Below are 142284 nucleotides of genomic sequence, written 5' to 3' on the forward strand. Positions count from 1 at the left end.
ACCTCCTCAATGTCCACCTTTTGAACATCAGACTCTGAGGCCTCATCTTCACTGTCACTTTCCAACCTTGTTGAGGATGGCTCGTTGTCAGGCTCAAAAAGCCAAAAATTTGCACGGATGGCCACCAATTTTCAACCCTTGTATTGGTCAGCCTGTTGCATGCTTTGGTGTGTGTGTTCCCAAACAAGGACCAGATGCGCTCTGAGGCGGCTGATGTTGGTGGGATTTGGAGGATGAGGGAGGCAACCGGGGAAAGAGCCTCAGTCCTATGTTGGCACGAATGCCTTATTGCATCTCCATCCCAAAGCCCTTGCTTGGAAGTGTACTTCGCCAGACTACCAAGAACCTTGCCCTCATCCAGGACAAGGTGGTGAGACACGGTAGTAATGACACCATAGGCCTTGTTGATCTCTGCACCAGACAGGATGCTCTTGCCAGCATACTTGGGGTCCAACATGTACGCTGCGGCGTGTATGGGCTTCAGGCAGAAGTCTTCACACTTTTTGATGTATTTCAGAACTGAGGTTTCCTCTGCTTGGAGCAATAGTGAAGTGGGCAGGGCAGTATGGATTTCTTCTCTTACATCTGCAAGCAGAGTCTGAACATCAGACAGGATGGCATTGTCTCCCTCAATCTTTGCAATGGCTACTGCTACAGGTTTCAGGAGTTTCAAGCTGCTTACCACTCTCCCAAAATACATCATCCAGGAGGATCCTCTTGATGGGGCTGTCCATATCGAACAGACTGTGATATGGCCATTTCTTGGAGAGACTCCTTCCTCTCTACGTCAAACATGATGACAACACCACCCCAACGGGTGTTGCTGGGCAGCTTCAATGTGGTGCTCTTATTCTTCTCACTTTGCTTGGTGAGGTAGATTGCTGCTATAACTTGATGACCCTTCACACACCTAACCATTTCCTTGGCTCTCTTGTAGAGTGTATCCATTGTTTTCAGTGCCATGATGTCCTTGAGGAGCAGATTAAATGCATGAGCAGCACAGCTAATGGGTGTGATGTGAGGGTAGGACTCCTCCACTTTAGACCAAGCAGCCTTCATGTTTGCAGCATTGTCTGTCACCAGTGCAAATACCTTCTGTGGTCAAAGGTCATTGATGACTGCCTTCAGCGCATCTACAATGTAGAGACCGGTTTGTCTGTCATCTCTTGTGTCTGTGCTCTAGTAGTATACTGGTTTGAGGGGTGGAGATGATGTAGTTAATTATTCCTTGCCCACGAACATTCGACCACCCATCAGAGATGATTGCAATGAGTAGATAAAGCATGTCTGGTTGTAGGGGTGTATGCTGGGTGAAGAACATTCAGAAATCTCTTCCAATACACATTGCCTGTGAGCATCAGAGGTGAACCAGTTGCATACACAGCTCGAGCAAGACATTCATCAGCATTTCTCTGACTACGTTCCTCCATTGAGTCAAAAAACTTCTGATTCCAGAAGGACCATGAGCTGTTGCTATCGATAAGGTGTCTGATTCATCATTTTCACCTCGAATAGAAGTAGAGGGACTTTTGTCAGATGTTGCTTGTTGTGAGCGCTGAGGGAACTTTATGCACTTGGCCAGATGATTCTGCATCTTTGTTGCATTCTTCACTTATGATTTGGCACAGTATTTGCAAATGTACACAGCTTTCCTTCTACATTAGCTGCAGTGAAATGTCTCCACGTATCAGATCGTGCCCGTGGCATTTTCCTGTAAAGGTCAAAAAAAAAAAAAAAATCCATGTACAGATAAATAGGTAAGCAGTTAGATGAAACAATTCCTTTGTAAGATATATATTTTTTTTAATGAAACATGTATGGAAACAGATGAATTAACACTCCTCAGTTAGCAGGCTCAAGCAAGCTAAAACCCACATGGTGGCATAAACTAACTAGCAGAAATTGTTAACAAGTTAGAAATTATTTAAACACACTTTGCTGTAGGCTACTATTTACCAGTTAACAAAAAAATAATGTATGTCATATAAAATATATTCACCCCACCCAGTACTGTAATCAAAACTTACCAGAAAGCATGTAGTCCTTGGCTCAGACAGTGTAGAAGTGCGGGCTCAACAGCATCTCATTAGTGTGCAAGATCTTGAGAATCAGCTGTACATGTGATGGAAGAATGCACTGTGCATGCAGAGGGATGATATTCCAATGAATTGGGGATAGTTTAACCCAAATATGCCACAAGACCTAGAATTTCCTTATGTGTATCCCACAAAAAAAGGTTCACTGTTATAAGCTAACTTTTTTGATGAATTTAAGCAAAATTCCCCAAATATACGGAAATTTACTGGAAAGTTTCCGACCCTTTGCAACTAGCCAGCTACCTAGTTTAAATATCAGCAGTACTGCCACATCAGCATAATATTTTATTAACACTTGATAACACTAGATTAATAGCATCATCAATACCTGGTCTGGTTGGCTAATACACCTAGCAGAGAGAGGCAGAAAGACAGAGGAGCGTCTTCATCAACGACCCTCTGACTCAACTACATGCCTTCTTCAGGCCATCCCTTCTTCAGTCGGGAGTTGCACCATGTGTCAGGGCAGCAGCAACACAGGTAGTCTACTGGAGCTGACCACCATAATACTACAATTTCAATACAAGCCACTTGCCAGCCAGCCATATATAATGAGTTAGAAGATTATGAATATTACATTATAAAGTTATTATTTAAGAATTTAAGAACATCAAGGATAAATCACAATCAGTCCAAAAAAATCTAAAAATCAAGCCCGCTAACTAGCAGATTAACATAAATTGTAAACAATGACAAGCTGAAAGCCCACCCTCTTTCCCCTGTCAATCATGTCTTTAGGAGGCTTACCATTTGTATTGAGTGTGTTGTTGTACAAATAAATAGTCATTTTCTTAAAAGTAAAAATACATCGCTACAGAGGCAGTTGATATTTTAGGAATATCAAGATATGAATTCTGAAAGTATTTTTATTTTGAGCACCTGCCCCCTGAAAGGTCTGTGCGCTGCCTTGATTAAAAAGGATAAGAATCGGTTTGAAATGTCAGACAAAGGATCATTTCCATGCTATTATACAAACGACAAAAAATATGTTTGTCAGCTATGGACATTGTTACTTCAGGTATTGTACTGCAAGGTCAACTCATCCAAATGCAAATAGCCTAAATATGCAACAAACAGTATTTATCCAAGATAAAGACTGGAAATGGCTTTGTTCTCTTTAATGAAAGGCTGATGATCATCCACCAGAGACAGTGATATCATCAAAGTGAGCGTCTGGCTTTGAACAACAGGTATATATATCACTCTTTCCTCTGCTCCTCCGCTCCTCTGTGATCAATCTACGCTGTCAGTCGAAGCCCAGCCTGTTTTTGTGCAGTAGGTGATAAAACTAAATAATTCAACCCATAATGTATTTGATGAATTACTGAATAACTGAGTGAATCCTGACAGTGATTGGATTAGACTACTTAAAAGTTTGATAATATACTGCCTCTACTATACATACTACTCACATGCTTACTTAAATTGATCAGTACTCTGTTATCATTTAATATACATTTAAGAAAAATGTTTTGAAAGCAAGAAAATAATTATGAAAATCTCTGTGTTATCTGAGGAGATAATCCCTCATGAACATCAAATGAAATTAACTTTGGTGAACTTAATTAATCAGTAACTTTAGTGAACTTATGCAACTGTAAAAGGCAAATACTTACATAAATAAACTTCAAGGCTCTCTATTGTGTGGAAATATACATTTATTGATCCCATGACAGAAAAATATCTTTTAAAAAAGTGTACAAGACTGACACAACATGGCCATTGCTGCTTTTGTCGGTACTTCATCGAATGAATACGTTTTCAGACAACAGAGGTTTTGTGACAATAAAACTTTTTGGGGGACATATCCATGGTATACCACTGCTTTCAGCCAATCAGCATCCAGGGCTCAAAACACCCGGTTTATAATGCCCTTTTAACCATGACAATCTAAGGTCATCATAAGTGTGAGTAATATACTCAAATAACGCAGGCTGTACAAATACTCATACAAACACCATTCTTACTGGACCAACAATTATATCTACAAAGTCCAGTAAGAACTTGATAACAAGAGTTCATATATATATTCATCTTTAATAATGTACGTTCAATAATACCCTTCTATACTTTATTTTATAGTGTCAATAGTATCAACAGTATTAACATGTATTGTAAATTATTATACATAATTTCTCAGTTACTAATCTAAATAGATTTCTAACCCCATTGTGCAAAATGTTAAAAACTCCCTGCCTTAGATAGCTCTATATCTCTGTAATAGATTGATTAATACTGATGCGTCTACTGTTAACAGCATACATGGTCTTGAACTGCCCCTGCAGGGCACAGAGGATGGTCCTCCTATAGGTGCAGGACAGGAAGTAGTAGATTATGGGGTCCAGACAGCTGTTGAGGGAAGACAGGAGCAGAGTGAGCTCGTTGAGGATGTGAAGAATCTGCTTACTGTCCAGGGCCTGAATCAGATCCATTTGGGCCAGCACGTAGGGCACTCGCACCAGGTGGTATGGCAGGAAGCACAGTGTGAAGATCACCGGCACCACAAAAGTCTTCCGGACGACCCTGCTCTTCTTCCGCTGGGCCTTGGGGTCCCGGTTCCCTAAGGACATGGTCCTCACCTTGGTGGTTATGCTGGCATAGAAGCAGAGGAAGAGGATGAAGGTGGCACAGAAGAAGGCCACCATGGTGAGGTTTGCCAGGCCCCCCAGGAGACCTTTATGGTGGAAGTGGAAGCAGATCCTGTCACAGGGTTGCTGCCTGTCATTCCTGAGGAAGAACAGAGACATGCCCAGGACCAGGCTTGTCCACACCAAGAAAGACGCCCGGTGGCTCCACCGCACCCTGTGGATTCTCAGGACCCACACAGGCTTGATGATCTTCAGGTAGCGGTCCAGACTGATCAGACTGAGGAACAATATGCTGGCATACATGTTGACGTAGAAGAAGATGCCCAGCACCTTGCAGACGTAGAAGGGGCCCTGGCTGTTGTGGTAATAGACCCGCATAGGTAGACACAGCACCAACAGGAAGTCAGCTATGGCCAGGTGTCTCATGTACACAGCCATGGATGAGTCGGAGTGCTTCCTCAGGAAGAACACAAATATGGTCATGGTGTTACTGACCAGGCCGAAGAAGCAGATTATTGAGTAGAGAATAGGTAAGGTAGGAGTCAGGATGCCGTCATGGATCTCACAGTTGCCGTTTACATCAACCCCACTGGTGTTTACTCCTAGTTCCATCATCGTCCCACTAACGGTGGTATTCAGTCTAGTCCCAACGGCCGAGACACAAGCTGAATCACACGGACGACACATGCTGATCAATCAACTAAAGGAAAGCAAAAGTTTAATTAAAACCCATATATTTCAAAAACACCATGCATACAATTTTTTTCTTTCAATGCAAGAAAAAGTATGATCAAATCAAATAAACTAAATGTATGAAAGTTGCGATATTTGTTATATTATGCTGTGTTGATTGAAGTCTGAAATAAACTATCATCAAGCCATGTTATTACAACCAGAAAACGAGAACTTACATGGGTAGCTGCTCTGCTCTGCCCTCCGCTCCACTCTCAGTCTCAGACTGAAATGAATGAGTTCCTGTGCATGAGCAGTGCTTTTGACAGAACCATGTCCCATCAAGGAAATACTGAGATGTGACGTGAGTCAACCATCAAATCATCCCTGTTAAGACAGCTTATGTTGCTTCCTCAATCGCAAAGCTTTCAGCGAAGGGAAAATGAGACAGACAGTTCTGAGGGCCCTGTCACGACGTTGATCTCTAGATAGATGTGGATGAGTAATATTTGAAGAAAACCCAACATTGTCTTGACTTCATTGTTTTGGGGACTATATGAGTTTATGGTATACTGCTCCTGGGTCTATGGAGTACAAACAAACATTGTGAAGACAATAAATATTGTAATCAGATTACAGATACTTTTGGAAAAATAGATGATTACTTCTTGCATTACTTTTAATTTGCCCACGCCATTAGTGTACTGGGAAAAGATTCAAAGTTCAGTCTTGAATTTTATATGGAAAGGGAAACGTCACAGAATTAAAATTACCACACTCCAGCAACCCAAAGGTCTTGGGGGTCTAGGTTATATGCTTTGTCTCTAGTGCTCCACCCATTTAAGAAATGGTTTTAACAAGATAAATGTCTTCCTTCGTTGGACATAGAGGAAAATATAGTGGCACCATTTACATTGCAAATTCATCACAAATAAAAAACTTAAATATCACATTTATATAAGTATTCAGACCCTTTACTTGGTACTTTGTTGAAGCACCTTTGGCAGCGATTACAGCCTAGAGTCTTCTTGGGTATGACACTACAAGCTTGGCACACCTGTATTTGGAGGGTTTCTCACATTCTTTTCTGCAGTTCCTCTCAAGCTCTGTCAGGTTGGATGGGGAGCGTCGCTGCACAGTTATTTTCAGGTCTCTCCAGAGATGTTCGATCGGGTTCAAGTCCGGGTTCTGGCTGGGCCACTCAAGGACATTCAGAGACTTGTCCTGAAGCCACTCCTGCATTGTCTTGGCTGTGTGCTTAAGGTCGTTGTCCTGTTGGAAGATGAACCTTCGCCCCAGTCTGAGGTCCTGAGCGCTCTGGAGCAGGTTTTCATCAAAGATCTCTCTGTACTTTGCTCCGTTCATCTTTCTCTCGATCCTGACTAGTTTCCCAGTCCCTGCTGTTGAAAAACATCCCCACAGCATGATGCTGCCACCACCATATTTTACCGAAGGGATGGTGCCAGGTTTCCTCCAGATTTGATGCTTGGCATTTAGGCCAAAGAGTTCAATCTTGGTTTCATCAGACCAGAGATTCTTGTTTCTCATTGTGCTCTATAGATGGTTGTCCTTCTGGAAGGTTCTTCCATCTTCACAGAGGAACTCTGGAGCACTGTCAGAGTGACTATCGGGTTCTTGCTCACCTCCATTACCAAGGCCCTTCTCCCCGGATTGCTCAGTTTGGCCTGGCGGCCATCTCTAGGAAGAGTCTTGGTGGTTCCAAACTTCTTCCATTTAAGAATGATGGAGGTCACTGTGTTCTTGGGGACCTTCAATGCTGCAGAAATGTTCTGGTACCCTTCCCAGATCTGTGCCTCGACACAATCCTATTTCGGAGCTCTACGGACAATTCCTTCGACCTCATAGCTTGGTTTTTGCTCTGACATGCGCTGTCAACTGTGGGACCTTATATACACAGGTGTGTGTCTTTCCAAATCAATTGAATTTACCACAGGTGGACTCCAATCAAGTTGTAGAAACATCTCAAGGATGTCCAATCGAAACAGGATGCACCTGAGCTCAATTTCGAGTCTCATAGCAAAGGGTCTGAATACTTATGTAAATAAGGTATTTCATATTTTATTTTATTTAAGGCGGTCTGAATACTTTCCGAATGCACTGTATATCATTAGAAACGAATCTATGACTCTTTAGTGTCTTGCTACAGGATGTAGCAGCAGGATGTGTTCAAGATAGTCTCACTTCCCGTCAAGATAAAACCTCAGACCCCTCACCACACTAACCTTACAGAAAGTATATAGAGCCCTCTTTTCACATGACCCAATTGTCTGTTCCATCAGGAAAAACTTTTCGAAAACTCTTGGCCCTACAGTGACCATCCTGGAAAAAAAGCTTGATTTATAAGGAGGATGGGATCCACCCAAATAATTTGAGTTCCTGGATCCTTTCACAGCATTATAAGACTGCGTTGAGACAATTACTTATCAATGACCCAAGCCCAGCTCAGTTAATCCTTACCAATGTGTCGCTGTGTTCTCATAATGCTTAATAGGATGTCAGTGGGCGGAGCCGGGAGGGTCGTCAGCGAAATTGGGACACACCTGTGCTCGGTTGTGTCCCAGGATAAATACACCTCTTCCCCATTCATTGGGGGGACTCTCTCCATGCAGACACACTGATAGATTTTGGTTGTGGCATTTTTGTGGCTGTTTTGTTTGTTTGCGTTGGCACATTTCAACACCCCTCGTTACCACATTTATGCACGCAACCACTCACATACACTACTGATTACTGACTACACACACACCATTGTTAATTGTATTTAGCTTACTTTAGTTAATAAATATATTTGGTTATTCCTTATCTCCACGTTGTCTCCCTTTTTTTTACGAACTTCGGGCCGGTTTGTGACACAAGTCAGAGAGCCAACACCCTGTGTGGGGGGCTTGATCCTGCTGACGGTGCATTACTTTATTAGCTGATTCGTGACATACAGATTTCCAGTTAAAGAGGATGTTAAATGGAAGAATTCAGCATTTCGCTTTTGTAGTAATGCAGCTTGAACTTTATACTGAATTATCAAACCACATTGAAAAACAAACATGTGGAACAGGAAATAAAATGCTTTAGCAACCTGCAAAAGCACACTTTCACCACCCACATGCTAAAACTCCAAGCCACCTATCGCAGAAGTAATCAGATAAGTCTACGTTATCAATGGTGCATTGCAACTTTGCTTCTCAGTTCATTCAGAAGAGGTGAAGCCACCTCATATATCAAGAGGTTTTAAGAAATGTTTCTCTGCACATTAGACTTCTGAAATTCTGGATGCATTGGCATCTGGAGGCATTTATAATTTGTAATCTGATACAATGGAGTAAGCTGCATCTGTGCTGGTGTGTAGTCTACTGTAGCATCCATATGGACTGTGGCTGAGGATTCAACCTGTTCACAGCTCAAGCTACACAGCCAAAGCTCAGCACTACATCTCCCAGGTGCAGCTAGAAAACCGGTTTGCACTGATACACCCACAGTGGATGTCAGTGGGATTGTTCGTGATACCAAATCAATACACCACCCCAATAACTAATTTAACTGTCTGTTTATTGTCTACCATTATTACCACCCTCCTGTGTCAATCTCTGGTACCTGTAGTGTTTTTTCTGGTCACATTGTCAGGGAAACTCTTGATCCTGTTTAAAGCTGTTCAAGGTACCCCCCTCCTTCAGTTCTTTACAAAGTATGACATGCACATGTTAACAATCTGCAACCTTTTTGGGTTTCACAAACATTAAAAGGAACAGTAAATGTCTGAGGTGGGCCTGGTTTCATGTAGCAGTGCATGCAGCTGTGCAAACACGCCATCCGGAGAAAACACAGAACAGCTGTATTAGTCAGGCCGAGAGTGACAGGCCTTTATCTCATATCTCACACAAATGTTGTCAAACATGAAGCAGAATACATCCACTGAAATTAATGTACACTGTAAAAAATGACGTGCTTTGTAATACAAAATAGTGGCAAATGAGCTGCCACCGCCTTAAAGGAGATGAAACCTGAACTTGGCTGGAGTATTGAAACACATTGTTGTGAGGGTATTGGGACAGATTTAAGGTGTTCTGAAACATTCATCTTGAGGTGTTCTGAAACAGGACATGGTGTGTTGTAACACCACATAAGTGTTGTGCAACCCCTTGCCAGAGACTGGGAGCCCTGACCCGGAAATGCTTGAAAACACTATTAGTCCTGTGTAGCCGAATTAGATCCCTTCTCCTTTGGTGTGGTTTCCTCTCTAAATCTCATAAACACTATGATGGTATTTCAAATCCTGTTTAGCGCAGAATTAGATCCCTTATGGAGTTTCCAAAATACTGTAAATGGGAGTTTCCTCTTATTGTATGTTCCCTGCCCTTACAGTATATGGTGTGTTTATATACTCATCATTGGTCATTCCAAAAGGTCAAATGTACAGTATTATGCTCAAAGGACAAGAGAAAAAAATACTTGTGAAAATACAAATTATTACATTTGTCTGGGATAACAAGTACAAAATGACTTTTCAATATTTTATTGCAAATTACAAAACATTAAAAAGAGGTCAAACATTTGTATATTGATAAAGACAGTTCAAAGATCTGTAAGGTATTTATCATCAGAAATGTGACATTTTGCACACTCATGGAAAAAATACAGGCAATGACTGCTAATGTTAGCAGTAGCACTCATACAAAACCTCAGCCCATGGCTAAATGTGATCCACTAGTCATCCATTATGCTAATGTCCTGACCTGAGTCTTGATTTTCAGATGATGGTACATGGCCTGGAAGATTGTTCATATTAATTTAATCACAGTACAGTTGAGTTAGATGATATGATTGACCATTGACATTAGCCTGTGATCCTGGTCGGCTTTGGTTAGGGTTGGCCAGCAGGTGGGTAACGTAGTATGTATGTATGCATGTATGATTTTCTACAGGGAGAGAAAAATAGCCAATGATATCAAGCAATAATGATACTACATAAATGCATAATTTCGTTATCAAATGTCAATTCTCACACATTGGCAATAAGACACGCATTTGACACTCTTCTCACGCTGACACACCACACCTCATGTCTGACGCATCAAAAAGTACTGGTTTTATTTTTTAATTACTGGTTTTATTTTTAAAGTACTGGTTTTATTTTTTTTATTAATCCAGTGCGTTAACTTTTCAACTGCGCCCAAATCGTTTTGAAATCCTAGTGTCTGCACCAGAAATGTAAAGGAAAAATCCATCCAAAACCACTAATTCCTTTCATTTACAGTGTTAAATAACACTAATATGTGCGAACAATATTTTTGGAACAAATGTTTCATTTTGACGTTATAATAAGGTTGGTAGCAACATGGAAAATTATTGTGGAAATCGTTGCAGCTCAAGTCAACTACAAAATACACAATGCAATGTTCTCTCTATGGGCTGGCTGGCTATGTAGCTAGCGAGAAAACGTAGCTACACAGTAATTCCATAGGCCCAAATGATATCAAATCAAATTTATTTATATAGCCCTTCTTACATCAGCTGATATCTCAAAGTGCTGTACAGAAACCCAGCCTAAAACCCCAAACAGCAAGCAATGCAGGTGTAGAAGCATGGTGGCTAGGAAAAACTCCCTAGAAAGGCCAAAACCTAGGAAGAAACCTAGAGAGGAACCAGGCTGGGGTGGCCAGTCCTCTTCTGGCTGTGCCGGGTGGAGATTATAACAGCACATGGCCAAGATGTTCAAATGTTCATAAATGACCAGCATGGTCAAATAATAATAATCATAGTAGTTGTCGAGGGTGCAACAAGTCAGTAACACAAGAGTAAGTGTCAGTTGGCTTTTTCATAGCCGATCTTTGAGGGTATCTCTACCACTCCTGCTGTCTCTAGAGAGTTGAAAACAGCAGGTCTGGGACAGGTAGCACGTCCGGTGAACAGGTCAGGGTTCCAGCAGGTCTGGGACAGCAGGTCTGGGACAGGTTGCACGTCCGGTGAACAGGTCAGGGTTCCATAGCCGCAGGCAGAACAGTTGGAACTGGAGGAGCAGCACGGCCAGGTGGACTGGGGACAGCAAGGAGTCATCAAGCCAGGTAGTCCTGAGGCATGGTCCTAGGGCTCAGGTCCTCCGAGAGAGAGAAAGAAAGAGAGAAAGAGAGAATTAGCGAGAGCATATTTAAATTCACACAGGACACCGGAAAAGACAAGAGAAATACTCCAGATGTGACAGACTGACCCTTGCCCCCCGACACATAAACTACTGCAGCATAAATACTGGAGGCTGAGACAGGAGGGGTCAGGAGACACTGTGGCCCCATCCGATGAAACCCCCGGACAGGGCCAAACAGGTAGGATATAACCCCACCCACTTTGCCAAAGCATCGCCCCCACACCACTGGAGGGATATCTCAAACCACCAACTTACCATCCCGAGACAAGGCCGAGTATAGCCCACAAAGATCTCCGCCATGGCACAACCCAAGGGGTGGCGCCAACCCAGACAGGAAGACCACGTCAGTGACTCAACCCACTCAAGTGACACCCCTTCACATTATTTAAGATAGAATTTAAATATTATTTTTGAAATTATCAGTGAATGTAAAAACAAAATGCAATAGGCACCATAAAAGTATTTAACAAATTGAAAATGAATCTTGATATGTAAGGTTTATGTACTCTTGTTTGTATATTTCAGTTTTTTTGTATTTGTTGTGTTCATAATAAAAAAAAACATTTTTAAAAAATTAAATAATAATAATACCAAAGACAATATCAGCATGTAAAGTAGCTAGTTAGCTGTACAATCACCTAAACATCCTGCAATATCAACTTAGGCGTCTCACCATGTTCAACCTGTATATCGATGTGCCTCAGAGCGAGAAAGTCTTACATTCACAAAGGCATAATATACATATATAAATATAAATATATATAAACTTGAGGCAATGGGAAACGTTGCCCATGCTACGTCAATGGTCCGCGTGGAGCATTCTGGGCGATTCTGAGACAAGGAGCGCTCCTGCAAGGAGTGAATGGGAGTCTATTGGGCGCTAGCTCAAAACCCAACATTAGCACGAATTTCGTCAACAACAAGTATAACATTACAAGTATTTTCCGAGATGTGAGATAATTAACTTTCTGTCTGTAATATCGTATTGCTTTGGAATCGCGACATTACGTACTTTCGAGAAAAGAGGCACGTATCTCGACACAGACACTGACTTTGAGAAGGAATTGCGTGACGATAAGTTTAACAATCGCGTGACGCAGCATGACAACGTGCACGCGATTGGTCGACAGTCTGCTGGGTGTGGCGATGCACATTCCTTAATTCATTGGATTCATATCTCCTTTCTATAATATCGATTCAAGAGGCTTTATTGGCATGGGAAACTCACACACACTTCAAAACATTAAATGACCCAGGGATAGAACATCACTCAGAGATGCACAAAAACAATATAACATTCAACATGGGTGAACCTTTCCTTAAAATCACGAGTGGAACCTCTATCATTATTGTCCTGTTTTGCCACTGCACTGTGAACGGCGGCACATTGAAGCATATGATTGGTCTGGTTATGTAAGGGTTCATGGGGATTGGATGCATGTTTTAAAGAAACGCCCCTCGAGATAAGAGTGGAGTTTAATGGAGAAAATGTAAACGTTCTCTGCTGAGTTTATAAAACTGTAAAAAGAGCAGCACGGTAGCGCTGTTTTATGTACAATGTCAACAAAATGAGGTTGCTGTAACTCCCGTCCCTATTGCAGAATGCAGCCTTTTGATAGCATGTACTAAAGTCGATTTAATTCTCATTTACATTAGTCCCAGCGTTTCAAGAATGGCTTTTAGACTGAGACAATGAAAAGGCAGCAAACAGACCTAAAGTATGTTTTAGCAGGGAAGTTTGTCAGGGTGACCTGATTTGTAACTATGAAAATATTTTTTTCAAACAGATTGTGAACCCAAAAGTGTAAGTTTGATTCTAGAGGGGAAATAGAAATAGACAAATAATTTGTTTAGGATGTAGTCTTGTCATCAGGATATTTTATTATCTATTTACTTTATTTACCTGATCAGTTGGACAATTCTCATTCTTAACATTGGGGTAAAATATAAGGTAATTATTATTCCCCACACTTATTTTATTATTCTGCTTCTTCACAATTTTGACAGTGTTATTACATATTTGAAATATGATATGCCTACTTATGTCTTTGAAAATGAATCATATGAAGCTATGTATTTTTCAAATAAGCATTGGATAAAATGCTCCGGCACTCAAATATTGTATTTGACATTTTAGTATTGTGCACATGCTAGGCAGAGATGGTAGGGGGGCACAACTCATAAATGCATCACATTCTGTCTATGTAGAGTAAGATGGCAAGGATCTTCAACTGGTAGGCATAAACCACCTGAATAATTGATATTCATTAGATTTTTCTTGATGGTTGGGTGATTTTGAGAAATGAATTGTTATAAGAAGAACATTTTCAAACACCCAGCACTTGGGAAACAGCTCAGAGTTGGCCACCCTCCTGGAGAGCAAGCATGATTTTCTTCCATCCTTAGTGTAGTGGTAACACTCCCTGGCACGTGTTGCATACACATTTCCACCTGAGATTAGGGTTTAATCCCTGCTTCCAACCTTCCCACTGTTTCTCCCCATTTCATTACTGTCTGAAAAAAAGTGTTGAATCACCCCAAAAATATGTAAAAATGATATTAGTATACTTGAAATTTCATCCCCAAAAAAATCAAGTAACAAAGTCAACTAATTTTGAGTGTTAATTTAATGTTCAAAGCATCCTGAATACACCTGACCTGTGGTTTTAATTTTCCACCCTGCTCATAGGGCTAAGCCATATCAAAATACATAGAATTGCAGGAAATAAGCTTTAAAATAGTAAAAAATGTCCCTGCAGTACAGTTGACAACCATTGCTATAAATGCTAAAAAATCCATTCTTACTGAAGCATACAGTGCATTCGGAAAGTATTCAGACCCCGAGACATTTTTCACATTTTGTTACGTTACATCCTTATTCTAAAATGTATTACATCATTTTTTCCCCTCATCAATCTACACACAATACCCCATAATGACGAAGCAAAAACATGTTTTTTTTAATTTTTGCAAATGTATTTTTGCAAATGTAAATACAAAACAGAAATACCTATTTACATAAATATACAGACCCTTTTCTATGAGACTTGAAATTGAGCTCAGATTGAGATGTTTCTACAACTTGATTGGAGTCCACCTGTGGTAAATTCAATTGATTGGACATAATTTGGAAAGGCACACATCTGTCTATATAAGGTCCAACAGTTGTCCATAGAGCTCTGAGACAGGATTGTGTCGAGGCAGAGATCTGGGGAAGGGTACCAAGAACACAGGTCCTCAAGAACACAGTGGCCTCCATCATTCTTAAATAGAAGAAGTTTGTAACCACCAAGACTCTTCCTAGAGCTGGCAGCCCGGCCAAACTGAGCAATTGGGGGAGAAGGGCCTTGGTCAGGGAGGTGACCAAGAACCTGATTGTCACTCTGACAGAGCTCCAGAGTTCCTCTGTGGAAATGGGAAAACCTTCCAGAAGGACAACCATCTCTGCAGTACTCCACCAATCAGGCCTTTGTGGTAGAGTGGCCAGATGGAAGCCACTCCTCAGTAAAAGGGACAGCCCGCTTGGAGTTTGCCAAAAGGCACCTAAAGGACTCTGACCATGAGAAACAAGAATCTCTGGTCTGATGAAACCAAGATTGAACTATTTGGCCTGAATGCCAAGCGTCACATCTGGAAGAAACCTTGCACCATCCCTACGGTGAAGCATGCTGGTGGCTGCATCATGCTGTGAGGATGTTTTTCAGCTGCAGGGACTGGGAGACTAGTCAGGATCGAGGGAAAGATGAACAGAGCAAAGTACAGAGAGATCCTTGATGAAAACCTGCTCCAGAGCACTCAAGACCTCAGACTGGGGCAAAGGTTCACCTTCCTACAGGACACTGACCCTTAGCATACAGCCAAGACAATGCAGGAGTGGCTTCAGGGCAAGTCTCTGAATGTCCTTGAGTGGCCCAGCCAGAACCCGGACTTGAACCCGATCGAACAGAGACCTGAAAATAGCTGTGCAGCGAAGCTCCACATCCAACCTGACAGTGCTTGAGAGGATCTGTAGAGAAGAATGGGAGAAACTCACCAAGTACAGGTGTGCCAAGCTTGCAGAGTTATATCCAAAAAGACTCAAGGCTGTAATTGCTACCAAAGTTGCTTCAACAAAGTAATGAGTAAAGGGTCTGAATATGTGATATTTTAGTAAAAACAAATATATACATTTAACTGTTTTTGCTTTGTCATTATGGGGTATTTTGTGTAGATTGATGAGAAAATATACACTGCTCAAAAAAATAAAGGGAACACTTAAACAACACAATGTAACTCCAAGTCAATCACATTTCTGTGAAATCAAACTGTCCACTTAGGAAGCAACACTGATTGACAATAAATTTCACATGCTGTTGTGCAAATGGAATAGACAACAGGTGGAAATTATAGGCAATTAGCAAGACACCCCCAATAAAGGAGTGGTTCTGCAGGTGGGGACCACAGACCACTTCTCAGTTCCTATGCTTCCTGGCTGATGTTTTGGTCACTTTTGAATGCTGGCGGTGCTTTCACTCTAGTGGTAGCATGAGACGGAGTCTACAACCCACACAAGTGGCTCAGGTAGTGCAGCTCATCCAGGATGGCACATCAATGCAAACTGTGGCAAGAAGGTTTGCTGTGTCTGCCAGCGTAGTGTCCAGAGCATGGAGGCGCTACCAGGAGACAGGCCAGTACATCAGGAGACGTGGAGGAGGCCGTAGGAGGGCAACAACCCAGCAGCAGGACCGCTACCTCCGCCTTTGTGCAAGGAGGAGCAGGAGAAGCACTGCCTGAGCCCTGCAAAATGACCTCCAGCAGGCCACAAATGTGCATGTGTCTGCTCAAACGGTCAGAAACAGACTCCATGAGGGTGGTATGAGGGCCCGACGTCCACAGGTGGGGGTTGTGCTTACAACCCAACACCGTGCAGGACGTTTGGCATTTGCCAGAGAACACCAAGATTGGCAAATTCGCCACTGGCGCCCTGTGCTCTTCACAGATGAAAGCAGGTTCACACTGAGCACATGTGACAGACGTGACAGAGTCTGGAGACGCCGTGGAGAACGTTCTGCTGCCTGCAACATCCTCCAGCATGACCGGTTTGGCGGTGGGTCAGTCATGGTGTGGGGTGGCATTTCTTTGGGGGGCCGCACAGCCCTCCATGTGCTCGCCAGAGGTAGCCTGACTGCCATTAGGTACCGAGATGAGATCCTCAGACCCCTTGTGAGACCATATGCTGGTGCGGTTGGCCCTGGGTTCCTCCTAATGCAAGACAATGCTAGACCTCATGTGGCTGGAGTGTGTCAGCAGTTCCTGCAAGAGGAAGGCATTGATGCTATGGACTGGCCCGCCCGTTCCCCAGACCTGAATCCAATTGAGCACATCTGGGACATCATGTCTCCCTCCATCCACCAACGCCACGTTGCACCACAGACTGTCCAGGAGTTGGCGGATGCTTTAGTCCAGGTCTGGGAGGAGATCCCTCAGGAGACCATCCGCCACCTCATCAGGAGCATGCCCAGGCATTGTAGGGAGGTCATACAGGCACGTGGAGGACACATACACTACTGAGCCTCATTTTGACTTGTTTTAAGGACATTACATCAAAGTTGGATCAGCCTGTAGTGTGGTTTTCCACTTTAATTTTGAGTGTGACTCCAAATTCAGACTTCCATGGGTTGATAAATTGGATTTCCATTGATTATTTTTGTGTGATTTTGTTGTCAGCACATTCAACTATGTAAAGAAAAAAGTATTTAATAAGATTATTTATTTCATTCAGATCTAGGATGTGTTGTTTAAGTGTTCCCTTTATTTTTTTTAGCAGTATATATATATGTATATATTTTAGAATAAGGCTGTAACATAACAACATTTGGAAAAAGTCAAGGGGTCTGAATACTTTCCGAATGCACTGTATATCACTTGTATATCACTTGTACTGGTACAGATATCCTACTCACGCCACTCCTCTCAGGATCCCGCCTCCTTGACCCATCTTCCTCTACTTTCTTCACTGCCTCAGGATATGACAACTTCTGCACTACTCTAACCCTGGAAACCACTCTTGCAACGGACAATTCTGATCCCCAGCCCCATGGGCACCCCTACAATTAACACATACCACTACTTTCCCCAAAGATACACATTCCTTTGTCTCATGCCCTTCTGCACTTCTCACACCTACGAACTTCCCCCCTACACACTGCTGCCACATGCCCACATGCTCTACACCTGTAACAACGTAATGTATTCGTCACAAAAGAACAGACAACGACTCTTCTGTTTCACCACTCACGCCAACCTGTCTGTCACACCAAATGACGTGCATCACAAACACCGGGAAGTTTCCCCTTCAGTGGTTTCAGGGTGGGTGAAAACAACTTTGACATTTACCACTACCCCCGTAATCACTCCTTCAATGGCACCTTTTTCTTGAGAGCAAAACAATTCATATCTCTTGTCCCCATTCCTTTAACGCGGAGAGCCTGCTCCCTCTGACCAGCAGAAACACAAACAATTATCACAAGACCACTTCTGGTTACCTACACCGATTCCACAGGACCCAACTCTGTTTTCACCCACCCTGAAACCACAAATGGATCAGCCAAAAGGCAAAGGTCCACTTTTTACAAAAATGTCACAGACTCATCTTTATCCTGACCCTCGGTGCAAGCCTCGGGCTCAGAGAATTTCACCACACCATTTTTCTTTAACAAACCATCTCCCTTTTTCCACAATTTTTAACCGATTCCAGCTCACCCTCTTCCTCCCTCTTTCTTCGACCTCCTCTGCCTGTTGAGATGTGTCTGTTACTTGAACTCTGTGAAACATTTATTTGGGCTGCAATCTGAGGTGCAGTTAACTCTAATGAACTCATCCTCTGCAGCAGAGGTAACTCTGGGTCTTCCTTTCCTGTGGCAGTCCTCATGAGAGCCAGTTTCATCATAGAGCTTGATGGTTTTTGTGACTGCGCTTGAAGCAACTTTAAAAGTTCTTGACATTTATCACATTGACTGACCTTCATGTCTTAAAGTATTGATGGACTGTCATTTCACTTTGCTTATTTAAGCTGTTCTTGCCATAATATGGATTTGTTATTTACCAAATAGGGCTATCTTCTGTATACCACTCTACCTTGTCACAAAATAACTGATTGGTTCAAACGCATTAATAAGGAAAAAAATTCCACAAATTAACTTTTAACAAGGCACACCTGTTAATTGAAATTCATTCCAGGTGACTACCTCATGAAGCTGGATGAGAGAATGCCAAGAGTGTACAAAGCCTTCATCAAGGCAAAGGGTGGCTACTTTGAATAATCTCAAATATAAAATATATTTTCATTTGTTTAACACTTTTTTGGTTATTACATGATTCCATATGTGTTATTTCATAGTTTTGATGTCTTCACTATTATTCTACAATGTAGAACATAGTAAAAATAAAGAAAAACCCTGGAATGAGTAGGTGTGTCCAAACTTTTGACTGGTACCTAACATTGGGTTTACATTCAAACACCCTCCAAACACCAGATCTCAGTTTAGGTGTACTGCTTTTCATCGTTTTACTACACAATGATGGTGTTTTGAGGCGTTCTATTTTAACAGTGTAGCTATGAAGTAGTGCTGCTTATTATGTTTGAATTTGTTATCAGAGCAGAAGTTTATGGACAAGGGAAGGAACTAGAGCTAGTTATATAGCCTACATATAACAGATACATTAGGAAAGCAAATGATGTAAAACAAATGGTTCAACATTCATATTAATGCTCATACTACCAACATATTTTACATACATGGATTACCAACTGGGGTCATTTTGACCCCAAGAAGAAACAATTGTAAAAAGCAACAACATAGCAAAATATTAACTTAATTCTTATCAAAATGTCATTAGACATGTAAATAATGTTATATATCAAAAAAGTTGATTTGCATATGCTGTCAAACTAAAATGTAAATCTTTGCCTTAAATATGTGCAGCATTTTTTCCAAAGTACAATGCGCACTAGTAATAAAACGCTGATTTACAATCATTTGATTGTAGTATGATTTCGTTTTTAGAATTTTGAAGTAAATATACATTTTGTCTTATTTATGTGGTAAAAATGAATGCCATTTATAGGGCCGTTACACCATCATTAGCATTTCTCCTCCGGAAACAATGGGAGTGGTAGGGCTTACTGCAGGATGCTTCAAAAAGCATGCCCAAATCCTCAAAGTAATTTCAAACCAAATGTTATAGCAACCCAAATACAATAACAAGTTGCACATACAGAATACTGGAGGATATTTTAGGAAATCTGGTATTCATACAACATTTTCCGCAGAATAACTATATAGCACCATGTGTACATTCAGAGGGTAGCTGCTGGTTTATGTATTAGAGTTGTACCAAGTATGTATACCACTGACAGACTTTTATGAGCTTTTTTGACCTCAACTCAGCACATATCTAAGGTAATTTTGATTTTGAACACGGCCACACCTAGTTATAACAAGTTATAACCATAGGTGAATACAGGTGCTCCATTTCTACAGGATATCTGTCGATTGAACAGGCCCCCCTCCACCCTCTGAGGATATGTATAACTTAATATTATGTCTCGAGAGAAACCTGGATTCAAATGAATACTTTTTTAGATTTGCCCTAGAATAATTACTCTTTGGAAGTACATACCAATACAGCTCTCTGTGTATATTCAGAGTGAATCTAATATCTGTATTGCAGTTATACGAATGTATACCATTGGCAGATATTGTATACCATTGGCAGATTGTTATATGCACAAAAATAAGGTAATTTGGTGTTTTGTACATCATAAGATACATGGTATAGAAAAGTACAATCTTAGGCGAATGCATGGGGAGCTATGTCTCTGCAGATGATTCGTCTCTATCTGGTCAAAATCACTGATACAGGTACCCGTCCACCCTCTGGTGGTATGGACAACTTGTTATTATGTCTCCAGAGAAACTTAGATTCAAATAAAGGTCCTATCTATCAAATTACTATAGGCAGAATTAGGTATTTTTGGCTGGGTGTTCTTCATAGTCCATAATGATACAGAAACATGAAATCATTATTTAGATTTGTTATGAACAAGTTGATTGACAAAGTCAATTGGAAGAATGTAATAAAACAGCTTTGTGCTATGATTAAAAAAATATGCATCCTCAGTTGGCAGGATGAGGGGAGAAACCCACTGGGCACACACTGGTTGAATCAACGTTATTTCCACGTCATTTCAATAAAACTAGGTTGAACCAACGTGGAATAGATGTTGAATTGACGTTTGTGCCCAGTGCAAAAAGGCTTATAAGAGTTTGGGTTTTGGAGTAGCCTATATGTGAACTTTAAGTTGGTTATTTTTTTTAAACAAATAAACTCAAAACAAACCAATAAAAATGTTACAGTTGGACACTCAATTATATTTTGATAAGACAGAAGACATTTCTTTGCTATTGGATTTTGTCCAAACAAAAGTGGCCTTTTATGTGGCCGTGCCTGTGGCCCTGGCCATGGGTGCAGTAACACAATTAAACCACAGGATGGAAGACAAGCGTTAATATGATATGAAATAATGTGTTTGATAGGGCTTTTCTCCAGGCTTACTTTGGTAGACATGAAATTCTGCGTCTTGGCACTTTGGTTATTTATCATGCGGTCTATTTATCTATTTATCACACTATTTAGCTCCCGAGCGGTGCAGCGGTCTAAGGCACTGCATCGCAGTGCTAGAGGCTTCACTACAGACCCTGGTTCAATCCCGGGCTGTATCACAACCGGCTGTGATCGGGAGTCCCACAGGGCGGCACACAATTGGCCAGCGTCGTCCGGGTTAGGGGAGGGTTTGGCCAGGGTAGGCCGTCACTGTAAAATAAGAATTTGTCTTAACTGACTTGCCTGGTTAAATAATAAAAATATTAGTGTGGGGCACATATGTTTAGGCAGCCTGGTCTCATGAAATGTAACGCAGTACATGTAAATCCGGGACACTCAAATGAGTATGATATGTTACATTTGGCATGGTTATATAAGACAGAAGGTTACCTAAGGCAAAAAATGAATCTCATCATGGACAACTTTAGCATTTTCACTCAATTGCAACTATTTACTACTTTTTAGCTACTTTTCAACTACTTAGCATGTTAGCTAACCCTTCCCCTAACTCTTACCTTAACCCTTTAACCTTTAACTCCTAACACTAACCCTAACCTTTGCCCCTAACCTTAACCCCTAACCTAGATAACGTTAGCCACTTAGCCACCTAGCTAACATTAGCCTCAACAAATTGGAAATCATAACATATCATACATTTTCATAACATATTGTACGAATTGCGATTCGTAACATAGCATACGAATTGTAATTCATATCATATCATATGAAATGGATGACGGACATCACAAATTAATACATACCATACAAACGTAACATATCATATTAATTGGAGTTTCCCGGATTTACATTTACTATGTTAAGTCTACCCCTGAGTCCAGGTTGCTTTAGGCTACTCTTTTTCATGTTGTAGAGCTATTTATTATATGGCTAGCCTAATTGACAGCTGTATGGCACTGCATATAGATTAGAGGACAACACAATTTCTGAGTATATTCTAAGTCTAGGCTGTAGTGGTGTGTGACATTTCCCATGTTTTTCATATTGCAGTCAGCTGAAAACCAGTTGTGCAGTAATACCACCTTTATTCAAGCCTCGCGACGAATAGTTCTCCGGCGCGCGTTCCCCACTTTTGGTATGACCCCCTGACTGTGCCAGCAACACGTAACAGCTCTACCACTGAGGAAGCTGCAGTGGGCCTGCCCCCTTTAGCAATCGGATGTTTACTTGCTTTGTCAGCTGTGTCCTCGCAGCCTAGCCTACTATAGTCTACCTCCGAATTGATCACAACCTCGGACTTGAACCCAGAACACCAATATATCAGACCGCCAAGGTTCCTTGTCACTCATTTCCCCTTCTCTGCTACAATAGGACCTTGAACAAGGGCGCATTACGTTCACTTTTGTTTTTTTTGCTAACCAGTAAAGATGACATTAAAATCCAATAAAAACGAACCCGCTGTCATACTTGAGCGGGTCAACAGTGCTCGAACAGCCCTCTCCGACCTGTACCTGGAGCAGCTGCTTCAAAACAAACCAAAGCCAGAAAAGGTAAGCGGTTTACAATACATTCATACGATTGCCATAACATTAAAATGATAGAAAATATGTCTTAATCAGATACGCAGTAGGCCTATATGTCTGTCCGGTAGGCACATTCCTTGGTGATGTCGTAAAAGCTATACAGATGTGTCAGTTAACTTCATTGCAGGAGTTCAAGACGCAGGGGATATTAATGCGCTGGTCAGCGCTGGTAAAATCCGGTTTAAGACGATCATCTTGGTGTTCATGTGCTTTTTGTGTTTTTCATATATAGCCTACATTATTAAACATATTATTATTAGTATATAGATATATATATTATTCATATATACTTGATTAAATATAGGGTTTTCCTATTTGTAAATAGTTTAACATGATGACCACACAGCCTATTATGTCATATAGGCTATCATGTTCAGAGCTTCAGTCTAGGTCACTCCAAGACGTTACTGCATGCGGTGAGTTCAGTGCTTGTCAAATCCTATCTTAGTTTGTTCCAGACAGGTAATAAGCAAGATTCAGTTCTGCAATTTCTCTCACAAGGAACAGAAACCACACACCAGGCACAAGGGCTGCGTTTAGACAGGCAGCCCAATTCTGATATTTCTTTCACTAATGGGTCTTTTGACGAACCAGATCCGCTCTCAGAAAGACCAGATGCGAAAAGATGTGCTGTGAATGGTCAAAATACCAAGGAGTGGAAAAAAATATCAGAATTGGGATACCTGCTAAATATGTGTATGTGACCAACAAAATTTGATTTGATTAGTTTAAACACAGCTTAGCAGAATCAGGCCATTTCTCAGCAATAGGGGGAAGTAGGCCAACATGTAATGTCTACATAACGGATTAATGTATTTTTCAGAAGAGGTGACTGACATTGGTACTAATGGCCAGCATAGGCCTACTATGCCTACTGTAGTTTTTAACACTACTTTTACCTCATGACTTTTGTTTAGACATGTCCATATGGTGATCATGTACAGCATCGGGATTCAACAATGTGTTATGCTCCAGTTATAAGCTTCAACTATGTCGTTTCTAGGCATAAGTGACATAACGTGACATAACAGACACTAGCGGGCTCCAGGAAGTCTCAACTTACTATTAGTTAGGATAGTAGAATACACAACTGGCACATTTCCATTGAGGATTTACCCCAGTGTTTTACCCAAAATACTTTTCTGTTTCCATCTATGCGGGCCGGCACCCGTGTCTCACTTGGCCAGGGCTCTGGCGGACCTGCTCTAACTTGGAGCCAAGGCAATGCCGTGGCTCATTTACATAACAATGGATAACTGTCAACTTTAAAGTAACTGTCCAGTATTTCCAGATTTCTTTGAAATATGACCTATAATTAATTACAGTAAGAGTGAAATAGTTTTCCTTCCAACAAAATAGTAATAAGTATGTAGGATCTGCCCCTTTTTTTAAATTCTCGCCTAAAATGACATACCCAAATCTAACTGCCTGTAGCTCAGGCCCTGAAGAAAGGTACCATTTGAAAGGAAACACTTTGAAGTTTGTGGAAATGTGAAAGGAATGTAGGAGAATATAACACAATAGATCTGGTAAAAGATAATACAAAGAAAAAACTTGGACATTATAAAGGCCATATTTTAATAAAACAATGGGAAGTTTGGGTCGCAGTTGCACGTTTTTTTTTGTTAAAACAAGTAGTCTATGTGTAACTAGCTAACATATTGTTTTTTTCAGTGGCTACAGCTAGAGATGCAAGTGTAATTTTGTTAGCTAGCAAGAAATGTGAATCTCTTTGCCAGCTAGCTATGCTGAACTTGAAGAACTGTTATCCACAGTTAGCATATCTCTTATTTGTCAATCAAATGTATTTGGCATGTGTGGGCAGGCAGGCAAGTTCCCATTGAGTTGTCAAAATGTGGGTTGGGACCAGCATGCATTCGCAGGCAAGCTGCTAGTGATGGGTTGTTCGCGAACGAGTCGGCTCTAAGAGCCGGCTCTTGTAGGGGAACGTTGGGAGCCGGCTCGCATATCAGAAGAGCCGAATCTATTTATAAAAATATTAAAAAATTAAGATATGAATAATCAAAAGATTTAAATGAATAGAATGAACTAATTCAAAGAACGAAAAAATAAATCAAATAATATAATATAGGTATAAATGCTCAAGCTCACACACATTCGTTCTGACTGTCTGATCAGACTAACAGCCTCACCTGTTGTTCCTGTCAATCAGACACGCAGTGTCAACCAATGAACCAAAGATGTGTGAGGAAGGGCCGAGCCAACTCACTCACAGTCACACACTTAGCCACCGAGGAAAATAGAGGAAGGACAGCTGTGAAAACAATATCTGGAAATTGAGTCGGAAGCACAGTAGCATTTGGATGCATTTTAATAATGTAGACAATGTTAGAGCACGGTGTAGAATTTACCAAAACAAAATCTCATATAAAGCCGGTTCTACGCACAACCTACACTGGCATATGCAAACTTTGCACCCAACTGTGAAGCTAGCTGTAGCGGAGCTTCGAGAAACTAGCGGGCCTGCTAGTGATAGTGGTGGAGCCAGCACCTCCACACGTGGAGATGCATCCACTCAGTCAAGTAGGCCTACTCCGCGACCCACAGCAATGCAGTCTTCTATGGACCAGTTTATGCCAAAGTCTATGTCTGTAGAAAAACAAGGCCAAATTGATATTGCATTGGCTAAAATGATTGCCACCGATTTACAGCCATTTTCAATCGTGGAGGACAGAGGTTTTAGAAATTATAGCAATAGTCTAAATCCAATGTACACAATTCCAAGCAGGAAAACCCTTTCAAAATCACTAATTCCACAACTGTATGAGAGCACACAGGCGTCAGTGCGGGAAAGAGTCCAAAAAGCACTGCAGTTTGTCTTACCACTGACTGCTAGACATCAAGGGTAGCCACTTCTTACATGTCGGTTACATGTCACTTCATTGAAGATTTTTTGATGTCTAGCTGTCTTCTGGACTGCTTTGAGTTCAGCGACAGACACACCTCAGAGAACTTGGCAGAGGAACTGTTGAGAGTGGCCAGAGAATAGCAAGTAGATGGAAAAGTGGTCTGTTGTGTAAGCGACAATGCAGCTAACATAACCAAAGCCATGAACATTTTAAAATGGACCCATCATCCATGTCTTGCCCACAAAATCAACCTGATTGTAAGAGATGCTCTGAAGGTGATGAAGCCCACTGTGGACAAAGTGAAAGCAGCTGTGGAATACTTCCACAGGAGCACAGTAGGTGCTGAAAAACTAAAGTCTACACAATGCCAGATGGGGATGCCTGAGCTGAGACCTAAACAAGACTGCACTACAAGGTAGAATTCAACATTTTATATGTTGAAGCGGTTTCTTGAGTCAAAGGATGCAGCGAATCACAGCTAGCCGCCAGAGAGAAGCAAATGTAACCAAAGGACATGTGACAGAGTTGATGGACACCCTATGTTCATCAATGGACAGAAAGTTCCACAGAATGGAATATAATCACGCGCTATCAGAAACCACTGCACTTGACCCTAGGTTTAAGAAGTTAGCCTTCAGTGATGCCAGAGCGATTGATGAGGCTCATCAAAGAATAACCTCAGCAGCAGGGAGGGACAGCCCCAGCATTCAGCTGGCTCAGGCACCAGGGCAACAGGAAGAAGAGGGATCAGATGGAGCAGAAGCACCAGCAGTAGTGCCACAAAAGTCTGCTGTTTGGATGCTGTTTGATGAGAGAGCAACTGGGGATGCAGCACGAAGGAATCCCTCAGCAGATGCCATAATGGAGGTCCGATCCTATTTGGAGGAGCCCCACCTCCAAAGATCTGCAGATCCTCTGAGCTGGTGGAAGAACAAGGCGTCTGTCTTCCCACGGCTTACTAAAGTCATAACAGGGAGACTCTGCATAGTGGCCACATCCGTTCCCTCTGAGAGGGTCTTCTCGAAAACAGGACAAATTATTACTGAGAGAAGAAACTGCATCAGCCCCTCGAAAGTGAGGCAGCTTGTATTTCTGAATGCAAATCTCTCATAAAAGCAAAATATGGTCAGCATTGCTGTGTGCTGCTGGTTATAACATGGCAATAAAGAAGAGAGAGAAAAGAGGGACCAGTTTAATGTTTTAAGTGGGATGCTGCAGTTTTGCTAATTGTTATTTATTTTTCTTTGATATGGTGCAATATTCTATAATGCTGTTCAGATTGTATTTGTTTTGAATTGTTACATTTATATGCACTTTGTTTATATACATTAAAAAGTTATACTTTAAATGCAAATGTTTAATAGCATTCTTTTTCATAACAAACCAATGCATTTTTAAATACATTGTGGTTAAGGTAGAGTATGATTTCATTTAATAATTTAATTATAATTGTTTTAACACCAATCATAGTCAAACTATCGCAAACTGTTTGACTTGAAAAAATACAAAACACATTTTTTTAAAGAGCCGTTTGGGAGCCAAAAGAGCCGGCTCTTTTTGGTGAGCTGAGCCGAACGAGTCGGCTCACTGAAAAGAGCCAGAATGCCCATCACTACAAGCTGCAGAAGGACGAGCAGGCTACAATTCCCCATCGTTTATCAGTGCAATTTTGATGGTCAACCAGCTGAAAAAGTTTGAGAGACTTTATCTAATGTTCCCTCATTAGATTTTTGCTCATCTTGCTCTGGCTAGCATTACTTGTTGATCTTGTTGTTGTTGATGTGCATAGGCAACTTAGGGAGAGAGAGCCTACCTTTTCATGGTTGTTTGATCACTAGGACTGTGAAGTCCCCAAATTTAAGAGGACTCCCATGGTATTTACTGTACATATTTGCATTTTAATGCGTTCTAATGATCTAAAGTCGCATTGTTGCTACTGCCTGTAAACACACAGTCCAGTTCAAAGTGAATGATACCAGGCCGTATAGTCCTGCTGTAGCTCTGATTGGCTATGGTGCAACAGTCTGCATAGACTCCGGTGCTGGACAAGACAGATGTTTTTATTAGGTTTTATTTACTGCAGTGCCTATTAAATGCACGGCCGCTTTCCCACATTTTATTGCTATAGAATTTCCACAAATATCTTACTTTATGTCCTTCCCAAACATTCTATGAATTTATGAAAATGTGAAAATGGCCATATCTAAGTGCTCGAATGTCTGAAAATTAACAAAAAAGGTGTCATATTCTTCCTGGGGGTGTAGAGGAACAGATTTGAATAAGATTCCATGTTGATAACATGCTGTCAGTTCCACTTCAAGTGTCACACTACTGATGGAAACGCAACAAGTCTAGAGCTTAACACACGTTAACTTAAAACATTGGCCTTCCACTGGTCTGGGGGTAAATCTCAATGGAAAAGCACCAAATGTGTATGTTTTCCTCTTGTTATGTCAGTCACCGACAGTCACTCAATCAGCCCATGTCAGCTAACATTTTATAGATTGCTAGGTAAGTTAGTCTAGCTAGCTATCTTAACCTTGTAGTAATTATGGCCAAATTACTGACCAGGCACCTTGTGTGCCTAAGGGCTTTGACCTCCAGGGGGCCCCCATTGGTTTTTCTCACTCAGATATCATATGAACATGGCATGAGTCATGGAAAAATGTGTAGAATTGCAGGACATTTCCTTTAAAACGGCAAAATGTTTCTCTCAACCCCATGGGAAAATGAATAGAATCTCATGAAATGTATTTAAAAACTGCTAAATTTTCTCTCCTCCGCCCCCAACCAAATCTTTCTTAGGGTCCCCAAAATGCTAGAAACGTCCCTGAGCGTCAATAACATCAAGGGATGCAGGCAGCTGCTCTGGATGTTTTAATATGGATTTTCGTCTGTCTTCTTAATTATTTGTGAAAGACTTCCGTATGTCAAGTAAGGGTCTTACAGTAGTAGTATGCTCCCATTCCAACCACACATTTCACCATGGACCTTTGACCCCACAGGTGAGGAGGGCTTAATGCTATCAACGTCTTGATGAGGCATAGCTATAGTAGACCGTTAATCCTCTCAGTCCCATTGGTCCCCTAGATCAGGATGACATTCCCATGTCCTTGTCTTTGTTTGCTTGCTTGGGAAAAATGCCGAGCCAGGTGTACCTATTAGATGCAAGCAGGAGATTGTCCTTTGTCTGTCTCAAGGGGGGATTTTTTGGTATGTGATGATTGTACAATAGGCCTCGCCAGTTTCAGGGGATTAAGGCTAAAGTGCACAGCAGGGCCTTTACTGCCTGGAGTTTGAGGGGATTTACTTGATGAATGGGTCACCCATAGAATTATGAATTAGAATACTAGAATGGACATGAACCTTCTTATGATGGTCTAAAAGGTCAGCCATTTTGGTCAGGGAGTTAGACAACCATGATTTGCTTTTGCTGTGATAAGATATTGTGCAAAACAATGAATTTGAAGATAATCTGCTCTGAATGTTTGTTAGCTAGCTATAGCCAAACGGTTTTAGAGGAATGATTCAAATTAACTGCCAAAATGCAAACATTCCATTTTAAAAAAATGGAGTCAATCGCAGCCCTACATGGCTGAAATCGGTTGATGATAGGATTTAGACAACTTGTAAATACATCAAGTACTGACATTGTAACATTCACAGCATTCCAAGAAAACAAACATTTTGACGTTTATGGTCTGTTTGCATATATATTTTAGAGGCTATTTATACAGATAATTTGTATAAAGCCCGTATGAACTTTATTTCTAATTATACAACAATATTTTGGGGTGACACTATTTTCTATGACACAATTTCTGTTATAGCACATGCCTCTAGTAATTGAGTAGGATCTCTGTGGTGTCACCCCTCTATTGAAGTGGAAGGACGGGTTAAAATACTCTGCTTGATCAGGGAAGAAGGAGCTAATGAGTGATACAGTAAGCCAGGCAATCAAGTTCGAAAGAAGCCATGACACTTCCAACAAGGACTTTGAAGTAGCAACTTTAACACGGAGAGGGGAAGCCTTGCATGGAGACTTTTCCCTGACATCAGCAACGGGTGTAATAACCTGGTGCAGCAGTACCTCAGGGAGAAACTGAAATGTGAAATCATCATCTATTGTGAGATCTGGACTGTCGCCAAGTCAGGATCACATCTGCTTTGAGGAGGCAAACGAATATCTTATCTTAAGAATATTGTAGAGATGAGTGCTGGTGTCTCATTCTTTGTGTGTGTGTGTTGCTTGTGTCTGAATCAGGCTTCCTGTATGTGCTAGCTGCCTGGAGTGTGCAGACTACATCAGCTGAGTCATGTTTCACTGGACACTAGCCTAATCTTCCAGGCTAAAGAACTGCAGCTTTCTATAAATAGACACACAGCAATGTCTGCCTAATGCACGGTGTCTCCCATCCTAAACCCTTGTCTCATCGGTGCAGTTAAAACAGGGACAGACAGACACTAGAACATTGCGGATGTGCTTGCGTTATGTTCCGTGCTCTCATCCTCTCATTGAACCAAAAAACATGTCCTCATGAATAACGTTGCTCAGCTTTTTATATCAAGCTTACTTGAAATGATGGTACCTGCTTGCGGGTTGTGTAATTACAAAATGATTATGCATTACATTTGTTAACTGTGTATTCTACATAATAAGTACCTTGTAACAATGAGTACCAACGACACTACTTTACACTGTACCTGTAGTTGTAATTACAATATAAATACATACTGTATGTTTTAGCAACACTTATTGTGAAGAAGGGACTCATCCAACATGAACTTGACTAAACAAAATGCCTACAGCAATATGTGAGTGTAGGCAGACGCTTGTCTGATATTTTCTTCTATATTTTGAATGCCATTTATTGTAGCATTTATGTTAAGATATAGGGAGGGGCTCACAGATATGTACTGCCTTGGTTTGCGTTTACACAGGCAGCCCAATTCTGATCCTTTGCCCAATTATTGGCCAAAGAGCTGATCTGATTGGTCAAAAGACCAATTAGTGGCAAAAGATCCGAATTGTGCTGCCTGTGTAAACGCAGCCTTATCGCTGTGGCCCTGCAAGGTCTTGTGGATTAATAGTTCTTAGTCTATTGGTTAGGAATCTACCCTAACCTAGCCCTGGTATGTTTGGGAGGGTTTGATTATAGAGACATTAGATCCAGTTTGTACCTTGAACTATTTGTCTAGCAATTTTGTGTTGTTGCTGTTTCACTGGAACACTTTGTCCTTCAAGTTGCATATTCACAGCACCCGGTGTAATTCCTCCTGTTCATTTCTTATCTAAATGAATACAAAAATATCCTACATTTCAACATAACAGATGAATGTTATCATCACTGGATTAGGTGATGGGAACCACAGATGAATGAAAGAGCACACAACATGTAGCCCTATAGCTGTGTTGTAATGTTGATTCAAAACATGGCCCTTACATTTATACATTTTAGTCATTTAGCAGACGCTCTTATCCAGAGCGACTTACAGTAGTGAATGCATACATTTTATTTCGTACATTTTTTTTTTTGTACTGGCCCCCCGTGGGAATCAAACCCACAACCCTGGTGTTGCACACACCATGCTGGCGTTGCAAACACCATGCTCTACCAACTGAGCCCTTAGTCTCTGTTGTTTTTGACACTACTCCCCTCCGCACTTCAATTGTATTTATTTATTTAACATTTATTTTATCAGGGAGTCATAAATAGTCATCAATAACCAAGCTTCCATCACTGGTGGATGACTACAACTCCCAGAGGCCTGGTGTTCACACATTCAGGTCAGGGGTCAAAACCAATGACAACTAGGAAATCACATGTACAAAAGACCCGAAGGCTTCAAGACCAGATTGTTTTTCTTTGACTTTGAGACCCTCCCCCAGCCCACCTCGTAATCTGACACTGCTCAGTGCAGTGGAACTAGGAAGCCACAGAAGAACATAATGTTTTTCTTCTGGGAGACTGGGAGGACCTCCACAGTTGAATCCACCCTGGCACTTTGGAGCCTGAAGTTGTTTTTTTACATAGGGTATAATTCGGTATTTCTGAGTCCTGTTGACTAGTTCAGCATTATGAGATACAGAAGATTATTGAGAATGCTTACTCTGCTAAAACGACATTGGGAGGGATTATACCATGAGCGGCTGTAAACTTTGAATAATGCTATAGTTAAACTGTGTTACCTGTTGAAGAGGATTACCCTCTTTGTTTACTGTCAAACTGATAATATCTACAGTGGGTGCTTGCCTAATTTGACTCTTAACAGCATAAGGAGTTTTGTATTTCACATGACATAGTAACAGGACTCTTTTGGAATTGTATTTACTTAACCTTTATTTAACTAGGCAAGTCAGTTAAGAAGAAATTCTTATTTTACAATGACGGCCTACCAAACCCTCCCCCTAACCCGGACGACCCTGGGCCAATTAGCTCTAACTGGACTGTTGTTAACTCACTTGGTAAACTAACTTTCAAACTGTATTGGGTATTAAAAGGCTGTCAGCTCTACCTTTTCTGTCTCACTTTAGACCAGGGGTGTCAAACTCATTTTACCCTGGGGGCCGCATTCGGTCTTCAACGAGGTCCGGAGGGCCGCACTGAAAATCAGCAAGATAGACATTTTAAAGTATACTGAGTTATATATAACATATATATACTTTTTTAAAACTCAAACCACCTGCGGGTTGTATGTTTGACAGCCAAACTTTAGACCCACACCTTTTTCATTCTTGGCTGTAACTATAGAAAAGGGATCTTGTTAAAAACCCTTGGTTCCCCCTTTTGGAGAAGTTCCAAAAAAAGCTTCAGGAAAACTAGTGCTCATCAATTATACAAAGCTGACCTTGAAATCATGGCCCAGTAGGCAGACAGTTCATCAAGGTCGGCTTGTAATAGTGGGAACCAAGTATGCCCGAGTCATCATTAAAACAAAAATGGAACGTTTTCTAACTTTGTAGTAAGCTTGCATGTGCATGTGCTGTGTGTTCTTCAGCTGACCTCGGCTGTTTTCTGCTATTAAAGATATTCATTATCCAGATGACACCAGTTACCCTTTAGACCAAAGTCTGGCAGTTTCCTTTGGACATGTGACTTCCTTCTCATTCCAACCAGGGTCAGCACTTTGTAGGGATTTATTGAAGACTGGGTGAGCCAGTCTTTTTATGACTTAGTCCTGTGTGCTGAACAATATGATTAACTAACTTCAACCTTTTTGCCTGTATGATGATGAAACTATTGTGATATGTCCCTTACCAGTTTCTTTCAAAACAGGCCAGGACAGGTCCGTCTCGGTAAACATGCAGCATACTGCACACTATGGCCCTATGGGGATGTCATTTCATCAGTGTTTACCTTGGATCCAGTCTGAAGAGTGTTCCACTACAATGATGTGTTGATGTGTTATGACAGACACTATTTCTACACTCCTGGTACTGGTCTCCTGTAATATCAGTATTATGTTGCAGAGTAAACAACTTGTTTACTCACATTGACCACAAGACCCCTCTAGGCTTTTACTGGAACACTGCAGACTAGTCCACATGGTGTTGAAGCCTAGTGTGTGTGTGTGTGTGTGTGTGTGTGACCTTGCTGCGTTTCCGGGAATGTATCCCCCCGTAGACAGAGGCTACTGCAGCTGCACCAAACAGGGCACAGAATCTTAACATCTGTCATTTCTGTTTTCATTGCTGTTTTAACGTTCAAGTCTATTCAAATGTCGGAAAGAATCCACAGCCTACTGGGGTTTGTGTTGAAAGAAAAATGGGCCTCTGTCAAGCTTTGACAGTATTCTTTTGTCATTCTGTCAGGGAAGGTATGGTCAGGATCAGGGTTAATATTCCCTACCTCAGCATTTTTCTCAAGGCTCCCCACGACCAGTTTGGTTGAGCCTGGGCGTGTCCATAGTGAGATAGTGTACAGAGTGTACACAGCTCCTCCTTAAATGGGGAAAACAGACAAAACTCAAACTGGTTGTTCTTTGGCTAATGGCCTGACTACAATGCATTTTTAGACCCAGTCAAAGTGGTTGGGTGAAGGTTCAGGCTATAAGTAACAGCGGTAACAAGTTTGACAGTTTGCTTTCCCTTTGTTCAAAATCCATCTGTCCTCGTGGTTCCTCCGAGGCAGACAACTTTAGGAGTTTTTTTTAGGGGTTGGTGAGCATAGAAATAGACATAATAGACCTTGTCCTAAAACCTCCACATGATTTTTCAATAATATAATATGCCATTGTTGCACATAAAACACACACTCTAGTGATAACCCACTCGGTTACAAGGGACAAGGAGAGGCTAAAACCGATAAGATAAAGGAAAATTGCTTTGGGAAAATATGATGCCATTGGAGTTGTTAGTCATTTTTTATGGCCTTGTTGTTTTCCCTCAAAGACATCACTGCCATCATCCGTTCTTTAGTCAGTGGATCTGACTACACTAGACAAGACTACTGGCGTATTGATTCCTATTCGTATACAGAACTATGACAGATTACCCCCTTCTTATAGGCCTAATTCTTTTTGGGTGAGCGGATAATTGTGGAAAGACAAAGCTATCAGAGTCATTGCGAATTAACTTGTGTCAGTGTGATGTGGTCAAGCACATTGAACAAATGATTAGCTAATCTAAAAAGAGAAGTTGTTTACGTGGTTAACAAAGGCACCATTCTCTGAACTAGTATTATTACGTTCCATGTCCCCCATAGAGCTTAAGATTGTTAACATTGAAGGGACACTTGCCGTTATCTGTTAAAAGATACTTAAACGTATCTACGTTAGATAACGTCTCTCAAGCCACAGAGCTGGCACCGCTGGGGCTGGCAGCATGTTCCATCAGGGAGTGTAGGAGGCTTCATTCCATTACTGCACCTTACAGGTGGTAAGTAACCTTTGTCACCCAGGGGTCCATGTACAGAACAGTCAGGGGCTAGATTAGTCTGATGGCTGTCGACCTGAGTGGTTTTACTCATCCCTGGCAGGGCTAGCAATGTGATAATGCCCATGGGGCTGGGGGTGAGAGCAGGAAAAGTGAATTAGGTAGTGTGATAAAAGCTTGTGCCGCACTGTGTGTAATGGAGGGACATCCACACAACAGAGCAGGCCAAATCCCACGGGAGGTCCCACCTGGACCGGTCTTCCATTATCCTCTCCATGTGTGGAGTTAAGGAAAGGAAAGGCTCCACAATCTGCTTTAAATAATTTCACGGTCTACTTTTGGATCCCTGTTTTGAATTAGCTGCTGCGGTATTTCAAGGTCATAGAAAGGTCATTCACATAGAGCACTTTGGTGTACTTAAGCATTTGGCATTTGTACTTGTATTCAATCAAACCTGGTTTGCACATTGCTGAAATGGAACGGGTGGAGTGGAGGTGAGGGATCATCAGCAAAGGCCACATTCCTTTGAGTTACATTACACACAGCTCAGTGTTCTCGCAGCCAGACAGTGGTCAAGTGGCCAGGGTTGCTATGTGTCGCTGTAATGGATGTCATAATCTTTACGAGGGATTTGTTTGTTCATATCAATACTTTTCTTCGAAACACGATCTCACTCAGGCGTAGCCATGGCAATCTTTTAGCAGGTGAACCAGAGCAGCGGATATGGGTTGTCCCTGCCTAATGAGCTGGTGAAAATGTGGAGTTAATTTTCAACCCTGAACAGATGCTGAAACTGCGAATTAAACATGGCTCTTGGGACACAGCCGAAAAAGGCTTTTAATAATGCCACTAGAAATGCCAATGTTCAAATAATCTGACATCAGATGATCAGAATGCTAAACTCGTTGTATTTACAATGTATTTATGTATTCCTAGTAAACAAAAATGTAACTAATTGTAGCTGTATTGCTGCAATGCTTTCAAGTTGTTTGGGTGCTTTGCATGAGATTGTCAAAAGGCTTTTCCATGATTGCATTGTTCCACAATTTCTAAAACAAATAGGGCCAACCATTGACACCTAGTAACCCTGCAAACGTGGATGTTTTGGACGGATTATGACATTTTGTCAAGATGATAATCCAAAATTGCATGTCGTATAGGAGCACACTGAGGTTGTGTTCACAGTGAGTTTTTCACCCCAGTATCCTATTGCCTGTGCCTGTTGATGTTGAGTCTTGATATGTTTTCCCATAGGGGGTTATGCCAGCCTATGAGACAAAAGGAGCAGAAGTATACACTAACGGCAGCGCTGGTCACATGAACGGAACTGAGCCAACTAGGATGCGTGAGGTGGCGTTTGAAAAAAATCCCTCAGAGCCCATGGTAAATCATTCAGATGCCAATTCCTCTCTTTTTATGTCTCGCTTACTCCCTTTCTGTCTTTCTCTCCCCTTTCGCTTCCCCGTCTCTCCTCTATCTCTCTGACTCACTCTGTCATTTTGAGGACAGGTTGATGTGTGCTGTTTTCATGTTTTTTTTGCCTTTAGGGGGTGACTCTGAAATTTAATGGAAAACAGAAGTGCACTGTGGCCAGAATATTACATGGGGGAATGATACATAGACAAGGTACAGAACTCAACCACATCGACGAACATACTGAAGTGATTGGAATGAATTTGTATTAGAACAGCAACATTATCCCCATACTTGTATGGAAAATAGAGATTGGTTATTTGCCTGATAACTCTCTCTGGCCATACTGGTTATTCTGTGCTGATGCTGATTATTTCCTGTCCTTCTCCAGGTTCCCTTCATGAAGGGGATGAAATAGCAGAGATCAATGGAACGAGTGTGGCCAACCAATCTGTTGACCAGCTACAAAAGATTCTGGCGAGTCCCTACTGTCTCTATTTTAACAAAGAAAAATATGCTGAAGCGCATTCTGCCCCTGAGAGAATGGGTGACATGTTGCAAACTCACAATCCTAGTTTTGATAGTGTGGAGTGTAAGTAAAATGGTTGCCATCCTCCATTACAGAAAGATACCAACGGAGTAGTCACAATGAAAATCATCCCCAACCAGCCAAGGTGCTCTCTTGTGTGTGAGGTAAACCAATAAATGACCCAATGAATGTGCACACTTCCCCTTTCTGAATGGACTTGGCTATAATCACTATCTGGACTGAATTATTATAATTTTTTTGCACCCTTAAGTCAAATTTCAGTTGCATGCATAATCAAAGAAATGGTTACTATTCAAGCAGTGTTATGCTCATTGTTAGACTTGTTCTGCCATGATATCCCAAATGATTTCATCAGAGAATTACTGCAGGTACAGTTGAAGTCGGAAGTTTACATACACTTAGGTTGGAGTCATTAAAACTCATTTTTCAAACACCACAAATTTCTTGTTAACAAACTATAGTTTTGGCAAGTCGGTTAGGACATCTACTTTGTGCATGACACAAGTAATTTTTCCAACAATTGTTTACAGACAGATTATTTCACTTATAATTCACTGTATCACAATTCCAATGGGTCAGAAGTTTACATACACTAAGTTGACTGTGCCTTTAAACAGCTTGGAAAATTCCAGAAAATGATGTCATGGCTTTAGAAACTTCTGATAGGCTAATTGACATCATTTGAGTCAATTGGATGTGTGTCTGTGGATGTATTTCAAGGCCTACCTTCAAACTCAATGCCTCTTTGCTTGACATCATGGTAAAATCAAAGGACATCAGCCAAGACCTCAGAAATAAAATCGTAGACCTCCACAAGTCTGGTTCATCCTTGGGAGCAATTTCCAAATGCCTGAAGGTACTACGTTCATCTGTACAAACAATAGTACGCAAGTATAAACACCATGGGACCACGCAGCCGTCATACCGCTCAGGAAGGAGACGCGTTCTGTCTCCTAGAGATGAACGTACATTGGTGCAAAAAGTGCAAATTAATCCCAGAACAACAGCAAAGGACCTTGTGAAGATTCTGGAGGAAACAGGTACAAAAGTATCTATATCCATAGTAAAACGAGTCCTATATGGACATAACCTGAAAGGCCGCTCAGCAAGGAAGAAGCCACTGCTCCAAAACCGCCATAAAAAAGCCAGTTTGCAACTGCACATGGGGACAAAGATCGTACTTTTTAGAGAAATGTCCTCTGGTCTGATGAAACAAAAATAGAACTGTTTGGCCATAATGACCATCGTTGTGTTTGGAGGAAAAATGGGGAGGCTTGCAAGCCGAAGAACATCATCCCAACCGTGAAGCACGGGGGTGGCAGCATCATGTTGTGGGGGTGCTTTGGTGCAGGAGGGACTGGTGCACTTCACAAAATAGATGGCATCATGAGGAAGGAAAATGATGTGGATAGATTGAAGCAACATCTCAGGACATCAGTCAGGAAGTTAAAGCTTGGTAACAAATGGGTCTTCCAAATGGACAATGACCCCAAGCATACTTCCAAAGTTGTGGCAAAATGGCTCAAGGACAAGAAAGTCAAGGTATTGGAGTGGCCATCACAAAGCCCTGACCTCAATCCCATAGAAAATTTGTGAGCAGAACTGAAAAAGCGTGTGCGAGCAAGGAGGCCTGACTCAGTTCCACCAGCTCTGTCAGGAGGAATGCGCCAAAATTCACCCAACTTATTGTGGGAAGCTTGTGGAAGGCTACCCAAAAGGTTTGACCCAAGTTAAACAATTTAAAGGCAATGCTACCAAATACTAATTGAGTGTATGTAAACTTCTAACCCACTGGGAATGTGATGAAAGAAATAAAAGCTGAAATAAATCATTCTCTCTACTATTATTCTGACATTTCACATTCTTAAAATAAAGTGGTGATCCTAACTGACAGGGAATTTTTACTAGGATTAAATGCCAGGAATTGTGAAAAACTGAGTTTAAATGTATTTGGCTAAGGTGTATGTAAATGTCCGACTTCAACTGTATATTTTATATATATATAGTACATCCTTTAGTTTGCAAGAGTTTGACAGTCATTACAGAGGGCCTCAGTCACCTATTGGTGCCATTGACTCATAACCTACTCTACTCACGTGCTATAACGTAATCTAAATACTGTTCCTATTATCTTTTGACCTTATCAGCAAATTGGTGAATTATTATTCACTACCACCATTGTAATAAGACAAACTGGGTTCCACAGTGTTAATGTTCTTTTTCTATGATACCATGCTTGAAACGTGACCACATCTTTGATAAGGTACCTTCTGTACCTCCAATGATATCTTCTCCCAAATCTTCTTTATTAAATAGAGTTTGTTCTTTGTCAGGCGAATCCTCCCCTTAAGCCAATGAAAGACACAGGTGACTATACAATCATTAGATTCCACTAGTGGCCCGATATTCAGATCATCAGTCATGTTAGACTGGCGAACTGAACTGAAACACGTTGGTAGTGTTCAACTTGACATTCACTCTGCCATCTGCTGGTCACATTATGCCATCACATCTCCCCCAACTTATGGCAGTGGATAATGATTGTTCTGCCTTACAACCTAAAATTATGAAACATTTCGAGATATGAGATTCATTTTAAATGTGAACTAATTGAAAAACAGTTTTATACAACATAATGACAAACCCTTCAACCAAAGTCGTGTTTGTCAATTCCAGAATAAAAGAAGCATGTCCAGGCATTATGATAACTGCTCGAGTAGTGTGGTCAGTGATGGCAGTCTAATGTAAAGCTTTTTGCCCATTGATAGATACTAATCCAGCAAATCGTTTTCTATATAATTAGGATAGGCTACTAAGCCTATCCTAAACTATATGGTAATTATATAGAAAACGATTTTGGAGCCCAAATCCCTCCTGTGGATGGTACTATGACCTCTGTGTGTTGCGTCAGAGAGCATAATACCATGGGAAGCGTTTGTGAACCATTAACTGATAGATTACTAGCTAACTCTAACATCTAGGATGCTGTTGAAACAGGTAAGTTTCATCGAAGCCACAGCACTATCTCTTTATTTTAGAGTAATATACGATTCTACCATATGCTGGAAACTGCAGTGCTATAAAAGACGATATTAACCGCAATACACATATTCCAAAATGTTTTGCCCAATTCCCAGAAAGGAGATCATGTCCTGTCAGCCATCTCTGTGTGTGCAGCTGTTCTGTGTTACTCAACAGACGTACATGAGGGCTCAGTTTGACTACGACCCTGCCAAGGATGACCTCATCCCATGCAAAGAAGCAGGGCTGAAGTTCAAAACGGGCGACATCATTCAGATCATCAACAAGCATGATCCGAACTGGTGGCAAGGCAAGGTGGACATCTCTACCGCCGACTTTGCTGGAATCATCCCCTCCCCAGAACTTCAAGAATGGTATGATCCGCAAAGTAGAGTAGTCGATCCACTTCTGATTACTCATAAAAAAGCTTTTGCCTCAAAGTTGCTCTAAAGTCCTGGGATCCAAAGTACTGGAATCCCTAGGATCAGCTGGCATGATCTTAATCCGAACAAAAACATCAGACGCTGAAAAACACACTTTGCTCTAAACCAAAAAAGAAAGATAACTTTGCTCAAAAAATATAGCGGTAATGTGTTACAGTTAAAAACGTTGTATGGATTGTAGGTGAGAGTAGGTTTTCAGTGTGTGAGTAACCCCAAGTCTCTCCTCTGCTCCAGGCGGGTGGCAAGTAAAAGTAAGGCCACAGAGGGCACCCAATCCTGCAGCCCCTTTGGAAAGAAGAAGAAGTGCAAAGACAAGTATCTGGCCAAGCACAGCTCTAGTAAGACTTATTTGTTTATATCCAATACAGTCTGGAGAACTACCTATACTAACTACATGTATAATGTATTGTTTTAGATCCCTAAACCACCCATGTATTATTTTCTCCCTTTTGTTAGTCTTTGACCAGTTGGACGTGATTTCTTATGAAGAGGTTGTCCGGCTCCCTGCCTTCAGCAGAAAAACCTTGGTGCTTATTGGTAAGCTCCCTATGTGATCGTCATAATCAAGACCTGCCTGCCATAAAACGAATTGAAATCACAATAAAAGTGAGTATATTAACCTCCCTTGGCCTTCTGTAATCTCTCTTTGCAGGTGCACCAGGTGTAGGAAGGAGCCATATCAAAAGCTCGTTGCTGACCAAATACCCAGAGAAGTTTGCCTACCCAGCACCACGTGAGTATGACCTTTACTTCTAATGATCTTCTGTCTGGTTTTGCCAAATCCACCAACCTGCATTAACTGGGGCTCGATCCAAACAACAGACACCACCAGACCCCCACGTAAGGACGAGGAGAACGGGCAGGAGTACTACTTCATCTCCAACGACACCATGACCAAGTGCATCACTGGGAATGAGCTGCTGGAGTACGGCAGCTTCCAGGGGTTCATGTTTGGAACCAAAATGGAGACTATCCAGAAGATCCATGAGCAAGGAAAAATTGCCCTGCTGGATGTGGAGCCACAGGTAGGCATAAAACTTAATATACACTACACATGACCAAAAGTATGTGGACACCTACTCATTGAATATTTCATTCCAAAATCATGGGCATTAATATGGAGTTGGTCCCCCTTTGCTGCTATAACAGCCTCCACTCTTCTGGGAAGGCTTTCCACTAGATGTTGGAACATTGCTGTGGGGACTTGCTTCCATTCAGCCACAAAAGCATTTGAGATGTCGGGCACTGATGTTGGGCGATTAGGCCTGGCTCGCAGTCAGCATTCCAATTCATCCCAAAGGTGTTCGATGGGGTTGAGGTCAGGGCTCTGTGAAGGCCAGTCAAGTTCTTCCACACCGATCTCAACAAACCATTTCTGTATGGACCTCGCTTTGTGTTTGGGGGCATTGTCATGGTCAAACAGGAAAGGGCCTTCCCCAAACTGTTGCCACAAAGTTGGAAGCACAGAATCGTCTAGAATGTCATTGTATGCTGTAGCGTTAAGATTTCCCTTCACTGGAACTAAGGGGCCTAGCCCGAACCACGAAAAACAGCCCCAGACCATTATTCCTCCTTCACCAAACTTTACAGTTGACACTATGCATTGGGGCAGGTAGCTTTCTCCTGGCATCAGCCAAACCCAGATTAGTCCGTCGGACTGCCAGATGGTGAAGTGTGATTCATCACTCCAGAGAACACGTTTCCACTGCTCCAGAGTCCAATTGCAGCGAGTTTTACACCACTCCAGCCGACGCTTGGCATTGCGCATGGTGATCTTAGGCTTGTGTGCGGCTGATCGGCCATAGAAACCCATTTCATGAAGCTCCCGATGAATAGTTATTGTGCTGACATTGCTTCCAGAGGAAATGTGGAACTCGGTATTGAGTGTTGCTACCGAGAACAGACGACTTTTACGCGCTTCAACACTCGGTGGTCCCGTTCTGTGAGCTTGTGTGGCCTACCACTTCACGGCTGAGCTGTTGTTACTCCTAGACATTTCCACTTCACAATAACAGCACTTACAGTTGACCGGGGCAGCTCTAGCAGGACAGAAATGTGATAAACTGACTTGTTGGCATCCTATCTGACGGTGCCATGTTGAAAGTCACTGAGCTGTTCAGTAAGGCCATTCTACTGCCAATGTTTGTCTATGGAGAGTGCATGGCTGTGTGCTCGATTTTATACACCTGTCAGCAAAAGGTGTGGCTGAAATACTTGAATCCACTAATTTGAAGGGGTGTCCACACACTTTTGTATGTATAGTGTATTTAAAAACAAAAAAACTGTTGGTTAACATTGCAATTAATGTGTCAGATGAATAACATGGTGCTTATTTTTTCTTGTTATCAAGACATTGAAACTCTTGCGGACGGCAGACTTTGCGCCTCTAGTGGTTTTCATTGCACCTACCAACTCAGCTACCCAGGTACACTACTGCTCATTCGTTACATCCAGGAAGTTTTGCTATTTGTCAAGGACCTTTCAAAATGCACCTCTCCAACCATTTATACCATATCAACCTTTCTAATAAGTAATGAAGTCCTGAAACTCTCAGGAGTCTGACACATCTCTGTCTCTTGTCTTGTAGTCAGACGCTGTCCAGTCGATCCAGAAGGAGTCAGATGCCATCCACTCCACCTACAGACACTTCTTTGACGTGCTGCTGGTTAACAACGACGTTGATGAGAGTGTGAAAGGAGTGGAGGCAGCCATAGAGCAAGCCACTTCCACCCCACAATGGGTTCCGGTTTCCTGGGTCTACTGACCTGTGTACCCCTGAAGAACAGTCTAACAAAACTGTTTTAATATCACAAGACCTGACCACGCATTACTGATACGCCACAAGGTTTGGGTAGCAGCTAATCGCTATGGTTACGGTCATTAAGTTTTGCACAAGTGCATAAAAAAAAAAAAGCAATACAGAAGATACCATTTTATTTCATAACGTAGAATGAAACTCACCACAAAGGGATATTTTACATGTTTGTAAGATCTTAGTGCTTCTGGCTTTTCAGGTGCTGAATGATGGGTGCCATACGACTGCAGCTGATTATTAGCATGTTAATGCATAGAGGACCACTACTGTGAACGTAACACCGCTTTACCTGACAGGGTTTCATCATCAGTATCCTTATCTCGGGTTGAATTGTAAACAGGGTGTCATGAAATTTTACATAACTATATTGTCAATATGGTCATGTATTAAAATACAGGGAGAACGTGTGTTCTACATGAAATTGTCAAGGTTCCTCATTATATGGTCTCAGCTCAGAAAGGTATACCGCATGTAAGGCACTTTCAAACTGAATTCAATTTCCCTCCTACACCATATTACTTACTGGTCGTGTTTCAACGGCAGTTGGTGTGAAAAGTACTTCTGAATACGAAATTCAATTAATTATTCTACCTCTCCCCCTTGAAGTCATTATACTGCAGAAAATGGCCTCAGATCCTAGAAACTGGGTAGAAAGGACAAAGGCAGCATAACAAAAACCATTTCATTTCAAATGACAATTTATGATAACAGCTCATTTGTATTTACAGTACAATATAAAAGAAAAAACGCCAATGGCATTTCACACTGTTGAGGGTACGCCCAGAGAAAACTAATGTCCACATAGGGACAGTAGTTAAAACGTGTAAAAACTAAATTTGAGTACAAAAACAAGGTCATACAGGGATGGTTGAAATTAGGGCTCTGCTACCACGACATTATACGTCAGGTTAGGGCCTGTGTTTCCCCCCCATAAATTAACTAGGGTACGGTTATCACTAAATTGATCACTAACATTTAAGCTGGGCCACTTGCTCGTGCTCTGCTGCGCATTAGTCATATCAGACTAAAGTCATAACACGGTGTCAGTACTTCAACCGCAAATAAAGACCGAAGAGATTTATTTCACAGAAAATAAATGTTCCTCGAGTTGGAGTTTAGAGTGACAGAAGTACTTAACATGTCTCGGTCATTGAGCAGAGAAGCCTTCGTGGAGCTGCTGTTGTGGACATTCAGAGTGCAGGTAGAGACAGCTGCCTGTGCCCAGGGACTGAGTGACAGATAGAAGTAGCTAACGGATTTATTAACAGAGGAAGTTACTTCTGATTTCAGGTAGGGCCAGGTTTTACATTTGGAAGCAGCAATCAGGCCTGGGTAGGGTAAAGGCCTGAAAGTCCCAGGTATGTCGCAGGCATGGGTAGGGCCTGAATGGCTCTAGCTTAAAATTCATACCTGTGCAGGGCTCTAGTTGAGATGTCACAACCGTACGATCATAAGACTAGTCCCTTATGATTATCCATGTGTGGCCATTCTGGACAGATTAACAAAACAAAAAACATTATACTCGGTTCTTGCCCAGCCTGCTGCCTCTTCAGCACCTGTTGCATCTGTAGGATAAATATCTGCAGGCACTCATTCTGACCCTCATGTTCTATGGTCCTTTCATTGTCCATAAGCTCTTCACTCCGCTTCTGCATCCACTTCCTTCTTCTTCTTCTTCTTCTTTTTCTTCTTGGCACTCTCGCCCACCTGCGCATAAGGAGATTTGTTATTCTTTGGGTAAATGTTTAAAGCAATTCAAAGTTCTAAGTGAAAATGCTCTCTGCAGTTTAAGTGCATGTTGGCTGTAGCGACTTGCTAACAAAGTAGATGTGGAAGATGTAAGGAACCAACATGATCGGATGTTCACATGCTCGAAAGACTCACACCCCCAATAATGTAGCAGACTGACTCCCTCTGAAGCCACAGGCAGGTTGGAAAGGGATAACTGTCTGCACTGGTTGTGCACTAGCAGGCATGGCACATTAACTCACTGTACATTACCAATATAGTTACTGAGAAACTACTGCCGAAAAACACGAGGTCAGTATGTCCCTTGCTACGACCAGAATTGATCTATAGCCACAAGGTTATACAGCTGTCCAGTCTGGCCAGCAGCAGAAACCCACCTCTCCTTCTGTCTCTGCTGCTGGCTCCTCCTCTGCTGCTGGCTCCTCCTCTGCTGCTGGCTCCTCCTCTGCTGCTGGCTCCTCCTCTGCTGCTGGCTCCTCCTCTGCTGCTGGCTCCTCTAGTTTTTGCTTTTTCCCTTTCTTTTTCTTCTCCTTCTTCTTCTTGGGGTCGTCTGCCGATGGAGTGGAAGGTGCAGAGGCTGCCGCAGCATCACTATCGCTGTCTTCCCTCTTCCTCTGAAAGATTGAGAAATTGTCATTTGGTCCATCTCATGAGCTTAATTTTTGTGGAATAAACTGCTTATTTGGCATGTGCCAATACCACAGGAGGTTGGTGGCACCTTAATTGGCGAGAACGGGGTCGTGGTAATGACTGGAGCGGAATTAGTGGAAGGTATCAAACACATGGTTTCCATGTGTTTGATGCCATTCCATTGCTCCGTTCCAGACATTATTATGAGCCATTCTCCCCTCAGCAGCCTCCTGTGGCCATAAAAAAAAGATCTATCAATACCCGAGTAGAAACTTATGTTAGCATACCTTTGCGTCCCCATTGCCGGTTTCTTCAGCCTTGGGCTTGGACGCACTGAAAATGAGAAGGCAACATGTCACTCTGTATCAGACGCATTCCTTATTTAATTTACAAATGCACCTACATCCACAAACTAGTCATCAAGTTCCTCACAAGTTCACCCACATGGGTGGGAAATAATAGCTATGCATGTTCACACAGCTCAGCTGCCAGACATGCAGAATGGATGACCAGACGTCTGCTGAGCTATGAGAGTTGATGTTGCAGACTGACTCCCTCAGAGACCATGGGGAAGACCAGAAAGGGATAACTGTCTGCTGGCTAGAATCACAACATGCATGTAGGTTTCAACGTCACACTGCTCCATCAAGCTCCTATTAGACTGGCTTCACACCTGTAATCTACGTAGCCATCCTTCCAGTCTGATGGAGTGCTGTCGTTGGCTTTGCCGCGTTTGTCCAGCAGACCCTTCTGGATCATCATCTTCTTCTGGCTGGCCTGTTCATTACAAATCAGAATCTTACTAGTACGAAGAAGAACAACAATGTGCACTAAAAGCGTAAAGTTGTAAAACGGGAAGACTTCCAATAGCTTGCACAAGAGGCGTTACCTTGGGCCCCAAGCCCCACTTGCGGGGGTAGGTGTCGCGTTCCATGATGACCCTCTTGATCTTGGCCACGACACCGTGGTCACACGTGGAGATCACTGCAGTAGTCATGAGGGCAGTAGCTGAAAAATCAAAGGGGGAGACGTGAGACGCGAACATAAAACATGTATATGGAGAATATGTGGTTTTTCAAAGCCATCAGTCAAGGGTGATAGATAATAGGTCATCTTTGCACAAAGCGCTAATGCCGCCTATGAGATCATCATGTGGCCTTTTGGGAAAACCTTCCGATTGCTTTGCAGAACAGCATATTTCTATTGCTCACCTATACAAATGGCCTCTCCTTTGGTCGTTATCACCACAATATCTTGGTTCATCTCGATGCCATCCTCATATCGTAGGACACCAGGCAACATTATCTTCGCTCCATAGCAGATCGCATTGACCTGGGGAGAAAATAAACCACACAGTTTATTTAAAGACATGTTCAGTCCTCTAAACAAGGTCAGTTTGAAAATGACACCCAGACTATCAATTAAAAGGCCGAAATCAATAACTCACTGCACTGTCTTTCATGACCAAACGTTTGTGCGACACCAGAAGCTTCTCTAGCGGGTAGATGACTCTGCGCAGGTACGTCTCGTCCTTGTTGTGGTCATACTGCCACTGAGCATCCAGCACATCGTGCATGGTCACCAGGTTGTCCTGCAGAGAACAAGTTCCAACATTGAATGTTTCTAAAATACATGACACAGGCCTAAATATCATTTCCATAACATGTTGGCTAGAGTGGAATCAAGTGGCTGGGCATGTCTACTTCCTACTCAGAGCCACTATGCCATTTCTGTGCCAATGAATAATTACCGGGACTGGGGAGAGGCCCAGAGCCGAACTCAACACTTTGGACTTCAATTTAACCACTGACAAAACGCAGCCAAAGGATTGAGAAAGATGTGAGACTCACCCTCTCTCCCAGAACACCAGAGCGAACTCTCCTCAGCTCCTGCATCTGACCACCAACACCCAGGAGGAGCCCCAGGTGGACACACAGAGTCCTGATGTAGGTCCCAGCCTCGCAGCTCACCCAGAAAATACCTGTAACAAGCACGGTTAGGTTATTATCTCTATGCTAACAGCTTCTACTTTAATGATATTGAATTGTAATTTAATGTATTAAAGTACTGCATTCCCCCCCCCCGAGTATGAGAAAATAATGCATTCGATTCCTTACCCAATCTCCTCTCTGGGTCGTACTCGATGAGTTTGCTTTCATAAACGGTCCTAACTCTCAACTGGCGCTTAACGGCTGCGATGAGAGGTGGTCGCTGGAACAAAGCACCTGTGAGGGTTTCAATTCCCTAAATAAAAAATAAAAAAAGAAGTGTTGGATTAACCATGACCGCCCACAACACAGGTATATCACCCATTTCCTTTCTAATGTGTGATCAGGTGTGTCAACTCGTCTTTGTTATGGCAGGGCCCTCCAGTCCTGCCTCCGTCTCCACAACAAGCTGCCCCAGTAGAACACCGAGGTGGCAGAGTGGAGACGGGCACAGCAGACACTCATGGCTAAAACAGACATGAGCACCACAGAGACAGCAGGACCCTAGCAAGCACTCAGAGAATGGATAAACACATTCATCATCTCACATCCACGTCAAAAACCTTCATATGAAAAAGTACAATTTTACAGTTAAATTATAATGCTACGCCATGTTAGTTTGTCTTATCTTAGCAAGTTAACTTACCCTAGCAAGTGTGTGCTCATTCTCAATAGCATTGTGCAGCCGAACAATTCCCACATACTCTTTGCCTGAAACAGACGGCAGAAGAGTAGTAAGGAGTGGCCAATCTTAATGTGTTTACATAACCAGCAGGAGGTAAACAGTCAGAGCAGGAAGGGGTTGAGTTTACAAGGTGACTCACCTGCACTCTGCTGGGACTTGACCAGTCGTGTGGCTCGGTCCACACACACAATGAGGCAGCCTGTCACCTTGGGGTCCAGGGTGCCACTGTGGCCAGTCTTCTCCACTCGCAGGATACGTCGGATCCAGGCCACCACCTCATGAGAGGAGGGATTTGCAGGCTTGTCCAAGTTGATGAAGCCTGTCCTGCACATCACATGGATCGACATGGCGTTAGAGAAGAGGAGCAAAATGAAATCACAGACAAGACATCAATACTTTCAAATGCATCCACGTAGAGCCATCAGACAAGGGTGATAGATAAGAAGTCATCTTTGCACATAGTGCTAGTGCAATCTATTTACATTCATCATGTGGCCTCATAAAAAATTTTGACACAGAAGGAAATTATTAAGGACCGAGGGTTACCGGACATAATCCTGAATGTTCCTCTTCAAAGGGTTCGAGCCATTTGGCAAGGGTGTGTAGTGAGCTGTCCTGATGTTGAGTTTGTCAAAATTCTGCAAAACAATGACTTAGAATTAAACAAACTAGTTATAGCTACAAATAACTAAATGTAACCGCAAAGGGACGTGCATGTGATCAGGAGTTTATGCTCGTCTTAGTTGTGGCCGGGCCCTTGACACATGCACCAGCACACCTGCCCCCAACAGTTACCCCAGTAGAACACTGGGGACAAAAGCATAGAGTCAGGCCGCTGAACCCCCTGAGTCAAGAACAGACACAGGAGGCTGCAATGCTAGGGCCCAGCAGCACTCAGCGAATGGATAAACAAGTTCATCACTTCAGTTACAGCATCCTGCTTCTACAGATAGATGACAAGCGCAAAGAAAAGCCAAACTCACTTTCAACAGCAATGGCCACTGAGATGTGTCCAGACTGGCAACTTTGGACTCTGGTTTGATGAGGAAATCACCACTCTCCTGAATATCCTGTAAAAAAAATATACATTTAGGAAAATGTACACTACCATTTTCATACCATTTGAATCTCTAACAGTGAGAAGCTTTCAGCCAACTGGATCATAACAATTATAATACGGACTTACCCCAACTTCATCATCAGCAACTGTCTTTTCCTTCTTCTTCTTCTGTTTTTTGGCAGAGTTCACTTGAAAGCAAAAACAAAGGGATACACACGTTACTATCCACTACAATTTTCGTTCCATTGGCATGACATTTATCTACAGGGGGATCCCCCGTTTTCAGAGGTGGTGGTTTATAACAGATGTCGTCTCCATACGCATACCAATATTGTGAGCTATTTTAGACCACAAAGAAATCTTTATATAACGAGTAAGAATTATCGGTAGTTCCAAGTCATCCATCTTTGGAAGCCCACACTGGATTTGGTAAGGCGCACCCACGTGGCCGACATGGCCTGCACATGGTAAAAAAAAAAATCGGCCTTTACGGCCAATTTTACCAAACGAGGTACTATGCCAGCGGTCACAGCAATTTGTACAGCCACATAACTCGGATATGCAAAATTAACCAGCTAGTTAACTGAAAGTAGTTTATATTCATCTACTTGCAGCTTACTACGGTTAGTTACTTATGACGACTTGCTAAGCTAACTAAAGTTAGCTGGCCATTTTTCTGAAAAAAAATCGGCAAGATTGCAAAACCACCTGGGAGCATACGCAGGTAAATAAATATGCCATAGACCTAGCTAGTTGGATAGTCACACTGTTTACACTAGGTCAGCAAAGGCTATTGCGAACGTGGCCGCCTATTTGATCATGCCTCCATGTTGAGGTTGCAGCAGTGCTGCTAAAAACATGAAACGATTTCCAAGTAAATAAACCTCGTAACTAGCTACATATAGTTCAAACACCTCACACTGCATAGCACTTGTAGCTAGCTAGATAAATAGTACTATTAGGCTGTGCAAAGACGGGCTGCAGGCCACTTACTTTCAACGTCCGCCATCTTCGGTGTGCAATGAGACTGAGGGGGACACGTGTGTTCAATGCGCATGACTTTTTAGGAAAAAGCGCTACCTCCCAAACAAGTCACGCGATAGTTCATTCTAGAATCACCAGAACGGAAAAAAGGACATTGTACTAACTAGAGTTTAACATTTTGTGATAACATGACACCATTAAACTATAAAAGAATGCATGACACTCATACAAAATAACTCACCTGTATTTTCCTTTGATGCTGGATACGTTTTAATGCATGTCAGTCTGTCTGGGCATGACAAAATAAGATAGCCACCCAATAGAAATCAGGAAAGAAATGTATTGAAAAATCACATTTATTTCAGCATGTATACAAGGCAAAAGTTCCTAAATACATGAATCAAAAATTAAATGTCTGGTAAAAGTGCTATGTAGTGTTTGAGACATACTAAAATAATTTAAGATTAGAAACTAATCCCTAAAACAAAGCCAATATGTTAAAACACCTCAATATGTTAAGTTCCAGTTCAAAAGATGATTGTTGTTGTGACAAGAGCATATGCATGCATAATGCAGATCACAGTCCATGTTCTTGACTTAAACACTTAAAAATTGTCAAAGACTCTTGTCACCCAAGTCATAGACTGTTCTCTATGCTACCGCACGGCAAACGGTACTGGGACGCCAAGTCTAGGATCATAAGGCTCCTTAACAGCTTCTACCGCCCAAGCCATAGACTGCTGAACAATTAATCAAATGGCAACCCGGACTATTTACATTGACTTTTTGATTGCATTTTTTTAACTTTATTTTATTTAGTAAATATTTTCTTAACTCTATTTCTTGAACTTCATTGTTGGTTAAGGGCTTGTTGTATTCGGCACCTGTGATTTTTTTGTTGTTGATTTGATTTAATAATATGGTATTCTGAAGAAGCAGGGCTGCAGGTTTTATCTCCAAAATACTGCAGCTTTTGGCTGGAAGGGTTGGAGACTCTTCTTCACTCAGGCCTGCAGACCCAGGGAGCGGGCAATGTTCAAGACGTCATCTCTAGTCAGGTAGCAGCCACACAGTTGCCGCAGGCCTGTGAAGGACTCCCGACCATGCATGACACGCCAGTTATCAATGAAGAGAACCTACCGGAAAAAGAGGGAACATACTGTATTGTTTGTGTACGATTTTGTAGGACTTTACCCATCCCCTGAAACCCAATCCTGGTTTCAGAATGTCCCCACCCCCCTCTTATATCAACATGTAGTGATGAATCCTTTCTGGCTAGATCAATGAAAAGGCACCTCTTTTTCCTTACCTTTCCAGGCTTCAGTTTGACCCACAACTCATTCTCTGGCTTCCTCAGCTCTGTGGTCAACTCTCTGTGAGCCACATACCATCGCTTGACAACATCATGGGGGATAGTGTTTATGACTGCCCGGTCGTAGTTATTGTATCTGTGAGAGAGGCAACCAAGCAGGAGGTGACACCATATTAATCCTCAATATCAGATTAAATATTCATAACATTGATCTCAAAGGATCTAGCTCTGGATTAACAAGTGTTACGCTGTATGCACTATTATTTTTATTATGAGCAACAGATCCTGAGCTTTCCACAAAGAACCTTCCCAAAGGACTTAATTCATATTGATGGGGTGTAGCATTTCTCAAATGTGTACAACGTTGTGAATTAATAGCTAACAAATATTGGTTAGAGGTTGTATGGCCTAGAATGACGTTGGAAGATATGTTTAAAGCATGACATTCAGGGAGACATTCACATCTCAAATGAAAACAGACCGGATCATGTACACCTCGTTGTTCCAGGGATACACGTTGAGCACAGGGCCAATGCCGATCATGTGGTTGCGGTGGTCGCTGACATTTTCAATGTACTCGTGCTTGATAGGCACCCGTGCTAACAGCTCAAAGTTGTCAGGCGTCTTCTGGAGCACTTGGTCTGCAGAATAGAATCCATCCACGAGTAGTGTTCTTCCTCCCGTTCCCTCGTGTTTAAGGCAATGGAACACTTGGATCCTGTAAATCAAAGTCAATGGCATCAAAGTAAGTCACATGATGTCATGCAATGCCCAGTAGATGGCGTATTGCCCTGTCATGTCATGGGACACCAAGGTGGAGCCTATCACAGTGTACTATAGCTTGTTTTATCAAGATTCAAGAAATCTGTGGCATAGCAATGTGCATCTGGCTTGCATCTTATCAGTTAATGAAAGTGTCAAACTGCAGCTTCCAAAAGGAATGGCCTGTTTCACAATGCTGAACCTGTTGTTACAACTGTCCATTTTACTAACAATATATATTCCATTTAGCAGACGCTTTTATCCTAAGTGACTTACAGTCATGCGTGCATACATTTAAAGTATGGGTGGTCCCGGGAATCGAACCCACTATCCTGGCATAGCAAGCGCCATGCTCTCCCAACTCAGCTACAGAGGACCACATCATTGTAATCACCTAACACAATAACCTACATAGATGTCTAACGTGTCTGCATCTGAAGAGGAATCTCAACCTAACCAAGATACAGATCAGCATGTGTGTTGCCATGCTAAATTGACCTGCCATGATAACTCAAACAATTAACACCCATCCGTGTGTGAACATCTTCTGAATACATACCCACAAGGCTCCTGGAAGTATGAGGTGTCTGTGTGACGGTCCAGGGCCAGTTTGGTGTAGGCAGTGTCTCCTCGGGAGAAATCTGAAGTGAAGTTCCACATCTTGCCATACATAGTCTCCCTAATAGGAAACAGGAATGAAAACACAAAGTACAGTCTGCCGTCTCAAAAATAATATCGACAACATTATACAAGAACAATTCAAACAGGTTTATAATGGCAACTTTACTCCAAATAGTTATCTTTTGTTTCTTTGGGGTGTCAGAAGGAGGGCGATTACTTCTGATGACCAAATATTGTTACTGGACTAGAAGAAGAACATGGCCTCATCTGGCAACCATGTGCAATGCATTTCTTCTAACACACTGCTTCCTCCCTCCCTTCCCTCCTCGTCACCCCAAATTAGAGTCTAGTATAAAGAGGGATTAGTGTGCTGGTTCAGGCATTGGAAACTTCAAAACCACACCACCTATGGAGTCCTTAATGAACATGGTGGATTAATGAGAAGGCAGTACCACTACTCTCTCTTCTCCTGTTTGACAAATCCACACTCCATTCTAAGTGCTGAGAAAAGTTTGTTGTGCATGTTCACTTGGCAAAAGTATCAAGGGCTTGTTGTTTAGGAAACCAACATCTTCCCTGTAGCAGGTAGCCTAGTGGTTAGAGTGTTGGGCTAGTAACCGAAAGGTTGGTAGATTGAATCCCCGAGCTGACAAATTAAAAATCTGTCATTCTGCCCCTGAACAATGCAGTTAACCCACTGTTCCTAGGCCATCATTGTTAATAAGAATTTGTTCTTAACTGACTTGCCTAGTTAAACAAAGGTCAAATAAAACAATTCAAAAAAGCACTGTTGCTTTGTAACACAAGCATTGTAACAAGCTAACCCTTATTAAATAATCTCCCATTCTAAAACCATTTCTGTCTGCATGTATTGTGGTGGGTGGTATGCAGCTACTTTTAAGACCCCTGAACACCCCCTTCTCATTCCCTAAGAGGCCAGTACCTGATGAGGCTGACTCTCTGGGTAACCGTCTCTGTGGCCTCAACAGTTGGTGGGACACCCTCCACAAAAGCAATGCCATACAGCAGAAAGTTCCTAAGGAACTTCTTCAGTTCATCATCACAGGTCATAAACTTGTCCCAATTGGCAGAGGACACCTTGGCATTGGCATAGATGTCTGAGTTCCAGATGATGCGTGGCTGCATGGCACTCTGCTTCTGTCCCTCATAGCTGTTCTGAGCCAGCCAACTCAGGTTGTACTTTGTCACATGACCATCGGGCCCTGGGGTACACAAATCAAAGTCAATTCCTTCTATTATACATTCAATAACTGTTCAAATGAATGATGAGTAGCAATAGGTGCATATATCACAGTGCTGCCAAAAAGAAAATGGGCCGAAATAAAAAACATCAAATGACTGGCAATGGATTTAGAGTTTGTGACGACATCAAACAGACCTAGATATACGACCTCAAATGAAATTACTGATTGCACCCAGAGTAAGGGATATAATGGTTACAGTGTAAAATAAATCATATGGTAGCAATTTCTGCACTGTCTACAGTATGTTATTATAGCCTTTTACAAGAGACAAAGGTCTCCCTGAACAATGAAGTAACTATCTCAGGTTTGGCAGTGGTCAAGTTCCAGGCTACTTCACAATGTGGGCTTCTCTTAGTTGAGAAAAGCAATCTTCAAACCAAGACTTACATGTGAGGAAGAGATTCTCATCATCCACCCTGGTGTTGGTGGGACATATGTTCAGCTCCACATGTGATGTATCTAGGTTCCTCTGGTTGGTCTTGCTGTTGTAGCAGGAGGCAGAGCGGCAATGATCCCGTAGCCACACATAGTCAAAGTGCATCACAAGTCCTCCATAGCTGAGCTCTGAAGATTCAAATGTTAGATTTACAAGTAAATATTAGCGTATAATATGGAAACTGGCCTAGTCAAGTGTCAGGTCCAGACACTGTTCTAACCAATGTACCAGATTAAAGTCCAACATTGGACCGAGTACATCCTCATTCTCATCGACGGGGCTGTAGTGGAGCAGGTTGAGAGCTTCAAGTTCCTTGGTGTCCACATCACCAACAAACTAGAATGGTCCAAACACACCAAGACAGTCGTGAAGAGGGCACGACAAAGCCTATTCCCCCTCAGGAAACTAAAACGTTTTGGCATGGGTCCTGAGATCCTCAAAAGGTTCTACATCTGCAACAGCCTGACTGGTTGCATCACTGCCTGGTACGGCAATTGCTCGGCCTCCGACCGCAAGGCACTACAGAGGGTAGTGCGTACGGCCCAGTACATCACTGGGGCTAAGCTGCCTGCCATCCAGGACCTCTACACCAGGCGGTGTCAGAGGAAGGCCATAAAAATTGTCAAAGATCCCAGCCACCCCAGTCATAGACTGTTCTCTCTACTACCGCATGGCAAGCGGTACCGGAGTGCCAAGTCTAGGACAAAAAGGCTTCTCAACAGTTTTTACCCCCAAGCCATAAGACTCCTGAACAGGTAATCAAATGACTACCCGGACTATTTGCATTGTGTGCCACCCCCCCCAACCCCTCTTTTACGATGCTGCTACTCTCTGTTTATCATATATGCACAGTCACTTGAACTATACATTCATGTACATACTACCTCAATTGGCCCGACCAACCAGTGCTCCCGCACATTGGCTAGCCGGGCTATCTGCATTGTGTCCCGCCACCCACCAACCCCTCTTTACGCTACTGCTATTCTCTGTTCATCATATATGCATAGTCACTTTAACCATATCTACATGTACATACTACCTCAATCAGCCTGACTAACCGGTGCCTGTATGTAGCCTCACTACTTTTACAGCCTGCTACTGTACGCACCTCGCTACTGTTTTTCACTGTCTTTTTACTGTTGTTTTTATTTCTTTACTTACCTATTGTTCACCTAATACCTTTTTTGCACTATTGGTTAGAGCCTGTAAGTAAGCATTTCACTGTAAGGTCTACACCGGTTGTATTCGGCGCACGTGACAAATAAACTTTGATTTGAAAGTCCAACATTGGTTCTCAAGTAACACGAGGCTGAAAAGACTTGGCATGGGCTCTCAGATCCTCAAAAGGTTCTGCAGCTGCACCGTTGAGAGCATTTTGACTGGCCGCATCAGCACTTGGTATGACAACTTGGCAAGGCGCTACAGAGGGTAGGTGCTACCCAGTACATCACTGTAGCTGAGCTCCATGCCATCCAGACCCACTGGTATAGAGGTCATCATAGGCTGTTCTCTTTGCGATCGCACGACAAGCGGTAGAGATGCACCAAGTCTGGAACCAAAAGGACCCTAAACAGCATCTACCCTCAAGCCATACGACTGCATTGACCCCTTTTCGAACAACCTTTTTTGACTCATCACATATAGTGCTGCTACTGTTTACTATCTGTCACTTTATTCCTAGTTATACTGAACACAAATATAAACGCAACATGTAAAGTGTTGGTCACATGTTTTATGAGCTAAAATAAAAGATCCCAGAAATGTTCCATACTCAAAAAAGCCTTATTTCTCTGAAATGTAGTGCATACATTTGTTTACATCCCTGTTAGTGAAAATTTCTCTTTTGCCAAGATAATCCATCTACCTGCCAGGTGTGGCATATTAAGAAGCTGATTAAACAGAATGATCATTACACAGGTGCACCTTGTGCTGGGGACAATTAAAGGCCACTCTAAAATGTGCCATTGTGTTGTGTGACAAAACTGCACAGATGTCTCAAGTTTTGAGGGAGCGTGCAATCAGCCTGGTGACTGCAGGAATGTCCACCAGAACTTTTGCCAGATCATTTAATGTTAATTTCTCTACCATAAGCCGCCTTCAACATAATTTTTGCGAATTTGCAGCACGTCCAACCGGCCTCACAGCCGTACACCATGTGTAACCGCGCCAGCCCAGGACCTCCACATCTGGCTTCTTCACCTGCAGGATCGTCTGAGACCAGCCACCCGGACAGCTGGTGAAACTGAGGAGTATTTCTGTATGAAATAAAGCCCTTTTGTGGGGAAAAGACTCAACCTGATTGGCTGGGCCTGGTTCCCCTGTGGGTGGGCCTGGCTCCCCTGTAAATGGGCCTGGCTCCCAAGTGGGTGGCCTATGCCCTCCTAGGCCCACCCATTGCTGCATCCCTGCCCAATCATGTGAAATCCATAGATTAGGGCCTCATTTATTTATTTCAATGGACTGATTTTCTTATATAAACTGTAACTCCGTAAAATCGTTGCGTTTGTATTTTTGTTCAGTATATATGTACATATCTACCTCTACCTCGTACCCCTGGTATATAGCCAAGTTATTGGTACTCATTGTGTATCTATTATTACGTGATTTACTTTTTTATTATTTCTCTATTTTCTTTCTCTCTGCATTGTAACATGCTGACCAGACCGGACACGTCGCGTGCGTCGCAAAATAAATTTAGAAATCCATGTTATTCAATTATTGCACCCACACTGCTCGCGCACACCAACGAGCTTCTGCGATGCCAAGGGCTAAAATATAACTAATTTATATTTCTGACGTAGATTGCACTGAAAGTCCTGCCTCTCCCATCTCCTCATTGGTTTATAGAAGCAGGTACCCACGGGCCATCTCCGCATTGTTATACCCACGTGGGTGATTGAAAGACAAACTGTTTTGCAGGTCGTAGTGGTAATACTATGAAAGTTTAGATGGATCACCATATAAGTTCAAAGATGAAAAAGCCTGGAAGGAGGAGAGATGACTACAAACGATTCGGTTGGCCGTTTTATGTGTGGATTAATTGTCGGAGTAGAGGACCTTGTGCATTTCAGGTAAAATAACAACTCAATGTTTATATCCCAGGACAAATTAGCTAGCAACAACAAGCTAGCTAAATAGGACAAATTAGCTAGCCATACATGTTTAATGCTTTTCGACCTGTCCGCAAAATATTGTCATTGGTTCAGAGTTTGTTTTCATATTTTAACCTGCGTGTCGTGATCGCGTTTGGTGTAGGGGGACAAAATAAATGTATGCACGATAGCGCACGCGCGCAGACGGTTTGGGTTCCGTGTTAGGAAGTGCCCATAAGCAGTTTCACTGATCGTAAACAACAGGTGTGGACTAAGTACGTGACGAATAAAATGGTATTTGATATGAACAACTTGAACTTCAATAACAAACACATAGGAAGCTAGTGCGAATTAAATCCCAAATAATCATCGCCTTTGGTAAAGGGAAGCGCAGATTTAAAAAAAACTAATGTCAAGACACTCACCAAGGCATTCTTCCTGAAGTTGCCAGTGACAACTCGTCGACTGTGGAGCAGCAGTATACTGCCAATACTTCACTTCATTCTGGGTCCGTATGAGTCGGGAGACCAAAGGAGCCTGTGTTTTCGATATGGGTTGCAAATAGCCATGTAAACGGAAAAACGCCCGAGCCAAAGGCATTATCTGTTAATGTAAAATTGGTTAGGTGCAACACTGGACAGATGCACAATTATATACAGTCGTTGATGTGGATTATTCGCGTCAGACTGTCACCTGCACAAATAATAATTTCCCTGAATTACTTAATTGCTTTGATTGAGAACAAATCAACTAGTATGATTTGATAATCTGAGTATGCAATGCTCACAGAACAGATCTCGTGTGGATTCCAGTCAACTGTCGATAGCAGCACAGTGACTTGGCTGTAATTCAGATTTCATGGACTTTCATCGGCTTCGATGAACACCTACAATGACAATCGCGGAGATTAATTATTATACAAGTTTGCTAAATTTTTTCCTAGTAGTTTATAGTTTTTGCTGGCTAGCGTTGCAGTATTGTAAACTTTGGCCTCATACCGTGCTAACATTGACGCTGAGAACTGCTAGTATAGCAGTTATACAACAGGGACAAAACAGTTTGAGGTCGCGTTCCTCTGTCTAGGCGTTGCTGTCGCATGACAGATTTTACACCTTGATCACACCGACAGTGTCTTTGTGCAAAATGGTATGCAGCATCATCTAGATGTACAACATACACCTTCTGCTACCATTTCTGTTAAGCCATCTGCGCATACAGCTTTTGCATACTTTCGATAAATCTAACGTATGCACCACACAGAACGCACTGCCAATGCAATGCAAAGCAAACACAGCGTTCCATTGGAAATGAAAGTACTTTTGGTGTACCAAAATTAATTAACACTGTCGGTGTGATTGAGGCGTTACAACACCTGGATGGGTATTTTACATATCAACTAACCACATATGTTATATCAAACTGTCACTCGCTGACTCAGTCAATGACGTGCCACGCAACAATTGGTTGATGCATGCTACGTCTGAGCGGGGGTACGCGACCTAACGCCTCAATCACATTGACAGGGGATTTGCTTAAAATGGTATGCAGTATCATCTGAATATGTGCAACAAAAGTTCAATATTCACTTTCCGATACCATTTCTGTGAGGCCATCAACGCATACAGTTTGACGCATACGTTCAGTAGATTAATCCAACGTATGCACCACACCAGTGGAGGCTCTTCAGATGAGGAAGGGGAGGACCATCCTCCTCACTGAATTTCAGAAAAATGAAAATAGTTAAACATTTCAAAAGTTATCCTTTTTAGATAAAACTATACAAAATATAATCATGTCACCAAATAATTGATTAAAACACTATTTTGCAATGAAGGTCTACAGTAGTCTCAACAGCACTCTGTATGGTAGCACCATGGTGTAGCCGGAGGACAGGTCGTTTCCGTCCTCCTCTGGGTACATTGACTTCAATACAAAACCTAGGAACTTCATGGTTCTCACCCCCTTCCATAGACTTACAAAGTAATTATGACAAATTCCGGAGGATGTCCTCCAACCTATCAGATCTCTTGCAGCATGAACTGACATGTTGTCCACCCAATCAAAGGATCAGAGAATGAATCTAGTACTGAAAGCATAAGCAACAGCTAGCTAGCACTGCAGTACATCAAATGTGGTGAGTAGTTGACTCAAAGAGAGAGAAAGACAATAGTTAAACAGTTTTAAACAAGTTAATTTATTCAAATTAGAGGAGGAAGAGAGAGCTAGCTATATTTCATGTTTTTCTCTTTCACTTACTTAGCTAGCTACCAAATGCAGCTAGCTAGTTTAGCCTACTCAAAAACCTGGCTCAAACAGAGGGATGCTATGTTAGCTAGCTGACTATGACTATTCAACACTGAAACTGCATGATTGTAGCGGGTTTACTAATGCATTAGTTCTATTAGCTATGTTGACTATGACATTACTTTAGCTAATACGGTGAGCTAGCTGCCATTATGATATGAAGGTTTGGCTTGAAAAGGTTTTTTCGCCTGGTGACAGACAGCGGATGTGTTGTGCATTGAAGTCCACAAGGGAAGAGGTGAGAGGAGAAGAGCGCGTTGATGTGAGAAGGAATATAGCGAGCTGTTTGTGGCTATGAAAGTGAACCGCTTTCGTGTGATCAGGGGTGTATTCATTCTGTCGATTCTCATGAAAAACGTTTCTTAAACGGAAGCAAACAGAACGGGGATAAACACACCTGAATTTGTCCAATAGAAACTCTTGTTTGCAGCTGTTGGACTAATGATTACACCCTAGGTCAGCTAGATGCAGGCAAGAGTGTGCAAGGCAATATTGAATGTGTCACCGTCTGTCCATGTGTGCACCTACGTTGAATTCATAGGCTAGGTTGAAGCAACCTCATGATTGGGATAGGGACATTTTGAGTAAGGTTTAGGCTACTACATCAATCTATGTTAAACTGGGTGAATGGAATATGAATGACAGTCATCCAATATGCTGTAATAGAAATGAGGCAAAAAAAAATCGTCCTCCCTCATCTTTAATGGCACCGACCGCCACTGCACCACACAGAATGCACTGCAACTGCCTCTGCAACGCAATGGTGGAAGGCAAATACAACATTCCATTGGAAATGAAAGTACTTCTTAACACTGTCGGTGTGATTGAGGCATTACAACACCTGGATGGGTATTTTACATATCAAACTGTCACTCGATGACTAAGTCAATGATGTGCCACGCAACAATTGGTTGAGGCATGCTACGTCTGAGCAAGGGTACGCGACCTCACGCCTTGATCACGCGTATCATCTGGATATGTGTGCAATAAAAGTTCAACATTCACCTTTTGCTACCATTTCTGTCAAGCCTTCTACACATACAGTTTGATGCATACTTTCGATAAATACAACGTATGCCCCACATAGAATGCACTGCAACTGCCTCTGCAACGCAATGCTGCAAGGCAAACGCAGCGTTCCATTGGAAATGAATGTACTACTGGTGTACCAGAATGCAAAAACTCAGTCTGTGTGATCGAGGCGTAAATCTCCCAGTTCTCGTGCTTGCTTCTGCCTCCCTCTGGTAGACTGGCATAATGCAGTTTGTGTCCGAGTTCTGAAATGTTGAAACAAAAATGTATTCGAGGCCCTGGGCTGATATTACAAAGGCTAATTTTGTGAGGGATAAATGTTTACCCAAGATTATCAAATACTGTAGCTAGGTAAAGTAAAATCAAAGTCTCGTACCACTGAGTTTCTAAACATATTGACTCCATGCGTCACAGGCTCCATCCATCCGGTTTGCACGGACAGGGATGACCGTTGAGGACTCGCGGCTTGCCTCGCCCTGTTTTGCAACATCGAAGCAGCATTTTGAAGACATTCGTTAAAAAAAAAAAAAATGTATCCTTTCGTTGATATAGGATGGAAGTTTCACTAGCGCAACTACTTTTTTCATGTCTGAAAAGCCAGTAAATGAGAAATGGAGTGCCGGTACTATTTGATGAGCGGAGGAAAATTGATTTCGTTTAAGAGATATGGCTGTGAAGCCATGTGCTTCTTTGTTTACAAAAACAGAGGCTGTTGGTGGAGTGGTGAAATTGCGTGAATAGTTCTTTAAAGAATTTGGACTTGTAAGAAGTGAGCCGCACAACCGGTAAGGAAGTCTGCGTTTTAGTCTAGTTGAAGACTAATATAATGCATTGGTTGTCCTTTTTTGTTGTCGCGTGAGACATAAAACGCGTGGATGTACTTTGTCGATGGCCTTTGACATGCGCGCGCCTATTTCGGATTATTTTGGCCTCAATGTTGCTTTGACCATCAAACCAGAAATTGTTTGAGTAAATTAGTTAAATCTTTCGCCAATTACCGCTATGGAACTTGTCATAATCATGATTCATGCGTGGAAACGCCGGATTGTGTGTAGCCACTAGCCAGCTTGCTAACGTTAGCTAGCTAGCTAGTTACGCAACAAAGAGATTTCGGAAGGAGGGTAAAGACCCCTGAAGAAAGTGGCACAAATTTTACCTTTCATTAGCTGCATTTGTAAGGAGGAAAATCTCAAAGAGCCCAAAGTTTGAAGCTCTGAACTAAATCACCAGATCGATTGTCTATCTAGTTAGATTTACCTAACTATACTGTTTGATTTGTCATAATAGCTAAATGTGTCATGACTCGTGCATTTGCTCATTTTGGAAGTGCACTTTCACATTCGATATTTTGGAGAATAATTGACTGCGCACTGAAACCTATTTACTCGAAGCCAGTCTATTCTGCAGTAGATTGGCGCTCTAATAACTTTGCATAGCGCGTACATTTACTATTACAGGGACGTCCTCATGTGGATTTTATGTGGGGGAGGGAAGGTCACGTGGGTAAAACGTTTGTTTACAATCAACCTCTGCAACCCCCACACACACCAGTTCCTCCATTAGTTTGGTTGAGGCTATGGTCATTCCTACGCGAATGTTTTACAATGTTACGTTATTTATGGATTTTTGTTATTGTGGATTCATGATTTGTTATTCAGATATTAACATGCAATATTATTTTCCCAGTACCTGCAACTTGCCTGGAGCAGTCTTCAGACAGTGGGACAAACTGTATCTGCCAACTCAATGCCTAGTTTCAATTCCCTAGGATTGGGTCAAACTGACCATTCGTAAGGGTGAGTGTTGTGGACTGTGGGAACATGGAAGAGTCTATGTATAAACATTTTGCTTGCATCTTTTTAACACTTCACCCCCTAATTACATACCATTAAATTAATGTTTTGAGACCCCTGATGTCTTGCAATGTTTACTGAGAATGTGCTTTGTGGGGAGCTTGTCTGCTATGTAATAAAGTGCTTACAGTGCAGGTAATGGTTATGTCCTACCTACCGCAATGTGAGCACTTCTGTCACAAGGCAGATGTCCTATCTACTCAAATCTGACGTGGTCATCCAACATTTTGGTGAAAGAAAGAAGTCATTGTATTTTCCCTATTACATAGTTTCTGTAATTTTTTTAAAACTAGGCAAGTCAGTTGAGAATAAAGTCTTATTTTACAATGACGGCCTACCGGGGATTAGTGGGTTAACTGCCTTGTTCAGGGGCAGAACGACAGATTCTTTTCTTTGTCAGCTCGGGGATTCGATCCAGCAACCTTTCAGTTATTGGCCCAACGCTCTAACCATTAGGCTACCTGCCACCCCATAAATGGTGGGAACCACTGAACTTGCTGTTTTTGCCCATTGGTGTCAAAAGTGCTGTTTGTGCAGGTAGATAAACTCATCAGACCTACTGCAAAACCAGCACTTCCTGACTCACAGGGTGCACCACTCATCCTGTTCCACCAGAGGGTAGGAATTCCTTGGTCGCAGTTGCTGCAAATAACGAAAGCACAGCCCAGATGCTCTGTCTCTGATGTGAATTCACAAAGGTTTATATCCCTTGAAAACATCCAACTACGTTGCTGCTGGTTCTGGTCAGCTTTGCTGGGTGATCAGCCTGTGCACCTCAGTCGCTGTGCAAACCCATGCAAAACTGACTATAACTGGAACTGATCACCCTTCCTGACCCCTTGTCAACACAAATAAACCTAATATCGACTTGCACCTTTGCTGTCTCATCTTTGACCCAAATAGGGCCCTTTAGCTACTAGGATAGCTGTCTGAGTCACACAGCTTGTCTCTTTCCCTGAACAGCCCAGGAGTCATTTTGTTTCACAATTTTCTCTAATTTATTGTAATTTAGTAGAACATGCTATGCTTCCTTGTGGTTTTACATTCTAAGTGGGGCCACTAAGACTGGCTTGTGTTGAGAGGCGGAGTCTTGGGCAATTGCCGGCAATCTTAAGAGGCATTGCACTTGTCTCGGTCTGACAGCACTGGCAGAGCGCGACCACTGGAGTAGATCACATGGGAGGTGACATACAGAAAACAGGCAGGGCAAGAATGTCACCCATATTTCTGTAAAGGATTGTACAGTGGAGGATAGTAAGATCACATGGCAAACAGTACATGAGAGGTATTTGAAATGTGACATGAAGTGAATGTTTAGATGAACAAGTCAGAAATAAAGTCTTTGTTTGGACCCTATCTATCTTGCATTGAGACTCTGTTTTGTTGTAGAATAGGAAAGAATGAAGTGAACTCTACTGTAGCTTGAAGGTATTTTGTAATCATGCAATAGTAATAATACAGCTTTGTGTTAAGTAGTAAATCAAAATGGTACTTGTTATTAGGTTGACGACAAATCAAATATTCGCAATGACAATCTATCCCCTCGGTCTTGAGGAGGACAGCAGTCTTTCTTACCTACAACATCCCAACTTGTGGCAAAGGCCAGTGACGAATAACATTTTGAACATCATGCCATATATATTTTTATACTGCATCAATCAAATGTATTTTATAAAGCCCTTTTTACATCAGCAGTTGTCACAAAGTTCTTTATAGATACCCAGCCTAAAACCCCGAAATACTATTGAACATTGTTTTATCCCTAATGTGGAGCATTGGAGAGGTGTCATGCATGGCTGGGAAAGAATACCTTTAGCAGTATTATGAGTGCTCCTAAAGGATATAATATGACATTTCCACTCTCTGCCATATAATGGTAGTGATATAATGGTGGTATGTTGTCATAATGTGTGCCCCAAAACACAACTTCTAATTTTCCTTGGAATGTATGTCTTTGAAGGGGGTGAGGATAGACTGGTCAGAACAGGCTGGCAATGAAAGTGGTTTATAATCCTCTGCTATATCATTACACGATATTCTTTGATTATTATGGTGAGTGTGTTTCTCTCAGGGTCTCCCCAATGTTATTGCGCATTTCTCAGATTCCTGCCCTGTCCCCCTCACACCTGTTTAAACGCCCCTCTGCCTCCTTAAAAGTGCGGCTCTAGCCCGTTCAGGGGGCCTCTGATTCTGCCTATGCCACGACTACAGCCCAGATGAAGGCCCCTACAGCCATATTGCCACTCCTCAGTTCCCCTTTTCCATTGATGTTAAAACATTTTTTTACAAATAATTTCTGTAGGTGTACAAATAGGCCTAATGTTCCTCCTTAGGTGTTTTTAGATAGTAGTGACTGTTCTCAAAGTGAAGAATTAAAGGATGTGGCCCCTTGCCACATCTGTCTGATTCATGGAGGGTAGTGATTATCTGTGGGCTTTCTCAATGCCCGGTGGCGAACACGAAGACAAGGTACTGTTATTTGCCTTAAAGATCGCAGAGGTACAATGTATTTGTCTCTCTAAGGGTGATGGTAAAGTAATGCAATATGAGTTCTGACAGCAATTTGGCAGAAGCTTGCTGTGTGTATGTAGCATTCTATACTAATCCATGTCATACAGACTATTTGAGTTGGCAGTGTTCTAGAGCCCTAGAATTTGAATGTGCAAACTGCTAATGATGACCTGTGGTTATGCTCGGTGTACTTTTAGTGATGTAGACCTGCCTCAAAGAAACAAAAGTGTTGTCATTTGTTAGTAACCTGTTACAAGGCAGTAAAGACTACTTTTGATATCCTTTTCCAGCGTTATTTACTTGAAACAGAAGTCAACCCTACACCCCCAACCTAATTATTGTCTTGCCAAGTAACAGAAGTTAAAATGGAAAACCCCCGCTGTTTTGAGAGAAGGGGTTAATTTTGCTGTTCAAGCAGGTTTCGTCAAGAAAATGGCTCTTTTGCTAATATTACACCCTTGGAGTCCAACACATGTCTGAACAGAGGTGAACTTGAAAAGGGGTTGAAAGTTTCAAGTATTCTGTACTGGGACATTTTAGAACTCATTTGGCGTACGTGTGTCAGTTGATGATGATCATCATGCAATACCATATTGGTATACACATGACATGAAGAGAGAGCCTACAATGTATCTCTTCTGAAGAGTATTTCTAACAGGACCAAATGCAGCTGAGTGAGGCCAAAACATCAAGGGACCCTACCGCCCCATGCACACTTTCTGGACTCAGCGGGTGCCTGGCTGTCACGATTTTACGAGTTGTAAGCCTATTTCATTTGAAGTTTCCCTTTTATCGTTAATTCCCTCGGGTGCACACTTATTATAGTGCTTAATGAGCGCTTTAACCATGTCCACGTCTCAAGAAGAAAAGGATGGTGGAGGTGCAAGGGGGTGGAGTTACTTGGGGTCAATAGCCAATGGAAAGCATCCAAATTATGAGTGGCATTGAGTTCAGTATTTATGAACTGCGAAGTTGTCTCAAACTGACACTGGACTGGGAGAGAGATACACGTACAGGCGAGTAAGAAAATGATCTGCTTCATATAATATGTGCTTTGATCATTAGGCTGGTCAAGAGGCCTGACTAGGTTCATTCAATTAATATATTTATCATTATTGTATAAGGGGAAGTTTGAATGCATGCATCAATGATTGATTGTGGATCTAAAACAGGATTTCTTTAAATGAGTTAATTGATGCTGTGGACATAAGCTGGAGCACCAGAGCCTTTGCTGGAGTGAAGTGGGAAGATCTTTATATTCTATATAAAATGTCACTGCTGCTCAGTCAAGGTGTAACTTGTCAGTTTAGGGTCATGTATGATGTAATTCATCTATTATAAGGTGGACTGGCGATTTGAATTGATTCATGTGGTAAATTGAAAGCTTTCTGTGTAGTCTGATAAAAGTGAAAGGATATTTTGATGTAGGTAGTTTCAATGTGAAAGAAACTAGTCAGTTTATCATCCAATGTGCCAATACAGCTACTAAGTGAACAGCAAGTGTTAGTGTTCTATGATCAAAACAGAAGAAAATATAATTGATACTGTATTTTACACCAGTCAAGTGTCTGTTTGTGTGTTCTATGATCAAAGCAGAAGAAAATAGAATTCATACTGTATTTTACACCAGTCAAGTGTCTGTGTGTTTTCCAGGTGGCAAGGATGATTTCTCAGGTTCTCCTGACGGGGACACTATGTTGCCTACTCCCAGGTCTGTTTCCACTCTAAACCAACATATATGCCAAGATGGCAACTAAATATAGCATATAGAACAGGGGCATAGCTTTCTATTGCAAACGTGATAACGCAAACAGATCTTATGAACTAGAAAGTTATAAAGTTTTCCGAAACTTCTGCGTCTGCGGATATTTCTGCAGCAAGACCCCTCTCAACACCTCTGACCCTGTTGTATTCTCTATCCCTTATCCCTCTCTGCAGGTTTGCTGGATGCTACACCTCTGAAGGCTAGAGGTAAAAGAAAATACAACAATGGCATGTGCTTGTTTTACTGTGTAGCCTAATCTTTGATTTATGTTTGACTTGCGTATGTGTGTGCGAGTGTTCGCACATGCAAGAAAAAAAGGTGTCATTATATTTCCTGAATGTTTTTTTCTCCATCCCCCTCTCTTCCACCATGATTCCTGTCATTAAATGCAGCTGTGAGGGAGGTCAGCATCGACTCTGCCCAGGCTCATGGCTTCCAGTCTCAGTCACGCCCCAAACGGAACGTCGATCCCAAGTGGCACCGCGGCACGCCTGATTTCCAGTCCTACTACAAATTCTACAACAGCATCGGCCATATTGAAGGAGTGAGTAAAGGGATCATATCATGAGACACTTAAAGCAGATTTTTCATCACTGTAATGAATGTTAAACAGAATTTAATACAGGTTCTTGTCATCTGCCCATTCCTCAACCCACCTGATCACTTATTTTGTCTTTCCCTCCCTCTCTCATTCTCAAACCCTGTGTGGATCTCTCTCTATTCCTCCCAGCTGTATGAGATTGACAGGCTCAGGATACTGTATCAGCAGATGCGTCACCTGGAGCAGGTCTATGGGCCTGACGCCTCACGCTACCAGAATGCCCTGGGTGTGATAACCCCACCACCCACCACCGCAGCTCCTACTACCACCACACTGCCTGCTACCACTCCTACTACCCCAGCACCACTTTCTTTTACTAAGACTGACGTCCTGTATCTGTGTAACCCCAAAGACCCCCTCTGTAAAGCTCACATCGTCTACCTGCCTGCAGGGGCCATCCCGGTCCTCTGTGACCCACGCTACAACCCTGCCTGCAAACCCCAAACTGGCAAGGTGGTCATTCCTGCTGTACCTATGGAGCCAGCTCCTGCAGCACCTCTGGTGCCAGCTGTTGAAGCACCACCTCCACCTCCACGATCTCTTAAGAAGTCTCTCAAACCTCCTCGTCCTCCTCCCATTGTCATTAAAGGGATGGAGTATGACTGTGACCCTTACTGGGACCCTGACTGCCTGATCGATCACCCACCTCGCCCTGTCAAGGCGACTGAGCCACTACCACCACCCCATACTCTCCCCGTTGTTGTGGAGGAGAAGGAGGGGAAGGAAGAAGTTGCTCCTGAGGAGACCAAAACACCTTTTGACCTGCGTGATTTCCGGCGTGACCTCTTTGACCCTTACCGCTATTCTGACCAAGCCCCTGACCCCCAGTAGATGATTAAAACAACAGAAAATGGACATACAAATAAAACAGTAGTGTTAGTTTATAACAGAAGGTCAGTAAACAAATACAGGTAGGACTGTGAACAAAACCATATAACTTTTATTTTACATAATTCCCCCCCAAGTATGACACTTTTTCACTTCCATCAGAGAATATGGTTTCAGTTTTAGAGACAAGCCTTATAAAATCTTGTATTCAATGTGTGTATGTGTGCCTGTTATTTTCCTTAACATTAGGACATTTGTCGGGGCGTGGACTCTACGAGGTGTTGAAAGCGTTCCACAGACACAGTTGTGTTGGCTGGATGTCCTTTTGATACCATTTTTGATACACACAGGAAACTGTTGAGCGTGAAACCCAGCAGCGTTGCAGTTCTTGAAACACTCAAACCGTTGTTCCTGGCGTCTACTACCATACCCCGTTCAAAGTCACTCAAATCTTTTGTCTTGTCAATTCACCCTCTGAATGGAACACATACACAATCCATGTCTCAAGGCTTAAAAATCCTTCTTTAACCTGTCTCCTCCCCTTCATCCACACTGATTGAAGTGGATTTATCAAGTGACATCAATAAAGGATCATAGCTTTCACCTGGATTCACCTGGTCAGTCTATGTCATGGAAAGAGCGGGTGTTCCTGATGTTTTGTACACTCAGTGTATACAGTGCATTCGGAAAGTATTCAGACCCCTTCACTTTTTCCACATTTTGTAAAAATTGTTTGTCGTTTTTTTTCCTCCATCAATCTACACACAATACCCCATAATGACAAAGCAAAAACAGGTTTTTATTCACAGCAAATATATAAAACTGAAATTTGACATTTACATAAGTATTCAGACCCTTTACTCAGTACTTTGTTGAAGCACCGCTTGCAGCGATTACAGCCTCGAGTCTTCTTGGGTATGATGCTACACCTGTATTTGAGGAGTTTCTCCCGTTCTTCTCTGCAGATCCTCTCAAGCTCTGTCAGGTTGGATGGGGAGGGTTGCTGCACAGATATTTTCAGGTCTCTCCAGAGATGTTAGATCGGGTTCGGGCTCTGGCTGGGCCACTCAAGGACATGAGACTTGTCTCGAAGGCACTCCTGCATTGTCTTGGCTGTGTGCTTAGGGTCGTTGTCCTGTTGGAAGGTGAACCTTCACCCCAGTCTGAGCGCTCTGGAGCAGGTTTTCATCAAGGACCTCTCTGTACTTTGCTCCATTCATCTTTCCCTCGATCCTGACTAGTCTCCCAGTCCCTGCCGCGGAAAAACATCCAGACAGCATTATGCTGCCACCACCATGCTTCTCCGTAGGGATGTTATTGGCCAGGTGATGAGCAGTGCCGGCTTTCCTCCAGACGTGACGCTTGGCATTCAGACCAAGGAGTTCAATCTTGGTTTTATCAGACCAGAGAATCTTGTTTCTCATGGTCTGAGATTCCTATAGATGCCTTTAGGATAACTCCAAGCAGGCTGTCATGTGCCTTTACTGAGGCTTCCTTCTGGTTTGGTGGAGTGCTGCAGAGATGGTTGTCCTTCTGGAAGGTTCTCCCATCTCCACAGACGAACTCTGGAGCTCTGTCAGAGTGACCATCGGGTTCTTGGTCACTTCCCTGACCAAGGCCCTTCTCACCGATTGCTTAGTTTGACCGGGCGGCCAGCTCTAGGAAGAGTGTTGGTTCCAAACTTCTTCCGTTTTAAGATTTTTTATTTTTTATTTAACCAGGTAGGGCTCATTGAGATTTGAAAACTCTTTTTCAAGAGCGTCCTGGCCAAGATAGGCAGCACCAAGTCATTACACGATTACAGACAACATGAAAAACTACAAGTAATCTAGTAAAAACCATAGAATTCACAAGAGTATACAAAATCATAAAACAGCACATTAATAACCTTGACATGTGTGGGAATCAGCCTCAATCCTTCATCAGTGATTTAAAAACACCAATCGGGACAAGTTCTTCCAGTTTACAAGTACACTGCTCAAAAAAATAAAGGGAACACTTAAACAACACAATGTAACTCCAAGTCAATCACATTTCTGTGAAATCAAACTGTCCACTTAGGAAGCAACACTGATTGACAATAAATTTCACATGCTGTTGTGCAAATGGAATAGACAACAGGTGGAAATTAGCAAGACACCCCCAATAAAGGAGTGCTTCTGCAGGTGGGGACCACAGACCACTTCTCAGTTCCTATGCTTCTTGGCTGATGTTTTGGTCACTTTTGAATGCTGGCGGTGCTTTCACTCTAGTGGTAGCATGAGACGGAGTCTACAACCCACATAAGTGGCTTAGGTAGTGCAGCTCATCCAGGATGGCACATCAATGCGAGCTGTGGCAAGAAGGTTTGCTGTGTCTGTCAGCGTTGTGTCCAGAGCATGGAGGCGCTACCAGGAGACAGGCCAGTACATCAGGAGACGTGGAGGAGGCCGTAGGAGGGCAACAACCCAGCAGCAGGACCGCTACCTCCGCCTTTGTGCAAGGAGGAGCAGGAGAAGCACTGCCAGAGCCCTGCAAAATGACCTCCAGCAGGCCACAAATGTGCATGTGCCTGCTCAAATGGTCAGAAACAGACTCCATGAGGGTGGTATGAGGGCCCGACGTCCACAGGTGGGGGTTGTGCTTACAGCCCAACACCGTGCAGGACGTTTGGCATTTGCCAGAGAACACCAAGATTGGCAAATTCGCCACTGGCGCCCTGTGCTCTTCACAGATGAAAGCAGGTTCACACTGAGCACGTGACAGACGTGACAGAGTCTGGAGACGCCGTGGAGAACGTTCTGTTGCCTGCAACATCCTCCAGCATGACCGGTTTGGCGATGGGTCAGTCATGGTGTGGGGTGGCATTTCTTTGGGGTGCCGCACAGCCCTCCATGTGCTCGCCAGAGGTAGCCTGACTGCCATTAGGTACCGAGATGAGATCCTCAGACCCCTTGTGAGACCATATGCTGGTGCGGTTGGCCCTGGGTTCCTCCTAATGCAAGACAATGCTAGACCTCATGTGGCTGGAGTGTGTCAGCAATGCCTGCAAGAGGAAGGCATTGATGCTATGGACTGGCCCGCCCGTTCCCCAGACCTGAATCCAATTGAGCACATCTGGGACATCATGTCTCGCTCCATCCACCAACGCCACGTTGCACCACAGACTGTCCAGGAGTTGGCGGATGCTTTAGTCCAGGTCTGGGAGGAGATCCCTCAGGAGACCATCCGCCACCTCATCAGGAGCATGCCCAGGCGTTGTAGGGAGGTCATACAGGCACGTGGAGGCCACACACACTACTGAGCCTCATTTTGACTTGTTTAAAGGACATTACATCAAAGTTGGATCAGCCTGTAGTGTGGTTTTCCACTTTAATTTTGAGTGTGACTCCAAATCCAGACCTCCATGGGTTGATAAATTGGATTCCCATTGATTATTTTTATGTGATTTTGTTGTCAACACATTCAACTATGTAAAGAAAAAAGTATTTAATAAGATTATTTCTTTCATTCAGATCTAGGATGTGTTGTTTAAGTGTTCCCTTTATTTTTTTGAGCAGTATATTTTGTAAGGCGTTCCAAGCCGATGGCGCAGAGTACATAAAAGCCCTTTTACCAAATTCAGTTCGGGCATTTGGAACAGTTAGCAGGATAAAGTTCTGCGAATGAAAGGAGTATGTAGGCCACTGTGTTCTTGGAGACCTTCAATGCTGCAAAAATGTTTCGGTACCCTTCCCCAGATCTGTGCCTCAGCACAATCCTGTCTCGGCGCTCTACGGACAATTCCTTCAACCTCTGCTCTGACATGTACTGTTGGACCTTATATAGACAGGTGTGTGCCTTTCCAAATCATGTCCAATCAATTGAATTTACCACAGGTGGACTCATATCAAGTTGTAGAAACATCTCAAGGATGATCAATGGAAACAGGATGCATCTGAGCTCAATTTTGAGTCTCATAGCAAAGGGTCTGAATACTTATGTAAATAGGGTATGTTTTTTTATTTTGAATAAATTTGCTAACATTTCTAAAAAAACTGTTTTTGCTTTGTCATTATTGGGTATTGTGTGATGATTTCAAAAATAAATACGTTACAGCCTTATTCTAAAATGTAACAACATGTGACGTGGAAAAAAATGAAGGGTTCTGAATACTTTCTGAATTCACTGTATTGATTGTGGTCAAAGGGCGCTCTCCAGTGGTGAGAAACAGAAAATGAATCCAGTTCTCTGGACAGTGTTATGAAAATAGACTGGAATATTTTATAAATGTGTAGTGTTCGCATTTTCTAAGGTTTGGATGCTGTAACACACTATGCTAGAGTATTAATGACTGGGAAATTGGCAGGACCAATTTGTGTGTGAGTATGTCGACATATGTGAGTATGTATAATTATGTTCTTATTAAGTCGCTACCTGTGCATAGTTTTTATTTATTGTTTTAACTTTTCACCTTTGAGCAGTCTATGGCGCTGGATTTAGGCTCCAGTCTCTGGAGGCGTGTTTTCGAATTCCGCCGCTGCCATATGAGTTTCTATAGCCTTTCTCGCGGTGATCCTATGGTCATATGCTCACTTAATCAATCGCTGTAGTATCATGTAAATATGTCGCCTGACGACTCCAATTAGTCGGCCGGTCTATATTCGCTACATACATCCAATCTAAAACTGCAATCATTGAAATTGTTAGGAGAAATAACGTAGCAGGTTTAGGAAAAAAGGGTTAGGGTTAGCGAAAATGCACACCTAACCACTCCTAACCAGCATTGGGCAACCTGTCATCAGCATCTGGCTCTGAGGACCATTCCTCGGAGACGAGGCCTACCACAAACTATTCAATAGAATTCCATATTGTATTCTGTCTCCGTTGTCATTCAGTTAAAGATGCACTATCCCTAATTTCAGTTTGTGCGACAAAACAAGCAAGTGTGGTGTAACGAGTCATTGTACTATTTAAACCGCTGTGAAGTATATTTTCCATAACCCAAAATATTGCATTTTCAGCTCTTTAAAGAGAGTGTACAAAATAGAACGTAAAATGCCAAAACAAACTTAAGAACGGAAAGTTTAGAAATAGCCCACATAGATCAGATCTTCTTCGATTTGCTTTCATTGAGAATGACAGATCTATAACCCACATTTCTATGTGAATTTGGCCAGATCGACCAAAAAGTTACATATTGCAGCTTTAAGCCTGTACTTGATTGAACTTCATCCTGCAGCCATCGCCTGCATTGTGGGACGTTATATTGTCAACCAATCATTTGTAGTTTTGTAGATGCGAAGACCACTCAAACGAGCCCCCAATCGTCTATCGCCGTGCCGTAGTGTTTGTACGAAGCAATATGTTTTGGTAGCCAGGCAAGTGAACATGATAAAATAACATATTATATATAACATATAGTAACATATAATAACATATAGTATATATAACATATATAAAACATATATTGACAGTAATATAGCTGACAGCAAAAAATGAAGAAATATAGATTGTTGAACTGCAAAGCACCAAGTACTCTACCGGACATTTGCATTTCTGTGAAATGAATTAGTGACTGATACTTCATACACCCTTTATAACTCAATGAAGTGGACAAAGGTAAAAGGCACCGCTGAGATTCGAACTCAGGATCTCCTGTTTACTAGACAGGCGCTTTAACCATCTAAGCCACGGCACCGCCTGCAACTTTAAGAGCGGAGTGTTTTTTTGTACGTTGAATTAAGTGCGAAACTGATTCCGACTGTAGGTATTAATAGCATGCTATTTTAATGGTGACTAAATCATTTAGCCTGTAAATTAGTCAAATATAGAACATTTAACTCATGTATACAGGATTTGTAAATGTTTGTGATTAGGCCTACATTAAATTACATTTCACTATACAGCTCCGCATCCAAATATTATTTTCAAACATATGAAATACAGTTTCTTAAATACTCGAATAGAATTCTAGCTGTACGTAACATAACCAATTACAAATCTTCCATCAATGACAAAATCACTTGTAACGACGAGGATGGGATTCGAACCCACGCGTGCAGAGCACAATGGATTAGCAGTCCATCGCCTTAACCACTCGGCCACCTCGTCGCATATATGAACGTTGTTCCAGTACCATATTATGGAAAATACTATATTATAGAAAATAACTCTGAGCAACAAATTTGAGTTGTCAACTATATCTACCAATTCCCATTAGAGGTCAAATCTCCTGGTAGTTGTTGTGAATTTGTTAGATTACTTCTTAGATATTACTGCACTGTCGGAACTAGAAGCACAAGCATTTCGCTACACTCGCATAACATCTGCTAACCATGTGTTTGTGACCAATAACATTTTACTTGATTTATACAGTACCACATTGGAAGCAGTATTTTGAAGGGAGCGGAAGACTTGTTCAACATTCATTCGAAGACGGTAGCATACGCACAGAATCACAGGTTTACTTTCACATTATGTATTTCATCGTCAGCTGATCAGAACGGGATCCTCGGAGTGTTGTCGTTCTCCGAAGATCAGGTGAGAATAATCATTTCTCATCAAATTCCATTCATCATGTTCTGATACTTCATTACTGAAGTAACAGGTAAGGATATACCTCACTGACGATACTGCAACACAATGGCAGCAATGGTCAAGAATGTGTGGCAACTAATTTTAGGTCATGGTTACAATATTACATTTTAGCCAATGCTGATACATTTCAAACCGTAATTCCATGTCAGCCCTACACAAATGTGTATTTTGTATCCCTATCGTTACATTTACGTACATGTCATGGAAAGTCAGTGTCTTTTACTTATTAGAGAATGCTTTGCGGCAAATATTAGCATAACCTCAGCATCACCAGCCTTCCCATTGGTGCATACTCTGGTTGGTTTATTTGCTTTTAAAGTGGCACGTTTATACTATCATCTTGATGACACAACCTATTTTTACAAGCAAACGTTTTGTGGTGAACTTTGTCCAAATGTTCTGTGTTATTTCGCTGAATAAATAAAAAAGAGAGCGGTCGGAAATAAAGTAGCGTGACTGCTACTCCATTGCATACACCGCACTCGTGACAGCAAAGGTTTTCCGCTTTAGCAGCGAGTGGTTGCTGCTCCACGCGGCAGAGAAGTACAACGACATCACCACACCAAACAATTTACAAGACTGTGTTGCTCCAAAGAACATTGCACTTGCTCATTATTGAGACAGTGACAGAAAGAAACACACTCAGAAAACCATTTCAGCAGCAGGACTGTAGTACGTAGGCTAACCCATGTTGACCCAGTTGATTTCAATATGAATTTACCATCTCCCATCTGGTCCTAGACTATTATCACTTTCTATCCAATGTAATGGAACACCATGCCAGTTTGAAAGACATGACGCCCCATCACTGTTTTATTTTTATCTAGCCAGAGTTAAGTCATTGCAAAACTATTTTCAACAGAATTGATCTCGAGTTAACCCTCATACTACTGACTGGGGTCATTTTGACTACATTACTTTAGTTGGCTGCTTTGAGCAAAACTTTAATATAATAAAATCTATTCTAGGAACATATTGTTTGTGAATGATCTTTATTCAGAGTTCACTTGAATTTCAACAATGTCAGGTACAGGCAGGGATGACTGGGCCTTCAGCAAGTAAGACACGGGGTAAGATTCACAGATATAAATTCCCGCTGTGCCCATGACAAAGTTAACTACATTACTTTTGTTGGCTGCTTTAAGCAAACTTGTATGTAATATAACCTATTCTGGGAGCCTAGTGTGTGTATGATCTATGTGGAATATTGTTGGACCATTGGCTTCCCTGAAAACAGGTACTGACAGGAGGAGCAATATGAGTCTGTCAGAGGTTGTCACGCTGATGGGGATGGTGGAGGCTTTGGTGGTCCAGCTGATCTTGGACCTAGTCTTGGACCACAGAGGTGGTAAGACCTTCCCTCCTTGATATAGAAATTCTTTGACTTCACTGCCTCTTCAATGGTAAAGGCCCTTGCACCATAGGGACACTTGACCTCCACCACTGCTGTGGTGCCCACCAGACCATCTGGTGAGGGACCCAGGTTCCCAGGTTCCCAGACCCAAAGCCCTGACTTCTACACAGCCATCCCTGTAGCCATTTGCCTTGATGCCTCACCGGATGGTTTGGTGCCCTCCTCTCCATTATCTGTGCCCCACTTTACAGACGACACCCTATCCAGCGACTGTGATCTGAGAACCCTTTTTAGCAGCAACGGAGTAACGTGCTTGGTCCTAACCACTGCTCCATAATTACTGTCCGTCAACCTCCCTCTCCTCATGGTGTGCCAGTTGGGGTTGGTGCGCTGGCCAACTGTTTCCTGTCGTATAGCCTCCTGCTGCTCCATCGACAGCGCCATGCCAGCCAGGATGCCTGCATGCCCCTTGTTTTTTTGTTTTTAACAATGTCTAGTACAGAAAGGGATGACAGGAAGGGTAGCGGTTGTTCTGGCTCAGTTTCAAGGAGAGATGCCATTCTCAGTGGCTGACGTGAGTAAGACATTTAAGTGTGTTAACCCTCGCAAGGCTGCCGGTCCAGATGGCATCCCTAGCCGTGTCCTCATTGCATGCACAGACCAGCTGGCTGGTGTGTTTATGGACATATTCAATCTCTCCCTATCCCAGTCTGCTGTCCCCACATGCTTCAAGATGGCCACCATTGTTCCTGTACCCAAGAAAGCAGAGGTAATGGGACTAAATGACTATTGCCCCATAGCACTCACTTCTGTCATCATGAAGTGCTTTGAGAGACCAGTCAAGGATCATATCACCTCTCCCTTACCTGACACCCTAGACCCACTTCAATTTGCTTATGTAACCGATGTGAAATGGCTAGTTAGTTAACGGTGGTGCGCGCTAATAGCATTTCAATCAGTGAAGTCACTCGCTCTGAGACTTGAAGTAGGGTTTCAAGCGTTGCAAGGGTCGCGGCTTTTGTGGCGCGATGGGTAACGATGCTTCGTGGGGTGTCAGTTGTTGATGTGTGCAAGGGTCCCTGGTTCGAGCCCGGGTTGGGGCGAAGAGAGGGACGGAACCTACACTGTTACACTTACCGCCCCAATAGATCCACAGACGAAGCAATCGCCATCGCACTGCACACTGCCCTATCCCATCTGTAGCTCAGCATTCAACACCATAGTACCCTCCTGGACAAGAGGATAACCTATGTAAAAACGTTGTTCATTGACTGTAGCTCAGCATTCAACACCATAGTACCCTCCAAGCTCATCATTAAGCTTGAGGCCCTGGGTCTGAACCCCGCCCTGTGCAATTGGGTCCTGGACTTCCTGACGGGCTGCCCTCAGGTGGTAAAGGTAGGAAACAACACCTCAACTTCGCTAATCCTCAACACTGGGGCCCCACAAAGACTTCAGGAAAAAGCAGAGGGAGCACCCCCTTATCCACATCGACGGGACAGCAGTGGAGAAGGTTGAAAGCTTCATGTTCCTCGGCATACACATCACTGACAATCTGATATGGTCCACTCACACAGACAGTGTGGTGAAGAAGGCACAACAGCGCCTCTTCAACCTCAGGAGGCTGATGAAATTTGACTTGGCACCTAAAACCCTCACAAACATTTACAGAGCAAACAGCTTCTATCTCAAGGCCATCAGACTGTTAAATAGCCATCACTAGCACATTAGAGGCTGCTGCCTATATATATATATATATAGGCTTGAAATCACTGGCCACTTTAATAAATGGAACACTATTCACTTTAATAATGTTTACATATTACTCATCTCTTTTGTACAGTTGAAGTCGGAAGTTTACATACACCTTAGCAAAATACATTTAAACTCAGTTTTCACAATTCCTGACGTTTAATCAGAGTAACAATTCCCTGTCTTAGGTCAGTTAGGATCACCACTTTAATTTCAGAATGTGAAATGTCAGAATAATAGTAGAATGAATGATTTATTTCAGCTTTTATTTCCTCTCATCACATTCCCAGTGGGTCAGAAGTTTACATACACCCAATTTGTATTTGGTAGCATTGCCTTTAAATTGTTTAAATTGGGCAAAACATTTCGGGTAGCCTTCCACAAGCTACCCACAATAAGTTGGGTGCATTTTGGCCCATTCCTCCTGACAGAGCTGGTGTATCTGAGTCAGGTTTGTAGGCCTCCTTGCTCGCACACTCTTTTTCAGTTCTGCCCACAAATGTTCTATAAGATTGAGGTCAGGGCTTTGTGATGGCCACTCCAATACCTTGACTTTGTTGTCCTTTTTGCCACAACTTTGGAAGTATGCTTGGTGTCATTGTCCATTTGGAAGACCCATTTGCGACCAAGCTACACTTCCTGACTGACGTCTTGAGATGTTGCTTCAATATATCCACATAATTTCCCTGCCTCATGATGCCATCTATTTTGTGAAGTGCACCAGTCCCTCCTGCAGTAAAGCACCCCCACAACATGATGCCGCCACCCCCGTGCTTCAAGGTTGGGATGGTGTTCTTCGGCTTGCAAGCATCCCCCTTTACTCCAAACATAACGATGGACATTATGGCCAAACAGTTCTATTTTTGTTTCCTCAGACCAGAGGACATTTCTCCAAAAAGTACGATCTTTGTCCCCATGTGCAGTTGCAAACCGTAGTCTGGCTTTTTTATGGCAGTTTTGGAGCAGTGGCTTCTTCCTTGCTGAGCGGCCTTTCAGGCTATGTTGATATAGGACTTGTTTTACTGTGGATATAGATACTTTTGTACCCTTTTCCTCCAGCATCTTCACAAGGTCCTTTGCTGTTGTTCTGGGATTGATTTGCACTTTTCGCACCAAAGTACGTTCATCTCTCGGAGACAGAACGAGTCTCCTTCCTGAGTGGTATGACGGCTGCATGGTCCCATGGTGTTTATACTGGCATACTATTGTTTGTACAGATGAACATGGTACCTTCAGGCATTTGGAAATTGCTACCAAGGATGAACCAGACTTGTGGAGGTCTCCAATTTTTTGTAGGTCTTGGCTGATTTCTTTTGATTTTTCCATGATGTCAAGCAAAGAGGCACCGAGTTTGAAGGTAGGCCTTGAAATACATCCACAGGTGCACCTCCAATTGACTCGAATGATGTCAATTAGCCTATCAGAAGCTTCTGAAGCCATGACATCATTTTCTGGAATTTTCCAAGCTGTTTACTTAGTCAACTTAGTGTATGTAAACTTCTGACCCAATGGAATTGTGATACAGTGAGTTATAAGTGAAATAATCTGTCTGTAAACAATTGTTGGTAAAATTACTTGTGTCATGCACAAAGTAGATGTCCTAACCGACTTGCCAAAACTATAGTTTGTTAACAAGAAATTTGTGGAGTGGTTGAAAAACAACTTTTAATGACTCCCACCTAAGTGTATGTAAACTTCTGACTTCAACTGTATATACTGTATTTTATTCTACTGTATCTTAGTCTATGCTGCTCTGACACTGCTCATCCATATATTTATATATTCTTAATTACATTCATTTACTTAGATTTGTGTGTATTGTTGTGAAATTGTTAGATATTACTTGTTAGATATTACTGCACTGTTGGAGCTAGAAACACAAGCATTTCGCTACACCCGCAATAACATCTGCTAAACATGTGCATGTGACCAATAAAATTGGATTTGATTTGCCTAACCTAAGTACATGGGGTCTCTATTGTAAACTGTATCTCATTCCTCCATTGGAAAAGCTTATAAGACTGTCCCACTTTAGCTACTCAACGCTGTCCTAATTTAGCTAGCTATGGTTGGTAAAGCGGGACAAAAAAAAGATTTACTAAATTGAAACATAATATTGGCAACTTTTTTAATGTGTTTTGATGCACCAGTATAGTATGCACATTCACATCAGAATTGGGCAATGTTAATTATTTATGACAGTTTTCTAGCCTTAACATCAAAACAGAAAAAAAGCTATGTCACTGATTTTTAGAAATCCTCTTTTAAATGCACTTCAATACCAAAGTGACTTTTTGTAGCAGGTTAGGTGAATTTAAGCAGCATGTTAGAAGAATTAACTTAGCAGATTAGGAGAAGAGTTAGGAAAAGAGTTACTCCTAATCTGCTACTAAAATCACTTTGTATGGAAGTGCTGTGAAGAGTGTGGGTGCGTTCGAGCAGATCACTTTTGTCAAGTCCGCCTTTCAATGTGTGTTGCATTATGGGGATAAAAATTGTCCGACTTGCGCCTACATGTCGACTGCATGAACTTTACAAAAACCATGTGCTCAAAAGTCATGAGGTTTTGACTGCAGTTACTCTTCACCAACAGCCATCGCCTGCATTGTGGGAGACTCTATTGTCAACCAATCATTGGGGTGTTTTTGTTTGACCCACGCCAACGTGACCAAAGAGATGACTGAAACAGGAACCAATTTTGCAGCGATTCATTCAGTGGAATGAACCTAATATTTAATGCTCTCTCTCACTAATTGATCGTACAATGTACACACCACAGGAAGCTGGCGGAAGGAGCTATAGGAGGGCGTGCTTGTTGTAATGGCTGGAATGGTCTAAAGTTGGTTGTATTAGCCGCGTTCATGTGTTAGTCGGAACTAGGAAACTCTGAAATGTCCGACTGATTGAATGCAGCACGGTACGTGTATGACTACAACCAGTTAGCATGTCGGAAATGTCAAAGTTTCTATTTCCGACTAGAATGTGAATGCGACATTAGGCCTACCATTCAAACACCCTGTGTCCCCCATGATTTTACAATGTGATTCCTGACGGGTTTACGCCGAGTTCACGTGCTAGTTGGAACTATGAAACTCGGCGATTTCCAATTTGCCAAATGATTGAACGTGGCACGTGTATAACTACAACCATTTTCTAGCTGTAATTTCGGAGTTTTCTATTTCCGACTAGCACGTGAACGCGGCATTAGAACAGTAGTTTTAATTTTCTCTTGTCAGAACAAGAAATAAACGCATCAGGATTAAGATGTGCCAGTTTATATGATGTCCCACTCTTTCCGAATTCACTCTGCGTTTTCTTTACCATTATTTTTTCTTTCACAACCAATCAGTAGTGTTACCATGTTGGGTTGGTAGGCTTCAAGTGTTGCCATTTGGAATGTTCATATCCTACCGGTAGATGATAAATCGAAATTCTCGGGATTAACCTGCGAGTTTCAATGTGAGGCTGGAGTTTCACCCCACCCCCTTCCAAGGAACGCCATTTTGTTGATGTTCCGTCCACCTTCAATGAGTCTTCCACCATAAAAAATGACAGTAGGCTACTGTGCCCTTTCAACCAATCACATAGGTTTTCAATTACATCGTTTAATCCCCGTTATAATTTATATGGATTTCAAAACTGATCAACCCCTGCTAACGCTTGACAGTAGATGGACACACTGCCATGTCATAGACGTGCAATCCGGGATCCTTGGGACGTCCATACCCCGCCATTAAAGTTGCAATGTAAAATGGTTAACCTAAGGGTTAAGGTTAGGTAAGGGTTGTAGGTAGTGTAAGGGTAGAGGTTAAGGTTAGGGTTTCCCACCCTTTTCAATAGGTCATATCTAGATGGGACACAGTTTTTCTCAAATTGAAGTCGAACGTATATTTTGTATTTTATTTTAGCTAACTAGCTAACCCTAACCCTTTTCTTAAATGTAACCAAATTTTCCTAACCGGTAACGTTAATTCGCCTAACCTGCTGCGTAAATTATCCTAAACCTGCTACGAAAAGACAAAACCCTTTCAACCTGCGGCTCCCTGGATGGCGAATGACGTCATCAAGCCATCTTTGTTCTCCTTACCCAAGCGTCTGTTTATTACCTGTTCATTACAGTGGTGACACAGAGGAGACCAGCGGTAGCTGAGTTGTTATACAAATACATTGGCGAGGTGCGGCATACAATAAGCGCACGAACTGAGAAAAAGGGAACATTTACAACGGGGGAATAAAAGCAACTTGGTGGTAAACATTATCACTCCCTCCATTTGAAAACGCCAGAAGAGTGAATCGACTGAGAGGGAGCGAGAGAGAAAAAGAGCGCTGAAGGCAACCCACTCAACAGACACTTATTAGGCAAATACATTCCAGTCGGACTTGCGTAGCCTGCATTAATAAACCACCATAAGAAATGTGAGTATCACACTGTTGCCTCCGTGTGACGTTTATTTTCTGTGTGTGCCTGTTGTTATGGCCTATATGTATTTATTTATCCGTGGTCGGTGGGTAGCAGAATGCAAGCCTATTTGTTGTTCAGAAATGGTTTTAGAAAGGAAATTAAATGAGCCATTGTATCCAAGGCATGTAGGCCTATTGTATTTTAATCGTGCGTCAGGGTTAAAGAACTCTATAATTACAGGATAATTGTGTTGATTTACTGTTGGATGTTTATTTATGAACATTTACTGACAATACACATAGGCTAAATAGCATCCAACATTCGCCTATAGTCTATTCCATAGGCGTCGAATAACGGTTAGGCGACTCTTTGGTGATTGGCCCCTGTTGTCAGCCACATTTCTTTACGAAATATTCAGTCAAGTTGGCTAGTTATGATGAGTTAGTTATATTTATTCAAATGTAAAATATATATGTTCTTATGACTGGAATTGGACACGCACGCCTTTTCTCCGGATTGGACTGGTTTGATTCGAATGGGTTGACGTCCGTGTATTCGCTTGAATATCCATTTGAAAATTGAAATTGGAATTGAAAGTAGAAACCTACAAATATCTAATTTGCTTATTTGGACGTATGCATTGGTTTCTGCCACAGATGAATGTATAGGCCTACGGCTAAATATACACGTATCCTAGGCTAAGCAACTTGCACCTAATAACACATTTTCTTCCATTCAACATGTTGAACATCTTATTAGAGAAGCAACACATCCATATTATCTTGGATGTAATGGATGTAGTAGGGTAGACTATTATTAGCCATATTGTGGGCTTAGCCTACGTGATATTGCTGACCAACCGTGGGGGTGGGGGTAACTGACGCTCATATCTGTCGATTGTCAAGCAAGGACGGGCAATTAAATGTAGCCTATTTCATTTGATGATTCAAGGGTACACCGGGGATGTGGCCGTTTCCGCTCCTTTCCTTGAAAAGCTAAACCATGTTCAGTCGTCTGAGGTTTTTGTTTAGCGACTGCTAGGCTACAGGAGGCAGGTGTTTCATTGCCAGGGAAGATGGCCGTGGCATTCTTTTCTCTGTCGATTCGTGCATACAAACAAGCTGCTGGAACAGACAACATCTCATTGAGGCCAGGCAACAAATGTTAGCGTTCCATCGTCAACATGCTGTTGATAAACACATGTAGCCATATACATTTGTATCCTATTTTCTCACTGTAATGCCCGCGATAAACTGGTGGTGACATTGATTTTAGACGAAATTGAGGACCACCCTCACCCTTTCAACAAATATGGAACCCCCCTTAATAAAAAAAATGAATAAAGCTAACTGCATTAGGGACATTTTGGGAACCACGCAAAGCCGGTGCCAGCACTGGACAGCGCTGCCTATCGCTGTCTTCCCCAACAGTGCTGAAACAGACTTGCAGACTAGAGTCCACTGTTTTTGTGGCTATGGTGTGTATGCGCGCTGTCTCGTGCGTGAGAGACGATTTGTAAACGCTTCATCAGAATGTTTATGGCAATCCTCCATATACAGCCCAATAAAGCAGGGAAGAAAGACGTGATTAATGTTGTCGCCTATTAATAACAAATTGGCCGATCGTCGTGTCTGTATAATAATTAAGAAGAGCATGCGAGCTGTTTTCAAAGGGAATAAGATCATTTTACTGGCCAATGTCTTGACAAGGGACATTTTTTTTCATCCTGTTGGTGGAGGACGTTGCGAATGTGAGGTAGGCCTGGGTTCCCCCAGACTGCTGTCGACACTCCATTACTCTTATTTGAAAGCCCACACAATCCATTTCGTCGTGCCCTTTGAATGTGTTCCCCGTCACTGTGCACACACACAACCCGCCCTCTTCTTTTATCTGAGGCCCCGAGAAAACAATGGTTGTTGTAGCAATGTGGGGAATGATGTACAAAACACACTAAGGGAGTTGCCAATAACGTCCTCGTCCATCGTTCATCTCGCATTTGCTCGCTGCACAATGACGATGGCCTCTTCCGCAGAGAAGGTGAAAGAGTCTGTGTAGGATTTGGCCTCTAAAAATTGAATTCTTGTAATCGACATGAGAAAAAACACAACCGTCCTAAACATCAACATAATGGAGGCTCCCAGTAGAACACATACGATTTGGGTAGCATAATGATTAATGTGGCAAGATGACTCAACCCATCAAATTAGTGTTTCCAGACAGCGCTTGCTTTGGACTGACAAATGCAAATGAAAACATGAGTGTACAGAAGGATTTGTAGCCACATGGGGATTAGCTCTGTGTGTCACGGCCTTAAAGGTGACCTTTATACAGAGTTTTGTCTCCCTCTGGTGGAGGAAGAGGATCACTACAGGCAGGAAGCAACCTCAAGATGTAGTTGAGGAACAAGATTGAAAGCGGTTCATGGTCGATGCTGTGCATTATTTACAACCCACTTATTCTTAAGTTGTGAACCTATGATAGTACTATAATGAAAAGGCTACAGACACTTAAAATTAAATACCAAGTTAAGCTTGATACTCACTCTCACATACAGTATGTAGGCTAAAGATATTATGAACACTAGTACTTCACTAAAGCCTGAATCCATTTATAGTACATGAACTATAGATGGGGGTGCAGTTTCAGTTACATGACTATTGCTCTACATGGGTGCTGGAAATACTGGAGGGACACAATACACTCCATTACCACACTAAGACACAAAAGGATGCCTCCTCTTTGATATACGTATGTTACTCAGCTCCATGGTCCACACAGTGAGTTACTAACACAGCTCAGCTCCATGGTCCACACAGTGAGTTACTAACACAGCTCAGCTCCATGGTCCACACAGTGAGTTGCTAACACAGCGCAGCTCCATGGTCCACACAGTGAGTTGCTAACACAGCTCAGCTCCATGGTCCACACAGTGAGTTACTAACACAGCTCAGCTCCATGGTCCACACAGTGAGTTACTAACACAGCTCAGCTCCATGGTCCACACAGTGAGTTGCTAACACAGCTCAGCTCCATGGTCCACACAGTGAGTTGCTAACACAGCGCAGCTCCATGGTCCACACAGTGAGTTACTAACACAGCTCAGCTCCATGGTCCACACAGTGAGTTACTAACACAGCGCAGCTCCATGGTCCACACAGTGAGTTGCTAACACAGCTCAGCTCCATGGTCCACACAGTGAGTTACTAACACAGCGCAGCTCCGTGGCCCACACAGTGAGTGACTAACACAGCTCAGCTCCATGGTCCACGCAGTGAGTTGCTAACACAGCTCAGCTCCATGGTCCACACAGTGAGCTGCTAACACAGCTCAGCTCCATGGTCCACACAGTGAGCCGCTAACACAGCTCAGCTCCATGGTCCACACAGTGAGCCGCAAACACAGCGCAGCTCCATGGTCCACACAGTGAGTTACTAACACAGCTCAGCTACATGGTCCATACAGTGAGTTGCTAACACAGCTCAGCTCCGTGGACCACACAGTGAGTTACTAACACAGCTCAGCTCCATGGTCCACACAGTGAGTTACTAACACAGCTCAGCTCCATGGTCCACACAGTGAGTCGCTAACACAGCTCAGCTCCATGGTCCACACAGTGAGTCGCTAACACAGCTCAGCTCCATGGTCCACACAGTGAGTCGCTAACACAGCTCAGATCCGTGGACCACACAGTGAGTTACTAACACAGCTCAGCGCCATGGTCCATACAGTGAGTTACTAACACAAATTCAGCAGGACAATCAGAGCAATGAGGGCATGCAAAGGAAGGACTACACGGCATACTCCTTTGAATCGTAGTGTTTTTGGCCTTGCCAGTAGGCTTTCCAGTGCCTTTACATCTTTTCAACAACTAGGCCTAAAGGTAGATGAATCTAGCCTATAGTCAAGGTTTAGAAAAAAAGAACAACTGCATTGAGATCATAATGAAAATAAAGATACCACATTCAGATAGTTTGGTGAGAAAGAATGAGTTATTGTACTCAGTTGTAGATGGTCAAAACAGATGGTCAGAATAGATTGATAGGACCAGACATGTAGTAATTGCTTCAGGACTTTTGATCGTCGTCCATTAGTTAGCACAACCCTAACAATGCCCAGCTGAGGGTTGTAGGATAGGATGGTGTCTGTCAGATATGATATGCAGAATATATGGGTTGTGGTCATCTTGATGTTTTCTTGAGGAGGATGCAGTTAGGACAGATAGCTTTCTTTTTATTTTTCTTGCCTTGTAAAACATTTGATTTCTGGCGTTATTTAGAGCATCATTATCAATTTATTCAGCTTTTTATTCAGCTTTCAAATGTAGATGCCTTCTTGGGACATATAATGTGATGGTTTGAATGAATTAATTCAGAACAGCTTTGAATGTGCTTTAGGAGTGTGTGTTATGGATACAGTTGAAAAGGGCCGTAAGCAAAGCGGATACGCATAATTGTATTTCATGCTTGGTGGATCCTTTTATCCAGGCCCTTTTAATTCAGTATTTGTAAACCATTCAGCCTGTTGTTGAGGCTCATTAAAGAGAGATATTCTGCCTCCTTTTCCCATCATCCCGTCATCATAAAGCTGTTGACTTGATCCAAACCTATAACGTTGAGATTCTACCTCAGTGAGTACTGTGACGGTGGATAATTCCAACCAGCCATGATTTGATAGTAACTTGTCTTTACTTCTAGGTACCAAAGGGACAGGTTGACCTATTTAGTAGATGCATGCATTACTACACGGTCATTCATGCGTCATTGAAGGTGAATAAACTGACGAGTTGTGTTTGATTGACAGGTCTGCCCCAGCTGCCGCCGGCGCCCCCGCAGATGGAGCGGCGCCCCCTCCAAACCTCACCAGCAACCGCCGCCTGCAACAGACACAGGCTCAGGTGGATGAGGTGAGGAACATGCAGACACACTCACCTTGCATTACACACATACTGATCCACAGAAATATCAGAACCTTCTTCACATGTTGTGAATAGTCACAGGCCGACATGGACTGGATGAATGCATGTCCAACACACTTAGGTTAACAATCAATACACTGTGTAAATATACTGTGGAGATAACACACAACCACTCAGTCTGAGTTGATTGAGTGATTTACCCTGTCCCTGTTTTTGGCCCGTGTGTCTGCCCTCCCCAGGTGGTAGATATCATGCGTGTAAACGTGGATAAGGTTCTGGAGCGTGATCAGAAACTGTCAGAGCTGGATGATCGGGCCGATGCCCTGCAGGCTGGAGCCTCACAGTTCGAGACCAGCGCTGCAAAACTCAAGAACAAGTACTGGTGGAAGAACGCCAAGGTAAGGGCTACATTGAGATAGATAAAGATGAACTTTGGTCCACATTTATTAATGATAATAGTAATTTCCTTTGAGGCTTTCAAGACAAATGTTAAAACATAATGAAATGGATTGTAGCACATAAATTATAGCTCATTATTTACGGCATGTCCCATCCCCCCTGTTTTACTACCTCTCCATGTCCAACTGAATTTTACTGGACCCCAGGAAGAGTAGCTGCTGCCTTGGCAGCAGCCAATGGGGCTCCATAATACATACAAAAATACAAAACTCTGCTTCCTCTAGATGATGATTATCCTGGGGCTGATATGTGCGATTGTCCTCATCGTCATCATCGGTAAGGGTCACACCCACACTCTCCCTGCCATGGCAGTTTGAATTAAGATATACTCTGTGCTTCAGTATTAGTCTTTTTTCTCACCCTCCCTCTCCCTTTCTCTTTCTCTCTGTTTTTCTCTCTCTCTAGTCTACTTCAGCACCTAAGATGAGTGGCTCCTACCCCAGTCTGCACTCGAGACTGCCCACTTCCTTGCAACAGAAAATCCTTCAAATCAACAACAAAAATTATCCACTGGTGATGAATTAATTAAATTGCTCCCCAAATAGTCTCAATATGACCCTGCCCAGAACCCCCTGAACCCTCTCAGCCCCTGCTTCCACCGCCTCACCTCTGGACCCCTGTCAATATTCGTCCTGTGAGTCTGTGGCCCTGCCTTCTTTGTAAATACTTCCTGCTTTTCTAATCCGTCATTCATACTCAGAACCCAATACTTGTTGTGATTGTTACCGATGACAACGACAGAAAAGAAAATGATGACCCTGGCGATAATTGTTATATACCAGATATAAAATATATATATAGTTCTTTGTAGAATTTTATTCTGATATAATGTTTTTGTAGGTTGTGTGTGGGTGTGCGTTTTGTATTTTTTAATTTTTGTATTAATTTTACTTATGCTTCAGATTTGAACTACTGCCTATTAATCAGAGTGTGTATATCTTGCACGTTCTCTCTCACTGTCTCTGCCTGTCTCTGGCTTTCTCTGTCTTGCTCTGTCTCCCACAGAGTATAGGTGCATCTTTGCACAGTGGAGTTAGTCTCCTTTAACCGAGGTACTTAATCAATATTCCCATCCTGTTCTCCATCTTTTGCTTCTCTCTCTCTTTTTCTCTTTCTCTCTCCTACACCCTTTAGCCATACTGTCTCTTTAGAATCCTTTCATCCTTCTCTTTCGTTCTGTCTCTCTTTTCCCAATCATGTACCTTCTCTTTATTAACTGCCAATGGAATTGGACCAATGTCTGTAGATGTTTTTTATTTGACTTATTTAGTGTCTTATTTCGAGAACATTCCTCCATTGCTGTCTCGTAAAAATGCTGTCAGTGTAGCACATGTATGTGTAAGTATCTTTAAAAAAATAAATATGAAGTGATCATAAATATTATCGCCGATATCAATCTAACAAGCCAGAGTTGGAAAAATAACAATGTTGATATAAAAAAAATTAGGACTTGCTAGTTTTTGTTTGGTGGATCAGGATTTTAACCTGCTTCCTTTTTTCATTTCAGCAACATAACATTGTATAACGTTGCTGTGACAATACACCAAATCCTACAGAGATGTCATTACTAACAAACACCTAAAAAGGATACTTACACTAAGGGATCAAAAATGCGGACACAGTAAAGCCTTAGTCTCTGATCAAAACTTATCACATTGATGATTTTTACGGTCAAAATATTCCCATACACTCTTTATTTTGTGTAGGGGGAGAAGCTGACTGAAAAGGGGGAGGCGGTGTGAAATGCACAAAGAACCTTGTTTTTGATGGCGCTGTCTGGCTGGTCAACAGCATGACCGGCCGAGAGAGAACCTCATGCAGCAACACCTCACCTATTGATGAGCACATACACAGACAACTCAGCCTTATTTGAAAGTAAAGGTACAAGTATAAAGATGGATGAAGCAACTGGCATGGACATACAGTAGTAGAAAATGATGATCTAGAGAAAGGGACTAACTTGGCCCATGGGGGCCAGCTTCGTTGACGGATTAAGAGTTGCTGTAAACCTTAAGTGAACTTTCCAAGAAACGTCATGAAAAGCAGTCATAGTATAAACACAAGCTAGAGTGAGCGTTTGCTAGTGCACTGGTTCTCTCTCTATCTTTCTTACATTTTCTCCCTAGTTACTGCCTTTTTCTTTTTTAACACAGTAATAGCGTATATTTGATATAGTATATTTGTGTGTTTGTTTGAAGCAGATAGGTAAAGAGGAGACTGAACTCAATCAGGACTTCACTAACTGCTATGAGCAGTGAGCTCCTCTCTACCTCTGTGTGTCGTGTGTGTATGTGTCTTTTTGCGGTTCAGCTCTGTAAGTTAAACACTGCCAAGCAACTAGGGAGAAGCTTTTATTTTCTGCCATTTTCTCATTGGTGCCCTTACTGATTTGTTCTTAGTGGATTGCTCTTGCATGGTCACCTCTTGTCCCATGCCCCTGTATAGGCCTACCTGTTTCTAGCATAGGAGGTTGGTGGCACCTTAATTGGGGAGGACGGGCTCGTGGTAATGCCTGGAGCGGAATGAGTGGAACAGTGTCAAGTACATCAAGCACATGGTTTGATGCCGTTCCATTCGCACCATTCCAGCTATTATTATGAGCCGTCCTCCCCTCAGCAGCCTCCACTGGTTTCTAGTGCTATCTATCTGCCAGCTCTGTTAGTCTACTTTATGAGTAGTATCAGTCAGACTACTGGACCTGTGGATAATACAGTTGTTCCCATAGGTTAGGCCACCTTAACATGACCTCTTGACCTCTGTCCCACCATTCCCATCTATTTCTCCTCATTGATTCATGATCCTACACTGGGAAAGTGTGTGTTGTTGAAGCTCTGCCCGTCCTGGGAATATCCCTAGTTTATCCTGACAGATTTGGCCGCTTAGACATCAGCGGTGAGGGCAAGCTGTTTCCATGACAACTAAATTAGATGAGCAGAGTGGGGAGGTAAAAGATCAGCCCACTGACTGTCTTTCAGACTGGTAAAATTTTCCATATTTGTGCTCAATGAATATTCCTATGCTACATGTACACTGCCAGAGCCCCCCCAACCACCCATAATATACTACAAATAACACACACATATATTTCCTTGCTCTCTCTCGCTCTCTCTTTCTCTTTCTATTGTTATCTCCCTTCACTATCTCTATCAGACACATGTAAAAGGAAATGGCCTTAGCACATTATCTCCCAGCAAAGCATATCTCCCACCCCCACCCTTCCTCTTTATTCTACCTAACTAGAGCAAAACTAATTCAGAGGAAAATTACCAAAGACCAGATGTTCTTGCTTATGCTGCCAACTGCCATCAAAAACAAGTAGAGGGACACAACATATTTTACCCGAGTCACTTTAACAGCAATCCTACCCCCCTGTTTTTCCTTACCCTTAACCCAAAATACCTAAAGTCACATGACCGTTTAACCCTTTCAGATCTTATTCAATAGCTCATGTTGGCAAATAGATGGTGACATAATGTGCTATTTGAAGATATGCAAGAGAAACAAAACCTACAAAAAAGACGTGCTTCAGCCCCCTTCCATAAGACTACTTTAATATGTACCAAGTCTTTAGACACATGCTCCTATAACTAATAATAGCACAACTCCTCTCTTTGTGTGTCTCTGTCGTGCTGACAACAATTTAAAAATTCAATAAAATATAAACTTTATCTATAGCTGTTAAACAAAACAAACAAAACATGCATAAAAAAAGTCTGTATTGTCTGGTGTTGTAGTGTGGGGGTGTATTTGGGGGAAGGGGGGGTCCTATTTCTTCAGGTCGGAGATTAGAACAGTTCATCAAAATCTACTGGGTGAGGTCAAGAAACTACATGAAAGCTGTATAAAAATTGGAATAGCAAATAATTAGAATTTATTTTGAAGGTGACAAAAAAAAAATGCCACCTTCGAGTTATTATCATCTCATGCCACCACTGGTCGGGGTAGGACTCCTGTGCTGTTCACAAATCCAAGGGTTGTCCTTAAAGTGCTCAGCAAATTTAGATAAAAAAATAGACTAATTGATGTTACGTGAGTGCTCATTTTCTGTTGCTTTTTTTGTTCCGCAAGGATGGGTGTGCGCAACTTTTAATGTCCTGGCACTTTTTTATGTTGTATTCTGGGTGTATTTTGGGGGCTAGGATATGATGTGGTGGAGAATATTGTGTTATTGCTAACACTAAGAGGTGTTCAGTGACTTCAACATAGGAGGGAACCTTTTGAGGCACTGATCCTTCACAGGTCGGCTATACAATCACAATGCTCTCACCAATACACATTACATTTATTTGAATTTTTGGACCAATTGTTTCCTTTGTATTTTGCATAAAGTTAGTACTAACTTTGGTATGATGTCATTGGCTTAGGTTGTGTGTACATTGGAAGAGGAGGAAAGATTAAATAAAGACATGTTCTCTATGTTAATCGTATCAACCAAGTCAAGAAAAAGGGATGTTACTGGAAAAACAAATGGTATTTTTATCCAGTCTAGTCAAATGTCCAGAAGGCTTAGAATGGTGTACAATTCAAGACAGATTCCTCTGTTGTTACTATGTTTATATTTGGTTTGAACTTCATTTTGGGGAGGGAATATTATTTTGTTCTTTTGGGACTGGTGTTGGGGAGGTTACAGTCCACATTACCTCTGCTTGCCTGGTCTTTCAGGAGGGAATAGACTGGGGGATGATGGGTAATGTGTTCGGTTCAGTCTGTTTTATTTTATTTATTTATTATGTTTTTGTTTTGAATGGGATTGGATATTAAAAACAAGGTGGATTACAATGTACCACAGGATACCAATTGAAAACCAGAAGTACATAAAAAACAATTGTAGTGTAAATCGATCAATGTCTTGTTATATTGATGAACATCATGGAAATATATATATATTGGAAAAACAATAATTCTGATGACCTGTGTTTATTGTTCCCAGTGTGTGTGTGCGTGTTTGAAAACAATGATGACTTAAATAAAATCTATGCTAAAATGGGTCCAAATATAATTGAACTGTGTTGCAAACCAAAATATTTTGTTTGACTACATATGTCATCAAGACAGGATTGTATATCTCACTTGAATTTCAGCTGGAAATAGATGAATCACACACCAAAAACGTGAAATATCTACAATATAAGCTGTCCTCACCAACTCTTTTTTTGCAGATAGCCAGGTATCTCATAGCCTTCGTGGAATGTATGAATCACACACAATCGCTCACCTATTTAGGGCCTCATCATCCTGGAGAGAAGATGTGGAACATACAATTATATTTAGGCTAGATAGAATTATTATAACACAGATGTATACACTTTTGCCATAGGAAATATAGGTTTTAATCAACATTTCATTGGTTTGCCATGAGTGTTGAGGTATATATCCCCTCACAATGTCTAGAGAGTTTACTTCATGAATTTCTGAATGCATGTCACCCCATGTGTTACTCCATATGGTCAGCCCCCATAGTCGAACTACACAACACATGTTAATGTTACTGCTCAGGAGAGGTTAGATGAGAGGACACTTTAATGTCCCAAAGGGAAATTTAAACAATATAAGGAATCAAGGTATCATAAGGATCTAGGAACAATTACAATCGAAAAACAATTCTAGGGAATGGAACTGACTGACAATGTAGGCCTATTTGATTGAATTACGGTTTTAGGGTAGAATTATGACTGTAGGGTAGAATTTTGGAGAGGAAGGGGTTGATATTTGTGAAAAGGCTAGTCATACTGCTGCAGTAGCATTTGTGCTCTTATTTAGTGTAATTTAGGGTTGTAGTACGTAGGCATATCTGGAGATGTCTGGAATTGAGTTAAAGTGTGTCCTATTAGTCCCAATTTCCTAGTTAAATAAAGGATACATTTAAAAATATATTTTATCCATGCCTCAAATTGATATAAAGAAAGTCGTAAACATGCCTGTTTCGTGGTTAAGGAAAGCACGCAAGGAAACAATAAAGAAATGACATAAATTCAGAACATTGGCAGTGGCACGTTGCCAATAAATGTTGTTTCTGGCTTTCTGAACCCAGAGCACTGCTGGGGCAACGTGATGGAGAAGCATAGAAGAGCCCCGTGCAGTCAGGACACCGCCCTACTCAACCAATGAATGCATTCGCTGGGCGTGGTATATTTGTCTCGAGCAGAGTCGGAGTCAGTTGAGGACCAATCAATGCAACACATGGGAGCAGACAGTGGGGCGTCATCACGTGTGCTTTTGCGTGTTCCCTCCCAGTCCTGCAAATACAATGTGCAGTTTTGTTCAGCGTGTGTATTACTTGTCTTGCAGTCTGTCAGCTTGGACCAGGTCGCTAAAGATGTCATTTCGGGTTCGCTACTGAATATACCGTGGAAGACGTTTCAATAGTGTTTACCTCGGAACGTATTTTCTCTTCATGGAATAAGGTGAGAATGTCAACTCTGATCAAGAGCTAACTATGGTTTCGTTAACGTTAGCTAGCTATTTGGTTGTAGTAGGTAACAGTTATCTATTTATTTTACTAGGCAAGTTAGTTAAGAATATATTATTATATACAATGACGCCTTACCCCGGCCAAACCCTAAAGACGCTCGGCCAATTGTGCGCGGCCCTATGGGACTCCCAGTCACGGCCGGTTGTGATACAGACTGGATTCGAACCAGGGTCTGTAGTGACGCCTCTAACACTGAGATGCGCCACTTGGGAGCCCCAGAATCTAGCTAACGTCACATGTTTATGTTTTTTAATGATCAAGTTAGCAAGTGAAGTATTGTTGTGGCATGGCAAGAGTGTAAAGCCAGGTATCTAGTTAGCTAGATACAGTTTAATATTAATTGGTCAGTTCGTGTTTCGTACAAGCGAGACCCATCTTTTGCCAGGCTTGTGTCAGGCAGAATAAATCCATGAGCGCATTCGGGACCTAGCCAGCTATGTGCCCAAGTCTAGTGGAGGCACGTTGCCTTCACTGTCGTCAACAATAATATCCCACAACGGTGTCATCCTGTCAGTCACAGTAACCCTCAAGACATGCCAGATAGGGAAATGGACTACAAAGTCACTTTCTCTAGCATTTTGTTACCTGTTATTGTTAGTTAACTGTTCTTGACAGGGATTGAATTTTTATGGTCGATGTCCTATATATGGAGATCAAGTTCTTTGAGCCTGTCCATACTTGGATACACAAGACTTTAGGCGACTTGAAATTAAGCCATTTAGTTATGTACATATATGATTTGAGTTAACTATTGCCTTGACAGGGATGTGTTTTTTTACTAATGTTGTAGTGAAGTTAGATGTACGACTCAGTGTTTACACAGATATTTGACTCATGATCTCATGTGATTCACCACTCATGATTGTGAATTATTTCTTCTAGCAGGTATCCTGCCAAACCATCTAGTGCACTGAGTGTGGGCGCACGACGAAGAGCAAACGGACAAAGAAAGGCTCAGCCTCTTCTCTTCGATTGGCCTGTCAGGTTCATAAGCTTTGACTTGACAAAAAACCTCAAGATCAATGAGATACAGTCCATACTTTGTCCATGTCTTCTCTCTCATTTTATGACTCAATCTAAGTTTAGTAGCCCCACCTAGTGGCAGGGTGTCACAGCTCTGTTTTGACAGATCCTTTTTGTCATACAGCAATAGTCAATCACTCATACTGCTTATTATGAGTGATGAGAATGCATACACCACTTCTGGAAATGACACTAGTGGAGTAAGTTTAGCAGAAGATGCGGTGGCAGGACAAGAGGCAGGCCCCCAGTCCCCTGAGTCTGGACTGAGTCAGACTGGCAGCTCCGGCAGCTCCAATGGAAATGGAAAGAGAACTCGGTCTGGGGGCAAGTCTTCCCCCAAGTCCTCAAACTCTGATGACACCGATGCCCACTTGAGCGGGAACGACTCAGCCGAGAGAGAAGTGGAAGGTCACATGGGGCATGAGACATCAACCTGCAGCAGCTCCCATAATGGGAAGGACTCTGCTATGGAGACAACCGAGAGCAAAAGGTAAAACGTTTAACAGAATACATACGCCAAACACCACAACCATGTACAGATGGTAGCCGGTAGACACAGCTTATACTATTGTAATGAATGCTCAGCAGTGATAGTAACATCATGTTATTTTGGCTCGGTCAGCTCCAACTCCCAGAGCACTTCCCCTCCCAACAGCTCTATGGTCTACAGTCTGCTGAGTGGCAGCTCGGAGCTGGACCACCCGTCCACCAGCGGCTGCAGCAGTGGCCAGCCGGCCCGGCTGCAGACCCAGAGAGAGCTGCTCAAGGCCCTGAAGGAGCTGAAGATCCGCATGCCTGCAGACCACCGGACAAAAGGCCGCTCCAGCACTCTGGCCTCCCTGCAGTACGCTCTCAACTGTGTCAAACAAGTCAGAGGTAAGATACTGCCTTTTGAGTCATGCCTTTTGCTACATGTATACTGCGAGGCTTTAGCATGAAATAGCATGACTACTCTCCATCTATAATAGCTATTTATACTAATGTCTGAATGTTTTTAGCGAATCAGGAGTATTACCACCAGTGGAGTGTGGAGGAGAGCCACGGTTGCAGTCTGGACCTCTCAGCCTTCACTACAGAGGAACTGGACAACATCACCTCTGAATACACACTCCAGAACACGGTAGGAACTAGAGAACAATCTGTGTCTACTAGAACCAGACTAACGGGTCTTAAACCCATCCAAACATTGTTCTGACCTCTGTTTCTTCTCCTGTACAGGACACGTTCTCTGTTGGAGTGTCCTTCCTCTCTGGGAAGGTGGTGTACATCTCCCCCCAGGCCTCTCCCATGCTGCGCACTAAACCTGAGCGACTACAGGGGGCGCTCTTCTCTGAGCTGCTGGCCCCCCAGGATGTCAGCACTTTCTACAGCAGCACGGCTCCCTGCCGCCTGCCCCCCTGGGCCTCCTGTACTGGCTCCAGTAAGTTTCCACGCCTCTAATTCAGCTCTGAACTCACATGGAAATGGATCATCACATTTGTGTATGTGATGTAAATATTGTTGTGGTGCTAATACCTCCCCCTCTCTATTTCCCTCAGTGACCTCCCCTGTGGACTGCACCCAGGAGAAATCCATGTTCTGCCGTATCAGTGGTGGGAGGGACAGCGAGGGGGAGGTGCGGTACTACCCCTTCCGTATGACCCCCTACCAGCTGACACTGCGGGACTCTGATATGTCCCAGCCACAGCCCTGCTGCCTTCTCATCGCTGAGAAGGTGCACTCAGGATACGAAGCTCCCCGTATCCCAGCTGACAAGAGGATTTTCACCACTAGCCACACCCCCAGCTGTCTCTTTCAGGAAGTCGATGAAAGGGCTGTGCCGTTGCTAGGCTACCTGCCCCAGGACCTGGTTGGGACCCCTGTCCTCATGTACCTCCACCCTGATGACAGGCCTGTCATGGTGGCCATACACAAGAAGAGTGAGTACTCCTGTCCAACAGTCATGCCTTATACATTCTGTAAAGATTCATAAACCAGCAAATGGATGAATGATTATGCTCTTATACTCAATCAAAATTCTAACATATTTAGTTCTCTGCTCAGTTCTCCAGTCAGCGGGCCAGCCTTTTGAACACTCGCCCCTTCGTATGTGTGCCCGGAACGGGGAGTATCTCACCATAGATACCAGCTGGTCATCCTTCGTTAACCCCTGGAGCCGCAAAGTGGCCTTCATCGTGGGTCGACACAAAGTCAGAACGTGAGTACTTGACCTCTCTGCTACGTCAATGACCTTCACAACCTTGCAATAGCCACATTTGAACTGCACTGTAACCTATTCGTGTAGCTATCAAGCCGTGTCTTGTTCTAAACCCTATTCCCCTGTCCTTCTCCCCTCGTCTACAGGAGTCCCCTGAACGAGGATGTGTTCACGCCTACTGTGGAGGTGGAGGCGCGGACCATGTCACCAGAGATCCCCAGGCTCAGTGAGCAGATCCACCGCGTGCTGGTGCAGCCTGTCCACAGTGGTGGCTCCCAGGGCTACTGCAGCTCCCACGGATCCCACCCACAGAGGCCCAGCCCAGGCTCCTCGTCAGGCAGCAACAGCCCCTCCATCAAGGAGCTCATTCTGAAGACCATCCAGAGACCAGTGAGTACTAACACAATCATAATCTCACGCATGTTTTTGTTGTCTATTTGATCGGGTAACAAGATTTGAACAGGGTCATTTTAGTTTGTAATGTTTCTAACTAGGCCTAATTCTCCACTATCTTTGTTCCACAGCCACAGATGACATTCCAGCAGATGTGTAAGGACGTCCACATGGTGAAGACCAATGGTCAGCAGGTCTTCACCAAGTCCCGCAACCGCCCAGCACTCCGCAAACACGCCAGCACTGGTAAACACCTGGAATTATTCATACTATAATGAGTTTGTTTCATGATTTTGTTCTATAAATGTCACAATTAGAAATGTATAGCGGAGATAATACGATTCTTCTTCCTCAGGAGCCCTGGTGGTGCCAGAGAATTTAAATAAGGACTTGGGACCTATTGGAGCTCTGGAGCCAACTAAAACCCTGGCCTCAGTGCAGTCAAGGAAAGACCTGTCAGCCAACTACTCCTACCAGCAGATCAACTGTCTGGACAGCATCGTACGCTACCTGGAGAGCTGCAACGTCCCCAACACAGTGAAGAGGAAATGTGGCTCCTCCTCCTGCACCACGTCATCAACGTCAGACGATGACAAGCAGAGGGAGTTGCCTGGAACAGCTAAAGGTACACAATACAGATCATATTGAAACACCTCAAATTATGTTTTTTTTTTAATGCCTTTTTTTTTAATGCTCTGCGTGTATTTTTGGTGTCTTAACTGTGTGTTTCCTTACAGATCTCGAAGGCCCCCAGGGTAATGAAGGGTCTAAAGGGGGGCCACAGATGAGCCCTCTGGCGCTGCACTGCAAGGCTGAGAGTGTGGTCTCTGTCACGTCCCAATGCAGCTTCAGCAGCACCATCGTCCACGTAGGCGACAAGAAGCCCCCAGAGTCAGGTAGGTCACATCCCTTTATTGTTCGACTGTTTTGTTTACCTCTGTCTTCTTTCCCTCCGTCTCTTCTCGCTCATCTCTGATGTATTGTCAACCTTATTCCCTGCAGATATAGTAATGATGGAGGAGACACCAGCCACTCCCACTCTCACCGTCACCTCTCCAGCCACAGCCACTAACAACGCCATCACGATGGCAGTGACCCCCCGGCCATTGGCCCTGCCCAGCCCGGCACCACCCAGCCCCGCCCAGCCGGAGAGAGACGGCCGCAGGTCAGCTGGATGCTCAGGCCGCCTGGGTCTGACCAAGGAGGTGCTGTCTGCCCACACCCAGCAGGAGGAACAGGTGTTCCTGAGCCGCTTCAGAGACCTGGGACAGCTATGTGTGCTGGACCCCGGCCCTCCTTCTCTGAGAGGACACACCATCACACCCAAAGGTAAGACGGACACTTCAAGTGGAGATGTGGTTTCTATTATGACTGTGAAAGATAATATGAATGAGAGTCCATAGTTTTTCCATGCAGCTCACCCCTGTGTTCTTTCTCTCTCTCTCTCTGTGTCTCTCCCTTTCTATGCGTCTCTGTCTCAGGAGTGCGCAGCTCGAAGGACTACCCAGCAGGTGGTCATGGACGGAGGAGGGGCCGCGGGGGAAAGAGGCTGAAGCACCAGCAGGAGGGCTCCCAGCGTAGGATGAACGGTAGTTTCAGGAGGGAAGGGCAAGGGCGCCAAGGCCTCACGTTCCCCATGGGTCAACCCCTGATGATGCAGGGACCCCTTACCTCGTCCTCTTCCTGGCCCACCTCTGTGGCCTCTGAGGCAAGTCTCCCTCCTGCCGTGGCCCAGTACCCTCCAGGAGTCCTGCCCTTCTTCCCACTCTACCCCAGCATGCAACAACAAGTCCTGGCCCACACCGGAGTGAACCCCAATGCCATGCAGATGGGCTACCCCAGCCCCCAGCCAGGCTTACAGTACCCCATGCATGCCAATCAGATGCCCATGCCGATGGCTCCCCCAATGATGGTTGTTCTGCCCAACTACATGTTCCCTCAACTCAACGGAGGTGTACCACAGCTCCATACCGCCATGCCTCAGTATAACACAACCATACCGCACCTTTGCCCCGGTATCCCTGCTATGGCACAACTTAACCACGCACTACCGCAGTTCAAACAGACTTTCCCACTACCACAACTCAATCCTGGATTGGCTCAGTTCAACCCCGCTCTGACGCAGATGAATGGCATACCTCGTGTTAGTCCCACCCTAGCTCAACTCAACCCGTCACAGGTCAAACCTACTTTGTCGATGATCCCCCAATACTGTTACGATCCCAGCCCAGCATTACCTTTCCCAAATCCCATTCCGATTCCCGGGCTTCCCGGCTTTGCCTTACCCGAGATGGATCCCACCTTCGTCCAACGTGGCAACTCCCGCTCCAGCACCCCTCAGTCCACGTGCCAAGCCCCCCTGGAGGGGACAGACTCGCCCCTCTTCCAGTCCCGATGCTCCTCCCCCCTCAACCTGCTACAGCTGGAGGAGTTGCCAGGCAACCGCCAGGAGGGCATGTCGACAGGGGCGCAGCAGACATTGCCCCCACCTGGCTCGTTATCTCAGTTCGGAGGTCAAGGCTCTGTTAAGCGAAGCATGAAGGGTGACGCCAGAGAGGACGATAACGTGAGTTTTAAACTGCAATCCATTTAGAAAATATAATTACCATAAGGTTAATTTGAGTCTAGTGAGTTCTAGTCATTAACCCCTGTCTCTCCTGTGTTCTCTTCCTCCAGGATGATGCTGATGACCAGGACGCAATGTCCACCTCCAGTGACCTGCTAGACCTACTGTTGCAGGAGGACGCCTGCTCAGGCACCGGCTCGGCCGCCTCCGGGTCCTCAGGCTCTGGCTCTAATGGATGCAGCACCTCAGGGAGTGGCACAAGTGAGTTTAACACCTCCCAGATTATTCTTGTTAGCGCTGTGATGGTAAAGGATGTTTGTATATAGTGACTGATATGTCATGATGCGAACTGAACATGTTCCTTTTTCAACCACAGGAAGCAGCAACACCAGCAAATACTTTGGCAGCGTTGACTCGTCGGAGAACGACCATTCCCATAAGCAGGCACCAGGGGGGGCTGAAGAGGCCCAGCTCATGAAATATGTCCTTCAGGACCCTATCTGGCTCCTTATGGCCAACACAGATGACAAGGTTATGATGACGTACCAAATGCCCACCAGGTAAGAATTCGTTATGGTCACTGCACTACACTGTTGTCATGGCAATTGCAGCCATGATTAATATGAAATACTATTGTAATTGTATTTATGAATGATGATGTAGTAGTATATTATTTATTCATACAGACTATGAAAAAGAGAAATGCCTGCTCACTGTTCTGCTACCAATACCACCTTTTACAGACTATGGCATATCTATGGACATGTGAAAGAGTGTCGGTGTGTGTGTGATTTTTAAAGGGACAAGGAGACTGTTCTAAGGGAGGATGGTATGATACTGAGGGCGGTGCAGAAACAGCAGCCGCGCTTCACTGAGGCGCAGAAGAGAGAGCTGATCCAGGTCCACCCCTGGATGGGCACCGGACGCCTGCCACAGGCCATCAACAGCCCTGTAAGTCAGCACACAGACACACAACCCCGCCGCTCTCAGACCGGAAAGATTCACAGGAATCAGTATAGATGACAGTGGAGATGAATAAAACAAAATACTTGTGAAGAACGGGTTTATTCAACTCTTGTCCCTCTGCTTGTGTTTAGACTTGTACAGGGTGCGGTTCTCCTCCCACTACCTCCGGCCCTCGGCCCTTTAATGTGGAGCTGCAGGACATGGATCTGACAGGGGTCCTCCAGCTACAGGAAGAGACGCCGGTTAACATGGCAACAGAGACACACGACACCTCCATCCCACAAGCACCCCAGACGGACACTAAGGGGGGCGAGGGTGAGAGGCAAAGGGAGCAGGAAGGAGACGGTAAGGACACCAGAGTGAAAGAGTTGGAGGTGACGTCATCATCCGGAACAGAGAAAGGGGACTCTGGCTGTAAACGGCAACCGAGGAGTTCTATATGGCCAATGACTCTAAAACACAATGCATTGGGACAACCGGGGGCCAAGCACACTGTTAATGTGTTGTGTTTGAACAAAGAAGTGAACATGGATAAGGAGTCAAAGAATACCTGATCCTGTTGAAATACATAGAGAATGTAGCTCAATGTATATGGAATCTAAGAAGGTGTAAATATTCAATGTATTTACGTGTAAAATGGAAAGAGAAGCCCTTAGTAAATATTTTATTGGCATGTTTTGTGCCTGGTTCCCTGTCTAAGGAGAACTGAAGACATGTTCCATTTGTAATTCACTGCTTTGGGATTTTTCTCCCCTATAGTGACACTTTGATAGTTTTACAAGTTATTGTGTGTATCAACACAATATAATTTATTTGTCCAATGTCCATATTGGAAAATGATGTCAAATCTATTGTGAAAACCATTAAATCGCAAATTCATTTAGAAAAATATATTTGGTAGAATACTTATTTCAAATATTTTCTATGTCATTTCTGATATTGTACCATGTGTATATTACAGTATACCACCAACCAAGAGCTGACATACTACAGTTTTCTGTGGGCTGTTTTGTCATGTAATGTTCTGAATGGTTCATTTATTTTATAATGTAATTGTACACCACAATCGTGGTAAAATCTTAGCCATTATTGGGAAAACATCTTAACTATTTAAAAAAAAATCTCCTCCAGAGAAATACACAAAATACATCAAGACCATGTTAAAAGAAATACCCTGTTTTGTTTGAGTCATTATGGGTATTTCTGTACAAATAGTATCTCAGATTTGTCAGAAGCAGAGATGGGCATTCCCATGGTAACAACAGATGAAGCCAGTCTTGTTGATGAGGGAGAGGAGCAGGCCTTGATCATGCAGTTGGTCAAGGCCAATATGTTCTATCAATAGTTAGTCTGCCCCTTATTCCCTTTTTCATTACTGTAAATGAAAGGATTAGTCACTTATTACAACTCTTTGGGGGGATTTTGGTATGTAATTAATATTAAAAAGTGAAATGTAATTTGGTTCTGGTTTCTTTTGTCCCTCTTCAAGAATTTGTGGTGTGTAGTTTATATTCTTTCAGGTATGCAAAGGACATCAGTGTAGCTAAAATCATCTAGTCAAATATTATTCCTTTACCTTCTCTGCCGCTAGGGGTTGTGGGGACAGTTGGTTGAAGGCTATGTTCCAGCCTGACTGGTGATACAACATTACATTTCTGAAATTGACTACGGTAGATTAGCTAGGTATTCGAACATATTGAAGTCATTTTAAATTGCCAGCACTGCCGGCCCGCTCATTAGGCCAGATTAGGTGGCCGACGAGGGCGACATTTTCTGAGCTAAACTGGCCAAGACGCACCTCCAACAACAAATAAAACCTCACATAATTCTGCTCCAAAACAATGACACTTTCTCTCAACCAGTGGCCAATGGCCTTTTTAAGTGAGCGCTGATGTGGCCCTGTAATATTCAGTGCCCACTTTGTCAAAGGAGAAAAAATATTTTGTTTGTCCATTCCCAGCATGCCTTTCCAGGGTGCTGTTGATACAGGATATGGTAGAAAGAGTATGTGTCATTTTCTGTAGCCTACAGGCTGGAGATAAAATGAATGCTAATGTATTGAGACGGACAATTTTTAACCCTAAATGGCACCTAATCAAAACATTAACGTTAACAAACAACATATCCTAAAAACAGGACCGGTCAAAGTAAAATGGACAACACGGAACGGACAATCACAACTGTTGTCCAGGAGTTTCACCCCATTGTCATGATCATTGCTTTCAAGTTTGTATCCGTAAAATGTTTGACAAGCTGATCATAGCGAAAAAGAAAATACTTCTGCATTTCCAGCTGTGGAAACACATTGCAAATAGGCACAAGATAACTCCTAAAATGTTGGGTAGCTGATATTCAGAGCTTAAAAAGAGAAATTGATTAGTCACAGGAATCAGGACTAATAAAGCCAATGCAACGGCCTGTTTTACAAATGGTGGGCCTACCATATGGATGGGCATTCATACCCTTATGAAAAAAGACTGCACTTCGAGTGCAGTATAACTACAATATGCTGCAAGTACTGCATCCAAAATACCACAGTCGACTACAGTTACTGCACTTTTAGTGTAGTTTCAAAACTACAATATTTTTTGTAAGGGAACATTTTAGAGGCACGAACCAAAGTCTTTTGGATGTCTTTTTTTTCGTCCTGTCCAGATGTCTTTTTTGTGTGTGTTTTTGTTTTACGTAGGTGGGCAATCATAAAATTCAATTTCAGGGAACACTGTAGGCTACACCTCAGTAAGCAGGGACCGATGCCAACGCCTTTTGGAATTCTTTTTTTGCCGCAGTCTGGACCGGCCTTGATTTCCACACCCACAGACATTGGTTTTTGGTCCAGTCCGGACCAAATGTGAACATAGATGACTATGTTTTGTTCAGATTTGGTCCGGACTGGACCAGCCAAACATAGACGTCTATAAATAACGTATTTTCAACTTTCATTCAGAATCCAAAGTAAACCTGATTTCAATGTCTGGAAAATACATATTTTCAACGCCAGGAAAACAAATATTTTCAACTTTCATTCAGAACCGAAAATGAACCTAACTTCAACATCTGGAAAATGCTGATTTTTTTGGCCTCGCCTAGGGCAGCAAAAAGGCAAGGACCACCCCTGGTTGCCAGAAACACACTATATGACCAAAAGTATGTGGACACCTGTTCGTCGAACATCTCATTCCAAAATCATGGACATTAATATGGAGTTGGTCCCCTTTGCTGCTATAACAGCCTCCACTCTTCTGGGAAGGCTTTCCACTAGATGTTGGAACATTGCTGTGGGGACTTGCTTCCATTCAGCCACGAGCATTAGTGAGGTCGGGCACTGATGTTAGGCAACTTGGCCTGGTTTGCAGTCGGCGTTCCAATTAATCTCAAAGGTGTTCGACGGGGTTGAGGTCAGGGCTCTGTGCAGGCCAGTCAAGTTCTTCCACACCGATCTCGACAAACCATTTCTGTATGGACCTCGCTTTGTGCACGGGGGCATTGTCATGCTGAAACAGGAAAGGGCCTTCCCCAAACTGTTGCCACAAAGTTGGAAGCACAGAATCGTCTAGAATGTCATTGTATGCTGTAGCGTTAAGATTTTCCTTCACTGAAACTAAGGGGCCTAGCCCAAATGATGAAAAACAGCCCCAGACCATTATTCCTCCTCCACCAAACTTTACAGTTGGCACTATGCATCGGGGAAGGTAGTGTTTTCCTGCCATCCGCCAAACCAAGATTCATTCGTCAGACTGCCAGATGGTGAAGCTTAATTCATCACTTCAGAGCACGCGTCCAGCTGACCCTTGGCATTGCGCATGGTGATCTTAGGCTTGTGTTCGGCTGCTCGGCCATGGAAACCCATTTCATGAAGCTCCCGACGAACAGTTCTTGTGCTGACATTGCTTCCAGAAGCAGTTTGGAACTCGGTAGTGAGTGTAGCAACCGTGGATAGATGAGTTTTACGAGCTATGCGCTCCAGCACTTGGCGGTCCCATTCTATGAGCTTGTGTTGCTTACCAATTCGCGGCTGAGCCATTGTTGCTCCCAGACGTTCCACTTCTCAATATCAGCACTGACCGGGGCAGCTCTTGCAGGGCATAAATTTAACGACTTGTTGGAAAGGTTGCATCCTATGACGGTGCCACGTTGAAAGTGACTGAGCTTTTCAGTAAGGCCATTCTACTGTCAATGTTTGTTTATGGAGATTGCATGGCTGTGTGCTCGAATTTTATACACCTGTCAGCAACGGGTATGGCTGAAATAGCCGAATCCACTAATTTGAAGGGGTGACAACATACTTTTGTATATATAGTATATATCTCTATCTCAAAGTGCTCCAGTTCTATATAATATTCAAAGTAGGGAATTAGTTAACAATCTGACCTAGTCTAACTTGTGATGAAGAATGCCTCAAGGCTGAACTATGGTCTTGAAAAATACCATTACATATCTTATTTATGACAGAGGGCTGTTGCTTTTTGTCCACCTCTCTGGTCCTCTACATCTGGTAAGAGGGGGCATCCCTGACCCTCTCAGCAGGCCACAATCTAAGTAGTATTGGCATGGGTCAAAACAATTCCTGGAATCTTCCCCTCTCTAAATCCACAGGTTAAGTCCAACAGGCAGCGTGACTTAGAGCAGATTAAATATCTGCTTGGGTCTTAGGTCAGATAAACCCAGTGTGGGTCTCAGCTGATAGTAACAAACAGCCACAAGACCTCGACTCTTAAATCTAAGTCTGCATTCTCCCTTTCTGGATTTGCAAAATGCTGTTCAAAGTGTGTCTGAACATTCCACTGTCTTTTCCGTGTGCAGGAAGTGACTGAGCACTGCTGGACACCGACCATGTGAGATGGGAGAGGAGGCAGAGGGACATATCTTTCACTGGCACTCTCACTTCCACCCACGGACAGAGTTATGGCCAAATGGTTAGGGCATTGTGCAAGTCAACTGTACTTTCAACAGATGCCAGCCTGTCCACCAGTGGGCTGCTGAACAGAGACTCAAATTATTATTTTGTTGTTAGCCTGGGAGCAGAGTTCTCTTAGAAAACACAACCTGCATTCTAGAATGCACTCATGCTAATCTCTCTCTTTAAAACCACATTAAGCCTTTTATTGTCATAGATGCTTGGTTTGCTATTATCTGATATAGAGTATGGATTTCCCCATGAGACCTGAGTTGGATGGAAACAAACACCGGATATAGTGTATTACATAACAATTTTGGGAAAAAAAACTTCTGAGAGTCTCAAGTTCATACCTCCCTCATTGTTGCCAAGGTAGAAGATATATGATCCAAATCCAAACACAATACTTCCCAAAAGACGTGGCCTGTTGGCAGGTCACAGGGTTTACTTGACTGTTTATATTCATACTGTTCGTCCTCATTCTCATAATTATGGCCACACTGTCTATACTTCAGTGTCTCTTTACTTTTTCTCTGTGCCTTGGACATTTCTCTGAATAACCTGACTCATCCATTATTCAGTAGGTTTTTTTCATGTTTTTTTTTTTCATGTCTTTATTGCAAGAGCACACATTTGTGAGGCAGTTTATATTCTGTCTGTGTGTGTGCATGTGGTGGACACTGATCTTTTTTAAGCAGGAGCTAATCCTTTGGAGTGAAACCACAATGAGAGAAGAGATGTTTTATGATTCTTCTGGGAACAGCAGTTGCAGTTTGTCACCCTCCTCGCATACGTTCACACTATTATTCTTCATGGAAGGCTATTGTCACCCCATTTCACACCTCCTCACTGTTGTTCGGTTTGAGACATCTTTTATTGAATACAATTTCTTCTCCAATTAGTTCCAGAGATATTTTGCAACTCCAGACAGTGTGCATGCATGTCCACTACTGGTCAAATGTTTTAGAACACCTACTCTTTCAAGGGTTTTATTTATTTGTACTATTTTCTATATTGTAGAATAATAGTGAAGACATCAAAACTATGAAATAACACATATGGAATCATGTAGTAACCAAAAAAGTGTTAAACAAATCAAAATATATTTTATATTTGAGATTCTTCAAATAGCCACCTTTTGCCTTGGCATTCTCTCAACCAGCTACATGAGGTAGTCACCTAGAATGCATTTCAATTAACTGGTGTGCCTTCTTAAAAGTTAATTTGTGGAATTTCTTTCATTCTTAATGCATTTGAGCCAATCAGTTGTGTTGTGACAAGGTAGGGGGGGGTGTACAGAAGATAGCCATATTGGGTAAAAGACCAAGCCCATATTATGGCATGAACAGGTCAAATAAGCAAAGAGAAATGACAGTCCATCATTACTTTAAGACATCAACACGGAAAATGTCAAGATCTTTGAACATTTCTTCAAGTGCAGTCGCAAAAACCATCAAGCGCTATGATGAAGCTGGCTCTCATGAGGACCGCCACGGGAATGGAAGACCCAGAGTTACCTCTGCTGCAGAGGATACGTTCATTAGAGTTACCAGCCTCAAAAATTGCATCCCAAGTAAATGTCAACTATTCAGAGGAGACTGTGTGAATTAGGCCTTCATGGTTGAATTGCTGCAAAGAAACCACTACTAAAGGACACCAATAATAAGAAGAGACTTGCTTGAGCCAAGAAACACGAGCAATGGACATTAGACTGGTGGAAATTTGTCCTTTGGTCTGGAGACCAAAATTGAGATTTTTGGTTCCAACCGCCGTGTCTTTGTGATATGCAGTGTGTGTGAATGGATGATCTCCGCATGTGTATTTCCCACCGTGAAGCATGGAGGTGGTGTTATGGTATGGGGGTGCTTTGCTTGTGACACTGTCTGTGGTTTATTTAGAATTCAAGGCACACTTAACCAGTATGGCTACCACAGCATTCTGCAGCAATACGCCATCCCATCTGGGCAATACGCCCATCCCATTTGGGCTTAGTGGAACTATCATTTGTTTTTCAACAGGACAATGACCCAACACACCTCCAGGCTGTGTAAGAGCTATTTTACCAAGAAGCAGAGTGATGGAGTGCTGCATCAGATGACCTGGCCTCCACAATCACCCAACCTCAACCCAATTGAGATGGTTTGGAATGAGTTGGACCACAGAGTGAAGGAAAAGCAGCCAACAAGTGCTCAGCATATGTGGGAACTCCTTCCAGACTGTTGGAAAAGCATTCTAGGTGAAGCTGGTTTAGAGAATGCCAAGAGTGTATAAAGCTGTCATCAAGGCAAAGGGTGGCTATTTGAAGAACCTCAAATATAAAATATATTTTGATTTGTTTAACACTTTTTTGTTTACTACATGATTCCTTATGCGTTATTTCATAGTTTTTATGTCTTCACTATTATTGTACAATTTAGAAAGTAGTAAAAATAAAGAAAAACCCTTGAATGAGTAGGTGTCTAAAACTTTTGACCGGTAGTGTATGTGAGTGTGCAGGGGGGATATTCGTCTCAAGCAGGAAGAAACAAATATGACTCAATCTCCATCATAAATACTTGCACTGCTGAGTATTCTCGGTTTGGAGTGGCATTTAAACTATCTAATTTTCCCTCCCCATTTTCTCCATCGGCTTAGTTAATTTCTCCTGGCATCTTCTAACTATCCACCTCTCCCTCCCTCCCCTACCACAGACCCATACTACCCATTTTGCCTTGCTGTCTCTCCTGCAGGAGGAATGTGTGTCTCGTGATGGACTGTTCTGGAGTCGTGGCAGAATCCGAGGCCTACACCCCTTGGACTCCAGCCAGGTGTTACGGTCACTCATGCTCCCCCGCTCTAGCAGCAGCAGTCCTCACACACAGACGCCATCCCGCCCCCCAGCAGACTCACTCTGCACGTCGCCACATTCCTGCTGTCTCAGCCTCTTATCAGAGATGTAGCTTAACACACACACACAGCAGGCAGCAGACACTGACTGGGGAGTTCAAGGCAAGCTAATGAGCAGCCGTGCCATAGCTTTTGTTGATCGGAGGGTGTATCATAAAATGATCGTAACACGACCGTAACAACATTTCAAGCAGTTTAAACGGTCCCATAGGCTCTTGCTTATATCAATCAGTCAGTAATTCATGAATCCATCTTAAAGTGAGAGACCATCTGTAATTCTGACTAGGGGATGTGAATGTATAAACATATACCCCCTCCTATGTTCTTTGGTCATGGTTTTACTGCTCTGTCCGCCTGAAAGAGGCTGTTTTTATGGTCTGTATGAAACGGCACCCCCTCTAAAGGCCCCAGCCCAGCGATGCGGGCGAAAGGGTCGTCTTTACAGATCCACATCATGTGAACACTCCCCCAGGCCTCTCTGGGGTGTTCTTCCCTATCTCGTTGCATTGTGGGGGCTGATGAAGCCATTCTGACTGGGAGGCTGTGTGTCTGTCTGTCTGTCTATCTGTCTGTGGAGCTAAAGGAGCTCTAGGGGGCTGGGGGAATATGGTCAAAAATAAATACGGGGCTTTGATACTGGGTGTACTTTTATGTTCATCTAACCTTGGAAAGTTGCTTAGCTAAAGTCGTTCTAATAGCCTATGATATTCATGAATATCAAAAGTGTCATAAATTTCATTAAGAACCATTAATCTAAATACATCAGTAAAAGCTAGTGGTCAAAAGGTTGCACTGGAATTTAAAGAGAAGTGACCTTCTTTGTAATGGTCCTGGCCACCTGGTACCCCAGGCTCTGCCTACACCTGTGTAGCCAGGAACCAGGCATCATAATGATCCAGCAGACTCTGTGATCTACTGAGACCAATGCCGTAATTAACCTGGCAACAACCAAGATAAATGCTAGAATTTAGCATGCTCTGTGTGCAAAGGTAATGAGCTGTTTCAGTTATTTATGGCCTTGAATTACTCTATTGCACAAACTTTTGTGCAGCCATTGTGGGAAGTTAGTTTCTTGTTCTCTTTTTTCTCTCTTTTCCTTTTACCCCCTCTGTTGCATGGAGGCCAATGTTAACATTGAGACAGCATCTGGTTCTAATTAAACACTCCCCTCCCCCTTGCGACGTCTCCCCCGTCATGTCTCCTTCTAGCTCCTAACCTCTCAGCGTCTCTCTCCTTCTCTCTCTCTCTCTCTCTCTCTCTATCTCTCCCTCTTTATGCCTCTCCAGTGGCTCCCTCCCCCTGTCATCCAGCTCTCCCCTCTCTTGCTCCCATCTCTCTCTTCTGGTTTACCCACTTACTGTGTCTGCTCTCGGCATCATGAAGTGTGAGCATTGTATCTGGGGTCTCTCTGTGCTCCTGGCTCTATGTTTAGGATGGACACAGGGCCAGAGCCAGAGCCAACCAGAGACTAACTACACCAGGTAGGGAATATGAGTGTATTGGGCTTGTTGGTATGTGTGCAATGTATGTTTGCAGGAAGCTTTACAGTATGGATAGCTCCATTTGGGTGAATGCACAGTGTATTCGTCTGTGGCAATCTCCACAAGGATGTACTTGTTTACATTATTTCTATGGTTCACAATATACCATAACCGTATACAGAGCGGGTATGGTTTTGAGTGTGCCATGTTCAGATTTCACGCAGTGTGCTCTGAACTTCCTATCGGAGCTTCCTGCATTTGTATGTTAGCTTAGGGGTATGGCAGTGTTGTTGTTGGGGTTGTGAATGGTCCATGGTGTTGATGTGGTTCAGCTGCCCCAGATGTCAGTGCTTTGAGGTCTGTATGTCTGTCTGTATGTGTCTGTGTGGGGTTGGATCAGGACGGCTTGACTCTGTCTGCTGGGGTTCTGTAAGTCTGAGCTCCTATAATGTGACAGACTGGGCGCTTCCTCAATGTGTCTGAGGTCAAGCCTTGAGTGTTGGCTGGAGTCCTAGAAAAGTTATTTTGTCCTCCGGTTGTGATAATGGTAACGACTAAGTTTGTGGGATTCATTTGGTTTCTTCTTGAGTATGTGTCTACTAGCTGTTTTGAAGCTCCACACTAGTTATGAGTTCGTTTTGTGCACCTCTGTCTCCTGTACAGACAGTCTCCAATGTGTCTGTCCCCATGACTGTCTGTGAGGCCACTGGCAACAATTATATATTTATCAATGAAAGTATTCTGGTATTAGTCCAGGTTTGGTCTTTTTCCATTGGAAAAGGAGCTTGGATGAATTATTTGAGCAGACGTGGAAGTGCATGGGGTGAGGGGGAGACTGGGTGGTTGTGTTTAGAAACTTGGACAAGCATAGGGGAACATTTTCTTTTTTTTTTTTTAGGGGGAGGTCTCCTTGATGAAGCTCTAGTCAAGAACACCTTAACCTCCACTAACTTTGCCCAGTCTCCATCCTGTCCACATCCTGTCTACGTCCACTCTTTCTTCCCGTTCTCCTGAAACTGACACCAGTGTGCCAAGGGGAGGCATTATCGTTGGGTGCCTGAGAGATTTAGAGATGATCTGTTGAGGAAGGTGTGTGTGTGTGTGTGTGTGTGTGTGTGTGTGTGTGTGTGTGTGTGTGTGTGTGTGTGTGTGTGTGTGTGTGTGTGTGTGTGTGTGTGTGTGTGTGTGTGTGTGTGCACATGTGCGAGTTTCCCAAACTCAAAGTGATAGTGATGTGGTAAACCTAAGCCAACGTTTATAAAGTACAGTACATGATAATACATCACTGTTTCCCACCCTACTCTCTCTCAGGCCTGTGTTCCACTGTGGGGGAGACATGGTTGCAGACTCAGGCTTTGTGGGCAGTGAAGGATTTCCCAACTACTACAAACCCAACAGCAAATGTACCTGGCGCATTACCGTGAGTCACTGGCCCTGCACAACATACCACTTCACCATTACTCTGAGTTTAACCTACATATTGACCTAAAGCCTGTTCTGCCCTCTCTTTAAACTTCAGGTCCCAGAGGGCAATGTGGTCATGCTCTCTTTCCGCATTTTTGACCTGGAGGCTGACCCCATGTGTCGCTATGACTACCTGGATGTGTACAATGGCCACTCCAACATGGTGCAGAAGCTGGGGAGGTTCTGTGGAACGTTCAGGCCTGGTACTCTCATCTCCACCACTAACACCATAATGCTGGAGATGGGGAGCGACTCTGAGACTGGAGGGAGGGGCTTCCTGGCTTACTTCAATGGAGGAAAACCACATGTGGATGGTGAGCTTTACAGTGTAACTTGGGCACTCACTCTCCGTTTTTTTAAAGGAACAACATCTTTGCAATTTCCTATGTCCGTTAGACTCACGTACTGTAAGGTAGGCTTATACCCAACTGTCAGATCTTTTAGTCACCTGATTATTTCTTGATCTGTATATGAATCATTTCAGAGCACCAATTCTGTGGAGGAAAGATGACAAAAGCCCAGGGTGAAGTTAAAACACCTAACTGGCCAGAGAAGAATTACCCAGCAGGCATCAGTTGCTCCTGGCTCATCACAGTAGAGCGGGATCAGGTTATTAGTCATCATGTTCAGCTCTCCATGCTCTTTAATCTTAATGGACTTCTGCAAGTGATGCTGTCATTATGTTGCGCCAACCACAGAACCAAATGTGCACTAATATGCATAAATATATTGGAGTTTCAAATTACGTTCCTAGTGTGTAACGTTGTTGTATTTGTCATTCTGTTTATTTCTGTGTGTGGGCTAGGTGATTGAGGTGAAGTTCGGTAAGTTTGATGTGGAGTCAGACAGTTACTGTCGCTTTGATTATGTGGCCTTCTTCAACGGTGGAGAAAAAGATGACTCTCGACGCATTGGAAAATACTGCGGAGACGTCAGCCCCCAGTGAGTGGTACACGACTGTATGTGTGTTCGCCTGACTTCCTGTGTTTATGATTATGCTTGTTAGTGGTCTACATCTATGATGATATATTGTATATCTGTTTGTTCTTGTCACTCTACTCTCTTCCAATCCTCCCTCTGTATTACTCTCTGCCCACAGAACCATTGTGACCAATGGGAATGTGCTCCTAGTACAATTTGTGTCTGACCTCAGCGTGACCTCTGATGGCTTCATGGCCAGTTACACCAGCATCCCTCGCGGATCCAGAACTCCCACAGTAGACAACACAGGATCAGGACCCCGTAAAGAGTCAGTCCCCAGGAAGCCTGTTGTTAAACCCATCCTGCCTGAGAGAACAGTCATCACCACCACTACCACCCAACCACCCACTACAGCCAGACACCAGGCCCCCCCAACCCCACAGCCCCAGGAGCCCACTGCCAAGCCCAAACCAGTCAAACCAGTCAGGACCCGCCCACCAAACAAGCCAGGCCCAGACAGGACCAGAGTTACTAGACCAGAAAGGAAGAAGCCAGGTAAGAGAAGCTGAAGACCTGGTGTAGCAAGACCTGAGTTTATGTATACACATGTCTGTGTGTTTGTGTGGCTGTGTGTGTAAGCAATGTTTGTATTTTCTAGTTCACTTGAACCCACTGTGTGCAAAGGCATGTAAGAGGGATGGAAATATCAAGAGCAGTTTCTGTGCCAGTGAATTTGGTGAGTTCCACTAGACAGCTAGCATCATTGGATAGCCAAACTAATCAAGCGATTTAAGGTCATAGCAAGTTCACAGCATTGCTCAGGCAACTAAACACTCTCTCGCTCTCTCTCTCTCTCTTTCAGTGATCACGGGTAAGGTGACAGCGCTGACCCCTGGTCCTCAGGGCAGTGTTTATATCAGTGTGTCTCTCATCAAGGCCTACAAGGCTGGCCGGCTGACCATCACCCAGGCTGGAGAGAACATGTCTGTCAAACTGGTGTCAGCCTGCATGAAGTGCCCTGTCATCCGCAAAGGTAACCCATTTTTCTTCCCAGACAATTTGACTGGCATGTACAACATTATGCAAACACATACATGTACACACAATGCTGACTTATCAGCAGAGACTGTTGTGTCATCATAGACAGTATTGCCAGATTGCCTAATAAATGCATTTTTGATCAATCTCTTTCACAGGAATGCCTTACATCTTGATGGGCCAGGTTGATGAGGATGGGCGTGGAACAATGGCTCCTGGGGCTTTCACTGCCCCATATAAGGCCCCGCATCACAAACTGCTGACCAATATTAACAACCAACCATGCTAACCTCACACCCCAGTCCACCAATCAGGGAAATTCAGCCTCGTGCATGGATACCATGACGAGCAAGGTTACGATGCCCCAAAAACAATGTTTATTCTTGAGGAGTCCTTAATGAAGTGAATTATCTTGTTTTTTCACTTAATGTTTGATGACACTAACTTAATTGCTGAAATCTCCTTTCATGGGTTGCTCACAGGTTCAGATTAAATGACAAGCATCACATAGCAACAGTTTGACCCACCTCATAATAGGGCTATATATTATATTATTTTTGTAATTTATGTCTCTCAATAAAGGATTTATAACATATGGTGTTGGTTTGATATGTTTATTACATGAACTTTATGTCCCATTCAGTATAGTTTTACTGCAACGCAATGATGGTGTGCCACCTAGTGGTCAGATTTACAAAATAACCTCCTATGACACACAAAACAGGTGCCACTACCCTCTCAAAGAATTAGTGGCCTACTTGGTATGTGAACTGCTGACTGCTCATCATTTGCTCATCATTTGGAGATACTTGTTGACACATCAACCAGGATTAAGGGACAGGGCAATTTGTTACTTGTTTTTGGCAGTAAGTGGCTGTATTGGAGGGGGATTGGTTTCACCTCTCCTAGGCAATCAGCAGTTAGTGTTAGTACTTCAGTCTCCCCTGGTTTCTCAGCGGCAGCTGTGTAAGCGGCGGTCGTGTCAGTGGCAGTTTTGTCGCAAAACTAAGACAGTTCTGCCGAGTTGTTCAAGGAGTTGTTCAAGGAGTTGTTCAAGGAGTTGTTCAAGGAATTGATCGTGGAGTTGTTCAAAGAATTGATCGTTGAGTTGTTTGAGGAATTGATCGTTGAGTTGTTTGAGGAGTTGTTTGAGGAGTTGTTCAAGGAGTTGTTCGAGGAAGGAAAGAGAGTAAGGCTCCACACCACTCTCTCACTTGAGTTTCTTACCTAGTTATTTTCAGATTATCACATTTTTGCTCTTTTTGTAACTTTGGCAACTCTGTGTGTGTTGTCTATACCCATTCGCTCTTCTCACTGAAGGCTTTACAGATGCTCCCCACCCCTTGGCAGCAACCCTTCTAATTTAGTGTACCCTGCACACACAACCCATGTGGAATTCCTGGTCTCTGGCAGCGTTTCGAACTGCCGATCTGCGGTCAAGAACGGCAAGTTCATCTCAGCCTATGCTGCCCTTCAGTCCCTTAACCTTTTGGCCTTGACGGAGACATGGATCACCCCAGAGAACACTGCTACTCCAGCTCCTCTTTCTTCATCTGACAAAGTTTTCTCTCATAGTCCAAGAGCTTCTTGTCGTGGTGGTGGTGGTACTGGTCTACTCATTTCTCCTAAATGGAGATTTTCTCTTTTCTCCCTCTCTAACCTGTCCATCTCCTCATATTCCATGCTGTCACTGTCACTTGTCCACTCAAGCGTAACATTATTGTCATCTATCGCCCACCAGGTGCCCTTGGAGAGTTCCTCAATGAGCTTGACATCTTGATCAGCTCATTTTCTTACGATGGCTCACCGCTCTTTGTATTTGGCGACTTCAACCTCCCGACGTCCGCCTTCGATTCATTTCTTTCCAACTCTCTCTTTCCCCTCGTCTCTTTTCACCTCACCCTTCCCCAATCCTCTCCAACTCACAAGGCAGGCAATATGCTTGACCTCATCTTTACTAGAGGCTGCTCACCTACTAATCTCACTGCAACCCCCCTCCAGGTCTCGGTCTCCCATTCCTTCAACCCTACTCTTCTCCCTTTCCACATCCTATGACTCGTACTGTCCCCTTTCCCCCTTCCCGGCTCGGCCCTCCCCTCATGCTCCGTGGCTGAACGACTCATTTCAAGCTTACAGAACAGGGCTGCGGGCTGCGGGCAGCTGAGCGATAAATGGGGTAAAACTAAACTTCTGGACGACCTATCATCCTTTCACTCCCTTTTCTCTACCTTCACTTCCTCTGTAACCGCTGCTAAAGCCACTTTCTCACTTCCCTCATCAACTCATCCCTGACCAGTGGCTGCAAAATGGCTACAGTCACTCCACACCTCAAGAAACCAACACTCGACTCATCTTACATCAAAAACTAGACCTGTATCGCTCCTTTCTTTTCTTTCCAAAACACTTGACCATGCTGTCTCTGATCAACTCTCTCGTTAACTCTCTCAGAACGATCTTCTTGACCCTAACCAGTCAGGCTTCAAGACAGGTCACTGGACCGAGACTGCTCTTCTCTGTGTCAATGAGGCTCTTTGCACTTCCAAAGCTGACTCTCTCTCCTCTGTTCTCATCCTCCTAGATCTATCCACTGCCTTCGACACCGTGAACAATCAGATCCTCCTCTCCATCCTCTCAGGGCTGGGCATCTCAGGCTCTGCATACTCTTGGATTGCATCCTACCTGGCAGGCCACTCCTACCAAGTGACGTGAAGAGGATCTGTGTCTGTACCATATACTCTCACTACTGGTGTCTCCCAGGGCTCGGTCCTAGGCTCTCTCCTCTTCTCTCTATACACCAAGTCACTTTGCTTCGTCATATCCTCACATGGTCTCTCCTATCATTGCTATGCTCCACTACTTTTCTCCTTCCCCCTTTCTGACACCCAGGTGGCGACACTCAGATATCTCAGCTTGGATGTTGTCCCACCACCTCAAGCTCGACCTCGACAAGATGGAGCTGCTCTTGCTCCCTGGGAAGGCTTGCCTGCAAAAATAACTCTCCATCATGGTTGACAACTCCACAGTGTCGCCCTCCCAGAGTGCAAAGAACCTTGGCGTGACCCTGGACAACACCCTGTTGTTCTCTGTAAACATCAAAGCAGTGACTCGCTCTGGCAGGTTCTTGCTCCACAACATTCATAGAGTACGACCCTACCTCACACAGGAAGCGACGCAGGTCCTCCAGCCACTTGTCCTCTTCCCTCTGGACTACTGCAACTCGCTGTTGGTTGGGCTCCCTGCTGGAATGGAATAAATGGTACGGAGTCAAACGTGGTTTCCATATGTTTGGGTTAGATCCGGTCCTATAACTCCTCCAACCAGCCTCCTTTGGTATACACAGTTGCTTAACTTGCTTGCTACAAAACACATATAGATGTAGGATCTTCATTTGATCACCCTATTGTGCAATAATTTTACAGGGCATTTAAAACTTGTAGTGTATGTGAGTTTAAAAAGGCTTCTAAAGTTTATAATTTCCTCTTCGAAAGTGGGCGGTAGCCTAGCGCTTAAGAGTGATCAAAAGTTCGCTGGTTCGAATCCACGAGCCAACTACGTGAAAAATCTGTAGATGTACCCCTGAGCAAGGCACTTAACCCTAATTGCTCCTGTAAGTTGTGTAAATGTAATTTTACCTTACAAAAAATGCACCAACCACAAAAAAATCTCTGTTAATTACAATCCACATAATAATTAACATTTCCTATTTCTGCAGGATTATTTTCCTGCTGTAGGAGACTGGCTCAAATTAAGATCCTACATATGAACAGTCTTTTAAATGAAAATAACATCATATGCATAAGGATTTCCTGAGTGATGCTTACTTGGTATTGTCTACTAGGGCTGGAGTCGCCATAGTGGACTCTATAGGGAACTGCTCTATAGGGAACTCTATAGGGAACTGCTTTGAAATCTTTCTGATGCAACAGTGCCACCATTTGACCAAACTCTGCTGTCATTTTTGTGCTTTGTCATTTCAGTTGAAAGTCACGACTCAGAATGATGTGAATTGCCAAAGTAGAGCTATGCTATTAGATACCAAGGAGTCCAGTCATATTATCCAAGGCTGCAGGTAAACTGCCAACATGATGCTATGATAATGTGTGTTAATATAATATCTGTATAATGACTTTGCACACATTAGAACTGTTATTTATGGAGTTTGTCCCCACCGTTGCTGCTATAACAGCCTCCACTCTTCTTGGAAGGCTTTCCACTAGATGTTGGAACATTGCTGCAGGGACTTGCATCCATTTAGCCACAAGCATTAGTAACGTTGGGCACTGATGTTGGCCGATTAGGCCTGGCTCACAGTCGGCGTTCCAATTGATCCCAAAAGTGTTCAATGGGGTTGAGGTCAGGGTCCTGTGCTAACATCCGTGGTATATCAGCCGTGGTATATATATATATGGCTTCGAGGGCATTATCACTTTTATACAACGGGAAACCAACATGATTGACATATTTTAATTAACTTTATTTTGATTAATTTATTCATTCTTTTTCATCCTTCCACGAGATATAGTCCTGACACAAATCTAGGGTTGCTACCCAAGCCGGCTGGTCGTTCGTTCGTTCTATCGGTTCAGTTGCCATAGACGCGACCCAGTCGTTTAGACTTTTTGTTCTATATCTATGGACAGTTGGACACGACCCAGTCATTCTTCTAAATGTTCTATTGATATACTTTATTATCCTTTGCTTGCTAGCTAGCCAACTACAGCTAATTTACAGTCACGTCAAACAATGCAGCCAGAATAACAACAAAGTAGCTGCATTTGCATTTGTTTAAGCTGTTTTCTAGTGACATTTACATGCATAAGAATGAGCTAATGATGCGTGATTTCACCTGGCATAGAAAATGTGCTCTCTCCTCAGGACAGTTGTTCAGAGGAGCTAGCCAACAACACAGCTAACACAATCACTTCAGAGGAGCTAGCCAACAACACAGCTAACACAATCACTTCAGAGGAGCTAGCCAACAACACAGCTAACACAATCACTTCAGAGGAGCTAGCCAACAACACAGCTAACACAATCACTTCAGAGGAGCTAGCCAACAACACAGCTAACACAATCACTTCAGAGGAGCTAGCCAACAACACAGCTAACACAATCACTTCAGAGGAGCTAGCCAACAACACAGCTAACACAATCACTTCAAACTGAAGCTGGAAAGACTGCAAACTAGCTGCACTTTGTTTTATCTGTTCTCTATTGAAATGTCTTTGTATATGTCCATAAAAATAAAGCTGATTCTTGATTTCGACTGGCTGAGAAAAGTTCCCTGTCTTTCTCATCCCGACTCCCGATCCCTACATGTTCATTACTATGGGACAGCTGGAGATCGAATTTCAATATTGAAACAATGTTGCAAATGTCAGAGAGTCAGACTTCAAGTTTTATCTAAATCTCTGTTATTGAAAACCAATCGCTAGTCTAAAAGAAATGGGAGATAATGTCTAGATGCTTTTTACAGTGGGGATGAAGTTTATAAATTGTCCTTCTGGGCTGATGAGACAGTGGATTGCGAAGTGAGATAGAACAAAGTAAATAGGCATTTCAATATCATAGCTTTAGCCGTGGTAATTTGTGGAATAGACACCTGCTGGAATGCGGTTTTAACCAATTAGTGTCCAGGATCAGACCCACCCGTTGTATAATTCCCCATAACGCACAGTATATCAGCATAGTAGAATTCAATGGCTATAGTTAATTCTTTCATGTTCTATGTTTGAGCTGCTTTTGAAAGAAAGTCGAATTGAAAACACTATTGACATTGTTGAATTGGATTTTCATAATAGCAAGCTGATGGTTAGCTAAACCAGCAAGTCTGTTTGGTTACCAAGGCAACTCCTGCAGTGATCTAGTAAACTTGCCAGCTACTTCAGTGAATGTTGAACACATTTCTACCTGCAAATGAACACATTTCTAGTGGCCAATGCCAGGGTGGCAGGTAGCCTAGTGGTTAGAGCGTTGGGCCTGTAACCATAAGGTTGCTGGGTTGAATCCTGAGCTGACAAGGTAAAAATCTTTTTTTTTACAATTTGAGCCATGATATAAAAGGGATAATCAACTCAGGGCTTTGTGTTCTCTGGAGCTCCGTGGAAAGTTAGTTCCACCTTGCTAGCGCATCTTGGAACACACCTTCCATGTTGTTCATTATTTTTGTTGATTATCCCTTACTCATAAAGGCCTGTTTGTTGAGTACATCCCAAGTGTTACCAAATTACAGTCTTACTCATAAAACTATTGAAAGGCTGTGATAGGAGAACATGGACCGAATTAGACGGACACTGTAGCAATGTTCCATAATCAAACTGCAAGACAATTAATTTGCAACTATCCAACTCTATGTGAAAATATACTTGTTACATTATTAGTAATGTAACATTAGTATTGTTTAATTATTTCAAAAGAAACAACACAAATAGAATATAAAGTGACAGAAATAATTGACAGTTGTACAATTATAGCATTCATCGTTTAGCCGTGCATTAGTTATGACTAGTCTACAACACCAGTTGCTAGATGGGATTTTACAGCAAATGGACCACTACAAAACGTAATTTAGATGCAAAACATTCACCCTAGAACAATAAATACTCAACATTGACCCTAGAACAATAAATAAAGTGACAAATGATAAAACAAGAAGAATGCACTTTAAGGTAATAGCGTAAACAAATTTTCTTTACCCTTATCTACAAAAGTGTTTTCTTCCAATTCTGTCAAAAAATGTCGTATGCCTATCAGACTGTTCTCAAAAGTGCTACTCAGCCTCCATCTTCATTCAAGCAACTATCTCTAACATTGAGATGAACTGAGCTCCTCAGCTACAAACAAGATCATTGAAGACCAGGGATATAGTCTGTTGTGAGACAGAGGATTCTGAGCAGACAGTCTTTGAGGGGTGTTTCTGCAGCAGGGGCTGCAGGATGAAGCTAGGGGTCAGTAGGTGGTATCTATAACGTTGCCTTCCATCTGATGTCTGTAGGCCACTCTTGCCTTGTGGGAAAAGTAGACAACTCCACCTCCAGCACCATCACTGGCATAGGTTGTCGGGGCAAACTGGGGCTCCGCTTCAATGTATGGAACTAAACAGGAAAAGGAGAGATGAGAGGATTAAAACCCCATTAATATTACATTAATACTGACATTAATCTCTGTTGGGAAGTCACATTCCCATACTGTACTACTATTGATGATGATGAACTGTCAAAGGGATGTCAGTCCAAAATTACGTTCCAAGTCAATTGTAAATAGACTTAAAGTGGAACTGACAGCACTAGCACCATGGAATCTTATAAAAATCTATTCATATACACCCCCAGGAAGAATACTTCTTTCAATCTTTACTAACGACATGTCACTGGCTTTGCAGATGACTTAACACTATACACGTCAGCTACTACCGCAACTGAAATTACTGCAGCATTTAACAAAGCTACAGTTAGTTTTCAGAATGTGTTGCAAGGAATAAGTTCGTCCTAAATATTTCAAAAACTAAAAGCATTGTAATTGGGACAAATCCTTCACTAAAGCCTAAATCTTGTAATGAATAATGTGGAAATTGAGCAAGTTGAGGGGACTAACTGCTTGGAGTAATCCTGGATTGTAAACTATCATGGTCAAAACATTGATACAACAGTAGCTAAGATCGGGGAGAAGTCTGTCCATAATAAAGCGTTGTTATACCACCTTAACAGCACTATCAACAAGGCAGGTCCTACAGGCCCTAGTTTTGTCGCACCTGGACTACTGTTCAGTCGTGTGGTCAGGTGCTACAAAGAGGGACTTAGGAATATTGGCTCAGAACAGGGCAGCACGGCTGGCTCTTGGATTTACAAAGAGAGCTAACATTAATAATATGCATGTCAATCTCTCCTGGCTCAAAGAGATTGACTTCATCACTACTTGTATTTGTGAGAGGTAATGACATGTTGAATGCACAAAGCTGTCTGTTTGAACTACTGGCACACAGCTCGGACACCAATGTATACCCCACAATACATGCCACCAGAGGTCTCTTCACAGTCCCCAAGTCCAGAACAGACTATGGGAGGCGCACAGTACTACATAGAGCCATGACTAAATGGAACTTCTATTCCACATCAAGTAACTCATGCAAGCAGTAAAATTGGATTAACAAAAATTGATAAAAATACACCTTATGGAACAGTGGGGACTATGAAGCAACACAAACATAGGCACAGAGACATGCATACATACACACACAATAAGATACACACTATACACACACGTACACATGGATTTTGTGTTGGAGATACGTGGTAGTGGAGTAGGGGCCTGAGGGCACATACTTAATGTGTTGTGAAATCTGTTACGAATGTATTGTATGTCACGTCCTGACCATAGAAAGCTGTTATTTTCTATGGCAGAGTAGGTCAGGGCGTGACAGGGTTTTTTTCTAGTTTAGTCTTTCTATGTTGTTATGTTCTAGTTTTGTATTTCTATGTTGGGTTTTGTTTGGGATGATCTCCAATTAGAGGCAGCTGGTCATCGTTGTCTCTAATTGGAGATCATACTTAAGTAGGTGTTTTTCCCACCTGGGTTTGTGGGAGATTGTTTTTGAGTTAGTGAATGTTTCACCTCTGTGTCACGGTTTGTTGTTTTTGTTCTTTAATGTATGTGTATGTATTGCATAGTTTCACAGTGAAAATAAAATGTGGAACGACACACACGCTGCACTTTGGTCCGCTCCTTCCTACGACAACCGTGACAGAATCTCCCACCACCAAAGGACCAAGCAGCGTGGTCAGTAGGACAAATGGACATGGGAGGAAATCCTGGATGGGAGAGGACCCTGGAGGCAGGCCGGGGAATTACGCCGGTCAAGGGAGCAGATGGAGGCTGCGAGAGATGAACGGCGAATATATGAGGCACTAGCACGGCAACAATGGAAGCCGGAGAGGCAGCCCCAATAATTTTTTTGGGGGGGGCACACGGGGAGATTGGCAGAGTCAGGGTGGAGACCTGAGCCAACTCCCCGTGCTTACCGTGGGGAGCAAGTGACGAAGCAAGCATCGTGTTATGCGGTGATGCGCACTGTGTCGCCAGTGCGCATTCACAGCCCGGTGCGATCTGTGCCCGCGCCCCGCATTTGTCGAGCTAGGTTGAGCATTCAGCCAGGAAGGGTGGTGCCAGCTCAGTGCTCCTGGTCTCCAGTTCGCTTTCTCGGTCCAGGATATCCTGCGCCGGCTCTGCGTACTGTGTCGCCAGTGTGTATTCACAGCCCAGTGCGTCCTGTGCCAGCGCCCCGCATTTCCCGGGCGAAAGTAAGCATCCAGCCAGGACGGGTTGTGCCAGCTCTACACTCAAGACCTCCAGTGCGCCTCCACAGCCCAGTATATCCTGTGCCTGCCCCACGTACCCGGCCTCCAGTGAGTCTATTCAGCCTGGTATGCCCTGTACCTGTACCTGCTCCTCGCACTTGCCCTGAGGTGCGTGTCACCAGTCTGGCGCCACCTGTGCCAGCCCCACGCATCAGGCCTCCAGTGCGCCTGCCCAGTCCGGGGTGTCCTGTTCCTGCTTCCCGCACTCGCCCTGAGGTGCGTGTTACCAGTCTGGCGCCACCTGTGCCAGCCCCACGCATCAGGCCTCCAGTGCGCATTTCCAGTCCAGAGCTTCCGGCGACAGTACCCAGTCCAGAGCTTCCGGCGACAGTTCCCAGTCCAGAGCTTCCGGCGACAGTTCCCAGTCCAGAGCTTCCGGCGACGTTTTACAGTCCGGAACCTCCTGAGACGGCCTACAGCCCGGAACCTCCTGAGACGGCCTACAGCCCGAAACCTCCTGAGACGGCCCACAGCCCGGAACCTCCTGAGACGGCCCACAGCCCGGAACCTCCTGAGACGGCCCACAGTCCGGAACCTCCTGAGATGGCCCACAGTCCGGAACCTCCAGCGACGTTCCCCAGTCCAGAGTCTTCAGCGACGGTCCGCAGTCCAGAGTCTTCAGCGACGGTCCGCAGTCCAGAGTCTTCAACGACGGTCTGCAGTCTAGAGTCTTCAACGACGGTCCGCAGTCCAGAGTCTTCAGCGACGGTCCGCAGTCCAGTCTTCAACGACGGTCCGCAGTCCAGAGTCTTCAGCGACGGTCTGCAGTCCAGAGTCTTCAGCGACGGTCTGCAGTCCAGAGTCTTCAACGACGGTCTGCAGTCCAGAGTCTCCAGCGACGGTCTGCAGTCCAGAACCTCCAGCGGCGGTCTGCAGTCCAGAACCTCCAGCGGCGGTCTGCAGTCCAGAACCTCCAGCGGCGGTCTGCAGTCCAGAACCTCCAGCGGCGGTCTGCAGTCCAGAACCTCTGGTGATGATCCACGGTCCGGGTCCTTCGGCGACGATCCAGGGTCCGGTGACACAAAAGCGGAGGGATCAGCGGGCGGAGTGGGGGGTTACGCCCCGAATCGGAGCCGCCTCCTCTGCTGGAGGATCCGCGGGATGAGAAGGTTCTGCGTACTGCACCAGAGCCGCCATAGACATTTGTCACCCACCCTTTTTTTGTTCTTTTTTTTTAGGTGCGTTCGGAGTCCGCACCTTTGGGGGGGATACTGTCACGTCCTGACCATAGAAAGCTGTTTTTTTCTATGGTAGAGTAGGTCAGGGCGTGACAGGGGGGTTTTCTAGTTTAGTCTTTTTATGTTGTTATGTTCTAGTTTTGTATTTCTATGTTGGGTTTTGTTTGGGATGATCTCCAATTAGAGGCAGCTGGTCATCGTTGTCTCTAATTGGAGATCATACTTAAGTAGGTGTTTTTCCCACCTGGGTTTGTGGGAGATTGTTTTTGAGTTAGTGAATGTTTCACCTCTGTGTCACGGTTTGTTGTTTTTGTTCTTTAATGTATGTGTATGTATTGCATAGTTTCACAGTGAAAATAAAATGTGGAACGACACACACGCTGCACTTTGGTCCGCTCCTTCCTACGACAACCGTGACAGAATCTCCCACCACCAAAGGACCAAGCAGCGTGGTCAGTAGGACAAATGGACATGGGAGGAAATCCTGGATGGGAGAGGACCCTGGAGGCAGGCCGGGGAATTACGCCGGTCAAGGGAGCAGATGGAGGCTGCGAGAGATGAACGGCGAATATATGAGGCACTAGCACGGCAACAATGGAAGCCGGAGAGGCAGCCCCAATAATTTTTTTGGGGGGGGCACACGGGGAGATTGGCAGAGTCAGGGTGGAGACCTGAGCCAACTCCCCGTGCTTACCGTGGGGAGCAAGTGACGAAGCAAGCATCGTGTTATGCGGTGATGCGCACTGTGTCGCCAGTGCGCATTCACAGCCCGGTGCGATCTGTGCCCGCGCCCCGCATTTGTCGAGCTAGGTTGAGCATTCAGCCAGGAAGGGTGGTGCCAGCTCAGTGCTCCTGGTCTCCAGTTCGCTTTCTCGGTCCAGGATATCCTGCGCCGGCTCTGCGTACTGTGTCGCCAGTGTGTATTCACAGCCCAGTGCGTCCTGTGCCAGCGCCCCGCATTTCCCGGGCGAAAGTAAGCATCCAGCCAGGACGGGTTGTGCCAGCTCTACACTCAAGACCTCCAGTGCGCCTCCACAGCCCAGTATATCCTGTGCCTGCCCCACGTACCCGGCCTCCAGTGAGTCTATTCAGCCTGGTATGCCCTGTACCTGTACCTGCTCCTCGCACTTGCCCTGAGGTGCGTGTCACCAGTCTGGCGCCACCTGTGCCAGCCCCACGCATCAGGCCTCCAGTGCGCCTGCCCAGTCCGGGGTGTCCTGTTCCTGCTTCCCGCACTCGCCCTGAGGTGCGTGTTACCAGTCTGGCGCCACCTGTGCCAGCCCCACGCATCAGGCCTCCAGTGCGCATTTCCAGTCCAGAGCTTCCGGCGACAGTACCCAGTCCAGAGCTTCCGGCGACAGTTCCCAGTCCAGAGCTTCCGGCGACAGTTCCCAGTCCAGAGCTTCCGGCGACGTTTTACAGTCCGGAACCTCCTGAGACGGCCTACAGCCCGGAACCTCCTGAGACGGCCTACAGCCCGAAACCTCCTGAGACGGCCCACAGCCCGGAACCTCCTGAGACGGCCCACAGTCCGGAACCTCCTGAGATGGCCCACAGTCCGGAACCTCCAGCGACGTTCCCCAGTCCAGAGTCTTCAGCGACGGTCCGCAGTCCAGAGTCTTCAGCGACGGTCCACAGTCCAGAGTCTTCAACGACGGTCTGCAGTCTAGAGTCTTCAACGACGGTCCGCAGTCCAGAGTCTTCAGCGACGGTCCGCAGTCCAGTCTTCAACGACGGTCCGCAGTCCAGAGTCTTCAGCGACGGTCTGCAGTCCAGAGTCTTCAGCGACGGTCTGCAGTCCAGAGTCTTCAACGACGGTCTGCAGTCCAGAGTCTCCAGCGACGGTCTGCAGTCCAGAACCTCCAGCGGCGGTCTGCAGTCCAGAACCTCCAGCGGCGGTCTGCAGTCCAGAACCTCCAGCGGCGGTCTGCAGTCCAGAACCTCCAGCGGCGGTCTGCAGTCCAGAACCTCTGGTGATGATCCACGGTCCGGGTCCTTCGGCGACGATCCAGGGTCCGGTGACACAAAAGCGGAGGGATCAGCGGGCGGAGTGGGGGGTTACGCCCCGAATCGGAGCCGCCTCCTCTGCTGGAGGATCCGCGGGATGAGAAGGTTCTGCGTACTGCACCAGAGCCGCCATAGACATTTGTCACCCACCCTTTTTTTGTTCTTTTTTTTTAGGTGCGTTCGGAGTCCGCACCTTTGGGGGGGGTACTGTCACGTCCTGACCATAGAAAGCTGTTTTTTTCTATGGTAGAGTAGGTCAGGGCGTGACAGGGGGGTTTTCTAGTTTAGTCTTTTTATGTTGTTATGTTCTAGTTTTGTATTTCTATGTTGGGTTTTGTTTGGGATGATCTCCAATTAGAGGCAGCTGGTCATCGTTGTCTCTAATTGGAGATCATACTTAAGTAGGTGTTTTTCCCACCTGGGTTTGTGGGAGATTGTTTTTGAGTTAGTGTGTTAGTGTGTTTCACCTCTGCGTCACGGTTTGTTGTTTTTTGTTCTTTAATTTATGTGTATGTATTGCATAGTTTCACAGTGAAAATAAAATTTGGAACGACACACACGCTGCACTTTGATCCGCTCCTTCCTATGACAACCGTGACATTGTAATGTTTTTAAAATTGTATAACTGCCTTAATTTTGCTTGACCCCAGGAAGAGTAGCTCAGCTAATGGGGATCAAGAATAAATACAAATACGATGACAAGCAAGCACTTAGATATGGTCATTTTCACGTTTTCATAAATTCATAGAATGTTTGGGAATGACGTAGAGTAAGGCATTTGTGGAAATTCTATATCAATATAGAGTGGGAAAGCGGCTGTGCATTTGGACTATTAATAGACACTGCACTAAATAAAACCAAAGAAAAACATCTGTCTTGTCCAGGACCGGAGTCTACGCAGACCGGTGCGCCATAGCCAATAAGAGCTACAGTAGGCCTTTATAAGCAAATAAGCCTTTGTGCAAATAAGCCATTTGCCACAAGGGCCTGCCGTCATTCACTTTGAACTGGACTGTGTGGTTAAAGGCAGTAGTAACAGCACAACTTTAGATCATTCGAAAGCATTCGCCTTAAAGCAACAAAATACATCTGAATGGATTTCTGCAAATCAGTAAATACCATGGGAGGACTCTTACATTTGGGAACTTTACATACCTATTGATCAAACAACCATGAAAAGTAGTCTCCCCTTCAGTTATGCACATCAACAACAACAACCTCAACAACTAATGCTAGCTAGAGCAAGATAAGCTAAAATCTAATGAGGGAACATTAGATAAACCCTCAAACTTTTTCAGCTAGTTGGCCGTCAAAATTCCACTGATAAACAATGGGGGAATAGTAGCCTGCTCGTCCTTCTGCAGCTTGACTGCCAATGCATGCATGTTCCAACACACGTTTTGACAACTGAATGGAAACTTACCTGCCAACCCATTTTATCGATGCCAAATACATTTCATTGACAACTAAGGGTGCCTGTTTATGGTCTCAGGTTCAGGAATGGCTGAAAATGCATAACATAGATCTAAAATTGACCCTAGAAGTAGTATTGTTGGGAGATCTGGAGAGACCGGGTCAGTCAATAACTAAAATACTAATACTCTTAGTAAAAGATGTATCTTCAATCTGTGGATTCTATTCGATTAGATAGATTGAAATTGTTTGTTAAACATCACAGCATAGCTGAAAGATATATGGTGCATAGAATTCCTAAGAGGGTGTCCAGCAGAGATAGGTGGGATGGGCTGAGGGAAGCTGAGGGTTGGGATGTGGAATTGGAGACAAGTGAGAGTGGAGTTGCTGGGCAGGGATAGAATGACGGTCAAAGATAAAAGTATAAAAAATAAAGTCAAAATAAAACATAACAAAAAGTCAGTTTGAATGACACTGAGGGGCAGTGTTTTTACAGCTAATGCCGGTTTGCCTGAGGCTGATGCTGATGCTGTGCAGGTGTTTGTACACATGCATATACACACACACTCTCATTCAAATGCACATAGGTGCACATACATGGTCAAACACACATGTAAATAGTGCCATACATGCACTTAAACATATTCAGTTGTCCTTGATGTCTTTTGTTTTTTGCATTGTTGTTTTCTGTTTTCCTTTGTCTTTCTCTTTTGTTCATTTTCTTGGTTATTGGGGGGGTCTTGGGGGTGGGGAATGGAATAATTTTTTTACTTTATTTTTATCTTATTTTCTCAGGGGAGTGTGGAGGGGGGTCTCGGATGGTTGAAGGGCAGCTCTTGGGGAACTGTGGGGGGGATCTTGGATGGCAGGTGGCCTGGCGGTTAGGAGCTTGGGCCGGTGGCTGATGGATCGCTGGTTTGGGTCCCCGTTTTTAACCTTGTGGGAGATCTGTCGATGTGCCCTTGAGCTGGGTGTTGACCCTGGTTGCTTCTGTGTGTCGCTCTGGATGTGAGTCTGTTAGATGACTAATGTGATGTAGTTGTTGAGCGGCTTTACTGCAAGTATATTGTATGTTCAATAAAAAAATGTTTTTTAAAAACATTTGATTTTTGTTTTACAGTGTAGTCTGGGTCGTTCGTAAACTCAGAGCGCTGTCAGATTGTCTGTTGGTTAGTTCAAAGCGTTTCGCTCTGCACTATTGATACTGGACACTCTGGCAACGGAGTAGGGTTGATCTTAGCATTCCTCACAACAGCCAAGCTAAGTGGCTAAAGTTGGCTAACCTGCTAGCTACTTCCAGACACAAAGAACACCTCGCTCTGACCATTTTACTTGCCCTAGCAGAGCTGGTAAGGCTGTTTACATATTATCTAGAGCGTGGTGACTAACTGTGCTGATGGCAACAATTGAATTACTTTTTTTTGCCAACGTTTACTGACACCGGTCATATTCAGCCAGTGTTAAGTATTCGTAAATTCATCAGTTATTCTGCGCTCTGGCATACTCAGACAAGGAGAGTGCTCTGAAATTGGAGTAGATAGCCATACCAGTCGTTCAAGTTAAGCATAGCTAGCTAAGCGATTCACATTTCTTGCTAGGTTACCAAATGAAACCAGCATCTCTAGATGTAAGTGAAAAACGTCGGTCACTCACCCACTCCTCCAATGACATGACATCCTCTCAACGTAAAAAAAAGTGAATACCTTTTACCTTACTTGTCCAGTTATCCCAAAAGTTAAAGAAACTAATTTTTAAATATTTTCTTCCATCTACCCTGTTAATGATTTCTTGCACAAAAGATTCAATTTTGACAAAATGCCTTGTGTTTTTTGTTCCTCTGATTCAGAATCTATAGAGAATGTATTTTTTTCATGCCACCATTCTAGTGAACTATGGATTGAAATTCATGAATGGTTGTGTATAAAATCTCCAGAATTACCTATGTTACCTTTGATGATGTCAAATGGCGTTATGCTTACCCTTGTAATTCCGATCATAACTATTTTATTAACATTATTATTCTCTTGGCCAAATATTATATTCACAAATGTAAATGAGGTGGAAAAATTCCTTATATTGTAGTTTTTTTCATTGAACTGTTACAATTGTATAAATCCCTCAAACTTGTGAAATTTAAGGGGGGGGGGGGGGGTAATATTGATGTGTAATATTGTTATTATTGTTGCAATAATACAAAATAAAATAAAAAAATTATATAGAAAGAAATAAAATACAAAATATAACACTAGGCTCTGTGTTTTTAGCTTGCTAAATAAATACCTAATTAAATAGATATGCTAGCCTACTAGCCACGTTGTGACTGACTTGCTAGTTTGATTATATTGACATTCCCAGCCTTAGTTACATTCGTCTGTTTTTGTCCAAAAAATGTAGTCATTGAAAATGAAACAGTGCATCCCGAATGGGTGGAGGCAACAAACAATTTTCCAGGCCAGCTGTGATTTACAACCTGATAGCAATATTTTTGGGAAAACCAAGAATTATATTAATCATGCACTGAACTATGCCTTACTGTACGTCATGGAACTTTGACTTAAATATAACTTATTTTTAAAACCTCTTATAAAGTTGGTTTTGTAGCATAAACTGGGAATTTGATATTTGTAACTGATATTATGACTGTCTGTTTGTCCTTCCTATCTCGCCCACACACCCTTCAGTGCCCCTAAACTCTCGCCTCAATTTCACCCCCACCACTGCCCGATTTTTATTTGGATTTCATGTAATGGACATACACAAAATAGTCCAAATTGGTAAAGTGAAACTAAAAGAATTACTTGTTTAAAAAAAATCTTAAAAATAAAAAAACGTAAAAGTGGTGCGTGCATTTCTATTCACCCCTTTGCGATGAAGCCCCTAAATAAGATCTGGTGCAACCAATTACCTTCAGAAGTCACATAATCTGTTAAATAAAGTCCACCTGTGTGCAATCTAAGTGTCACATGATCTGTCACATGATCTCAGCATATGTACTGTTCTGAAAGGCCCCAGAGTCTGGAACACCATTAAGCAAGGGGCACCACCAAGAAAGCAGCACCATGAAGACCAAGGAGCTCTCCAAACAGGTCAGGAACAAAGTTGTGGAGAAGTACAGATCAGGGTTGGGTTCTAAAAAAATATCTGAAACTTTGAACATCCCATGGAGCACCATTAAATCCATTATTAAAAAATGGAAAGAATATGGCACCACAACAAACCTGCCAAGAGAGGGCCGCCCACCAAAACTCACGGACCAGGCATGGAGGGCATTAATCAGAGAGGCAACAAAGAGACCAAAGATAACCCTGAAGGAGCTGCAAAGCTCCACAACGGAGATTGGAGTACTTGTCCATAGGACCTTAAGCCGTACACTCCACAGAGCTGGGCTTTACGGAAGAGTGGCCAGAAAAAAGCCATTGCTTAAAGAAAAAAATAAGCAAATATGTTTGGTGTTCGCCAAAACGCATGTGGGAGACTCCCCAAACATATGGAAGAAGGTACTCTGGTCAGATGAGACTAAAATGTAGCTTTTTGGCCATCAAGGAAAGCACAAACCCAACACCTCTCATCACCCCGAGAACACCACCCACACAATGAAGCATGGTGGTTGCAGCATCATGCTGTGGGGATGTTTTTCATTGGCAGGGACTGGGAAACTGGTCAGAATTGAAATAATGATGGATGGCGTTAAATAGAGGGAAATTCTTGAGGGAAACCTGTTTCAGTCTTCCAGAGATTTGAGACTGGGACCTCAATCCAATTGAGAATCTGTGGTATGACTTAGATTGCTGTACACCAGCAGAACCCATCCAACTTGAAGGAGCTGGAGCAGTTTTGCCTTGAAAAATGGCCAAAAATCCCAGTGGCTAGATGTGCCAAGCTTATAGAGACATACCCCAAGAGACTTGCAGCTGTAATTGCTGCAAAAGGTGGCTCAACAAAGTTTTGACTTTGGGGGTGAATAGTTATGCACGCTCAAGTTCAGTTTTTTTGTCTTATTTCTTGTTTGTTTCACATTAAAAAATATTTCGCATTTTCAAAGTGGTAGGCATATTGTGTAAATCAAATGATACGAACCCCCCAAAAATCTATTTTCATTCCAGGTTGAAAGGCAACAAAATAGGAAAAATGCCAAAGGGAGTGAATACTTTTGCAAGCCGCTGTAGGCATCACACTCCTGCAAAAACTGTAGTTGGTTTTGTTACCCGCTTTAGGGGGGCAGTGTCTGCCCTTGCCCCTGTCTTTACACCTCCTGTACCAGGGAAAACACTGGAGAACCTTCACACCCATGGGCGCAGCAGCTCGAGGAGCCAGTCTGAAAAGAGAGAACAAGGATTTTGTTATTTAAAAGAAGCATTAGCACTGGGTACTCTATACCTTTCAAAACCTGAGAAAACTTCAACAACCATATTGCAAATGAATAATGAGCCTTTTTCATGGAATTTAAGAGCTACTTATCCCTCTTCTGAATTGCCACAGCAAAATTGGGTTATTACACATTTCTAAAACTGACACACTCCAAACTTGCCCTAAATGTGTCCTTCTGGTTTGGTTGTAGGACTATCAGAATAAAATATCTCGACAGTTTTTCTGTTTAAGAGAGAGAGAGAGAGAGTGATAGCTTTATGGTATTTTCTTAATATTTGGGACCCTGGAGGCCGTGAACCATTTAAATGATTACTTCCAGCTATGACAGAAGATCGAATAGCTTAAAAACAGACAATTCTTCAAAGGGAGCTTTTAAATGAAACAACCCACTAGGCACAGACCTCAGTTCAACGTCTAGTTTTGATTTACATTTGGTTGAGTTATCAAGTAACATAAAAAAAAACAATCACCATGATATCGGGAAGTAGTTTGGGGGTGGTGTGATTTTTTTCTGGGTTTTGCCCATGCTGCAGATGGCTATATCGGGCTAATACAGGACTATTAAAGGCCCAGTGCACTACTTTTGTGAAGAAAAAAAAATTCAACCCCCTCCCCCCCCAAAAAATATTTTTCAGGGGTTGCTGCAGCACTTTTTGCAAATCCAATCAGTTTTCCACTTTGATTCAACATCACCAGATAGTTTTTTGTTGTTGAAATTACGTGGAAAGAACGTTGATTCAACCAATTGAAGCCCAGTGGAAAGTTACATAGAGACCGTGGCACAAATTTCTGTCTGGCTGTGTGCCGGAGCCACGGGCCCAAAAAGTCCCATCTAACAGACACAATTCAGTGCCTACTTATACAGACTCATACGTTTCTGTTTACATTATCCAACTATGATGTGACAGTAAAAAGTAAATGTTATAGAGCAAATAAACTCTAGTTATCCTCTTATGAAAGTTGATTTCCACTGGTAAAGTTTCCTAAACTTCTGGTCTGTTCAGGTCAGTGTTTCTCAGTGGATGTTCTCTTTCAAATACTTATTTTGATATATCTAAATGGGATTTTCTCCAGGCAGATGACTACTAGGAAGAATCAATCACACAATATCTGTCGGAGACAGAGAGCCCCTCCCTCTTTACAAGGCAACATTCGCCCGTACTCTGGTCCTTCTCGTCTCTCTTCCTAGCGGAAGCTCACTACGCTCCTGAAGCTCTCCTCAGCGTGACTTGATCCCTGTCTTCCTACTTAACTGTTCTCAGGCAAACCGCAAGGTTAACGCTCCCAAAGGTAGGACCTTAGCTCTTGTCCCTGTGTTGAAGAACTGACCGAAAGGAAAGTTTCACCTTCAAGTAGAATACATTTTCTACTCTAATGGGGCCTTCACAACACATTGATTTGGCGCGTTTTTTCTGAACTCTGGTGCGTTTTCCCCCTTAGTTCGGTTCGTTTGGACTATCCGCACTTGGGACTGCACTAGGCTACCTGCCGCCCCAGGAATACATAGGTATTCCTCTTGTCCAGATTGGATAGGGCAGTGTGCAGTGCGATGGCGATTGCATCGTCTGTGGATCTATTGGGGCGGTAAGCAAATTGAAGTGGGTCTAGGGTGTCAGGTAAGGTAGAGGGGATATGATCCTTAACTAGCCTCTCAAAGCACTTAATGATGACAGAAGTGAGTGCTACGGGACAGTAGTCATTTAGTTCAGTTACCTTTCCTTGCTTGGGTACAGGAACAATGGTGAACATCTTGAAGAAAGTGGGGACAGCAGACTGGGATAGGAAGAGATTGAATATGTCCATAAACTTGTGGGTGACTTGCCGCAAATGCAGGGAACTGGTGCGCATGGGCAGTCCAGTCTTGGCTCTTGTTCACAGTTACAAAGGGCTGCAGTTTGCTATGAAGCCACCCATTTTCAACAGGATTCTGGCTTCAGTAGCAAGTGGTGACTCAGCTTGCGTACCACAGCAGGATATCTCCTCTCTATTGAGCAAAGGGGCAATTAGAACCATACCAGCGGCAGAGAGCCATTGCGACTTCTACTCCTGGTACTTCCCGGTTCCCAAAGAAGGAGGGGGGAGGTTTGCACCCCATTCTGGACCTACAGGTCCTCAACAGTCCATGGGCAGCTTTTCAGGTTCGAGCCAGGGGTGGAAGTCAGCATATCCGCTCTCCCTCCGGTCTCATCAGAGAAACAAAGCAGGATGACAGATTGCCATTTGCCATCTACAGTATCATGGTCCTCTTCCCATGCCCTGCAGCATTTTGCCTCAAAACTGTCTATTGTGTGCAAGCAAACACAGTAGAACATATTCACAAGTGCACCTCCTCGGAACGCCACCAGGGGTGCCATCACTCTAGGTGAGCGAGATAGGGAATAAAACTTGACAACATTTACCCATTCATTCGGTGGATTCCTGTCACTCTATAAGTGCAGTTCATCTAGGAGGTTTAATTTATTTAACAGGGGAACTGGCTTTCTTGGCTCACTACGAAACCTCTTAGCCTACTTGGACGAACTCTCTGCCCCCTCATTTTACGTTGACATTTTTTGTCATTTAGCAGACGCTCTTATTCAGAGCGACTTACAATTACTGCATTCATCTTAAGATATCTGAGTGAGACAACCACATATCACAGTCATAGTAAGTACATTTTTCCTCAATAAATAAGTTATCAACAATGTCAGTGTTAGTAGGAAAAGACAAGTGCAATTTTTTGGAGACACTATATATACAAAAGTATAAGACTGGGCCGTGTAGTGGTAAGCCACACAAGCTCACAGAACGGGACCGCCGAGTGCTGTAGTGCGTAAAAATCATCTGTCCTCAGTTGCAACACTCACTACCAAGTTCCAAACTGCCTTTGGAAGCAACATCAGCACAATAATTGTTTGTCGGGAGCTTCATGAAAGGGGTTTCCATGTCTGAGCAGCCGCATAGAAGATCACCATGCCAATGCCAAGCGTCGGCTGGAGTGGTGTAAACGTCATTGGACTCTGGAGCAGTAGAAACGCGTTCTCTGGAGTGATGAATCCCGCTTCACCATTTGGAAGTCCGACAGACTAATCTGGGTTTGGTGGATGCCAGGAGAACACTACCTGCCCCAATGCATAGAGCCAACTTTAAAGTTTGGCGGAGGAGGGGCTGGTGCTGTTTTTCGTGGTTTGGGCTAGGCCCCTTTGTTCCTGTGAAGGGAAATCTTAACGCTACAGCATACGAGGATATTCTAGACAATTCTGTGCTTCCAACTTTGTGGCAACAGTTTGGGGAAGACCCTTTCCTGTTTCAGCATAACAATGCACCTGTGCACAAAGCGAAGTCCATACAGAAATGGTGTGTTGAGATTGGTGTGGAAGAACTTGACTGGCCTGCACAGAGCCCTGACCTCAACCCCATCGAAAACCTTTGGGATTAATTGGAATGCCGACTGTGAGCAAGGCCTAATCACCCAACATCAGTGCCCGACCCCACTAATGCTATTGTGGCTGAATGGAAGGAAGTCCCTGCAGCAATGTTCCAACATTTAGTGGAAAGCATTCCTAGAGTGGAGGCTGTTGTAGCAGCAAAGGGGGCACCAACTCCATATTAATGCCCATGATTTTGGTGTTCGAGCAGATGTCCACATACTTTTAGTCATGTAGTGTACAGTGGCTTGCAAAAGTATTCACTCCCCTTGAAATTTTTCCTTTTTTGTTGCCTTACAACCTGGAATGAAAATAGATTTTTTGGTGGTTTGTATCATTTGATTTACACAACATGCCTACCACTGAAGATGCAAAATATTTTTTATTGTGAAACAAACAAGAAATAAAACCAAAAAACTGAAAACTTTTGCGTGCATAACTATTCACCCCCCAAAGTCAATACTTTGTAGAGCCATCTTTTTCAGCAATTACAGCTGCAAGCCTCTTGGGGTATGTCTCTATAAGCTTGGCACATCTAGCCACTGGGATTTTTGGCCATTTTTCAAGGCAAAACAGCTTCAGCTCCTTCAGGTTGGATGGGTACCGCTGGTGTACAACAATCTTTAAGTCATACCACAGATTCTCAAATGATTTGAGGTCTGGGCTTTAACTAGGCCATTTCAAGACATTTAAATGTTTCCCCTTAAACCACTAAAGTGTTGCTTTAGCAGTATGCTTAGGGTCATTGTCCTGCTGGAAGGTGAACCTCCGTCCCAGTCTCAAATCTCTGGAAGACTGAAACAGGTTTCCCTCAAGAATTTCCCTGTATTTAGCGCCAAACATCATTCTTTCAATTCTGAACAGTTTCCCAGTCCCTGCCAATGAAAAACATCCCCACTGCATGATGCTGCCACCACCATGATTCATTGTGGGGATGGTATTCTCGGGGTGATGAAAGGTGTTGGGTTTACGCTTTCCTTGTTGGCCAAAAAGCTACATTTTAGTCTCATTTGACCAGAGTACCTTCTTCCATATGTTTGGGAGTTCTCCCACATGCATTTTGATGAACACCAAACGTATTTGCTTATTTTTTTCTTTAAGCAATGGCTTTTTTCTGGCCACTCTTCCGTAAAGCCCAGCTCTGTGGAGTGTACAGCTTAAAGTGGTCCTATGGACAGATACTCCAATCTCCGCTGTGGAGCTTTGCAGCTCCTTCAGGGTTATCTTTGGTCTCTTTGTTGCCTCTCTGATTAATGCCCTCCATGCCTGGTCTGTGAGTTTTGATGGGCGGCCCTCTCTTGGCAGGTTTGTTGTGGTGCCATATTCTTAAATGTTTTAAATAATGTATTTAATAGTGCGCCATGGGATGTTCAAAGTTTCAGACATTTTTTAGAACCTAACCCTGATCTGTACTTCTCCACAACTTTGTCCCTGGCCTGTTTGGAGAGCTCCTTGGTCTTCATGGTGCAGCTTGCTTGGTGGTGCCCCTTGTTTAGGGGTGTTCCAGACTCTGTGCCCTTTCAGAACAGGTGTATACAGTTGAAGTCAAAAGTTTACATACACTTAGGTTGGAGTCATTAAAACAAGTAATTTTTACAACAATTGTTTACAGACAGATTATTTCACTTATAATTCACTGTATCACAATTCCAGTGGGTCAGAAGTTTACACACACTAAGTTGACTGTGCCTTTAAACAGCTTGGAAAATTCCAGAAAATGATGTCATGGCTTTAGAAGCTTCTGATAGGCTAATTGACATCATTTGAGTCAATTGGAGGTGTACCTGTGGATGTATTTCAAGGCCTTCCTTCAAACTCAGTGCCTCTTTGCTTGACATCATGGGAAAATCCAAAGAAATCATTCAAGACCTCAGAAAAAATTGTAGACCTCCACAAGTCTGGTTCATCCTTGGGAGCAATTTCCAAATGCCTGAAGGTACCACGCTCACCTGTACAAACAATAGTACGCAAGTATAAACACCATGGGCCATCATACCAGCCATCATACCGCTCAGGAAGGAGACGAGTTCTGTCTCCTAGAGTTTAACGTACTTTGGTGCAAAAAGTGCAAATCAATCCCAGAACAACAGCAAAGGACCTTGTGAAGATGCTGGAGGAAACAGGTACAAAAGTATCTATATCCACATTCAAATGAGTCCTATATCAACATAACCTGAAAGGTCGCTCAGCAAGGAACAAGCCACTGCTCCAAAACCGCCATAAAAAAGGCAGACTACGGTTTGCAACTACACATGGAGACAAAGATCGTACTTTTTGGAGGAATGTCCTCTGGTCTGATGAAACAAAAATAGAACTGTTTGGCCATAATGACCATCATTATGCACGGGGGTGGCAGCACGGGGGTGGCAGCATCATGTTGTGGGTGTGCTTTGCTGCAGGAGGGACTGGTGCACTTCACAAAATAGTTGGCATCATGAGGCAGGAAAATGATGTGGATATATTGAAGCAACATCTCAAGACATCAGTCAGGAAGTTAAAGCTTGGTTGCAAATGGGTCTTCCAAATGGACAATGACCCCAAGCATACTTCCAAAGTTGTGGTAAAATGGCTTAAGGACAACGAAGTCCAGGTATTGGAGTGGCAATCACAAAGCCCTGACCTCAATCCCATAGAACATTTGTGGGCAGAACTGAAACGCATGTGCGAGCAAGGAGGCCTACAAACCTGAGGAATGGGCCAAATTCACCCAACTTATTGTGGGAAGCTTGTGGAAGGCTACCTGAAACAGTTGACCCAAGTTAAACAATTTAAAGGCAATGCTAACAAATACTAATTGAGTGTATGTAAACTTCTCACTCACTGGGAATGTGATGAAAGAAATAAAAGCTGAAATAAATCATTCTCTCTACTATTATTCTGACATTTCACATTCTTAAAATAAAGTGGTGATCCTAACTGACCCAAGACAGGGAATTTTTACTAGGATTAAATGTCAGGAATTGGGAAAAACTGAGTTTAAATGTTTTTGGCTTAGGTGTATGTAAACTTCTGACTTCAACTGTATATACTGCGATCATGTGACAGATCATGTGACACTTAGATTGCACACAGGTGGACTTTATTTAACTAATTATGTGACTTTTGAAGGTAATTGGTTGCACCAGATCTTATTTAGGGGCTTCATAGCAAAGGGGGTTAATACAAATGCACTCACCACTTTTCCGGGTTTTGAATTTTAATTTCTTTTTTAAACAAGTTATTTTTTTCATTTCACTTCACCAATTTGGACTATTTTGTGTATGTCCATTACATTAAATAAAAATAAAAACCATTTAAATAACAGGTTGTAATGCAACAAAATAGGAAAAATGCAAAGGGCGATGAATACTTTTGCAAGGCACTGTACATCTCACTCATATTATCTGAGAACCGTGGTTACGAAAGTAACCTTAAATTATGGCGAGCAGCAAATCCCAGGAGGCTTAGCGTGTTTCTTCGGGGAATTGTGAGAACAAGCGAAAACACTGCCAACAAGATGATCTAATCTCAGATCTCTCTCCTTTACAGTACAGGACAAGGCAACCCGAACATGGTGATCCCTACATGCCCAACTAAGCTGTTATTACTTGTGTGTGTTTTCCTAGGTCTATTTCGGTTTGTGCCCACAATTCTGAAATAATGTGAGGTTCCATATTAATGATTTCACATAGTCCTACCTGATACAAGTATAGAAATTTAGGGGGTGCAGACGTAACCTCTGTGCAGGGACAAAACACTGTAGGCTACTCTTTTGTGAGGCAGGCCTGCAGGAAAAACCCCAATGGTGGATAAGAAGTGCACAACAGGTGCACTACAAAGGCTGGGTGCTGCTGCCACCAGTGTAGCAAATAAGTGGAGAGATCAGCTACCTTAAGGTTACAGGGCACTTACTTTGCTTACTGTATAAAGGTGGTGTCCAGAGGGTGCTACACTTGTTCGCATGCCAGACTTGTTGCGGTCAACCGGTAAGCTACAGTAGGCTATTGATACACTGCGTTCTCTGAAAAGACAGTTACATAAACCGGCAGTAGCATAATCTGTTGTTGCCATTGAAACTAGAGCAATTTACGCAGAGAAAGGCAGACAGATCTCTCAGTATCCCATAACGGAATTCAATCCAGAAATGAATGACTGCATTTTTATTTCTCTAAATTCTGATCTTAAAATTAGAAATTCTGTGTGTTGTTATGCACAAAATAGCTCATGTATAAAGTAGGCCTGGGCTATATGCAAATTAAGAAATAATGTAAGAGCAATAATTCTGAATTTCAATAGCCTTTCAAATATTTTAAAGGCCCAATGCAGTCAAAATGATGTTTTCTTGTGTTTTGTATCATATTGTACAGTAGCTGATGAAACTAACGCTGTAAAAGTGTGAACAAATTGGATCATTGTTTGATTTCCTGATAGTTGCTGGTTGAAAATGCAATCTACACAGGACCTTCTATTCAGCACGTTTGCATGGGCAGGAGTTTTGTACGTTTGTTAATAGACCAATAACAAAAAGCGTTCCAAACGTCTCTGACAATGGCTAGTTTTCAGTTTTCTTGGGTGAGAAATAGTTTTTTGCTAAAAAAGCATTTTTTTGTCAATTTTAATGGAAAACTATTAGACTACACTAAGTTATTTAATTGGTACCCAGAAATTATATTTATATAATGGCTGCATTGGGCCATTAAGATATTTGTCCTCTTACTCCCTCTCAATCCCAATTACTCAAATGTAGCCATACCCTACAACCAATCAATAATTGTATGAAGGTTACATCAACCTAATACGAAATGTGAAAACAAAACATTGAAATATCCCTGGATGTTATGGTGCTATTGAATAGCCAACAGAATAGAATAGTCTATAACTCACCTGTATATCAAAGATCAAAATGGTATGAACTTGTTTAGTATGTAGGTTTGGTTGGAGTTCTCTAAAAAATGGTATCATTTGCTCTTTGATGTCTGATCTTCTGGTTTGATGTCACGAGGCAGTCAGAGCTCATTCCTCTGACCACTGATGCTGTAAATGCAACCTGTCTTGTCCCTGGTAGCGCGTCTATCACTCTCTCATTGATACAACGAGGGCATGGAAATTTTCCACTGTCGACTCTGCGTCTTTAAATAGCTAATCCCTCAGCGCGTGGCCACAAAACAAAACATGCTTCCCCTGACGCTGTCCCCGCACTTACAGTGTATGTGTGTGTTGGCAACTTAGTATTGGCAGTAAATAGATTTCAAGTGATGTGTTGCTATGTTCCCTTGTAAATAAACTATTAAAAAACAAGGACATGAATGGTGATCCAATTGGTAAGAGATGCAATGTTAGTCAAGATGGTGTGTTTACCTACACTACTATGTAAAACACTTTATTCTGCATATTGTACCTCCACATGGTAAGATAGAAAATTAATTTCTTTTTTTAAAGGTCAACATATGCTGTTATTATCTTGTCCATCATCAACACGAGGACACCAGTGCGAGGACACCAGTGCATGCAACCAACACAAAAGTCAACCATAACGTTGATCATGTCTGAAAGGTGTCCTTACCTGCCTGTTTCTGAGTAACCTATTTTGAATGACAGGCAGAACAACGCTGACCTTGGTGACCCTGAGCAGTGAACTTTCCAACAGCTGACATACAGCACAACAGCTGGCAGGGAGAAAATAGATTATTTTGTAGTTGTTTATATGAAATTGGCATAGCTTTAATAAACTTTTTTTTGTTGATTATCTATTTAATACCATTCTATTGCTATAATGGGCAAGTAAAAAGCCTGAAATATACTAAAAGTATTTTTTCCAAGTATTCTCAATTACGTTACAACAGCTATTCACAGGCCATGATTATATAAACATGACACAAGTTGATTGTTTTAGCTTACTTAAAAAACACATTTGGCAAGTTACTCATGTATTTATTACTGCATGACAACTGTTTTTGTTATCCACAAAATATGAGTATAGGTTGTCAACAGTTTTCTATGAATGTCATCATTCTATTCAAGCCCAACAAGTGAATACAAGCGAACCCTTACAGTTACTGAGTAAAGCAATGCCATAAAGAGCTTTTTGATTGATTCTGTACACCATTTATATGATGTACTTGTGACTAAAACTCCATTAAAACTTGGATTAAAGAGTCAATATTTGACAGCTGCCAAATAGCATCAGAGAGATGGTAGCCTTGGTAACCCACAGGCTTGTGAGGTGATGTCATGGTAGAGGACATCTTGTGATCCACTAGAGGGAGATGTTGCCATTTCATGCCAGACAGTCCACAATAGAACCTGATTCCCTTTTCTTTATTTCTTTAACACAAAGCAACTTTTTCGATATGATGGAAATATTTTATTCTAAACAAGCACAACGTAATAAAAGTACAGCATTATTGAATATTAAGAAAACGAACGTAATAACGTGACATTGAATTACAGCGTAGTTACAGGGATATTTGATTGTACTTCATGTTGCATAGCTGTGTTTTTACAGCTTCACCTTTGCTCTCTACTTATAAAAGAACCAGTCTATTGTAAGATCCACCTCCACACCACCCCCTGACCTACAGACATATGAAAGTTGTCCATAATCTCCACACCTCATGTTCTGTTTTCTTTCTCCATTCCTTCACATTCCTCCCCTCCCTGCTCAAAGTACACGT

The 142284-nt window shown here is 43.1% G+C and overlaps 9 protein-coding genes and 7 non-coding genes across 25 annotated transcripts in view; 5 read left to right on the forward strand and 11 right to left on the reverse strand.

Moving 5' to 3' along the window:
* Positions 1-3746: 3746 nt before the first annotated feature.
* LOC106603217 (P2Y purinoceptor 14) lies at positions 3747-5683 on the reverse strand. Its single transcript, XM_014196576.3, has 2 exons — positions 5596-5683; positions 3747-5384 (listed from the first exon to the last, which is right to left on the reverse strand). The coding sequence occupies exon 2, from the start codon at positions 5369-5371 to the stop codon at positions 4304-4306; it is 1068 nt and encodes a 355-aa protein (XP_014052051.1). The 5' UTR covers positions 5372-5384; positions 5596-5683; the 3' UTR covers positions 3747-4303.
* A 16736-nt stretch (positions 5684-22419) lies between these two features.
* Positions 22420-43107, forward strand: mpp1 (membrane protein, palmitoylated 1). The gene is made up of 12 exons (NM_001139627.1): positions 22420-22663; positions 35696-35824; positions 35989-36067; positions 36246-36331; positions 36479-36547; positions 39603-39799; positions 40103-40206; positions 40325-40405; positions 40521-40601; positions 40691-40893; positions 42219-42293; positions 42456-43107. The coding sequence occupies exons 1-12, from the start codon at positions 22541-22543 to the stop codon at positions 42630-42632; spliced, it is 1404 nt and encodes a 467-aa protein (NP_001133099.1). The 5' UTR covers positions 22420-22540; the 3' UTR covers positions 42633-43107.
* A 256-nt stretch (positions 43108-43363) lies between these two features.
* dkc1 (dyskeratosis congenita 1, dyskerin) lies at positions 43364-49871 on the reverse strand. Of its 3 annotated transcripts, none has more exons than XM_082973750.1 (16): positions 49789-49871; positions 48922-48983; positions 48719-48805; positions 48282-48373; positions 47875-48059; positions 47697-47761; positions 47180-47306; positions 46913-47043; positions 46510-46653; positions 46274-46394; positions 45952-46070; positions 45736-45839; positions 45350-45395; positions 44858-45046; positions 44810-44821; positions 43364-44390 (listed from the first exon to the last, which is right to left on the reverse strand). In XM_082973750.1, exons 1-16 carry the CDS (start codon positions 49850-49852, stop codon positions 44322-44324), a joined length of 1617 nt encoding a protein of 538 aa, XP_082829876.1. In that variant the 5' UTR covers positions 49853-49871; the 3' UTR covers positions 43364-44321.
* LOC123742643 (small nucleolar RNA SNORD83) lies at positions 46142-46219 on the reverse strand. Its single transcript, XR_006769793.1, has one exon. It is a non-coding gene; the product is annotated as a small nucleolar RNA SNORD83 (small nucleolar RNA).
* On the reverse strand, positions 47390-47598 carry LOC123742599 (small nucleolar RNA SNORD17). The gene has a single exon (XR_006769752.1). It is a non-coding gene; the product is annotated as a small nucleolar RNA SNORD17 (small nucleolar RNA).
* On the reverse strand, positions 48152-48231 carry LOC123742645 (small nucleolar RNA SNORD83). The gene has a single exon (XR_006769795.1). It is a non-coding gene; the product is annotated as a small nucleolar RNA SNORD83 (small nucleolar RNA).
* On the reverse strand, positions 48452-48662 carry LOC123742598 (small nucleolar RNA SNORD17). The gene has a single exon (XR_006769751.1). It is a non-coding gene; the product is annotated as a small nucleolar RNA SNORD17 (small nucleolar RNA).
* A 248-nt stretch (positions 49872-50119) lies between the features above and the next one.
* On the reverse strand, positions 50120-58109 carry LOC106603194 (trimethyllysine dioxygenase, mitochondrial). Its single transcript, XM_014196518.3, has 7 exons — positions 57693-58109; positions 54127-54303; positions 53418-53697; positions 52413-52532; positions 51573-51809; positions 51089-51227; positions 50120-50915 (listed from the first exon to the last, which is right to left on the reverse strand). Exons 1-7 carry the CDS (start codon positions 57865-57867, stop codon positions 50784-50786), a joined length of 1260 nt encoding a protein of 419 aa, XP_014051993.1. The 5' UTR covers positions 57868-58109; the 3' UTR covers positions 50120-50783.
* A 2938-nt stretch (positions 58110-61047) lies between these two features.
* Positions 61048-68764, forward strand: LOC106603196 (uncharacterized). 7 transcript variants are annotated; one of them, XM_014196524.3, is made up of 7 exons: positions 61048-61388; positions 62290-62399; positions 65626-65727; positions 66621-66678; positions 66906-66938; positions 67125-67276; positions 67463-68764. In XM_014196524.3, exons 3-7 carry the CDS (start codon positions 65632-65634, stop codon positions 68162-68164), a joined length of 1041 nt encoding a protein of 346 aa, XP_014051999.1. In that variant the 5' UTR covers positions 61048-61388; positions 62290-62399; positions 65626-65631; the 3' UTR covers positions 68165-68764. The 7 variants fall into 7 exon arrangements, with proteins under 7 accessions (XP_014051999.1, XP_014051997.1, XP_014052003.1 ...); XM_014196522.3 differs by having other exon boundaries at positions 61050-61388; positions 66603-66678; XM_014196528.3 differs by lacking the exon at positions 65626-65727 and having other exon boundaries at positions 61050-61388; positions 66603-66678.
* Positions 68765-73746: 4982 nt separating this feature from the next.
* trnat-agu (transfer RNA threonine (anticodon AGU)) lies at positions 73747-73820 on the reverse strand. The gene has a single exon. It is a non-coding gene; the product is annotated as a tRNA-Thr (tRNA).
* Positions 73821-74151: 331 nt separating this feature from the next.
* Positions 74152-74233, reverse strand: trnas-gcu (transfer RNA serine (anticodon GCU)). The gene has a single exon. It is a non-coding gene; the product is annotated as a tRNA-Ser (tRNA).
* A 385-nt stretch (positions 74234-74618) lies between these two features.
* On the reverse strand, positions 74619-74752 carry LOC123742642 (U8 small nucleolar RNA). Its single transcript, XR_006769792.1, has one exon. It is a non-coding gene; the product is annotated as a U8 small nucleolar RNA (small nucleolar RNA).
* Positions 74753-81913: 7161 nt separating this feature from the next.
* On the forward strand, positions 81914-92600 carry LOC106603197 (vesicle-associated membrane protein 1). Its single transcript, XM_014196529.3, has 5 exons — positions 81914-82241; positions 87028-87130; positions 87382-87540; positions 87826-87877; positions 88007-92600. Coding segments are annotated over exons 1-5 (333 nt in total). The 5' UTR covers positions 81914-82239; the 3' UTR covers positions 88024-92600.
* A 1223-nt stretch (positions 92601-93823) lies between these two features.
* On the forward strand, positions 93824-102675 carry LOC106603198 (period circadian protein homolog 1). Of its 2 annotated transcripts, none has more exons than XM_014196531.3 (17): positions 93824-94005; positions 94956-95586; positions 95719-95972; positions 96095-96216; positions 96315-96516; positions 96635-97015; positions 97140-97293; positions 97440-97683; positions 97818-97932; positions 98042-98311; positions 98424-98582; positions 98689-99015; positions 99168-100252; positions 100363-100513; positions 100629-100812; positions 101053-101203; positions 101350-102675. In XM_014196531.3, exons 2-17 carry the CDS (start codon positions 95249-95251, stop codon positions 101770-101772), a joined length of 4560 nt encoding a protein of 1519 aa, XP_014052006.2. In that variant the 5' UTR covers positions 93824-94005; positions 94956-95248; the 3' UTR covers positions 101773-102675. The 2 variants fall into 2 exon arrangements, with proteins under 2 accessions (XP_014052006.2, XP_014052005.2); XM_014196530.3 differs by having other exon boundaries at positions 94959-95586.
* A 7563-nt stretch (positions 102676-110238) lies between these two features.
* On the forward strand, positions 110239-114500 carry LOC106603199 (procollagen C-endopeptidase enhancer 2). Its single transcript, XM_014196532.3, has 9 exons — positions 110239-110482; positions 111794-111902; positions 112002-112260; positions 112431-112555; positions 112752-112888; positions 113046-113422; positions 113526-113603; positions 113730-113900; positions 114064-114500. The coding sequence occupies exons 1-9, from the start codon at positions 110379-110381 to the stop codon at positions 114192-114194; spliced, it is 1491 nt and encodes a 496-aa protein (XP_014052007.1). The 5' UTR covers positions 110239-110378; the 3' UTR covers positions 114195-114500.
* Positions 114501-141909: 27409 nt separating this feature from the next.
* The window catches only part of LOC106603200 (transmembrane protein 88-like), a 2942-nt gene continuing 2567 nt past the window's right edge, over positions 141910-142284 (reverse strand). The window contains exon 3 of the mRNA XM_014196533.3: positions 141910-142284. This exon is cut by the window's right edge and continues 397 nt beyond it. The gene's annotated coding sequence lies outside the window, so the exon portion shown is untranslated.

The sequence above is a fragment of the Salmo salar genome, chromosome 04 (genome assembly GCF_965601325.2).
Source record: "Salmo salar chromosome 04, fSalSal1, whole genome shotgun sequence".
Lineage (NCBI taxonomy): Eukaryota > Metazoa > Chordata > Actinopteri > Salmoniformes > Salmonidae > Salmo > Salmo salar.

Excerpts from the sequence above, each read along its gene's own strand:
- LOC106603217 (XM_014196576.3), bottom strand. The coding sequence starts at position 5,371 with ATGTGTCGTCCGTGTGATTCAGCTTGTGTCTCGGCCGTTGGGACTAGA.
- mpp1 (NM_001139627.1), top strand. The coding sequence starts at position 22,541 with ATGACATTAAAATCCAATAAAAACGAACCCGCTGTCATACTTGAGCGG. Across the intron at positions 40,894-42,218 it reads TGCTGGATGTGGAGCCACAG|ACATTGAAACTCTTGCGGAC; the intron begins GTAGGCATAAAA and ends CTTGTTATCAAG. Across the intron at positions 42,294-42,455 it reads CTACCAACTCAGCTACCCAG|TCAGACGCTGTCCAGTCGAT; the intron begins GTACACTACTGC and ends CTTGTCTTGTAG.
- dkc1 (XM_045716206.2), bottom strand. The coding sequence starts at position 49,852 with ATGCGCATTGAACACACGTGTCCCCCTCAGTCTCATTGCACACCGAAG. Across the intron at positions 46,654-46,912 it reads CTGGTGTTCTGGGAGAGAGG|GACAACCTGGTGACCATGCA; the intron begins GTGAGTCTCACA and ends TGTTCTCTGCAG. Across the intron at positions 46,071-46,273 it reads AGGAGAGGCCATTTGTATAG|CTACTGCCCTCATGACTACT; the intron begins GTGAGCAATAGA and ends TTGATTTTTCAG.
- LOC106603194 (XM_014196518.3), bottom strand. The coding sequence starts at position 57,867 with ATGCCTTTGGCTCGGGCGTTTTTCCGTTTACATGGCTATTTGCAACCC. Across the intron at positions 53,698-54,126 it reads TGAGAATCTCTTCCTCACAT|GGCCCGATGGTCATGTGACA; the intron begins GTAAGTCTTGGT and ends TGTGTACCCCAG. Across the intron at positions 50,916-51,088 it reads TCAAACTGAAGCCTGGAAAG|GTTCTCTTCATTGATAACTG; the intron begins GTAAGGAAAAAG and ends TTTTTCCGGTAG.
- LOC106603196 (XM_014196522.3), top strand. The coding sequence starts at position 65,632 with ATGCAGCTGAGTGAGGCCAAAACATCAAGGGACCCTACCGCCCCATGC. Across the intron at positions 66,679-66,905 it reads ACTATGTTGCCTACTCCCAG|GTTTGCTGGATGCTACACCT; the intron begins GTCTGTTTCCAC and ends CCCTCTCTGCAG. Across the intron at positions 66,939-67,124 it reads TACACCTCTGAAGGCTAGAG|CTGTGAGGGAGGTCAGCATC; the intron begins GTAAAAGAAAAT and ends CATTAAATGCAG.
- LOC106603197 (XM_014196529.3), top strand. Across the intron at positions 87,131-87,381 it reads CACAGGCTCAGGTGGATGAG|GTGGTAGATATCATGCGTGT; the intron begins GTGAGGAACATG and ends TGCCCTCCCCAG. Across the intron at positions 87,541-87,825 it reads ACTGGTGGAAGAACGCCAAG|ATGATGATTATCCTGGGGCT; the intron begins GTAAGGGCTACA and ends TGCTTCCTCTAG.
- LOC106603198 (XM_014196531.3), top strand. The coding sequence starts at position 95,249 with ATGAGTGATGAGAATGCATACACCACTTCTGGAAATGACACTAGTGGA. Across the intron at positions 96,517-96,634 it reads GGCCTCCTGTACTGGCTCCA|TGACCTCCCCTGTGGACTGC; the intron begins GTAAGTTTCCAC and ends TATTTCCCTCAG. Across the intron at positions 97,933-98,041 it reads CCGCAAACACGCCAGCACTG|GAGCCCTGGTGGTGCCAGAG; the intron begins GTAAACACCTGG and ends CTTCTTCCTCAG.
- LOC106603199 (XM_014196532.3), top strand. The coding sequence starts at position 110,379 with ATGAAGTGTGAGCATTGTATCTGGGGTCTCTCTGTGCTCCTGGCTCTA. Across the intron at positions 112,889-113,045 it reads TGCGGAGACGTCAGCCCCCA|AACCATTGTGACCAATGGGA; the intron begins GTGAGTGGTACA and ends CTCTGCCCACAG. Across the intron at positions 113,901-114,063 it reads GTGCCCTGTCATCCGCAAAG|GAATGCCTTACATCTTGATG; the intron begins GTAACCCATTTT and ends TCTCTTTCACAG.